The sequence below is a fragment of the Macrotis lagotis genome, chromosome 4, assembly GCF_037893015.1.
Source record: "Macrotis lagotis isolate mMagLag1 chromosome 4, bilby.v1.9.chrom.fasta, whole genome shotgun sequence".
Classification (NCBI taxonomy): domain Eukaryota; kingdom Metazoa; phylum Chordata; class Mammalia; order Peramelemorphia; family Peramelidae; genus Macrotis; species Macrotis lagotis.
In genome coordinates, this window is record NC_133661.1 from 39,611,475 (window position 1) to 39,755,653 (window position 144,179).

The 144,179-nt window shown below is 36.5% G+C and overlaps 1 protein-coding gene across 10 annotated transcripts; it reads right to left on the bottom strand.

The window, feature by feature from the left end:
• Positions 1-5,184: 5,184 nt before the first annotated feature.
• Positions 5,185-115,644, bottom strand: CCSER2 (coiled-coil serine rich protein 2). 10 transcript variants are annotated; one of them, XM_074232566.1, is made up of 12 exons: positions 115,547-115,644; positions 109,713-109,854; positions 102,796-104,272; positions 97,299-97,498; positions 71,106-71,196; positions 61,590-61,752; positions 54,076-54,271; positions 38,781-38,867; positions 37,439-37,525; positions 27,330-27,419; positions 17,594-17,678; positions 5,927-6,110 (listed from the first exon to the last, which is right to left on the bottom strand). In XM_074232566.1, exons 3-12 carry the CDS (start codon positions 104,231-104,233, stop codon positions 6,016-6,018), a joined length of 2,532 nt encoding a protein of 843 aa, XP_074088667.1. In that variant the 5' UTR covers positions 104,234-104,272; positions 109,713-109,854; positions 115,547-115,644; the 3' UTR covers positions 5,927-6,015. The 10 variants fall into 10 exon arrangements, with proteins under 10 accessions (XP_074088664.1, XP_074088666.1, XP_074088665.1 ...); XM_074232563.1 differs by lacking the exon at positions 17,594-17,678 and having other exon boundaries at positions 5,185-6,110; positions 115,547-115,640; XM_074232565.1 differs by lacking the exons at positions 17,594-17,678; positions 109,713-109,854 and having other exon boundaries at positions 5,185-6,110; positions 115,547-115,621.
• Positions 115,645-144,179: the final 28,535 nt, after the last annotated feature.

The window sequence follows — 144,179 nt, forward strand, 5'->3', positions numbered from 1 at the left end:
TCCTAATTCCTCATACCAAAAATAACTAATATGTAAACATGTTTACCAAAAAACTTTTAAAAAGCTGGTGTCTGGGGCGGCTAGGTGGCATAGTGGATAAAGTACCGGCCTTGGAGTCAGGAGTACTTGGGTTCAAATCCGGTCTCAGACACTTAATAATTACCTAGCTGTGTGGCTTTGGACAAGCCACTTAACCCCATTTGCCTTGCAAAAACCTAAAAAAAAAATAAATAAATAAAGCTGGTGTTTGACCAAAAGGATTCTTGTCCAAATATGTGTTTGCACTAGTTGGCTTCCAAGGTGCCTTCCAACTGTTCTGGGCTTCTGTATGGAGAGAAACTGAAGTAAATGAACTGGAATTAAGAAGATGTTATTATAATAGTTTAGGTTCCAAAACCAAGTAGTGGCAGCAAAAACAGAGACAGACAAGTTAAACGACTTACCCAGGGTCACACAATAAGGTCTTCCTGGTCCCAAAGACCAAAATGGCAGTCCCTATCCACAAGGTGCCTACATTCTATCACAGGAGACAAGACAGACATACAGATGTACCAGAAGTATACAAAAGAGATGAAAGAAGATCATGAGATAAAAGATGAAATCAAGAGATGGAAACAAGATCCGGGCAGGGGTGGCACTAACAACTAGGAAGATCCAGCAAGGCCTCAAGGAGAAGGTGATCCTTGAGTTGAGCTTTCAAAGGGACAAGGGATTCTCAAAAGTAGAGGTCAGGAGGGATGTACTTCAGTTGACAATAGACTGGGTCATAGAACAGAGATAGAAGATAAAGGTACAGTAAGTTCAGTTTGGATCCCAGAAAACATGATAGGAAGTATTGGGTAAGGCTGGAAAGACAAGGGTGGAGTCTTTATTTGTGAGAAGCCACAGTTTGAAGGGTTCACACCTGTTCTTTAAGGATATCACTTTGGCAACTTTAAGGAAGTTGGAGAGGAGAAGGAAGGGTCTGAAAGCAGGAGAACAACGAGAGTATTCTGCAAGGCTTGATTGAGAGTGATGGCTGTGGGAATGGAAAGATGAGGTCAGATGCTGTTTTGAAATGACTCTCCCTACTTGGATCAGGTCAATCTTCTGACCTTTTTTAAAAAACCCTTGGTCATAACTTTGCAACATTAAACCTTTCCCAACTTTCAAAGACTCCTAAGGAAAATGATGTTTCACTAAATTACTAAATTTACTAAATTATTTCCCAAAACAAAAATGCCTTCTAGTGGAATTCCCTTAAGACTTCTGCATCCCCTTTCACACATATTTAAGTTCATTACTATATTACCATATCAACTGTTCATATTCTATTAAATATTACAAACATCAAAAATTTAATCTGATATGAAATTATTTGCATTTACAAGTCTGGTGGGGGGGTTCCAAAAAGTTCTCTTTATTTGGTAGTCACCTTGATTCCTCTATGAGTCCACTTCCAGTTCTATAAAATGACCTGATAATGACCTAAGTTCATGAAGAAAATCAGTAGAGTGTAAATTCTGACTGGTCCTAATGTGCTGGAAAGGCTCAGGGGATGGGCACAGTGACAAGTACAGTCTTCACAAGCAGCTAAGGTGGGGCAGCAGGGAACTAAGATTTTTGGCCTCAGTAATGTCCAAAAGGTGGCAACTTGCATGGTGGAGGGAGTACTAACAATGGAATAATTACTGACTTTCTGAAATTTGGAAGTAATTCCCTGTTATAATTTCACTTTTTCTTTTTTCATTCCACTGTGCTTTGTGAATGAGTAATTCAAAGGATACTGATTTTTTTTTCTTATAAGACATAATGATCTGGGTTTCTATAGCTCATTTTGGAGGATAACTCAAGAATTATTCTAAAATTGAAAGCAAATAGGTGCTAAATCTCAAAGAGAAACTGAAGCACTGGGTTAGATGTTGAGAAGTTGGAGTAGAAGCAGCCCCTGAACTATAATTTCCTAACGCCTGACTTCATTATTACTACAGAAAAGGAAGTGCCTGCACCAGCTCCAAAAATCAAACTAAAACCCCATTTTAGTTTTGTGATTAAAAAACAAAAACCCCTCAAAGATCCAAACAAACTATGAGCAAATGTTGAGAAAAGGGTGATATTTATAATTATCCATTTTTATTTTTATTCACTATAGCAACACTTTCAGGAAAGAGTCTTTACATAAGTGTTTTCTACTTACAAGCAAATTGCAATATACAGTATTTACTCTGGATGAATTTTCATAAAAGACAAAGGGGGAAACAAACACTGAAAGGATTAATGGTTGTATTTTTGTCTTATAGCTAGCATCAAACTTAAGACTTTAAATAATAGAATGTTACTGGATTTGGCATTCTGTTTTTATTGTGGTAACTTGACATCTAGGGAGGCAGTGAAGCAGCTTTATCATAGCAGTGATCAAAAGAATACTGCATGTTTACTTAATGACAAAATTTATATTTAAATTTGAGCCTTCCACAATATTGGAAAACTCATGCTGCCACAATGAAATGAAAAAGATATGGAAGGTTCATTTGAAAATACACTTTGGGCATAAGAATTAAGAAAATATGTCATTTTCTCCAATCCCCCTTCATCCTGACATTCTAAGGAATTCTAAGTAATTTCCAAATATGTTGATGAGACATATGCATGCCACTGTTTATCTCCCCCCAAAGAATACAATCCCTTTAGCAGCATGAAAAAAATGTTAACTTGGGCAGGTTTATTGACTCTCATTTCAATTGTTTAGGGATCCTAAAATACATTCCCATCAAATGTAAAATGTACATTCCCATGAATGTAAAAACAAGGAAATGATGACTACTGTGCTCACAAATTGAGATTGTACACCTAGTCTGTAGCATACTAGATCATGGGAATATTTTTAAGTGGCAGTTAGAGGAAAGAAAAAGAATCTGTGGTATGCTCTCAGATCAAAAACAGGGGAAAACAAAGGAACACATAAAGAAAACCTAGGAAAAAAAGTGACATGTTGAGGTGGTAAAATAGCTTTGTTCAGTGCTGTACCTTCAAACAGCAACAATTACAGGGAGATTTATTTCAACAAACAAAAACAGTCATATACAACAGGAGGCTTTTGATTACTTTAGGCACAACTCTAAGCAATAAAGCTCATTTAAAGTGCAAATCTGATTTTTTTCCTTGTATTTTTTTCACTTGTTAAGATAGTTAACAAAAAAAGGCTCTCGTCCCTATTCAAATACATTGAACAGTAGTCTCATTCTCCTGAAAATATTGCACAAATGAAAATAAAAAAATGCAAACGAGCTTCGGCAATGATTACATTTGAAGCATTCTTAAAGATTTAACTACCATTAATGCTCTATAATCAATGCTTTAAAAGTCATTTGCATCTATATAATTATTTTTATTTTTCCTAAAGGGAAAGGACCATTCTTTCCAGACTTTAAGCCCCAAGAGCCTGTCTCCTTTAACATTAAGGTGCCTTGTTGACAGATCTGATTACACTAAAATGACCATAATGGATACTATAACCTGCTGTAATACTGATGTTCCTCAGTTATAATATATGGCAAAGATAAACTCATTTTTGAGGGGTTTTGTAGGTGTGTTTGTTGTTGTTATCAGGAAGGCCTAAACACATGTGGCTCATATAAATAGACTTGTGCACATGAATGGTTTTCTGACAATTCAAAATGAAAAATGAGTTAGCAAGCACAGGAGGCAAATTGCATTTTATAATTTCAAGTCAAAAAGGTTGAACATTTGCTTGTTTTCTTTCTAACTTCTCACAGTATATTACTGTTAAAGGAATCATTGGAAATACATGCAACTGATTTCCTGGCCATTTTCCCTTTAAATGAGTGGTCAGCAGGTACAAATCAAAAACCCTGACCCAATGTTTCTGGCTATCCACAGCAGTTTGCAATGGTTACCTCTCCTGGAAAATATTATTCCAGACTGATGTCACTCCTGGAGAAATACAAGAGGAAAGCTGAAGCCTGATGACCTGCAAACACCACTAGATCTGTGGCGGCACTAACTTCATGGTCCCACAGCTGCCTTGTAAAAGAAAAAGTAACTGAGAGCATCTGTCCGAACAGTTTAGTAAAAGACTCTTCCCTCCCAGCTCCAGTTCATGCACGAGTCCTCCTTGGTTTCTAACCGTCTTCTAATGAATTTGCTGCTCATGCGCACACTCCCATACAAACAAGGAAGAAAGCTAAAAAGCATAGAAAAGCAAAATCAAATCTCAAAGAGTACCAGCTCTTCTTGTGATATTGTGGGCTTGCTTAAAGCAAATCTGTGATTTTTCTCAAAATATTACTTATTAAACACAAGTTTTATTATGCAAAATAGTTTTAAATCCCTATACATACATCAAAGTTTTGTGCAAACATTTCAAGTCAGGTACTTCAGAGTCTTCTGATATTAGCAGAAAGTCAATAAATACAAATATTACAATAAAGTTAAAAGACCTAATTTAAAATATATTATGTAGAACCTTAAACGTAAGCATCATGTGTCCTTAACCTTATAAGTTCAAGACTCAATCACCAGGTAAACCCTTAGCATCATCAAACTTTGAAAACTTGCATTTTCAGCTCCATTTCCAAAATTTACCCAGTCACAACATCAACTGAATATAAAAATTTTGCCAATGAGATCTTACAGCAATGCATAGATGTTTACATATAATATGATGCCCTTCAGCCTGGGAGATTTGTCTGATACCCAGAGAAGGCCAGAAAGGTAAGCCAATTGTAAAGCATTTGTTGATTTTTTTGAAAGAGAAAAATATAACAGACATTAATAACCTGATAAAAACGCTTGGGTTCTTTAGATGACCATAGAGGTTTTGCAAAGGCCTCTGAAATAAAGAGTACCAGCTAAGAACCTACTTAGAGATGTGTATTTCCACCAATATTTCTAGCCATTTAAACAGGTTATATTCAAAGTTTGGGGCAAACAAAAAAGACTCACATTTTAAATAATCATGATTAATAAGAATTATTAAAAGGACTATGTCAGCAAACCATATACCTTGAATATTTGTTTAGTGGAACATTATGGTAAAGCATAAGTTTTATGTGGGGAGTAATAAACTGGAGTTTCTTCTGCAGGCCTTTGAGATGGATAACCAACATTTGTGTTTACCTGAGACAATGAATGTTCAGACGGCATAGACTTCAATTAGAGTATGGAACTGAATAGCCAAACTAATCGAAGCTTCTAAGTTTTAATATCAAGAGACTTGCAGGCTTTTTAATAGTGCCTTCACCATGGGAATCAGATGTATGGAAAACAATTATAGAATGAACAAATCTTCCCAAAGAAAGGGGCATGTGATGATTATGTCCTTAGTGTATCTTTGGCTTAGGGAGACGAGAATACCGTTTAGAGGTCAAACAATCCCCAGAATGGAAATTGGCAGTTTGATGTTGCATGATCTCTTTTTTCTGTGTCAGTGGCCTTGGGATGTTTGTTTTGCCTTGGAAGTTCTGAGGCTCATGTCTGGGACTGCTTATGATTTGCTTCTGTTTAACAGAGGAGACTGAAGGTGGGCGAAGTTTAGAAGCTTTCTGATTCGGTTTACTTATTAAGCTTGTCTGACTCGTAATTTGAAGTTTTGCTGGATTACATGTTGCTAACTCTGATGTCTTGTCAGCTGTTGGTCTATGGTGAGATGATTCAGAAATGGTCCCTGGACAAGGTACCAAAGGTTTATTGTCTGATGGCTTTGGAAGCTGCAAGGCCTTTGGATGGGTAGTACCAGCTTTCTGATCTTGGTCTTCTCTTGTACTCACTTGGAAACAGGGTGCAGATTCCAGTTCACTTCTTTTATTATTAGTCAACTGATTAGGCTTTGAAACATTCCCTGTCATATTCAGGCTTTCTTCAGAAGATGTAGTCTTAGCAAATTTCTTCATAATTAATGATGATTTTAATGACTGGGGCAGTTCTTTGAGGCCATAATCACTTTTTTGTTGAAAATCATCTGCAAAATTTTCAATTAGACGTTCAACATCCTGATGTAAGCCCATAATAGGACTTTCACTGCGGGCCTCGATGTGTTGTGGCTTTATTAGCTTTCCCTGGGCGTGGTCTGTGGGCCTGGGAAGGTTGCTGGAAGGCTGTAGTACTTGAGGCTGTCAAAATGAAAAACAACATTAACCACAATAAACTTCAAAAGTAATATCAGTATTAAGTCCCGGTTGTGCCGATCTGGTGTTTAATGTAGTTTGAAAGCTTGAATATGTTTTTTGTGCTTAAAAAAACTGACAAAAACATAAGTGAATTCATGAAACATATAAGAAAAGTGATTATGAAAACAAAAAACTATGCTGGCTGAAAACTCCAAAGAAATCCCCAAAATAATCAGGAAAAGGGACAAGTTCCGTGACTGACATTATAGAAAAATTTGTTCCATAATTATATTTTAATAGATGAAAGTATTAAAAAATTGTGGAGGCAAGAGCTCTTAGTTAACTGATTGCTTTAGTATTTATCACCCCTAGGCATTTATGTTAGATTAAAAATAACTCCATTTACTTAGCACAATTATAAACATGACCTTCTCCTCCCCCTTTAAAGGCATTTTATGCTTACTAGCTGTATATGAGTTTGGCATTGTGTTAATCATCAAATGAACAAGGTTTGATGAAGATTATGTGTCAAGTAAAAATGTATTTCAGTGAAACATAGGAGGATAAATCTATTCTAGTTTCAATCTTCCCAATGAAAAGATATAGAAAGGAATAGAACTACCTCATCATGGACAAAGCTTCCTTCAGATGGTAGGATATTCCCCATCTAAGCAGAGAGAAACATTTCTTTGCTATCTAAACCAACAATGTCAATATGCTTTAGCAGGTGGTTTAACCTGGGGTCCATGAACTTTTAAAAACTGACATTAAATCTTATTAAGGAGAGACATCAATAAGATTTGAAAAGTAAAGGATGATGTCCCTTACTATCAGTACAGAATATACTTTGACTTAAGTATTTCTTTTTTTTTTTTGCAAGGCAAATGGGGTTAAGTGGCTTGCCCAAGGCCACACAGCTACATAATTATTATTAAGTGTATGAGACCAGATTTGAACCCAGGTACTCCTGACTCCAAGGCCGGTGCTTTATCCACTACGCCACCTAGCCGACCCAAAGTATTTCTTGTAGAAAGGGTACACTGGGACATTCAGTTCCTCACCTAAAATCAGCAACTATAAAATAGTTGTTTGTCTCTGGGTTAATGGACAGTGTAAAGAGTTAGTCTTTAAGCCAAGAACAAAGATAACTCCACCTATAGGGAATCAATGATCTTGGTCTAAAATTTAGCACAGTACTAACCAGATAAATAATTCAAGGCAGTAACCCCCAAATTAAATGGATTTATTTTGAATTAAACTCTTCATAATAACAATGTAGTTTAAAATTCATGCCACAATTGATTAAGCCATTGTTCATTTAATTTCATTGACTTTTTAAAGCTATTTTATCATGTGCTTGCAGTATAAGACTCAAAAGTTCTCAGACTTTCTGGAAAGCTCTCTTTGAGATAAAACTAAGTATGTCTACTATGAGTCAGTCATCACTAGAATAAACAAACTAATAATTTAGTTTCATTATGCAAATTATTCAACATATTTTTTTTAAGCATTGTTCCTGAACTAGTCCAAGAGAGAGTGGTCATGGAAAATGAAAAAATAAATTGGCTTATTAGCAGCAGAAAGATAGAGGCAGTGAACAAACTAAGGCAATTTCAGTATCATTGTTCCAACGAAAGGTTCCCTTCTTCTCTTCACTGTCTTTAACCTTCTAACACAAAAATGTGAACTGTTCTCTATTTCTTGTTTTTTTAAAATGTAAAAATTCTAAAAACAATAGCAATTGTAACAAATTTTTTCAGAACTATCTTTCTACAATGATAACAAAAAAGATATTACAAATATTTATCATCAGCATTATAAAAAGGCAAAGAGATTTTAGGTTATTAAGTGCCATAAAAACAAATTCAAGTTATTTGAATATGCCTACCTGTCCAAAACAAGGACACTATAAATTATACCTATAGTTACAATACTTGAAAAAAAGTTACAATACTTGAAAAAAATCACCTGGCTAAATAATAGTGTCATAAATGTTGAAAAATAAATTTAATATTAGAAGAGTTAAATAAAAAATGAATTCATTTAATTTTAATTTTGAATTCTATTTAGACAGCTCAAGCTATTATTCACCCACACATAGCTCTTCAAATTTTCAAGTACTGAAGTGATCAGAATTTATCTTAGAAAGAATTCAAGTCAAAGTATGATCTGATCATTGAGGCTCAAAAACTACAGATCCATGAGAAGCTCAGACTTGGAAGGAACCTCAAACAGTATCTGGTCTAACCATTTATCTAAAGCATGATTTCTCTCTAAAACAAGGCTCCTGATTCAGTAAGTAAAGGACAAGAAAAAGAAATTGAGAATGAATGTGCTTGTGTTTTTATATCAAAAATAAAACAAAAGTTGAACAATTTATATATATATACCTATACCTCAAAAGCCAGTGAGCTCTAGTTGAAAGGGGTCCTAGATTTAGTCAGAAACTATGGATCCTGAGTTGGTCTCTAAGGCTCTTTCTAGTTTTAAATCTATGATTCTGTGATTCTATGAACTAATCAGCAGGTTGGTTACTTGGCAATAAATTCTTTGGACATGGCAACCAAATTTGTTTGAAAAAACAAATGGAACTATATAGCTTGAAATCAACTTTAGCTATATGACAGTGCATTTTTTTTACGGAACACTATAGAATCATTACTGATATAGCCAGATCAGTTTGCCTTTGATACTAGAAAGATTATACAGAAAAGGTCAAAAACTTTATCCTTGAAAGCTAATATTTACAAGACAATGGAAAAAATAGGCAAACTGGCTCCGTTATTGCTAAGGAGACAAGACCATGTTTATCCCCAAATGGAAAAACACCATTTAAAAAATGTCCAGGGAAGACTGATGGCAAATCTAACTGTAATTTAGAAGGTTCTGAATATTGTTTTTTCTCCCTATTCAGTTTGAAGTTAACATATTTTTGTTTCTTGTTAGAAGGAGGACAAATATCAGAATTAATTACAAACTGCCTGAAACACAAGAACCATATGCTGAACCAAAGCAAGAGATATGGTAGCTTTATTCTTTCCCACTAAAAATTCAAAATGCTTCTATATAAGGAATAGGTTGGAAAAATGAAGCACAGTAAAATAAGTCATTTTGTGCTATTCATCCAGTTAGCCCTAGGATCAGTCTGAAGTTAACCTACACTTGAAATCAGCAAAAGGGCTATGTCACTTTCTCAGTGTAGAGCATTAGGAAGTGGACTATGCTCATCAAGCATCACAGAAAGAGCACTGGAATGGGAATAAGAAGCTCTGACAAACTTTCTTACTACTTTGTGACTTTGACAAGTCATCAGTTTCCTTATTTTCTAAAAAGAGGGTACTGGACTCTATGGAAGTAACTTTCCAGTCTTAAATTTCTGACCCTATCTATAATCCTAATCAATCCTCTGGCCCTTTCTCTCCCCTGTTAATCACTCATTCAAAACATTTCAGAAAGGGCAAAGTGGGGAGTAATATTACTGAGAACACCTGGAGCTGGGATGGCCAGAGACAAAGGTAATGAGCAATCCAAATAAGGAAAATAGAATTCTTAGGTGGAAAGAATTATCTATGTTCAGTGTTTAATGTCCCTGGAGGCAGTAGCCTTGGTGGCAGTGAGAAAAAATACACTACTTTCATTTCTCTGAGCCCCTATAATTGTACCATACTCATGATCAGTAAACTAACTGCTGGAAATCTCAAGTAGCACAAAAACTATAATCACATGACTAATAAGAGAAGAGGTATGATGTTTTTCAATAAAGGCAACCTAACCCTAAATTATAGATCTTGGATCCACCTCAAAAGTTTTTCTGGGGTGTGTAAAATTGTTTCTCAGGCATTTTGAGGGACTGAAAGGAGGGAAGAAAATGGAACAATATATATAAATATATATAGCATGACTAATTCATGCAGGACTTTGACATGCATGCACCATGCAAAGTGGGAAAAACAATGGGAAAAGGTTGTGGGAAGAAATCTGAAATTGTACTGTACCACGCTTTATCATAGAAGTAATGGACTAACTTCTCAACTCCTTGCCAATGGCATAATGGGAAAGCAAGAGACAAGAAAAAGACAAGGACAATGATGTCAGAAGACCAACACATAACAATGAGTAATTGCCATGACAGAATAGCAACTTAGAGGTTTTAACTTCTCTCTCAGATATTACTATTTACTGAATTTAATAAGCTTTATTTAAAATAAATTTATTTTTAAATCTCACTAACATCCTAAGTGGTATAAGAGTCAATTCAAATAATTATCTTCACAAAAAATAACTCTTCAACCTAAAGGAGTCACATATAGGATGGTGTATCAATGAAAGATAAAATAATTTTGTTATAATTTAATGTATTCACACTTAAGACCTGAGTGAAATGTATTCTTGCAACATTTTATAAGGAAAAGAAATTAGTGTTAAACATTTCAGATCTCCATCAATCTTGCCTATTATAACATATACATAAAACTTTCTAGATTTCTCCATGTTCATATTATTTTACTCGTTTCCCTTGCTACTGTTAAAGTAATAATGTCCATTGAAGGCATAATTTGATTCTCATTTAAAGTTTTATTATGACAATATTTCTGTGATCATCAAAAAGTACTCATTCACTATATAGCACCATGCATTTCAGACAAGATTTGATCCTCAAAAAAAACCCCTTTGTCTTTGCACATAGGGCATAGTTTTAAAATAGAAATTTTCTATATTCATCATCTAACTAATCAACTTTCATCAATCAAGCACACCCTTTTCCTCTTAAGAATGCTGCTTTAGGCAGATCTTAGGAAAACTACAGGTAATATATGATTGCTAAACAAATAAATCAATCTTTAAAAAAATATTTGAATAAATAACAAAAAACAACTTTTAAAATGATTTGATTAGTTAACAACTTAAAATAAAATAACAATCTAAATTCATTGTTTTTCAGCACATGGTCAATGAATGCAAGTGAGACTTCATTTCCCTAGCTTCTAACTTTCACAGCACACATCAAATGGTCTAAGGCTGGGCACAGTACATTAAAACTTTCCACATGTGAGTGATCAAAATGGCGAGTCTACTTCTTTAAAGTTGAAGTGTTAGAAGCACCAAAATGCTACAGTTAAAAACAAAAAAAAGGTGATTTTAAAATTATCCCACCATATTTATAACTATTATACCCAGCAGATTCCTGCTGAAGAAACTTTATATGAAAGAACTGAAATGTTTCACAGAAAAATGTCATAAGAAGCATATTCTAAGCAGCAAGTGATAGAGTATGTAGAGATATTACTATAAAGTTAATTAACAAGTGATTGTATCATATATATATATAGGAACCTCCATACTTGAAGATATCCTAAATTTTTAGTTTTTGCCAAATTTAACTACAAATTACTGATTTTGAAAAGCAATGTATTCATTTTAAAATTCAGTTCCCATTGTCATTATTAGTGGTAGTAGAGGAAATAACAGCCTCACTTCCTCCCCTTTCTCCACTCAGGCCCTTACTCTGTCATTTCCTGGATAGACATTTGAGTATCCAAAATCAAATGCCCTGGATCTGATCAAACTGAGACACAAAAGGGTGGGAAGGGTAGCTGAAAAAGAAGATGAAGAAAGAGAGCTCAGGAAAATTCTGAACCAGTACTGCTGTGTCTCTGTGAGTACAGAGAATACCCACAATGGGCTCCATAAAAAGCTGCTTCCATGACTCTCCTCAGGACTCCATGCATCAGGGTGGGAAAATAGAAAAGATGCTCAACTGGAGTCAGAAAATGCTGGGTTCAAATCCCACAAACCAGTTATGCATGCCCAAGCAAGGCATATAATTGATTTGGCCTCAGTTTCCTCATCTATAACATGATGGGGGTTTGTACTTGTTGGCCTCCAAAATCCCTTCCAACTCTTTGAAACTGTGAGCTGTGACCCATCAATACCAGTCTAAGAGGGCTATTCTCACCCCTTCTCTTCCCTTCAAAATCTCTGCTGGCTTAAGTTATCCTCATGGCAAAATGGTGATGAGGGAATTCTATTTCCAGCAATGGGGTGATAAAGTTAAGTCTATCAATGAGACATGATAAATAATAGCAAGAAGAGCATAGTTTTAATATAAAAAAAATGTGAGCTTGGACATAAATAGGTTGCATGGTTTCACCAGCCACCAGTGAAAGAAAACATTCTGAAAATATTTACATTTATTTTGTGAAGTAACAGTTTTTTTGAGAGGTCAGGGAGCAGTTAGGTATAATAATGCTAGTAGCAAAACCTTAACACACTGCCAAGTACTTATTGCTTTTGATTGAATGCAGAAGTACTCTGGGGCATGATAAGTATAATTCCTTTTTAAATACTTCAGTTTGTAAAAAAAAAGTCATCATTTGGACAAAAATCTTAAGAAAAACCTCTTGTGAAATTATTTTATTACTATTTTTAAATTTTTCCTTTGTGGATTTAGGAGGGAGCTATACTAGACTAAGGGCATTATTCTTGGTGAAGACTACATGCTGTACAAAGAAATCATCTGAAGAAATGCATTTGTAAAATGCTGTTTTTCAGATTTTTAACCATTTAAATATTTTACTTATCCTTCAATCTGGTTTTTATTTTTGGAAGTCTCACATAAATTGTGAAATTTAAAAATAATTCAGAAAAAAGAACACAAATTTTTTTTAAAATTATTTTTAAAGTCAACCAAACTTCAAATAGATAAACTGCCTTCTACCTAAGAATTGCTATTTTTATTGATTTTGAAAACTGTATTTTAATTTTAGCTACAGCTGACAGTTTAAAATAACTTCCTGTATCTAAGTCTATAGCAGTGCTTACAAATAACATGATAAAAACTTATCATTACTAATTATCCTTTGCATTGATTTAATGAGAAATGACTTACATTAGAGAGGAACAAATTATTCAATGTACAAAGCATTTATTGAGCTAAAAAGAAAATCTAGTACACTGGGACTTTGTTCAAGAAAGAAAAGTTTATCTTCTATCCCTCCCTGAATTTATCAAGTGAAGACAGGAGTTGAAGATAACTTAGTTTCCTTGGCAAAGGCCTTTATCTTGATTAAGCTAAAAGGGAACCAGAAAGTCCTGTACAGTCAACCGGGTACCCCAAAATGAAGTAAGTCTATTTGTAAATAGATGTTAAATGGTTAAGATTATTCTGCTAATCTTTTATCTCCAATCCATTTCTCAGCTAAATCACCAGAAAAGGCATTTATTACTTTAGTTTCCTTTCTTCCCCCCTCACTTGCTTCTCAACCTTTTGCTTTCACTGTAATCACTCAAAGATGCTGCTCTCTCTATCAATGATCTTTTAATTGCTATGCCTTATGACCTTTTCTTAATCCTTTATCTTCTTGACCTCTCTTTTAACTGCTCACCCTCTTCTGGATAGTCTCTCTGGGCCTTTGGAACATATCTGATCCATCTTATGGATTTCAAGTGGATGATCACTGCTTCTCAATCTCTTTGAGTTATGAGAGACATCTAACTTCCTAATGGGAGTGTACCCCCTTTCCTGGGGTCATTTTTATTCTTTTGGGGGGGCATCTGTATAGGTTTCATTATCATTTGCATGAAGATGACTTCCAGTTCTCATGTTAAATGCATAGTGCCATCCTTCAAGCCTTCAGTAACATTCACCCCCATCTCTTTGATTCCACTATCCTTATAATATATCTCTTATTCTTATTCTCTTCAATCACATCTTTATCACTCAAGTTCTGGTCATCACCTCTGACTTAGATTCCTGCAGTAGCCTAACTGGTCTGCCTACCTCAAGTCTCTTCCCATGCCAACCCATCTGTCACAAGGGTGCCAAAATAATATTCAATAAAGTATGGGTCTGAGCATATCACTCCTCTTCTTAATCTCCAGTAGTTCCCTATTACCTTTAGCATAAAGGACAAATTATTCTGTTTGATATTTAATGTCCTTTAAAAGTTATTATTTCTACAATCCCTGGTTTCTTTGAAAACTTAGATAAAACAGTATCATCTAAATGCTATCTTTTCTGATCTCTTGAGTTGATAATTCTTCCCCAAATAACTGGAATATATTTTATTTTGACTGATATATATATAGTCATGCTGACTTCCTTAATAGAATATAACCATATCAAAGGGAGTTCTTTCATTTTTGTCTTTTTTATTTTCAGTGCCTCACACAGGACCTGCTACATAGTAGTTGCTTAATGAATGTTTGTCAATGGCTTGACTTCTATTTTGAAGTTTTCTTAACTAGTCAAATCATCTCCTGGCAACTGATCTGCAATCATTTTTGTGAATAATTTTTCAGGTTAGCATTGTCATTTCTTAGAAGAAGCTTCTAAAAGGCAGAGAATGCTGAGACTGGATAAACATAGTTAAATTAATTTGAAAGGAAGGTCATGATTGCCTCGGTGTGGTTTCCATTGCAGATGATTTTATTGATTATTCCAAAAAATTACTAGAATTGTACCACCAATTTGATTCCTAAGGGAAAAAAACATGAAAAATTACTGACATGCTTCATAATACCATAACATGATGCGCTATGATTGTTCCAAAGAACAAAAACTGGCATTTGTTTAAAGCAATAGGACCTGTTTTGGGCTTTTTAAAAATATTCCTCCTTTTCCTTACTCAAGAACATTCCTCCTTTTATAAAGTCTTCCGTGGCATTGTGTCCTCAGGTATTCACTATGTGTTGGCAGGCCTGTGCTTACCAGTGGCCCATCCTCGTAAAGAATGGAAGCAGTGAGCTATAATAGAAAGGGCTCTGAGTTTGGATTCATTATCTGTATTCGAACCACCAATTAGCTTCAGAACCACAAGAAAGTGACTAAGTCTACAGTTGAAAAAGAGAGATAATAATAGATTACTTATCAATCTGACAGATATTGTGAGGAAAGAACTTTGTAAACTATAGCCTTAAAAATGGGACCTAGTCTTTCTATTTAGCTTTAGCAGATTACATTTTTAGGAATAACTTTTGGTATTAAAAAGCAAAACTAAAGAAATAGGAGGGGAAAAAACACTTATTTTTATGGTATTAATTCCCTAATTATCAAGGAAACAGAATTTGGGCACCAAAAGAACAGACATTTTATGTTTGGTTTTTTTTTTTAAGGTTTTTGCAAGGCAATGAGGTTAAGTGGCTTGCCCAAGGCCACACAGCTAGGTAATTATTAAGTGTCTGAGGCCAGATTTGAACTCAGGTACTCCTGACTCCAGGGCCGGTACTCTATTCACTGTGCCACCTAGTCATCCTCAAAGGAACAGATTTAACAGGACTTTCATTCAGTTTCCTTTGCAAAAGGAAGTAATCCTACATTCTCATTACAATAATAAGCTCTAACTGATGTGTCATTTTACAATTTACAATTACATTTTGCTTTTCCTGCAGACACTGGGTGAGGTAGGTTAACTAGTACAAGAATTAAAGCCCAATTTTACAGATGAGGAAATTGAACCTTAGAGGAGTTAAATGACTATTTCCAAGCAACCAAGAGGTAAGAACTCAAACCCAGGCTTCTGACCCCAAGGACAAGGCTATTTCTGTTATAATCCTATATTCCTACCTTTAAGGACCAAAACAAGTTTCATATATATACACATATGTGTGTGTGTGTGTGTGTGTGTGTGTGTATATATATATATATATATATATATATATATATATAATAAAAAACTGACGTCATCCAAATATGTACCTGAATGTATTTTTTTTATAACTGACAGTATTCAAAATTGCTATATTCCACTCTATGCAGAAACATTATTAAGAAGGTTAGGGAAGATTTTCTTTGTCTCATAATCTGCAATAATTACTTGCAAGGTATTGATTAAAACAACCATAACTATCAGCAACTTTAACAAAAAAGCTGCAAAAAAGAAGAGACACAGGTAGGCATGTGTCTATCCAAAGCAAATATTTGGGGGCAAAATTCCTTTCAAACACATTTAGATGGCAGTTACAGTTTATATGAACAAATAAAAACCTTTTGTTATCCCATTAACTCACTAAACATTTTATTAAATTTCTGTGTGTTAGGCACCCAGAGAATATAAAAATAAACACTCTATATTCCTGCACTCACAGAGTTACTTTCATTCCTTTAGCCTTATTTTCTTCCTATAGGCGAATTGATATAGAATTCTTAAAGCATTCAGCAGTGGTACTAAAAGCAAAGAAGACTAGAACAGGGAAATAGGGATATGGAGATCAAAGAAGAAGGACAACTTGGAAAAAAGATAAAGCAGAAAGTTAATGGGAGAAAGAAAAAAATGAATAGGAAGAAGAAGGTTGGAGAAGAAGCAGAGAGAAGAAAGGTATCTAGTTACTTCAGAGAAAGGAGAAAGCAATGACTTCTTGGACATTAGTATCCTATATTCAGTGCCTAAGTCAATCATGCTAAACAACTGAAAGTAACACTTCACATGAAGCTCTTTCCTCAATGGAAATTCCATTAATAAGAGAATGGTTAGGAGGGGCTGTCAAAGCAAAGAGGCAAGGCCATCAAAGACAAGTTCAATTTATTCCGTCATTTTTCCTAAAGCCATTACTATTTGAAATTAATCCTAATATTTCATAGTTCTAAATTTAAATGTTATCAGGCATGATTTGAATAAAAACAATGAATATTTCTACCTGCTAAAAATTCTCCCAGTTTAGAATAACTGAACTTTGCAAAGTCTAATAATAATGACAACTGATATAGTTCAAAAGGTCAAGAAAATTCATGAAAAGGGCATTTCAATAAATATATAAAATATTACCAACTTACCAGATGTGCACATAGTAAGCATATTGTATAACACAATAAATCTAGTTTTAGAAAAGCAGATCAAAATTAACAAGTGAATTAAGGGTCAAATAACCAAGTTGTTAGCAGTATTAGTAAATCATGCATATCTGAAAGTCATTTTCCTACCCTGTAATATTGAAAGATTATAAATTTAAAAGAAATGCTTGTGACAACATAGCTTTCTCATAAATGTCTTTTAGTAGACATCTCCTTATTGAACTGCACTTGAAAGACTTTAGGAAATAGTTGAGCAAATCTGTATTTAACAATGAAGTCAACTCCATTCTGGATACATTATGCCCACATAGATGTGTGAACACGTTTTAAACATACCTAGGTTTAAAAAAAAGTATTGCTTACTCATATTAAGGTTATAAAGAATGAAAATGTATTAAGCATTATATATATATATATACACACCATATAAACATATATTTATAGAGTTTATGCCATTCATAATACCTGAGACTTGAGTTGTTAGAATAAAATTAAATTTTAATAATTTTTACAAAAGCCTAAGATGTAGTCATTTACATGCGATCAGGAAAAGTGTTAAGAAACAGCAATACAGAAATCATATGCCAGCAGCTCTTTCAGGCTGGGAAAGAAGGGTGCTCTAGAATGAACATTTCGTGCAAAAGGGAAATGTCTACTGGAAGCCAAGGTGAAGTATGAGTGAGAGATACAGACTCACTCTGTCTGCGGTGCGGTGGAACAGTCCGAGGGCTCCCTTGGAATGAGCCCTGCCAAGAAGAGAAGGAGGGAGCAGAATACCCACCCTGTGCAGAGAGAGAAAGAAGGGAGAAAGTATAATAAAAAAGGGAACAGAAAAAGAGAGAAACCAAAAGCCATACTGATTCCTTTTGAAAGAAAAAAATAAAGTCAATGTTAAAAAGTTTTAGGCCTGGTTTCAACCTCTATCCATACCATAAAATGCTCTTTAGTATATCTCATCAGCGGTCAGGTTGGCAGTTTTTCTATACTGAGGCAAAATTTTGCCTTTAAACCTATGAAAATCTGAAATTAGTAATAAGAATGTGTTCTGCTGGTATTTTTTTTAATAAAGTAGTTACATTATTGTGGTAGGACTAGGAAACATTAAAAATGGAAGACGTGACTTGAAATGTTAAATGCTATTCCAAAATATGAACTAGACAAAGAATCAGTGATTTTTTTTAAAAGCCATTTTCTAAATTACTAAAAATCAAGAGTATTAACAGGTAAAAAATAAAGACTATTGGTTTTAAATGACAAAATTATCAGCATTAGGAGAGACCTCTTACTTTAGTAGTTGGGTTTGTACCTTGTAACAAATTGTTGTATGCATGTTACAATTTACAAATATATGTCTCCAGATCTAAATAATCTAAATCATTAGCCTAAATTATTAAAACATGCAAAAGAGAAAACTTTTAATGCAACAAAGGAAATTTTATGTTATTATAACTAATTAATATCCAAATGAAACAAATGAACAGGATTTTCCTCAAGCTTTAAAAATGTTTTTCTAAGATTATCAATAAATTTTCATGTTGGGAATCTTGTCTCTGTAGTAAAAATAGATCCAATATAGATGTATATATTCAAGTATCAAACTAAATCTTATTTCTCAGAAATTTACAGAAAAAATATTTAGAGTAAGAATCCCTTTGTTTTACTGATAAATACATCCTCCTGCAAGATCAGGTGTTAAAACTGTTAGAGAATTTCACCAAGAACAGGATAAGAAATGGGAGGGGAAGAAGAAAATCTCTATCAGCTGTCAGGGATAACATCTTTAGAGAACAAGGCTTATTGTGAGGCGCTTTTAAAGGAATCTAATCTCTAACTATGTATGTATATATTTTCCTGGATTTCTATTTCCTTGTCCATAATGCCAAAGTAGTGGCCCCACGATGCCATGGAAGGAGATAGTCAATGATTCATTTAACCATGCATTTAATAATCATCTACCTCATGGAGAGCCCTGAATTAGGTGCTATAGGAAATATAAAGATAATCAAGACATTTTTCATGTCATCACAGGATTTGCAATCTAGTCTACATCTGATATAAGGGGTCTAAGAAACAATGAATTACCATATAAAGTGTTTCTCTGGAAGGTCTAGAACTAGTATTTTTTACTTAGAGGAATGAGGATAATAGCATAACATAGAGGAGTGCTAAATGAAGATGATTCATGGGTAATACAGCTACAGAAAAAGTGTTTTTCAAAGGAGTCAGGAAGCCTAAGGGGGAAGGGTAAATTTATGCTCAACTCTAAACATAATCCCACTTGGCTGGCTAGCTGGGTCTGCCCCATTGCCTTTGAGTTCCTGGACTTGGAGTTAAGAAGAACTGAGTTCAGATCCCACCTCTGACACCTATTGGAAGTGACACATTTGGCAAACAAACTACTACTCTGAACCTGTTTCCTCATCTGAAAAATGAGAGGGTTATACAAGTTGGCCTCTAATATCTTCTTCAGTTCTAAATCTTTGATCCTATACGAATGCCAAAATTAGAGCTTTAAAAATAAAAACAAAACAAAAACACTCATTTTAAATCCAAGCCTTAACACTAGTTAAATGATCTTTCCAAAGAAGAACCTCATCAGTGCTCTGATGATGAGGGACAAATCCTGCTCTGGCCCCAAAGAGATAAATATTTTTCTAAAATGTAGGAAATTGAGTTCCTAAATACTCCAGACTCGAAAAGAACTCCAAAGTCAATTTTAGAATAATTCTGAGGTTATACACTGGAACACTAGAGTTGAAGCGGTGAATAATCTTTGTACACAGGTTTCCTTCTCCCTAATCTTAGAGATAGGACTTAGATTTAATCTTCTATGTTAATCTTACAACATAAAGACAAATAATCCAATTTCATTGATTTTGATCTACCCTTATTCTTTATTCAATAGAGTAGAGAAAGCTAAACCCTTGCTTACCGGTTCTGTGAAGAACAGATAAGAAAAATAGCACCGCGAAGTTACATAAATGAAAACTTGATTTTTTACTTTATTCTTTTTTTCCTGAGTGGTTCCTTTGAAATCATATGATGGCTCTAATATTCAATAATGGAGTAACCAGACAGTCAAGTGGCACAGTGGAAAGAATGTTAAACCCAGAGTCAAGAAGCCAGAGTTCAGACCCAGTCTCAGAGACAAACTAGTTGTATGACTTTGGGCAAATCACTTAAGCCTCAGTTACTTAAGTAACTTAAATCACTTAAGCCTCAGTTTCCCATCTGTAAAATGAGCTGGAGAAGGAAAAGGCAAACCATTCAGCACAGCTGAAACTTAAGCTAGCTTATATATAGCCTTGTATAAACCTCAAATTAGATATTAACAACAGATACTTCATTTTAAACATCAAAATATACTCTCTAAAAGAAGTTTGCCTACTTTATGAGATGTAAAAGAACAATGTGAATATTCTTAAACCAAAAGTAAAAGAATCTTTTTTGAGTAACAACTGAACCTCATTCCTTCCTTTAGTCCACAGTGTAAGAAGCAGCAGTAAGTTATCATCTCTGACTTGGGGGGAAAAAAAGACCCTGTTTGACTGCAACCAATAAGTCTTGATGTTGGGCTGTTTGTTTTTGAAGAGAAAACAGGAAAGTGGGCATGAGGCAAAAGTAAGAGGGTCTTGAATGTGTAATTTCTTTGGGATAGGGAATTCCAGTAAGGAAACTCTTACCACTGTATATTTAGTTTTATTTTTAAAAAATTAATACGACTTTGCACTTTAAAAAAATCAGAAAAGGTAATTACTTTTCAGATGGTATCCCCTATTTCATATGGTACCTTCTCTCCTATAACTGAAAGACTAATTTATAAAATATAAGCACAAGTTACTCCATTTTTAATGGAACATTTCAATTGCAAAACAAAAAAAAATTAATGGAAAAAATGAAAATAAAAGATTGTGTTTAAAGATTTAAGATGTCAAATTTTAAAACTTAATATACTTATTTTATGACAAAAATTTAATTCGAATAAGATTTTTTTTAAGCATTTGCCTTTTCTTTTTCATTTCACAAAGATTTGAAAAAGATCTATTAAGGCAGAAAATGTTATAGGTACAAAGATAAAACACTGTTCGAGGGGATAACCTCAAAAAGCTTATAATATTGCTGAGGAAATAAAAATATATAGAAATGGCAAGAATAAAAAGCACTCTATAGTAAGGGATATAATAGAGTTTTGTACAATGTCTTATGGAAATTCAGAGCAAGAAGATTCCAATTCTAGGTTGTATAATAAATAAGACTTCATGGAGAGCATGGCAAATAGGAAATTTTTCAAAAATATAGCGAAAGAGACCAGGTAGGGTAAGAACAGAAAGGCAAAAACTGAATTCAGTCCAGCTCTGATTAAAGGGACACAATATGCACAGTGGTAGTGAGATGGAATAGAATAGAAGACCCATGTTGGCCAACCTGGGCTCAAGCCCTGTTTCAGTTACTTAATAGCTGTGCAACCACAAGCAAGTTGTTCAGCTTCTCAATACTCCACACAAAGCTCTCTAAAGCTCCAGAGTAACTGCTATCTGAGGTATCTACACCAAAAATATTCTGTGCTAATGAAATCTCAATTTGGATTAAAAAAATAATGGATTGTGCAAGGCACTGTCATGTGCAATGGGGACAAAAGGGAGAGGAAATGGGAGAGTTCCTGTCAAAGCCCTTACACTCATCTGAGATGTAGCAGTGTCCCAGAGAAGGGGAGGGAGATTTAGATGTCCTAGCTTATAGTCATATCTAGCTCTAAATATGTATATGACTCTAAATAGGAAATTTCAACCACTCTGGAGATCAGTTTCCTCATTTGTAAAATGGGGGTGATGGTAAGATGAGCCTGAAAAGCTCTTTCAAGCTTTAAAGTTTTTAAAGTCCACAAAACCTAAAAGGATATCAGTAAACTTCAGATATTCAAATTTTTTATTGTCTGGTCTTTCTCACATAAACATCTTCTAAAGGGAGCACATTGCTTTATAAAAAATATATTATCTTAAGCACACTTAAATAAAACAAATCAAGTTTTTTTTAAGAGATGCAGTGATATCTCCATAACCCTTATATTATTTAGTTTTGACAGAACACATTAAATTTAAGGAAGAATGGAAAGAGCAATACTCTAGAAGTCAAGAAATGGGTTCTAAACCTTGGCTCTGTCACTAGCTGTAACTCTGAGCAAATTAATTAAACTTCGGATGTCAATCTTCTACAATATGCAATGGCTACATTAATTACTTCTAAGATCATTTCAATTTTTAACAATATCCAAATTTAGCCCTTTTTAATTACTTGAAAATTTAGGTAATAACCTACCTACCATAGTATGTATAATACATATAATTTATTCTTAAATGTTATGAGCCAATACTGTATTAAACAAAATCAAATAAATGCTATGTTTCAGAGGCAGTCTATAGCTTTGAACAGTATATATATATATATTACATATATATATATATATATATATACACACACAACACATATATTTTAATTTTATATATTTAAAAAATCAGTATTAAGGAAGATATGATCTACATTATTTTTTAGACTTCATAGAAATCTATTTTCTAATTATATTTCCCTTTATAAGAACTATTACACATTTATTTCAAAGTAAAAGAGCATTTTTAAAAATTGTTGGCATTGTATTATGAACATATACTGTCTTTAATTGATTTGAAAATGAGGTAAACAAGTCCTTCACTGAGAATAAGGGAGATAAGAGGTTGGTAATAGTCAAAATAATGCTTCAGTAAGGGAAGATTTCTGGCATATCAGGAAAATTCAAATATATGGAAAATAATCACCCAGAATGAGAAGACATGACTAAGTTTCAGATGGGGAAATGCATACATTGATGAGTCTGCAAATCCACTGAAATATATTAAGATATATGTCATAAAGGTTTTCTTGACAACATTTCATTTATTTCTTCACCCAAAGACAATGCTACTTGTTGCCTTCATACTGTGTCACTTCTCAACTTGTAATAAAACTCTGCCATCACTCAACTACAAAACCTTTTCCAAGTCTTCATCCAAACTCAACTCTCTGCACTTTTAAAAGAATTTTATTTATTTAAAGCAATGGGGTTAAGACTTGCCCAAAGTCACACAGCTAGGCAATTATTAAGAATCTGAGGATGGATTTGAACTCATGTCCTCCTGACTTCAGGGCCAGTCGTCTATCCACTGTGCTATCTAGCTGCCCGTCTGTAATTTTTAACAGTGCTTATCCACCCCTATTATTTGCATTTCTCGTGTCTGTGCTATGTCTTTCCTAGCTTTTCTTCTTGAATTCTGTCTGCTTATCCCATTGGTGATCTTATCTCTTCCCACAGGTCAATGATCATCTCGCCACACAAATCTATATATCTAACTTTAATGTAATACCTCTGCTAAACTTCAGTATTGCACCATCAACTATCTGCTGGAGATTGTCTTCAACACCTCAAATTCAGCATGTTCCAAACACAATTCATTATCTTCCATTACTACAACTTTTTGGTTTTGAACCTCCCTATTTCTGTTCAATTCATTCCAATAAGCAATTCTATATCTAAAAGCAGAATAGAAGAACAAGAAAATCTGGAACAAAGCTCCTGGATATCTGGATATGAAGAGAATCAAGAATGTGATCCTAGAACTGGAAGAGCAGTAGTTGGCTAAGTCCATAGGCACAAGCTTTGTCACTGTGTGTGTGTGTGTGTGTGTGTATTTAAAGTTTTTCTTATACTCCCACAGTCTATACATAGAAAGAGCACTGCTCCTCTAGACACCCTAAGTTCACTCCACATACCCCTCCTTCCCTCCCTGGTCATTCCAGCCTATACCATCCATTTTATACAGGTCTGCCAAAATAATCTTTTTAAGTCAACAGGGTAACCATGTCAGTCCTCCATTCAAAATTTTCAGTGGCTCTCTATCCTCAACTTGGAAGGAGACTGCTGAAGTGTCCCACAGTTTTCTGTCTGCCCCATGCTATGACATTTTCAAACAATGGCTTGGTGCTGAGGGCTCTAGGTTTTCTCTGCCAAAGAAGAGATCTACATAGAAGCTACATATCTACATAGAGAAGCAGTGACATCAAATCACCAGGGCCATATGACTTGTATGATACTCTTCTTTACCACAGTTACTATTTTGTGTTCTAAATATGCCCTGGGAACACAAACTATGTATGAGTCCTAACCATGCTTTAATATTACATACCTAGGCAAAATGTTCCATGCACTTTTTTTAAACCCTAGAGCAAATTATTATCTCTTGACTTATTTTAACAATAAATTTAATTTCATGGTTCATTCTAAAATATGCAGTCATTTTACAATATATGTGCATAAATAATTATCTCAGAACAGTGCTTGACCCATTCAACAATATCTGGTTAAGGGCGGAGATGACATGGCCATCAGGTTTTCTGACACAAGGCTAGAAAGTACTACATTCTGACAATGGAATCTAAAAAGATATAGGCAGGTTCTAAGACCCTGAGGGAGCTCCCATACTTATTAGCTAAGTACTGCAACTTATACACATAAGCCATGACAAATCAAGGTCTCTGGCCTATTGGTGCTGTAGAGGCAAACTGTATTCTCAAAACTGTGCTTGAGCTCTTCCATGAAGCATCTGAATTCTTCTAGTGGTGAGTGATTAACTTTCATGAATGGTGATATTCACCTTGCAGTCTGAAAGTTTTTAGAGCAAGAATTCAACTTTCATTTAAATGGAGTACAGTTAAGTGCAGCCCTCACTTTCAGTCACCAGTTACCCAAAGCAAGTTCATCAGCTTGTCCTGAGAATTTCCCCAGGGGATCACAACTCTGGACAAGGATAAGGAGACCCACTCACTCAAACCAGCTAGTGCTGATGTCAAGAGCATTTCTTCCATTAGTCACAACCTGTCCCAGAAGCTTTACCTAGCTTGTTTTAGGGTTTATTTTCTCATTCCTACCACCTCACTGAGGAACTCTAATTCCTACCACCTCACTGAGGAACTCTAAGATGGAAGTACATTCTGATCTATCCCACTAAGTGCAACTGCCTGGGGGATAGCTTGAGGAGAGCAAAAGAGCTGCTATAAAGATCATTCAAAATATTGGCCCCATAAGAAGGAGGCATCAACAAGACACTTCAATGACTTTGATCAGTGATGAGCCAGGGCATCATTAACAACCACAGGGTCAGTGTGCAAGAAGCTGGAGTTTACTAAAGCAAATCAGAAACAAGCCATCCAGGGAGTGATGCAAAGAATTTAAAGATGCAAAGATCTGAGTTGCCTGCCTGGAGCCAAAGCACTTAGTGTGTTCCTTTCAGCAGGTTCAGTCTAACTTGGTGTCCTGAAGCTCAGCACCATTCTAGGACTTGGTTAAAATACCAGCTAGTTCACTCCTAACCCTGCCTGGAATGATTGATGACAGTTGGTCTGTCTGGATACCATAGATTGGACAGAGCATTATAGCACAGACTATGACCAGAGAAGGGCAATCAGGATGATGAAGAGCTTGGGTAGTATGAAGACTGCCTAAATGGGCCTGGAGATATTCTGGAAGGAGAAGACCTAGGAAAGATGTGATCCTGTTCTCTCAAGTATTTGAAGGGCACCCCTAACCTGGAATGAAGATGATCTGTGATATGTAATGCCTGTTAGGAGGGCATGAAGAAGCTGGCACTTTTAACACTGACACTGGATAACTCATTTAGAGGTGGGTTGTCAGAGCTTAAGGTTGCTTCATTTTATAGTCGCTCCTGATTCAAGATCAGAAAAGAAGACTGCCTATCACAGACACATGGCTTTAACAATGCTGCTGGCAGAGGGTTTTCAAGTCTGCTGAAGATTATGTCAGAAATGCTTCAATTTTTCCATCAGAGCATAGCCAATCATGAAGCTTGCTCAAGAAGCATATAAGACAAACTCCACCTGTATTTACAATGGGGAAGTCCTCAATATGCACATTTTTACTAATCTGACATGTGGCAAAAATAGAAAGAATGACAACTTAAATCTGTATAAAGTTTTAAGATTTAACTCAACAACCTTGTGAAATTACTATTTTTATGTCAGAGATGAGGAAACTGAGGCTGAGAGGTTAAATGATTCATTCAGAGTCATAAAAGCATTAATTATCAGGGTATAGGCTAGAAGTTAGATCTCACCTGACTTGTACCATATTCACTATATCCTGTTGCCTATGAAGTTTAGAAATTTCCTAACCCTTGTGACTGCTGAGTAACTAGTTTGGGAGGCTGATGGCTTAATAACTAAAGATGGAAGAAACTCATTCCACTTTGATTAGAGCCAGTGATTCTTCTCCTAAGCAGCACAGAGTTGGCCCAGATGTGTTTGCAGGTTAAGTTTTTGATTTCTTTTCTCCCAACATTAATATTTTAGCTTGGAGCTTCCCTAAACCTATACCAAGGTATCTATCCTCCCCAGCCCCCTACTCTGCTCCACTATGCACTGAGGCAAAAATAATGTAAGTCAAGACTGTCACAAGAATGATGCTTAATTTTAGAGATGAGAAAACTGAGGTCCAGAGGTATCATAGGGATAGTCCAGTTTCAAAATAAAGTCTTCTGACTCCTTATTCAATGGTTTCTTTTTCTTTTTTTGTTTTAGTATTACATCATGTTGTCTGAAGCATGAAGAGCTCTGTAGGTGGGATTACTGAATCCCAGGACTAAGTCATGTCATTAGAATCCCCCTGATGAATTTAAGAAAATACCAAATGGTCACACAGCTGGTTTACCTAACATTCTACAAGAAAACTCTAGCAGCTGGTGTTTCCAAGGTCTACAATATTTTTGGAATAATCAAAGACTAAATTATATTCAGTCTCGTTTTAGTGCCAAGTGTATTGTACTGTGTTCTACATCTTTTCCAAATGACAATGTGTCTAAGACTGCAACAGCTATTAACCTGAAAATCTATCCATCACCTAACCATGCCATAGCACAGACAGCCTATATACTGCATAGAAATGGATACAAGTGAAATTTAAGGATATGCCATTTAGTTGAGTAACTATAATAATGGAAAAAGTAGAAAAAGCTTCAACAAGAATCTCACACATGTCATACCTTCCAGGGCCTCACATTAATCACCAAGGAGGAAAGAACACATGTAGTTCTTTGCTCCTTGGAAGTATTTGTCAATCCTACTCTTCTGGCCTATGTGAAATGAGAGGAGATTACATGCCCAGGATGAATGACATCAGTGTGCAAAATGGAAACAATATAAAAACACATATCCATTTCTATAGAATTTCACAATGAAAGCTTAATGAGGCATAGAAAGGGACAAGAGAAAAAAACACTATAAGGGAAAAAAATCTTTAAGAGGAAATCTATAAGAGAAAATGATCAGAGTAAAACAGTTATATTCCACACTAAGTGGTTCAGGATGGAACCAAGGATGGGCATATTACTCACAGAAATTCTTCTCCAGGATGTTTGTGTGTATTTATCAGCATATGTGCACGTCTCCCCTTTAGAATTCTGTTGGCATTTACACCTAGTGGCCTAGACAAACAAAAAAAGAAACCAATAAAAATACATATAAACACATGTAAATTAGATGATTAGTCATGATAACTACTTATATGTCTTTTAAGGATTAAGGACAGAAATATATCAAAATAATTTCTGCCAACATTGTCACAATCCAGAAGGGAGAAAAAATAAACAATGGTTTGGTTGCTGAAAATGTAAAGATGAAGGTCTATCTTCAAAACCCTACCTGTCTAGAAGACTGTTCTGCTCATTCAGCTAGTAATAGTTAAATTAATGTGTCCATTTCTATGCCCTCTCTTTTAGAATGTGTTACATGTGTTAGTTTTAAATGACTCTCCACTTGGGGAGGATCCATCTGGCAACTGACTTCTTTTTTAAAAACTACTTCTCTACATATTATCCCACCCAGAGAACATATATATCCCCAATTAAATAAGAAGGATTATTAAAGGTGCTTCTCTGCACAGTCTTCAGTTTTAAGGGTAATTTTCAGGGCAATATGGTCTTAAATGATCACAACATTAAAAAAAAATGTAGAAATGGATGTTAATCTTGAGAATGCTATTCCCTACTAGGATGTGGCCATAGCAACTAGGTAAATAGCACAGTAGGAGGACAAATTTCCTGCCTTGAAGGAAAAATTGTTAAAGAAAAATTCATTAAGTTAAGCTCCTAAAACGCCTGCTTTATACACATGATTAAGATTTTTCTGTGAATGAAAATGAGATCATGGAATAATTATAGCATTTCATTTTCCCAGTACAAATTAAGTCCCATTACAGTAAACAAATTAGAGCAAAAAATTCTCTGTGAAACAAAGGAATGTACAAACTCTAATAAAAAAAATTCCAATTTAAAGATAGTTCCTTTTTGTTCAATGTAAAGGGATTTAATTTCTACCATATTGGGGAGAATAAAAGAGGGAAAATGTTTGAAAATGTCTCCTTAAAGTGACATTACTCACTAAATTCTAAATTGGATTATTTGTAGAAATTATTTTACTATGTGCTAACAGCAAATATTTATGCAAACATATAGGTATGACAGTGAAAAAGCACAGCATTAGGAGAAAGTGGACATGAGTTCAAATTCCATTTTGCTCTTACTACTTGGGTGACCTGAGCTCAGGTCACCCAAGTAGAGTGACTTCTCCAAGGATACACAGGTAGGTAGGTAGGCAGCAGCAAAGTTCAGATCTAGTTCTTTTTGTATAACACTAAACCAATAGTTTTTACATAATACAAGGCATAAAGGAAATATGCAAAGGATGATTTTAGCCAAGAGCATGTGAATTTAAGATGTATCATTTCATCTCCGCAGGAACCATTTAAGTATGATTGAGGAAAACTGTATTACAGGTATGGTGTCTACCCTTGTGGAAGTAACCCATTCTATTTTTGGATTGGAGATGGCAAGTACAGTTAGGTTTGGGAAAATTAAAAATAGGTCTGTTTGACTAGAGTGAATTGTGTATGAACAGGGACCAAAGCAAGAGAATTTACAAAGCACAATACTAACATGTTAGTACAGCAGATTCTTTCTTTAAAGAACTCTATTTTACAAGATTCTTAAAAAAAAATCTCAATAGGTATTGCTTCCAGTTTAATGCTGTACTACCATTTAATAAAGGGAGAATAAATGTTCCTTCAAAATCTTAATGTCTTCAAAAGGTATAAAGTGCATAAATAAAGAGAAACAGAAGACCTAGAAGTGGATTTTAAGGGTTTCAAGAAGGAAAAAAGAAAGGAGAAGAAAAAGAATATACTAGTGTTATAAAAAGGAGGAAGAGGAGGGTGAGAATGAGAAAAAGATTGCACAAACAAGAGGTAGGGAAAATGGGTAGGGAGGAATTAGACAAGTTTAGTATAGAAATAAACTCAAGAGAAAAACAAGCCAGAGTCATCACTCCATCATTAAGAGTAAGATTGTTTTGTACCAAATTACCTAGGCAAGGGAAAGGGAGAGAAGTAAAAGAAGTATCTCTCTCTAGGGGAAAGGCAGAAAAAATTAAGGTATGTAAAGTTAATGAGGTATGAGTAATACAATTGTACTGATACAAAGTGAAGTGAGCAGAACACCAGGACAAAGGTAGCAGCATTGTAAAGAAAATCACTTTTGAAAGAAATAAGAACTCTGAACAAAGCAATGATCAACCAAGAATCTATAATAGCACATGTTAATCCATCTGTTGAGTATAAAGGGATAGAGTCCTAGGGGCAGAAAGCAAATCTTTTTAGCATGGTTAAAAGTATGACCTCATTTGGCTTGAATAAAGTTGTTAGAATGGTTTTATTTTCTTGCCAATATAATTTTTAATTGGGAAAGGAGATGGGAGAAGGCAGGACAGCAGTGGTGATGATGGGGAAAAAAAATAGGGTTATTGAAATACTTTTTTAATCACAAAGAGGATAGAAGGAAGTCCTGATAGAAGCACAGTCAAGAAAAATAAGTCTTGAAATTATCAGATGAAATTTATTATGCATTTTATTTTGAGTTTTTTTTTGACAAGGCAATGGGATTAAGTGACTTGCCCAAGATCACACAACTAAGCAAGTATTAAGTATCTGAGGGCAGATCCTCAGACACTTTAACACTTGCTTAGCTGTGTGATCTTGGGCAAGTCACTTAACCCCATTGTCTTGCAAAAATCCCCACCAAAACAATAAAAGGTATAAAATGGAGATTCATAGTTTCATACACAATCATCTTTTTGTGTTCTGCTGTGTAACTGGAAATGTTCTTTTCTGTGCTTAAGTTCAAAATAGAAAAAATAAAAATTTTTTTAAAAAGGAAAGAGATGAAAATCAGTCTAAACTTTACTTGCAATAGTCCAAAATCTGACATTGCCAAGAACTTTGTAAGAAAAGCCAAAAAAAAAAGTATCTACTCTCCAGTAGCTCACAATCTTATTGGAGAGATGACATGAAGACAATCATGTACAAAGAAGATATATCATATTTTCCCATGCATAAAACATACCCCTTTTTAAAAAAAATTTGGGGTCTAAACACTGGGAGTGTCTTATTCAGTGGTTGTAGATATTTTTACTTGCCATTTCCCACTTTTTTCAAACTTGTTGCCTTTGTACTCACTGTTTCACATTTGTTACTGCTATATTGGGTTATGTTTTGCCACATTCTGCCCAGAAATGACTCAGAAAAGATTTTCATCTAGTGCTGAATTCAAGTTCAAAGTGATCCAGAGAGAGAAGAAGAAGAGAAGAAGAAATTCTACTGAGAGGCAAGGCAGCAAAAGGACTGAGTTAGAGAGGTAATTGAAGATATGGATTTGAAGAGCAAAGGGCAAGTGGAATTCCTGTGCCCATAAAGATGGTTCAGTAGGAGATCAGAAGAAATACCGATGAAAAAGAAAGTGACTGATTTCAAAGTAGGACACAATGGGTGCTTCAGGTTCATAAAATAGAATGGACTAAACATGCATCCTTGCACCACACCTGCCCAAATGGCCTGAAAGCTGAGCAGAAGGTCCTTGAATTTCATGATGAATAAAACTTGAGTTCAATAACTTTACGTAATACATTTTTTTCAAATTTCAGTCCCCCAAATTAAGGTGTGTCTTATACATAGGAGCGTCTTATACTTGGGGAAATAAGTTAAACAGGATACTAGTTTAGAAAGGACAGAGAAAGGCTTTTCTGAGAATTTTAACTGAGACTAAAAATACAAGTTAGCAACGAAGAAGACTAGAATTCTAGGCATGGGGGACTTCCAGAGAAAATGAAGAGGTGGGAGAAGGGAGTATCATGTATGAGGAACGTTCAAGAAGCCCTCATCACTGGATTTTACAGTATGAATAAGGTATAAGAATAATGGAAAGGGAAGAGGAACCTGGGTTATGGAAGGTTTTAAATGCTAAACAGATATGAGCTCAGAATGCTCTACTACAGGTTGGGCACAAATAGTCCATGCGACCACCTTGGGTGGTTACTCTAAATTTGTGTATCTCACATTTCCTCTGAGCTACTACAGTTCTGCATAAGTGCAGCACCCATGTTGAGTGGTCTTGTGTCAGTGTCTCCCATGTTGTAAAATCAATTTGAAAGCTCTTCAAAGTATCCCTATATCACTTCTTCTGATCCCCTTGTGAACACTTGCCCTACATGAGTTCTCCATAAAATAATTTTTTTGGCAGGTGTACACCTGGCATTCTAACAATGTGTCCAGCCCATTTGTAATACTATTTGAATGCGGGGGTGGCTAGGTGGCGCAGTGGATAGAGCATTGGCCCTGGAGTCAGGAGGCCCTGAGTTCAAATCTGGCCTCAGACACTTAATAATTATTACCTAGCTGTGTGGCCTTGGGTAAGCCACTAAACCCCACTGCCTGGCAAAAATTTTAAAAGAAAAAAAATAATAATATTTGAATGCTTGGCAGGTTAACTTGAGAAAGAACTCCAGTGTCTGGTATCTTCAGGATTTTCCTAAGATAATTTATATGGAAGCAATTCAGTTTCCTGGCATGGTGCTGTTGTACTCTGCCAGGTTTCACAGGCAAACAAGGTTAGCTATAGACCTTCAACTTGGTAGTCAGTCTAATACCTCTTTTCTCCTATACTTTCTTTTGGAACCTCCCAAATTAGCTCTGGCAATACATGTAGTCAACCTCATTTATCATTATGTACCTCCCTGGAAAGGACATTGCCAAGGTAAGTGAACTTATCTACAGTATCCAAACTTCTCCATTTGCAGTAATCGATGGTTCCACATATGGATGAATGGTGTGGTGCTGGCTGGTGGCTTTCCTGTTGTTCATTCTGAGACCAAAATGAGCACAAGGAGCAGAGAATCGATCCATACATTGTTGTATCTCAGTCTCAGAGGCTGCATTGAGGGCACAATCATCTGCAAATAGAAGATCCTGCTCCAATACTCCTTTCACTTTGGTCTTGGTTTGTAGTCTTTTCAAGTTGAAAAATCTGCCATCAGTATGGGAGCTGACCTTGAGACCATGTTCATCCTCAGTGAAGGTGTTTGATAACATGATAACATGACTGCCTTCTTACCGAGTCAAGAGTCCTGCATCTCTCTAAGCTTCACTTGTACTTTACTTTTTCAACAAAGCAGTCTTAGTGTTTTCGAATGTCCTGACCCAGATGAGCAAAGGCAGGGCCATACACCAGATCTCTGAAAGCCTCCCCTACTTTTCTGCTCCACTGTTGCCAACTGTGTATTGGTTCAGTTTTCCCTCCAAGTCAGTAACCAACTGTTCTTGCTCAGAGAAGCACTCTTATCTCAACATTAATTCTACTGGTTAAGTTATTTTTGCCTTAGGAGCTGCCACTTTGGTTGAATGTGAATATTTAGCTTGGAGAGGATGAGTCTGTGATCAGTCCACCAGCTACACCACACATTGCCTTTGTCACTCTCACTCCTGTCTTGCCTCTCCTCCATGCCAATGTTTGCTATGAGAGTGCATTCAGGAAGTTTGGTTGCATTTGGGTAAATAGAAGACAGTGTTTATGATGAGGTCATGAGATGTGCGAGCCTTCAGTAGTAGGTGACTATTGCTGTTGCTGTTTTCAACCCTATTCCTGCTAAGGACTCCTTACTATGTCTGGTAATCTGAACCTATTCCAGCATTAAAGTCACCCAGAATTATGAGCTCATCTTCTTTTGTTACACTGATGATAGGGTTCTCCAGTCTTCATAAAATTTTTCTTTACTTCATCAGGGGTTCATCATGGTAGGAGTATAGGCATTGATGATGGTGTCATGGCATTTTCCTGGAAGTAGCAATCATGAGCCTGCCATTCACTACTTTTTGGTAGTCATTCAAGAATGTTGACCAAATTAGTTTTGATTGCAAAACCCCAGCTTCATGATGTTCCCGTTCACTGAGGCCACTCCAGAAAAGCATGTATCCAGCTCCTACTATAGTAAGCTGGTCTTCATTTGCCAGTCTTGTTTCACTCAGGGCTGCTATTTGGATGTGATACCTGTTGAGTTATCTTGCCAACATGAGCTTTTTGCCTTTCAGGTCTATTGGATCTTGTGTTATCTATTTTTGTACATTTTTTTTTTTGGTGTTCTGACCACAGGCTGGGATCCTCATGGTAGGCAGAGGTCAAGTCAGAGTTTTAGCTAAGCAGACAATTTTTAGGGCACCTTTTCTAGCTCCTTCTTCCCACCAGGAGGTAAGGGCTGATCAAACAGGTGGGGGGCTGTCAAACACTGCTTTCATTGGAGAACTGACCCTACAGCCTGAGGCGCCTATGTGCAGGGTTGTGACTACAGCTCCCAGTGTATCTGCACCTGCTGCTTCATCACTTGTCTGTTGACACAGGACTTTGAGATAGGTAAAAATGATAAATGGTATAGGTGATGTCTTTTCATTTGGGCATAAATTATATTTAAATGAGGCAGAGTTGTCTGAAGTTGTCAGGATCACTGTCTCTTGAGGTGCTCTAAACACTCTACAGCACCTGCTTCAGCAGCCTGCATGGCCATTAGAATGGAATGTTCTGACTCACTCATTCCATCCACGGAGGACTTCACATGCTTGGGGGTAGACAACTCCAACTCGCTGATGAGCTTGAGATCCCCTGTTGGCTATCATCAACCTAGTTTAAGCCTGTCTGCTGAAATGTTTTACCAGAGTGTGGCACTGTGCATGCTACAGCTGCTTGAAGCCACAGATGTGCCTCAGGTGGACATCAAAGGTGGAAAGCAATCCTGAAAAGAGCTGGGCAGCCCTAACACCAGAGGCACTAGTCTTCCTTGAACACACCCTACATCCCTACACCAAGATGGTAGCAGATTAAAGGAGAGAAGTTATAAAGATAAAATGAACAGGACCTAGGAACTGATTGGATCCTGCTGACAAATGGTGAGCTGAGGAATATGATAAAAATCTAAGCACAAGGAATCTAATCTGGCTCTGATGTGAAAGCTGAGGCAGAGGAGGAAGAGAAACAAACTCTTTCTGGCCTCAATATCAACTAAACAATTGAGCACTTACTAAGTATCTACTGGGTTGCCAGACACAGTGGATATAAAGATCTTTCTCTATAGCAGGGTATTCTCATCCTCTGGTCAGGCACAGGTTTGAGTTAGCTGCAAGTTAAAATGAGTCACCAGAATGACACGAGGATCCAAAAGGCTAATATTAAGCTTCAATAAAAGTCTTCAAGACTATGGGAATGACAGCCCTACTCCACTCTACCCTGGTCAGATTGCATCTGGAATACTGAGCTCAGTTCTGAATGATATATTTTAGCAAAAGAGAAGAGGAGAAAAATATTTAACAAGCACCTATTTATTATGTGCCAGCAGTAAGCTCTTCAAATATGATCTCTGGGAGGGAAGTCTTAGTATCATCCAACCCCATTTTTACAGATGAGGAAACTGATTTAACAGATGTTAAATGACTTGCCCAGGGTCACTCAGCTGAGAAATATCCAAGACTGGAGCTTCACTCCAGGCTGACTGACTCCAGGATCAGCCCTCAATCCACCAAGACACAGAGGAAGGGAACCATGAAAATAAAGGACCTCAGAATCATGAATGAGATCAATTGAAATAAATGAGAATATTTAGCCTGGTGAAAAGACAAACAGACAGAGCAGACAGAGGGAGTGGCAGAGCCAAGGCTGGAAGGAGAGGGTGACTTCTTCTATTAACACATGAAAGAGGAATCCTGCTTGTCCTATCTGGCCTGGAATAACAACAGCTGGGAGCTCTACCAAACAAAGAAGATGCCTTGGACAGAGTGGACTTCCCCTGAGGAGATATCCAAAACAAAGAATGATCCTTTCTCAATGACTTTGTAGAAAGGATTCCTGTTCAGATGTATTGTCACCCTTGAAGTCAATCTTTAATCCTAGATCTATTTCCTGACAAAAGCCATCTGTAGTTGTCCTAATCCATAACTGGCCACTAGATCCAGAAGGCTCTAGAGGAGGAAGTGAGGCTGGTGACTTAGTACAGGCCCCCCTCCCTGATGTCATAGTCCTCTTCAAAAATGAAAGACAAACAACATCCTCATCCTCATTATCATCCTGATAAAACTGATAACAGAAATAGTGACTTTTCAAATAATTTCTATACAGTCAACAAACACTATCACATCCAATTAAGAAGTAAACAAGTAAATGGGGGGGGGGGGGGGGGGGGGGAGAGAGAAGACTAGGTGTGGCAAAGGATACAGCACCAGTCCTGGAGTCAGGAGTACCTGAGTTCAAAAATCTGGCCTCAGATACTTAATAATTACCTAGCTGTGTGGTCTTGGGCAAGCCACTTAATACCATTTGCCTTGCAAAATCCTTAAAAAAAAAAAAAAAAAGTACACAGGACTATGTCTACTACTATACAGTAACTAATGATGAGTCAGAATCTTCTGAGGGCTAAATTATAAACCTTAAATACTGAAGAAATGGAAGGGGGCCTTCCAGGGTCATCTAATCCAGAGTATGCTGGAACCAGCATAAAAACAACAGCTAACTATGGCTATAATAATATAAGTATTGAGCCAAATCCCCAGAACTGTTTCATACAGTAAGATTTTATTGAAAAAAAAAAGTCATTCTTAACTTGTAAGCCCTACAACAACAGGGTGAATCTGGCCCACAGTCTAAGGTTTGCCAAACCCTGGTCTAGATAAATATTAAATATTAACCAGCACATGGCTGAGTCTTAACTCACACCTCAACAAGAACCCTTTCAACAACACAGCCTACAAGTATCCATCTTTTACTGGATGACTTCCAAGTGAACTAAATATCTCCAGAAAGAGTCCATTCCACTTTTGCATAGCTCTAATTACTAGGAAATTTTTCTTTTTATATATACCCAATTGCTATCACATCCTTCTTCTGCACAAGAGTCCTTTAACTACTTAGAGACAACAAGCATATCCCTACTTTAGTGTTCTCTTTTCTAGCCTAAATATTCCCAGTTCCTGCTATCATTACTCACAAGGCATGATAATTAGTCTTCTGGCTAGCCTGGTCACTCATCTGGACATTTATAGGATATGCAAAAGATGAAAACTTTAGGTGGTATCAGTCAATCATTACTTTTATCATTAGACATAAGCTGCTCTAGTCATAACCTTTCCATCTGCATTTGATTTTTTAACGATTAAAGGACATGATTTTAGATTTATCACTATTAATTTCACCATACTAAATGTGTCTTATTTTAGCCTATCAAGATCTTTTTGTATCCTGACTATGATCCAACATATTACAGGTATTTTGTAGAACCATGACTAGGGCAGATTTTTGATCCAGAGCACTTAAATTTAAAGAGAACCAATAGCACTTGCAGTTCTTTACCAGCAAAGAAAATTAGAATTGCATGGACAAGAATGAGTTAAATTGAAAACTATCATAAAACGTCTTTCTTTTCCTAATGACTGTGCCTCAAATAAGGTCCTTTTCCTCCCCCCCTTCTACAGATCCTCAACATAGTTGAAAGCGTGCTTTTTTAAAGCTATTGGCCCCTGTTGCAAAAATTGTTAAATATGGTCCTTAAATAATCAGTATGTTGTTTACAAGCAACTTGAGTTGCTGATAAAAAATACTCAACAGAAAAGGAAAAAGTACTGTGTGGCATACTTCAGAGAGCCCAACTCACGCTGATTAAGATAAATTAAACAATCTTTGATTCTAATCATTCAGTGTGGCTTCCAAAGCCACCTCTCCATATTGTCATCGGGTCTACATTTCTTCATCTTATCCATAATGATACAGTCAAAGATCTTGTAAAATTCCTTACTGAAAACTAGGTATTCTCAATGAAAGTGTCCTAAAACTAGCTATTAAGGTTGCCTGCCCCCCAAAGGAAATAAAAAGTTAAAACACTGAGTTATAGTATATTGAAAAAAAGAGACATTTGCTCATGTGATCTCAGGTAATGAAAATTAAAAGTCTCAGAAACAGCGTGATTCAGCATGATGGTTTCCAAAAGTGTAAGGAAGAAAAAAAAAGACACACCTGAACAAAGAAGACATCAAAGGGAATTAGGAAAATATGTTGCCTGGGAAAGGTTTCAGTTAGAACACACTTACAAGCTGCTGCTCCAATTGTTGGATTTTTTCATCCTTCTTCTTTAATTCTTCTTTGAGGAGTTTTATCTCATTTACTAAATCTTCATTCTAACAGAGAAAATAGGAAAAAGGAAGCATGAAATTCTCTGGAACAGGGACAGGCACCAGACCTGGGATCTTCTCTGTCCAGGAAATGTTCCAGGTCAGAAAATTCCCTCTACCTGTGCAGGTCAGGGTTTTCTCTGAAAGGCCAGAATAAGAACAAATCAGTTTATTTCTATAGGCCAGTATTCAATGACCATATATAGAAACTAAAGTCATCTGTGATCCAGAATAGAGAAATCATTAAGAAAACTAATACATTTATGGAATAACTTTTAGCTTATTTCCTTAATAATAATAAGGCTCTGTAATTCACTTAAGAAATCTAAACTGAGAACCAAAATACTACTTGAATTCATTTGTTCCTATCTTTTAAAAAATCTATTTTAAAGTAAATAAATACAATTTCATATTTATATAGATCAAATACTTGCCAACAAGAATGAATTTTAGATTTAAGTTTGGCTTTTTTGCTATGAATAAGAAAATAATATTTTAAAAATTGCTAGGAATCAGAAAAATATTTTAAAAAACCCAACCTCCTCAAGTACAAGTTGGGAAAAGTTATTTTGCCAAGAGTTATTCTGAAAAAAAAAATATGGGAAGTTTTTAAAGGACTGCAAGCTTAATAAGTCTATAGTGTCATATGATAGCCACCAAAGTGACAGTGGTATCATCTGGACTACATTAAGGAGGCAGAATGTTCTCGGGGCTGAGAACACACGTTTCACCCTGTCCTTTGCCCTTGTCAGACTACATCTGTAGTACTGCATTCCATTTTGGGAACACTTGAGAAAGGACACTGATAAGTCGGAGAGCATTCTTAACAAGGAAAACAAAACAGTGAAGTTCCATGAGATCCTGCTATACAAAAGACCTGGAAACATAAGAGTTTGGGAAATTGAAGGCTTGATGTGGTGGGGGAGGGGGGTTAATTATGCTCTGTTGTCTCTAAGTATCTTAACATGGAAGAGGGGTTCAGTTTGTCTTGCTTGATGCCATAGGGCAGGAAAATGTTCCTAAGAAAAGCTGAATTTGTCGTACAGAAAAACTTAATAGCCAGAACTACCCAGAAGTGAAATGGACAGTAGTTTCATGAGATAATGGATTTATCCTCATGGGAGGTATTAAAGCAAAGGGCTGAATAATCAAGTCAGGGATTCTTGTTCAGGTTAGATTCAAGGTCATGAAAGGTCTACTTCAATTCTGTGATTACAATGACAAATTGAAACAAATGGAACAACCCTACTACTCACTGTACCTTATATATCTGATCCCCAGCCTCTGGTTCTGGTTCTGGACTTGACGGCAATGATAGCTGAATATCTTGCGAGCCATTCCCATCATTCTGTCCAAGAGAAAAGATAAAAAAGAAGCACTAGTGAAATTCATAAGCAATCTAAAAATTTTCTTTTAGCCATCTATTTTACCATTTTCTCCATCTTTACAACAAAACTGCTAATATATGGCAAAAGAAATTTTCACCTGCTTCTCTCCTTCCCATGCCCTACTGGAATGAATAGTAAAAATGTCCCCATATTAAATAAGGAAGGAGAAAGGAGATCATCTAGGAGAACAGGGAGAAGTCCTTCAACAATCAAATATGTGACTATTATTATCTTCAATGTTATCAAGAGAATACTGGCCCCTCTGTGGATAGTAACTTTAAGGTAATGATTTATATGGCACTTCCTGAATAGTAAGGAGACAAGTGTACTAATATACAGCCACGGCTCTTTAAAAGGAGGTGATTTCCACTTTTAATACTTAACATCTCATAATGCAAGCAATAGCAGTGTCATTAATTGCGTCACATGGGTGTATTTACTGACTCCAAGACAGCAAGCAGGCCTGCTTTTGGGATATTCCTGTCCTACCCCACCTGTTAGACAGGTGCTAAGGCAATGGGACACAATAAAGGATGGAAGGAGGTAAAAAGGAGAGTGAGAGGGCCAGAACATGGGGCAGGGTTCTTCTTTGTAAGAGACAAGAATGGCTCTATATTTTGAGGTGAAAGGTACCAAAAATTTGATTTGAAAAAATAAAGTTCCTTTAACTACACTGCACAATTTTATTCTGCTTGGGTTGATACTGAATAGTATCTAATAAGTAAGTTTATCTGTAGTATTTTAAACTTCTTCTATTCTTATAGTTCAACTTATTGATGAAATCAAAACATAATGCATATAATATAAAACATAACCAACAAAGGAATACAATACAATATAAAGTTAGAACTTAAGAAACTTAAATCTGAATTCTAAATATAATTCTATTTACTAAGTGAAGTAAAGACTAGGGATAAGTTAAAAGCCTATGTAATTTTCTTTTCATTTTTCAAATAATTTTGTATATGGAAAATAATAAAATGTTATTTATTCATCAACTAAGAATTGATAGATCTAAATGACCTAAATAATTATCATTTTAACTCCTGTTAATCAGTTTTGATCACTCAGTAGTTGGTCTATAAGAAGTAGTTGCTCCTTAAGAAGAGCTAAGTTTCCAGTACTCAATTTCCTACAAATTTTGATAAAATGAAACATTGAGAACCCTTAAGAGCTCTCCCGTGCAAAAAGGATGATTGAGTTTTATTTAATGGTTAATTCCAGTAAAATGCTCCTAATAATTCAGAACATATGCCCAACTTATCATTGGACAGAATCCTCATATACAGAAATCTATTCATTTAGAAAGATAAGTTTGGGCCCTTTCTATTACACTTTTCCATATAATACTCTTGAGCAAGGGACAATAGCCAAGTGTTAAAGCAAGGATGGCTTTCATTCTATTTTATCAGCCCTAAGAAATTTATTAATTTATAAAACTTACTAATAATTACTTTTAAATTTAATAACTGAATAATGTGAAGAACACCAATTGAAGGAGTATAGGATCCTAGGACCAGAGAACATAGAACTCACAAAAACTTTTGGTGAGCACCTGATCCAATCTAACCTCTTCATCTCACAGCAGAAGAAACTAAGTTTCAGAAACCCCAAGTTGTAGACTCAACGTTACATGGCAAGTAAGTGGTACAGTCAAGTTCATATCCAGTCCAAGACAGAATTCTTCCCTTTACTGGGTGTTACACACCACTTTAGGGTATTAACTCCAGTTAATTAATGTGTGAAGATTTAGAATGAGAAGGAAGGTTTCCTACTTATTTCTTCAAAAATGAGCCACTGGTTTACAAGCTAGTTCTAGATAACTATTCTGCCAAAGTAGGCACATTTGCAATGTGTAGGAATTTAACCATAATCACAGGTTTTAAAGATCATGTAGGATTTGAAACCAGGTCTTTCTGACTCTAGGTCCAGCAGTCTTCCCACTCTCTCTTCCTGTAGCACATCAAAGGAATTGTGCTAAGGTTTTTGAACACATATTCTCTCTTTTGATCCTTTTGAGGTAGGTGCTATTATGATCCCAATCTTACATAGAAGGAAACAGAGGCTGACAGTGATTGGATGACTTGCCCAGGGTCACACAACTAGGAAGTGAGGCCAGATCTGAACACAGGTCTTTCTGACTCCAGACCTATACTCCATGTTCTGGGGTATAATCACTGCCTCATTCATGCTGACATCACAGGGTGGTTGTTAGGAGTATTTGTAATATAAAACTTTTAAGAGTTATAAAATGTAAATTGTGTTTTTACCATACCATTAATGAGAAAAGACATGAAAAACATCTGAAAATGTACTTAGATAATTCTTAAGGGAAACCAAAAATGTTATACCAAATTAACTGTAAAAAAAGCTAATAACCACATCGACTACATTCTTTGACTTTTATTAGTCATCATTAGAAATATTGATTATAATTACTAGACATTTAGTATCATATTAAAAACATTTATATTTTAAGTTTGGAAAATGATATTTTTTAACAAAAATGATTTTCATAAAAACAAGAATTTTTTATCCTCTAGGTAGCCAAACATTTTTGAAACTCTTTAATCATTTTTGTTAGAAATCTTTCTTAAATATTTTACACACTTATCTGGTTTGCTGAGTACAATTGAGGCAATAAATATACTTTAACACAGTGATTATTTCAGGGCCAGTTAAAGCTGCTTGTTGAAACAATAGCAGTCTTCTGGTTCAATTTTATCATCTCCATTTTATACTTATTGTCCATGTGCTGCCCCCACCCCAACCCTCTTTTTTCCTGTTCAAGCTGAATCATCTTATTTCAGAAGGATTGCCTCTAGCAATCACAACATTTTTTTCTAATTTACCACCCCTTGGATCTTGTCCTCCTAAAAAATAAAGTATCCAGAATCTAGAGTCAGGATTTTGTGACCTGTCTAGAAGCAAAGGACTCTCCTATTTATTTCTTGATTCATGTTTTGTATAGCAAAAGAGGAAAACTATGTTTTGGAATCAGTCTGCAGTTAAATTATTGTTTTCTGGCTCCAATTTCGAGCCAAGTTTTTTTTTTTAATGGGTAGCGGGTTCTCTGGATTTGAAGTTGGGTGGAATTTCCATTTTTCTAATATTAATCCTACTGTAAACATTCTTTGATTAAAAGAAAGACTTGGAACAAAAAGTGTACATTTGCAATGGGACAAATTCTTAGACTCCACTAAAGAGAAACTAATTTTACATCCTGAGTTCTCCTAAGAAATACTGTAACAGTAGTACACTGAGCTGAAACTAACTTTTTGCAATTTGACAAATAATGTGATAGCCATGCTTTATACATACAGAAGGGTACTGCATTCCAAGCACTACAGTGACAATCACATGGAGGAGGTTTTTAGATTTCCTGGCACTGAATCCATACGTTAAGTTTTCAGCTGTGGAATTCAGAATTGAGTCAATTAGAATTTCACAATCACTGTAGTTGTTTCTTAAAGAGTGGCCCGTGAATTTATTCATGACATTTAAATTTATCAATGAAAGAGGACATCATGAAGTAATCTGAAACCCACACAAAGAATGTGAATATTGTTCCAGTGGTCTTAGAAATATCTGTATGGGCAGACATATGCTCACATGGTTTTTACATCATCTTAGAAGTAAATTAATTAAATTCACTGTCCCAATTTAATCTAATATTTATAGAATATTTTGATTTGTTTACTAAAATTCAAATCTCTATCATTTTGATTTTTAAAACTATGAAGTAGCTAAATTTAACTTTTCTTGAAATTTTAATATCATTATAAAATCTTTTTTCTAAGAAAATGCCTCTCATCTATCTACTCTTTCTAGTGAAAACATCAAAGACTAAATTTTTTAATACATAGGTGCATGAAAATCTTAACAAAATTAAATTACTAATTTAGATAACATATCAAACCATGTGGCAGAACTACTCTAGAACCCTCCAGACCAGGAAATATGCATATTTTATAAACATGATCATGAGTTTCCAGAATCAGTTTTGGAATCCAGTTCTGTTCTGCTCCCAGAATCAGTAAATTTCAATTATTTATTGTGACAATTTAAAAAAAAGGGATATTCTAAGATATTGTCCTCCTTTTCTAATTTCTTCCCTCCAGCTCCCATTCTGGAGGAACAAGCAAAATGTAGCATGAAGAAAATAACAATAATAATAGCATTTACATAACTTCAGGGTTTGCAAAAACTTTACACACATTAACTCATTTGATCCTTACAACAACTCTATGAAGTAGGTGATATTATTATCCCCTCTTTGACTGAAGAGGAAACTGAAGCTGAAGACGGCGTATGCTCTCGCTCTCGCTCTCTCTCTCTCTCTCTCTCTCTCTCTCTCTCTCTCTCTCTCTGTTTGTGTGTGTGTGTGTGTGTGTGTGTGTGAAATTGGCCCAGGGTCACACTGCTAATGAGTGTCTAAGGCAAGGAACCTGACATGTAGCTCAACTCTATCCACTATGCCAATCTCTTTCCTATCTTATCCCAAAACCAAAAAAATCTCTTTGTCCACTGGTTGTATTTGTGTAGGATTCTAGCAGTACCTGCTCTCAAATGATACAAAACTGGAAATAAAACAATTTTGTTCTAGGTAAGAAATCAAAAAGTTGATCAGTGGATCAGATTAGGTACACAAAAAACTGAAGCAAAGAAGCATAAGAAAAGGCACAATTAAAAACATTTCAGCTCTAATTGGGAAAAAAAGCAGGAAATTTGGGGGGGTAAAAGCTTTGCAGCAAGTTTCACTGATAAAGATCTAATTTCTAAGAACTAGAGGAAATTAAGACTACAGGAAATTAGAGAAATAAGAGCCATTCCCCCTGATAATAAATGATCAAATATGAATAAAATCCAAGCTCTTAACAGCCATATGAAGAAAATGTTTTAAATCATCAATAAGAGAGATAAAAATTAAAAATTACTACCTTCTACCTACCAGATTGGCTAAGCTGACAAAAAAACAAAAATTACAAATGTTGGCAAGGGCTGTGGGAAAAGAGATACTTTAATGCATTGTTGATGAAACTGTGAACAAGTCCAAACATAATGGAAAGAAATTTGTAATTATGCACAAAAAGTTATTAAACAAAGCATGGACTTTGACCAAGTGATATCACTATTAGGTCTACATCCCAAAGAGATTAAAAAAAAAAAAAGGAAAGGAATCAATAGGCACAAAAAGATCTGCAACAACTCTCTCTGTAGTAACAAAGAATTGGAAACTAAGAGTGTCTATCAGCCTATGAATGGATGAACAAGTTATGGTATTTGAATGTGAGGAAATAAGATTGCACTCTAAGAAAAGATGAAGGGAGGACACCTGGGTGGTGCAGTGGATAGAGTACTGGCCCTGGAGTACCTGAGTTCAAATCCAGCCTCAAACACTTAATAATTGCCTAGCTGTGTGATCTTGGGAAAGTCACTTAACCACATTGCCTTAAATAAAATTTAAAAAAAAAAAGATGAAGGGGATGGTTTCAGAAAAACCTGGGAAGGCTTGTATAAACTGATACAGACTGAAGTGAATAGAACCAGGAGAATAATTCAGACAATACAAATGATATTGTAAAGATGATCAACTTTGAAAAACTTGGGAACTCTGATCAATACAATGACTAGCCTTTATTCCAAAGGACCCATGAAAAAAACATGCTGATCATCTCCAGATGGAGACCTGATAGACTCAAGAGTTTATATTGAAAATATTATCTTTTCTTTTTTCTTTTGTTTTAGGAGGGGGAAGAAGCTGGATAATATGGAAATTTGTTTTGCATGACTGTGCATATTTGTAATAGGTTTTGTTTTCCTTACTTTTCACTAAGTAGAGAAGGAAGAAGGGTGGGAGAGATTTGAAACTAAAACTAAAATAAAATACAATTTAATAAACAACAAAGAAGAAACTTTTGGGTAGCTTTTTGAGTTTTTTTGCACCTAATATTCAATTTTTTTTTAAGTGAGCTTCAGATCTCTCTCAGATGCATACTTTGATCCTATACCGTTCAATGCGGAGGGATCTGTCTAAAGGCTATAAAAATGAACAAATTCTGCTGAACTCTATTGATAAAGGGAACTTGCCCAGATTGAAAACCCTAAACCAATGAAATATCATAGGTCAGTACTCATCTAGAATCAATCTGAAAATATGCCTGGGGGAGGAAAAGGATCCTAAGTCTCAACAAGGTATAATGCTGTGTTATTAAATGAAAGAATACCAACAGGAAGGCAAAAGACTGGCCCAAGCTCTTTCTCTAAACCAGCTGTGTAACACTGGGCAAATCATTTAAATTCTCTATATCTTAGGTCTAAATTTGAAAAATGGAGATAATGATAGAAATCTATGCAATTCTCAGGGATATTAGGAGCCTAAAATGAATATATTGTACATGAATATACTATAAAAAATATACAACTATACAAACATTAAGAATCTATGAGATATCCACACAGAACAATAGTATCTTTGATGTGTTTTTGAGATGGTGTTTGTTCTCAGAAGACATTAATCTCTTTAGACAGAGACTTTTGTCTAATGTGTTTTGCATCTAATATAAATGTTGGTTATACTTGAATTTTTATGTTTACAATTATGTTGTTTATATTTTATCAGTCATTTGGGGAAAAATCATTTTTTCCTCTTTTCTGAGGAAAATATAATATAATATAAAATTTCCAGATTTTATGCTATAAATGTGGCTTAGAAGCTAGGAAGTAAATATATAAACCCAATTTATAGTTGAGTGGAATTTAAACTGTATTTAACTATGAATTCATTGATGCCTATTTCAATATCACTCAAAAACAGCCTCTCCCCAAAGCAATCAAATAATTATGGGAAGAGGATAAATTAATATAGTATCTAATTCACATAAAACCACAAATATTAGTCCTCCCCAGTAAAAGAATTATCCACACCTGTCAAGTAAAATTAATCCCACAGGATAATGAATAAAACTAGATTTGAATATACTATTATTAACAATATTCAAAATAACTCAATAAGTATTTATTTATCATTATTAGCTTTATGCAGGAACCTATTTTAGGTTCTGGGGTAAAACAATAAAAATAAAAACAAAATACAGTCCTTAAGAAGTTTACATTGTGAAAATGTCTTTAATTATATAAATTTTATTTTTATAATTGCATATTCCAGATATAGTATGCCTTGGGTAGGGGAGATGAAAATGTTCCACAATTTTCAAAAGTGTAGGTTTTGAAAAACAAGTATTTTAATATTAATTTCATTTCTGACAAAATTCTACGATACCATAGTTATCCCCCTACTTGCCCTAGTAACTTTAATATTTCCTAAGATGTTTGTCATTATGAATATTCTGAATGATAATAGTCTTTTAGAAAAATCTCTCTGGCTTAACTAAATAATTAATTCTAATAACAAAATGACCATGTTCCAAGGAACACTGAAAATATAACCATCTCAAAAGTCTTGGAATGTTCAGGTTTCATAAGACAGGAAACTCAACACATTAATTACATGTGTAAATATGAAGTACAAAGTTCATTCAAGACCAGATGGTTATCAACCTGTGACCTACTGGCTAAACGTGGCCCTCAAGGTCACATTCACATGGCATTATTACATTTCATTATTAAACTCACTGGTAATATGGAGGATTACAGTCCTTGACAAATTTTTGTTGGGCGATGCAGCATGCTTCCTTTAACCTTGACTTCAAAATAATAAAATAACACAAACACCACTTAACTATTCTTTGTCACTTTGTTCTAAGTATCTTAGACGCTTTCCTGTTGTTTCAGCAGGATTTCTGGCTTCAATTAATAATTTGCATTGATTGAATTTGCGCTGAGTGAAGATACTACTCAAAATGACTCATTGACCTTTTAAGAGGATTCTCCTGTTAGCAAGGTGATCATTGTCCAAACCTTTGGTGATATCAAGATTTTAGTGAAATGAAAAGTAGTTCCCCCTAATAAAAAGAGCTAATGTCCCTAATCAATCTATGCTGTCAAGGGGAAAATGGTGTTTTCTCAAAAGAATAACATTACAACAACAACAAAAACAACAAAATACATATATAAATATGGATATGTATGTATGTATGTTTGGTATCTATCCATGTTAACCCACTCCACCCTTTTAAAGATTCCCTTATGAAAAACTCTAGTGTGTATAATATAACATTTTTCATATTTTATTAAACTGTTGGAAAATCCATTAACAAATTACCAACTTACCCAATTGGTTCCTGTAAGCTGAAAACACTGGTATCTTCCTACATGTTCCAAGACACTTGAAATAGACATAACTAACATACAGTTTAAAAAGCTACCAAGATTATCAGCATTTGACAGTGCTGAAAAGTCCATTGTTGATAAACATCATCAGTGAGGTCAACAAAGCTATTTTGTCTTTCAGATATTTTTAACTTAGTCACAAAGATATGTCCCCCAAAAGTAGAAGAGTTGGGAAAAATTATTTTGAAAACTTTTTTAAGTTTCTTCTTCATACAGAAGGAAAGGGACAAAGTGTATTTCAAATAGATACCTATAACAGATCTAAAACTATTATAAAAGTGGCAATCATCAAAACTGTCTAGTACTGGATAAGAAACAGAGTAGTGAATCAGTGAATAGATTAGGTACAAAAGAAACAGCAAATGATTATAGTAATCTACTGCTTGATAAATCCAAAGATTCCAGCTTCTAAGATAAAAACTCACTATTTGATGAAAAACTGCTGGGATAACTGGAAAAGTAGTGTGGCAGAAACTAGGTATAGAGTAAAATCTTACACCCTAAAACAAGATAAGGTCAAAACTGATATAGAATGACACCATAAACAAATTAGGAAAACAAGGAATAGTTTATCTGTCAGATCTTTGGAAAGGGGAATAGTTTATGACCAAAGAAGAGATAGAAAACATTATAAAATGCAAAACAAATAATAATTCATTTTTTTCCTCATGTGGCTTTTTTTTTGGTTCTGATTCTTCTTTTACAACATGATTAATAATATGGAAATGGGGCAGCTATGTGGCACAACAGATAAGAATACTGGCCTTGGAGACAGGGGGACAGGAGTTCATATCTAGCCTCAGACACTTCCCAACTTACTAGCTATACGACCTTGGGCAAGTAACTTGAACCTGACTGCCTCACATCCAGGGTCATCTCCAGTTGTCCAATTCCATATCTGGTCACTAGACCCAGATGCTTCTGGAGGAGAAAGTGAGGCTTGTGACTTAGCACAGCACCCCCTCACTCCAATCCAGTTCATGTGCTTGTCACGGCATCATCTCCCTGATGTCATGGTCTTCTTCAAGAATGAAGGACAAACAACAAAAATAATATGGGAAATATAATTATTCAAGTTAATCTATATTAGATTGCTTTCTGTCAGGGGAGGAAAGGGAAGAAGGGAGAAAAAATGAGAAACTCAAAAGCTTATCAAAAAATGACTGTTGAAACTACCTTTGCATGTAGCTGGAAAAATAAATAAATGTTTTAAAATAAAGGGGGGAAAAAAGAGGAAAAAATCTCCAAAGAGAAATGAATAAACTTTCAACAAAGACTTTCAAAAAACGACAATGGGAAGGATAGGAAGGCTAGAAAGAAAGGAAAAAGAGACTGATAAAATTATTTCTACAGAACTTTAGAAAGCACAATGCCTTGGCTCAATATGGGCAAGATCACTTTAAAGGTAAGCTTATGTTATTCTTCAACATCTACAGCAATAGATGAGAAAACAGAGAAAGCTACAAAGATCCTACAGATAAATCTATTTATATTACTCAATAATTACATATGCATTTATGATTTATGTTCTGATTTTAACAAAAGGGAGATAGAGTTTAGAAGGATAATGATCTATGTTCTGATTTTAACACAAGGGAAATAGAGTTTAGAAGGATAATGAAAAAAAAATTGAAAATATGTTTTTTGATTAAGAAATGAAAGAGGGTAAAGGTTCTATCAATTATATGCACACAGAAATATCGCAGCTATAAATTATGAATACTTTCTTTGATAATTGTCAAAAAATGATCAAAACTGACCATTACAAAAAATTAAATTATCCTGAGATAGAAAAACAACTATTTACAATGATTTCACTGTATGTAACAGACCCAAAGATCAAAACAGCACTAAGCTGTAAAGCACATATAAGGAGGAAAAGAAGAGGTCACACAATGGTAACTCCCACTAGAGCTAGTCAAAGTGACCAAGAAAAGATGCCCCCATGAAATCTCACTTAAGCAACATAAAGCAAATGCCATAAGAAGGGGCCAAAAATAGACCACAAATTCCCCTCAACCAGAACTGGTATCCTTATCAAAGGGAGATGGCTTAACTATCACAAGATCATTGACCAAAAATTTAAAGTTCTTTCCCAGTCTTGGGGAGGAGATTATTGGAAGATAAGGAACAGTATCACATCTCATAAAACTGAGGGAAGTAGGAGAGAGAAAAACAAGTTATTGAAAGCCTGGTGTGACCTTTCATGAAGAATCCATAAAGGCAGGATTGAATACCACAAAAAAAAAAAAAAAACTGGAATCTGTCAATAATTCCTCTAACAAATTATATCTTCTATGAATATTACTGAAACTCCATCTTGATGTCTGATGTATACATGACAATTTAGAAAGGAAACTAAAAAAGACAAAAATGAGATGAACAGTTGTACCATTCAAAATACAGAGGTTAAAGATGTGGTCAGCACCACAATTTTCAAAACTTTGAGGGATTAATTCTAGATATGTTGGAAAGGAAAGTGTGCTACTGAGAAAGGTTGACCTATAAAAGCCTACTGTTAAATCTCTTCTTGAAAATAAGGTGGGCACAAACAGATTTTCATCAATAGTTTTCTAAAGGAGAAACCATTCCTAGTCACACAATTGCATGAAAAGTACAAAAACTACAAATCTCACCATGTTCATGATTTTTTTTAAAAGAGGAAATTTGTCATCAAATAAATTTTAAAAAAAAATAACTCCACTCATATGAGAGTTGAGAGATAACTGATGTATAATTCAAACTGATACTTTTGTAAAGACAAAAGAACACAAGGGGTCAAGCATCCTAGAGGTGGTATCTGCTCTAAGTAAGAAGTACACTCTGCAACTCCCAGAATACACATAAAATGAATACACATTTGTTTTAAGCATTTTAATTAATGTACACTTAAGAGGGCTTTGTGTTTTAAAGCATTGATTTTGTGGAGTAGGAAATAAATTGTGTATGTACCCCCCTCCCCCTCCCCAATTATCTACTTTGTACACTGAGTACCTTTTCAAGAAGTAATCCCTTTTCAGGAGATTTTAGACACAAGCCATAACTAAACAGGCATAAAGGTTTACCCCAGTTTTACTCTTGAATGAGGACATAAGCCAGACAAGTGAAAAAAAAAAACCTGCTGCCCTCTCTTAGGGTTTTTCCTAGTCCATCATCAAAATGAAACTGGGACCCCTCTGAGCCCAGGGCAGGACCCCTTTCTCTGGGAGGAAAGTAATACAATATTGGAGGAAACACCAACATTGTTAAGATCACCTATCATTGTGGTATAGAGGTTAAAGGTAATTTTACTTAAGCCAGTGAATTTTTCTAAACTCCAAGAATGCACAAATTCACCCAGAATAATGTTAAAGAGTTTTCTCAATGGTTTCTCCTAAAACTGTACAATTTAAACTCCATTAAAAATAACAGCTTTATCCTCAAGGGCAGTAAATTATCTCTGTACATCCCTTCTTATATTGTACTGTATGCTGTTTGCTTTAATAAAGATGGATAATCAAATGGTTTGATCTGACCCCCAGGAAAAAGCCTATTTGGTCATGACTACCAGCAAAACCTAGAAAAGAACTGTTTCCCTGAAAAGAGGCTGACCTAACTTTCTCTCATGGTAGAATCTTGGGAAATTTAAGGATAAAAATCAGTTGAAAGTAGTCTGTTTACCTACTACAAGAGAATAGAATCTTTTGCTCTTTCATTCCCCTCTCTGCTTCATCTTCACCTTCTGCCTTGCCCCATTTATTTCACTTTGATCTCTCATTTTCCTTTTTTATGACTACCAAGACTTCATCTTCCTTATTCCCATGATTAGTCAAATTATGGAATGGAAATATATGTGTAAATATGCTTTAGTCATTGAACCTCCAGCCCACAAAATCTGCCCCTCTCCCAGAAAAAAAAAAAAAATAAAACAGCCAGAGAAAGTTTAAAAGACATATCAGAACTAATAATCTAAGAGGGGAAATGAGGGCTTGGGTAGATTCCAAACTCAGGTAGGAGGAAAAAATAAAGAGGACTGAAAACTATGTCCAAAGTAGCCAAAACAAGGAAAGCCCAGACCTATGAAAATCCAAATGACAGAAGGAGAAGGGAAAAGCATTTCTCAAGCACCTCTTAGGTGCCAGGCTCTATGGAAAGAGCTTTGTAAGGACTTTCTCATTCACTGCTCACAATGATCCTGGGAGGCAGGAGTTGTTATCCCCATTTTGCAGTCAGGAGACTGAAGTAAAGAGAGGAGAAGTGACCAGCACAGAATCACCCAGTTTGTTCTGAGTTCACATTTGAATTCTGATCTAGACCAGAAAGTAAGGGCTTAGTCTAGTCTTAGTCTCAAATGTTGTTTTTGGGGGGTTTTATTTTTTAGGTTTTTGCAAGGCAAATGGGGTTAAGTGGCTTGCCCAAGGCTACACAGCTAGGTAATTATTAAGTGTCTGAGACCAGATTTGAACCCAGGTACTACTGACTCCAAGGCCGGTGCTTTATCCACTACGCCACCTAGCCGCCCCCAGTCTCAAATGTTAAAGTTTATTAATGCCATTCCTAAAATGTGACCCAGAATTGAAAATATTCTCCAGAAGTAAGAAGTTGGGCCAGAGCAGAGTTTATCAGGACACTGACCTCACATACTCTATATACACCAGAATCAATTTCTCTGCTGTCATATTTTTTCTTTTTCCCTTCCCAATATCTAGCTCCCAATGAGACATTACTAGTTACTTTGTACTACTGAGGAGGAAGAGTGAAAGAAGAGAGGAAAGGAGAGGGAGGAGTAGGGGAAGTTGTAGAAGTTGGATGAGGAGAAGAAGGAAGAGGAGATGGACAGTATACAAGAAGGAGACAGACTTTGATCTGAAAGAGTCCAAGAAAGCCCATTTGTGGTAGGCAGAGGAGGGGATGGCCCTGGTGCAGGGTTCTATGGCCAGTATGTATCAGACAGAAGGGGGAGGTGGGCTCTCGCTCTCTCGCTCTCTCTCTCTCTCTCTCTCTCTCTCTCTCTCTCTCTCTCTCTCTCTCTCACTTCTCTGCAGTGGGGAAGAGGATACAAATGTATGAAGTGTGAAAGTAGGGACTATAGTCAGAAATGTGAAGCAGATAAACCTCAACCTAGATAGTCTACACTCACTGAAATAAATGTTTACTACATTATCAAAATGAAAAGTCTGTGGTACTAGATAAAACGAACAACAATGCTTCCATGTAATGACTGTACAAGCAAAGCACTATTGTACCTCTTCAGAGAAACTCAGGGGGAGATTGGTTCAAAGCTTTAGCCCTGGTCCCTGCCAACTATAAATCTATGATGCCATAGTCCACAGAGGTATGGTACTCTTCTGCTCAAAAATCTTTAAATACGGCTTCTGCAATTATCATGCATGGCTATTATAGTTATTAGGTTACTTATCACATCTTCCCACTATAAACTATAAACACCATAAATATGGAGATCATATATTAGCTGCTCTCTGGTCATTCCTAAGCACCCAGAAAAATATTATTTTGTGACAAAAGAGATATTTAAATGTAAACTGAAGTAAACTGAATTAAAGTCTATCATGAAGTGGCAAATAAGCATTTTAAATAGCTTGAAAGCCCAGAGTTTATATAATCATCATTATCCTAATCCCTGATTCTCTTCTCTCCACTCTCTCCCTCCACCAGTTTTTCCCTTGCCCTACCTTAGAGAATAAGAAGTCTCTTCCTTTGTGAAAGGGACCCTCCCTCTTTTTGCCTGAGTTTCCTCATCTGTAAAATGGAGATAATAATAGGTCCTACCTCCCCAGGATAGTTATAAGGATCAAATGAGATATTTTGAAAGTTTTCTATAAATTCTGGCAATAATGATGATGGCCCCCATCAGCTGAACTGCTTCACTTGCCACTGTCCCCTTCCACAGATCAGATATTTACTTAAAATGCATTCTTAATCCCTAGGATTAGTGTTAACTCAATTCCCAGGAGTAATTATTGGAGATCCAGAAGAGAAAGTTCTCATCACCAACATCCATGGCACTATCAGATAGTTCAACATGAGAAACTGATAGGATTTTATCAGTGAGAATGTCATTAAAGAAGCTGCCTGACCATCCAGTTTTGTGTCTGAACCCCAAAGAGCAGGGGGACCCTCCCATCTGCCTCGCAGCTGAAGCCCTGCCTGAGGGTTGTCCACCCTCTTAGAATTTAAGTCCTGGACAACAGGGTCGATTTACTTTTTCTATTTGCATTCCCAACACTTAGGCCAGTGCAAGTGCTTAATAAATGTTTCATTCAATCATACAACTAGCAGAATCCTCCCCTTGATTCCCAGTTCTGATCTAAGTCATATCCCCATCTTTCCCACCCAAGAGCCAAACAGCATCTGCCAGACTGGAAATTGAGGGAACAGGATAGCCCACTTGGCAGAGATTCAAGAAAGGTACCTCTCTATTAGATTATAGTCCATGCAATCTGCTGCCCGGAGCCTGCCAAGAAACCATTTTTCCTGTTGGATGAACTTTTCACTTTCTATTAAGGAGTGGAAGGGTTCTCTGAGGAGAAGTAGGAGACACAAAAGCACCATCCAGATAAACGTTACCATTTAAGTTTGGGATTTGGCTATAATATATTAATGACATTACTCAAAAATGATATGCATTAAAGACCACATTATGTAGTATCTTCATGATACTTCATGTTTTTGTCACACATATTCTATAACTAAAAATTTCTCAAGACTCTTCATCTCACATTTATTTTAAAAAAATCTGATACTATAGGCATTATTCTTACAAGAAATCCAAACACATACTTGTGAAGCAACAAGACAAAGGAAGCACACTCATTACCCATGAGCACTAGGTCTGCCTTCCTAGCCTAGAATTCCAAGCATTTCACACACACTGACCTGATGCAGCAGTCGTTTCAGCTTAAGCAACTGAGTTTTCACAGCAGTGCAGTCCTGGACCATGTGCCGCAGAGTCATTTCATCCAGCATCACAGTGTGTTCAGGTACATCTACCAACATCCGAGGACCCTGGTAAAGGCTGCTTCCCCTGTAGCTTTCAAAATGACTCAGAGGGGATTCCCTATAGGGAGATCCTCTGGAAAAAAAAAAATTTGTCAGCATGAAAATCTGTGCTGAGTAGCTTACCAGGGATACCAAATAATTTCTAATTATATACTTTTAATTTTTGAACTCTTCTCTGACACACTAAATTTTACTGGGAGTTGAAAGGACAATAATGGGTCAAATTTGAAGAGTGAGACTGAGGCACAAATGATCACAATAGTTTAAGAAAACAAATGTTAGACTCTCTATAGTCAACTCTCTACAAAGAGCTTCACCCCAAGGTTTTCCTTCCCAAGAAGGTTGCTTCCCTCCATTCCCACACCCACACACTCATAAATATTGGTCATGATAAACCTGGTTACAGAAGTGTTGCTTTGAGCCTTTCAAGATTGACTTCTCCTCCCCTTGATAGTCTATTTCTCCATCTCACTCCAGGACTTTCTACCTTCTTGCATTTGATTTCAAAGCTCCAACTAAAAGGTTTTTTCTTTTTTCCCAATTCTGCTAATCTAATTCTTAATATCCTTCAAATTTAAACACAAATGTTATCTCCTTCATTAAAAAACTTAATTTTCTCATTTCTCTCCAGCTACGAGCAGTCATTTTTTCCTGCAAAGAATCTGATACTTTTCATTACATATTTACTTTATACACAAATTAGAAGAGTAATATTTTTATGACTATATCTTAGCTTTTCCACTAAAAGGTAAACCACATGAGGACAGAGCTTTGCATTTTGTTCTTTGGGTCCTGAGAGTAAATAACACAGTTTTTTTTTTTGCCTACACAAAATACTTGGTAAATACTTGCAAAATGAAGTCACTAATGCCCAAAGCTGTAAAGAAGCTAATTAAACTGAGGGAAGTCACTGGTGACCTTGACAACAAGTCATTTTCCTACAGTTGGGGTGAGTATCCAAATGATAGGAAATAAAGGAAAGACCAGGTGGTAAGACAGTAAAGGCAGCAGGCAGAGACAATTCATTCGGTAATCTTGGCAGCTAAAAGAAGTAGGATGATAGGTTACAGGGGCAAGAGAAAGAGACAGTCTGAATGTCGTTGAAGGTCAGAGAAAACCCACACAAGCTGCCATAGAGGGGGCAGTAAAAAGAGAGCAAACAAAGTTCCCAAGGAGGAAGGAGACAAAGGTGAAAGGATCAGTTGTTGAAGGGAAGGGGGCCTTACTGAAGGCATGTTTCTGTATTGATTTGTAGAAGCAAATGTTGGGGGAGAAGAGTTCTGTTGACAATTTTTTATTTATGTATTTTATGTTGATATGATAAATCTTTCTAATACAGAGCAGGTCTTATAAACCTGATAGAAACCCCACTTGAGTGTGAGGAATAATTTTCTTAATGTATTTCTGTATTTTATTGATTAATACTATTCTGAAGTTTTTAATTTTATTTTTTACTGCTACCTTTGCTGGGTTAATATCAAATGTGCTTCCTAAAAATAAGAATAAAGGAATTTTTTCCTTTCCGATAAAGAACATATACCTTAAGCCAAAATCAAACATATTGAGAAATATTCTCACCAAAATGAGAAACAGAGCAAAAATGCCTATATTCCCACCATTTTTTATTTGACATAGTATTGAAAATTACAGAAATGCTGTAAAAAAAGGGAAAAGATAGTAGAGGCACTGGCACTGAAAATTAAGAAGTCAAATCACAAACTACTACTAATAAAGATCAAGAAAAAAGAATTTTAGAAATTATTTTACAGAAACAAAAAGCATCAAATATTTGGTAAATACTATTAAGACCAGCTGTTTCTAATGAAACCTAGCCAAAATTACAAACAATCTGCCTTGGAAGAACTCTAATTATAAAGATCCGGGGTGGTTAGGTGGCACAGTGGATAAAGCACCGCACCGGCCCTGGAGTCAGGAGTACCTGGATTCAAATCCAGTCTCAGACACTTGATAATTACCTAGCTGTGTGACCTTGGGCAAGCCACTTAACCCCATTTGCCTTGCAAAAACCTTAAAAAAAAAAGAATTATAAAGATCTAAATAAGAAGACCCTAAGTAACTGGAGCGACACCACTATTTGTAGATTGGTCAGGTTAACATAATAAAAATTACCATAGCCCCTAAATTATTTTATTTTTAATACAATTCCAATCAAAATACTAAGGGGTTTCTTTATAAAACTAGACAGAATGAAATCTGTATGGAAATCAAGTGTACAAGAATATTGAGAAGTCACACTGAAATGGAAAACTATTGGGGGGTACAGGGTTGCACTCTAACAATTTTAAAAATTACAAAGCCATTGTCATCAAAACTTTATAATATCAAGGAGAGGGAGAGGAGAGAGCAAAGATATAGAATGATTACATCACTAAAAGTATATGAAAGACTGGGAAAAGGATCCATTATTTAACAAACATTTTGGGGAAAACTGTCAGTTTAGTAGGGAAAAAACTGAACCCATAGCTCACCTAGAGGTATCATTGTCAGTCTGGGGTAAAAGTGGCCAGGTATGAAGTATGAACTGAACCAGATTTAAAATGTAATTGGGAAATATTTAAGGAAAAAATGTTTAATTTGAGGTTTTCTACATCAATATGCAGCTTGCAGGAATCCATTTCCATTTGAGTTTGATATCACTAATTTACACTATATACCCTAGTGGATTCCTTGTGGAAAGACAACTTTAAAAAAATCTAAAAGAAATGTATATTTTTCTAAATTGTGGAGCGAAATTAATTTATTTTATATAATATATTTTATAAATGGAAGATTATTATTTATTTGTGTTTGAATTTTACAATTTTTCCCCTAATCTTGATTCCCACAGAAGGTAGTCTGATAGTCTTTATTTACAATGTTAAATGGAAAGATTATTGATGATATTAGATTATATTAGAAACAGTGTCCACAAAAAATATAATTAAAAGAAAGTAGGAAAATATGGCAAATGGCAGAAAAAATAACATTTAAAACTTATACAGAACTATAAAAAAGTCACAGTGATAACTGTGAGTTCATGTATCAAAAGATATGAACAATTTCCAAAAGAATAAATATGAATGATAACCAATTGAAAATATGCTTAACCTAATTAATGAAGGAGATGAAAATTAAGACAATTCTGAAGTAACCAACTCACATTCATCATATTGGTAAAGATAATCAAAATCAATGAATTTTCAATGCTGAAAAGGTTGTGAAATAATAGGTACACTCATTTTTGGCTGGTGGAATTTCAAACACTGAATATTTTCAGAGAACAATATGTTAGTATAAAAATAAAAGTTACAAAGATAATCACATAATTTGATCCAGTGGCTTGATTATTAGAACCCCCCCCCCCCCAAGATATATCATCAAAAAATCCAAAAAACCCTATTTATTCAAAGATTTTCACAACAGCTTTTTATGTAATTGCAATGGCTGGAAATAAGGTTATATGGAAGAAGCAAAGAAGCAATCATTTTAAAACTTGTGGTGGAATGGAATAGCACAAAGCAATTAAGACTAACACTTATGAGAAATATGAAATAATGCAGAATGAAAGAAGCAGAATTAGAATAACAGAGGGCTGAAAAACTACAACCACAGAAGGAAAACTGATTAAGAATGAATAGGACAAGAATCCAGAGAAGGACTTAAAGAGCTACTTAAAAATTTATTTTACTTTACTGACATTAATTGATTTAAATGTAAAAATTAGTAGTAAGCTTAGTTTTTTGAATATTTTCAGTGAAGAAAGGGAATATTATAAAATAAGAAAAGGAAACGCAGTCAAGATGTGGACTCGTTTTGATGGTCTTCATTTGTCCAAGAAAACATGAAGCAATCTACAGAGCAAATGGAGGGACTGGAGGTTGAGGAGGGGGGACGAAAGGTGTTAGAAGTGAAATTGGGCATAAAAGTAAGGCTAGAGACTTGAGAAAAGTTGAGCAGACTTGGAATAGTCAATCAATCCAAGTCATCTAATCACAGAACTATAGCTACAATTTAGAGCTAGAACTGGAAAGGACTTTAAATATTACCAAGTTCACCCCTCACTTTACATAGAAGAAAACTGAGAGCAGTTAAGTATCTTGACCAAAATTCCACAAAAGTGGGTTCAAATTGCATTCCTTTATCTCAAATCTAATTTTTTTATTTAATAATTGTTTATAATATATTGTGCTAGGCACTAGAGGAGATAAAATATAATTAAATAATTAAGACATGATCCTCCTGTTTATAATTTGTAGAAAGATATAATGTACTCACAGTTGATCAAATTTCCTGATTTTCCAAGTCTAGGGAACTCCTGATAAGGAAACTCTATCTACCACTATATATACAACAGCACTTCTCCTCTGAGCCTGCTGCCTGGGGATCACTGAGGCAGGACTTGTTCAGGGTCACAAAGTCCACATAAATCCAAGGTCAAATTGGAGTCAAGATCTTGGGGACACAGTTCTACCTATGACACCTTCAGCTCTACTTGGTTCCAACTCAGTGGAACCTCATGCCTTTTCCCATGATTAGCTGAGCACCTGAAATCTCAGGACCATGCTTACTTAATGGCAATGTTTTGGATGAATATTTATAAAAATATAAACTTCCCATATTAAAAGAAGAGGAAATCAAATACTCAAATAATCCCATCTCAGAAAAAGAAACTGAACAAGCCAACACCCCAAGAAAAAATCTCCAGGGCCAAATGGATTCATAAGTAAATTCTATCAAACATTCAAGGAACAACAAGCTCCAATTCAATATAAACTATTTGGAAAAATGGGTGAAAGAGTTCTGTCAAATTCCTTTTATGACACCAAGATAATGCTGATACCTAAACCAGGTACAGTAAAAACAGAGAATGAAAATTATAGATCATTTTCCCTAATAAAAATGGATACAAAACTTTGAAATAAAATATTAGCAAAGCTATCACTAGGATAATACAATATGATCAAGTAGAATTTATACCAGGAATACAGGATTGGTTCAATATTAGGGGAAACTATCAACATGATTGAGCATATCAATATTACTACTACTACTACCACTAGTCCTTCATATGGAAAATGAGCATACCAATCAATCAAATGATTGGAGGTGTGAGTTGTACAATTATGTTTATTATAGTGAGGGGTCTGCTGTGCAAGGTGTCCTTCTCACTTGCTTTTACTGGAATCGTTCCAATCCAGAACCTGATTGATAGGAAACAGGACCACTGGAGATGGTCTGGCTACTACATAAGTCTCTTGGCCTTAAATGGTTTCGATTACTTCTGTATCAGTAAGGAAACCAGGGTACAAGGCCCAGCAAATACTAGTCTGCACTATATGATGATAATATATGACAACCTGTACATACAAACCTGTCTCTTGATGGGCTAATCATCAGTATGATCTTTGCAGACCAAAGCTTACTAGCTTCAAATTTTCTGAGATGTATTAAGTCTTTTTTTCCTAATGTTTTTTCTTCTGCTTGGATTTGATCTTCTTTTAACAACATGATTAATATGGATCTATGTTTAGCATGGTTATACATGTAGAGCCTATATTAGGCTGCTTTCTGTCAGAGGGAGAGGGAGGAAAGGAAAGGAGGGAGAAAAATGTAAAACTCAGAACCCTGCCAAAAAATGACAGGTGAAAACCACTGTTGCAAGTAGTTGGAAAAATAAATCAACAAATATTTAAATAAAGATTAAAAAAATAATTAGAAAAAGAAAAAAAGCAGTGCTTTGTTGTTACTTTTCCAGCAGCTATGTTACATTATACCCACTATTTTACCAAATTTAAAGCTGTCTATGTGCTCTATCCCTTAACCTCTTTGCATCTGACACACTTGTATCCATGTTGGGTTCGTGCCAGTGATGAGATGACTAATGTTATGGAGAGAGGCTGCTCTGGCTGTGACTTGTATGACTTGAACCCTCCCTATATTTGAAGAGGATGCACATAACAAGTATCTCCTGTACTAAATTGTCACAAGAAACTACAAACTGCATGCCTACATAATCATGGAGACCAGCACTTTCAGGCAGAGAAAATGTGTTCATTTATCTCCCCAAAACTTAAAAGGATTTCCAGTATGTCCCATCATTATGGACTGTGCCTTCAGTAACTCCCTAGCCTTTCTTTTAAACTGGAGCAACCTGTGATTTCAGTGTAGCTATATCTTGGAGAGGAATTCCATCTAGAGACCTCAGGGCAAGTATCTGGGAGCAGTTAGGGGGCACTGCCTTGGTTAATAGGCCATCATGTTTTAGAGGCAAGATGTGAGGCCAGGTCATACTGAGACTGGCTGCAAGGCCAGTTCTCTTTTCACTTATGCCATGGATTCATTTAGTCTAGGCTATATTCTAAGGTCCCTTGCAATTATAATTCTAGGAAAAACCTGTGCCACTCAGTTGAATGTGCAGGGCAGAAAGGTTCTAGAATTCATTCTCACAAAACTCCACAGACATCTAACAATTTCTAATTGAGACATATCAAAAGGAGTTTGATCTTATAAACTAAAGAGAAAGGTGATTTGAACTATTTCACAAAGTATTGAGTTCTCTTGATGAGAACAGGTTAGAAAAGATTTTGCCCATTACACAATACATTTTACTTCATATAGTCTAATTTCCAGCTATCCATTGAAAAATTCCAACTCAGTCGGACACAAAATGAACTAGAACAATCACTTCATAGTAGTGCTATGAACTATCCAAGGTCCAAAATAACTCTGTTCTCAGAGATACCCAGCCTCAGACTATCCTGTGTGACTCTGGGCAAGTCACTTAACCTCTCTCTTTTCACGTTCCTTACCTGTAAATTGAAAATGAGAATAGCCCCTCCCTCCCAGGTTCCTGTGAGGATCACATGATCATTGTAAAACACAGGGACTGGCACTTACTGAGTGTTCTGTAATATTAATTATTATTACTTATTATTATTATTATTATTTTCATTAACAGCCAGCTAGTGGGCTGCAGGGATATGAGGATTTTGACCACAGTATCTCTCTTGTGTTTTAAAGGGCTACAATCAGGATCCAGCACTGAGAGAATCAGAGATCCATGAATTTATCTTTTAAGTAAGAAATACCATAAACATTAACAAATGAAAAATTAGATCAATCCAGAACCTGTTTTGAGTCTTTCCTAAAGTCTACATTTTAACTATGGATAGAATCTATGGTGAAGATAATGAAAACAGGCTTTAAGCCCTAAGGACTAACAGAGGGAAGTGATGATAAACCATCCTGCTCCTAGTCTTACATCACCAACCTTGGTGCTCTGACAATAGGATGTCTGTGTGCCTCCAAAAACCTGGCTCACAGTCTGGGTAAGAAAAAGTCATTGTGCAGGCAGGAAAAGAGTGAGCAAGTGAGTGAGTGGTGGCAGCTACCTGCTTAGGTCCGTCTTCCCATGCTGCCGGTAGCTGTCATTGTGGCTGAGGCGGTAGTGCTCCTGGCCACTCCATCTCTGGGGGGGCCTTTTCCAAAAGCCATCCTGGTGCTGTCGAACACTTCTGTCTGATCCATCAAAGCGATTCATGTTCTCACACTCCACTAGAAAAATTCAAAACCAACCCTGGTTATTCACGTTTATACATACTACATAAAGTAAGAAGCATGAACAGTTTGTTGCTCAAACGCTACTAAAAAGTTCACAGGAAAATTCTTGGAAAAATGTCAAGACTTTCCACTAAGTAATTATGAGATAAATTACATTTTGAAAAGCAGGAACAAGTGAGTGGAAAACCAATGATAATAATACAAGTTTCAATGAAGAGAAAAATTGTACTTTACAGTTGTTTAAATAACACTCTGAATTAATTTCTTGCAGTTTTTTAAGACAAAAAATTGTTATAATTCTTATAATTATTCTTATAATTAATGTTATACTCTTTAAATCCCAGTAATAATTTACCCCCCAAAGTGTTATTATCATTGCTGGTCCTTGTGATTTTGATAAAAAAAAATAAGAAAAGAGAAATGTCAGTTGCCCATACCAAAGGGAAGCAAAGAACCACTGTCCTAAAATGAGAGATGGAGGCTCACCTCGTTCTCTGAACAAATCTCAAAATTAAAAAAAAAAAATCAAACTCTTATTTTTAGAAAGTAAACTACTTCCTTGAGCCTCTGTTAACTTCCTACTGCAAACTGTTTGGCAAGTCTAAAAAGCCACTGGAGACAAAGCCTGCACTTGGCTGCAGCAGCACAGCCTCCTCCCTGAAATCCCAGCCCCACAAACTTCTACTGAGCTTCACACAATCACCAAAGTTTCTCTTTCACTTACCCGAAAATTTTTTCCTCACATATTTGGCCACTCAGTGAAAAAGTTGCTTTGTCCCAGGGCGGCATTGTGCTTCTCTGCTGCCTACTCAGCCATGGTGGCACGGCCGAGCCTGATAAACAGGCCTTCCTTCCTGCTCCGCTCCCAGCTCGCACACAGTGGGAAAGGAGCCCAGTTTACCCTGTGACTCCAAACTACCATCTTCGCCCAGGGCTTACATAGTTGTAGAGCGAGGTCGGCTTCTAAAAATACTACTAACCACCAGCCTGTCCCGGCCACACAGAGACAGAAAGGCTTCTCCGCTTCTGGGAGGAGAATGACTGCACTGGTTTGATCCACAAGTCAAAACTTCTGACACAAAGGTTGGGGGGTCACTGTGATCTTGGGATCACATGAACTGAACAGTAACTTCTAGAATCAAAGAGCAGTTAAATCAGGACAGCGCTGTAAACAAAAAAGGAAGACCTTGCCCCCAACAGAAGTATTTCATGGTAGTTGTAAAAATGATTAAGTGCAAACACTCAGTTCACTGACCAAAAAGTTCACAATATATTTTAAAAAACAATGAATACTGAAGTAATCTTTTAAATTAAGTACAAAATGGTAGTAAAGAACATTAAAATATGTACATAACTTTTAGGTTAGCCTTTGGGGGGGGGAACTAAACTAGAAATCCTTATACAATGAATTTCCCTGCAAAGTTACTGTGCACATAAGTCAAAACTATTAAACTATTAAAATACTGGGTTCAAATATAGTAAAAACTCATTATTTAGATTTTTCTAACTTGGAATTTGAGATTATTTGGGGTAAATGTTGGACTAAAAAGGTGGTTTCTAATACAAGTTCTGTGAAAGAATAAACAAAAAAAGCAAGAGGAAAGGCTGTTAGGATGCAGAAGACAGGACTTCTAATACTGGCTCTTCCAGTAGATAGTTGTATGACCTTAGATGATTCATTTGCCCTCTTGTTTCAATCTCTGAAATGAGGGAGTTTTTAAGTCTTTTGCACTTTCCATGACAGTATATTAACAATAAAAACAAAACCATAAGGAAATTGAACCTCACTTAGAGAACAATTTTTTCAGATGACAAAAATATAGGGCACAACAAAGTAGAGAATAAACAAGAATAAAAATAGCAATCATTAGTTATTCAACAGGCTTTTTATTCGATTATTTCTTTTTTAAATTAACAAAAACCTTACTCTCCCTCCATCCCCATTGGAAAAAAGAAAAGGAAAATTCTTGTAACAAATAAACATAATCAAGTAAAACAAAGTCATGCACTGACAATGTCCCAAAAATGTTTTTCTTACTCTGTGCCTTGAGTCTACCACCTGTCAGAAGGTGGGGAGTACGTAATTCTCTGTAATCAGGGAGAATCACTGCATTGCCCAGATTACCTACACCTTTACAATGTTGTTGTTGTTATGGTATATGCTGCTCTCTTGGTTGTTCTTTCATACTGTATCAATTTCCCCAAAACTGTCCCTTTCATCATCTCCTACAGAAAAGGATTCTAATATAGATTCTTATGCCATTTGTTCAACCATTCCCCAATAATAGAAGGGCACTCCACTTTGTCCATATGTGGGTTTTTCCTCTTTATCTGACCTCTCTGCACAGGTCTAGAAGGGGGCACTTCTGGGTCAAAGATGTGCACTGGTTAGTAATCTTTTGGCCCCGGTTCTCAATGGCTTTCCAGATTGATATCTCAATAACCTGGACACTAATGGGACAAAAGCCCCTCCAACTCCTGTCCTTTCTTTTCTGTCTGCACTGCCAGGCTCAGCAGCGGGGAACAGACCCTCAGGGCTGCTTCCCTTGAACTTCTCTTAATCACTCATCAGTGATATAGAGCATTCTTTCCATCTGGTTTCTGATATCCACTCTTCCCATCTAACTTCTACTCCCAAAGCGGAAGGGGGGGGGGTAAGGCTAAGCTTCTACACTGATTTTTTTCAGACTTTTTTAGGAAAGAGGAGGACGAAGAAGAGGAGGAAGGAAGAAGAGGAGTGCTCCCTAAGTGCCAGGCACTGTGCCAAGGACTTTACAGTTGTAATCTTACTGATCATCCCCACAATTATTGCAAGGCAGGTGCTGATATAGATACAGATGAGGAAATGGAGGCAAATCAAGGTTACGTGACTTACCCAGGGTCTCAGAGTTAACAACTGTTTGAGGCCAGATCTGAACTCAGATCTTCTGACTCCAGGCACTGCCTGGTTTCTACTTCCATTTTGAGGAGGTTCATACTTTTGGAATTTAGCACTTGACTTGCTGTGCTCCTCTCTTGACCGTTCCCTGGTCACAAGGGGGCATGCCAAACACAACACTCTAGTCTGGCACCATGTGGGTGATGAATAAATGTGTTTCCTCTCTTCCTTGACTCCACACAGTCATTCTCATAAAGAACTCAACATTCATGTTGACAATCCAGTCCCAAAGACCTCTTACATCCCACTCCAGGTACCCACTAGCCAACACTGGAGTCTATTCCCAACTATCTTTCAAAACCTCCTTTACTTTTCCTATACCCTTTCATTTACACAACATGCATTTTTCACTTCTCAAAGTCTTTTCTAACACATACAGTCTTGAATTATTCCCTAGTCTCCCAATCAAACTCCAAGTAAGGTTTCACATGGATGAAACCCATATGTGACCTCATGGTTTACCCCAAATCCTCTAATTGTCCCTCTGATATTCCTGTGAATCCTCATTCTGTTTCCCTCTCAGAGACTGCTGCCTTCATCTTTACCTCTCTCTTTCTCCCTCCCTCTTCCTCTTTTTTTCCTTCTCTCTTTCTGCATCTTTAGGCTCTCATTGATCACCGACTCCTGCCATTCCTTCCCATTAGCATTCCAGAACTGTCCTTTTCATAGCCCAAAGCCAAGAAAAAGACTGGCTCACCTTTTCTGTTCCAGTCCCTCCACTCCCATGCAACTAACTAGTAAAGATTTCTTAATTGCTAAATCCATTAGCTTTTACTATGTTCTGATTCTTTAACTCTCCACATCATGTGTCATTGTAGACCACCCATTCTGTCTTTATCCTCCTGCCTCTTTGGGTTTTCATGACCCAGGTCTCTTCTGTTTCTCCTTCTACATATCTGACATCTCCTATGCAGGATCACAACCCCTAATGTTACCCCCATATATAGATCCAATTCCTTCTCTTGAGGATCTCATTAGTCTGTATGGTCTGTCCAGACAACTCCCAAATACACACAACCAGCCTACTTCTCTCTCCTGAGATACTCCAATAAAGTGTCTAAAAGATATTTCAGTGCCTATTCCACAGATATCTCAAACTCAACATGTCTACTACAGAAGTCAGTCTTTCTCCCTATACCATTTTATTCCCACCTAGTTCCCCCTGATTCTTCTGCAGGCTTCCCATTTCTTTTAGCCAAGCAGATTTGTACCTCTAGAGTCATTTGTAATTCTTCATTCTTCCTCACTAACTAGATGCTAACACAATCCTACACAAGTTTGTCAGCTTTATTTCCTTAACATTTTTATTATCCCTTTTTCTTAATCCACACAACCCGGATGAGAGTTCAGGTTACTGCAAAACTTGCCAAACAGTCTCCCTGTCATTAGCCTCTTCTCGCTCTAATATACCCTCCACAAAGCTGTCAAAGGTACAAAATGACCAAGCCAGGTCCCTGTTCAAGAAAAGTTAACCTACTGTCTCTCATATAAAATACAAAGTCATCTAATGGGCATTTAAAATCCTTTACAAACTGACTTGAACCTCATTTTCTATACTTATTTCATTTGATACATTCCCTGTTATAAAGAAAATGGTCCACTTGCTATTCTCTGGCAAAACTGGGAGAATATACAATTCTTACTGCATACCTTTGCTCAGGGCTATTCCCATTTAGATTGTACAACTTAGAATGTCCTGCTTCCTTGCCTCCAGTTCCTAGAATCCCTACATTCCTTCAGAATGAAAGCAATAAAATTTTAGGAATACACTACAGAACATCCAGCTAGAAGATGTGGTTAATCCTTTCCTAATAAAGATAAGGCAATTCAGAGAACATAAGGTCTTCATTATTATATGTCATTCTGCTAAAAACAGGTATCTGAAAAATTCTTGATTTCTCTGGTTGAAATTTTTTCTCAGTATAGAGAAAAATAATAATGAAAATTAAACTCAAATTTAATTCAGATCAATTAGGAATAACTGATGATGTAGAAATGATAATAACCTTGGGAAAAGCTGAATATGTCAAATTAGAAGTCCTAACAATGAAGGAAGGAAATGTTAGGCTAATTTATCTATCTTAGACTTCAGTAAATTTTTCCAAAGTATCTGTCTAAAAACTCACAAACAAGGTAAAGATGTTTCTACAGTTAGAAAGTCTAAGAAAGAAGTAAACAGCATGTTAAGAAGGCCTCTCAGAACTGAATCTAGATTTTTTGGAACCCAACTTAATATAAGGGAATGAGAGGCTCTTGGCAAGGATGGTCTATCTATGCAATGAGGTCTTGCAAAAAATGTATCTGCCTAGACATCATTAAGCTTCTAAAATTTGAAACTGGAAAGAAAAAGAGAGGGAGAAAATTGTCAACATCTATAAACCAGCTCAACAAGTAGTTAACAACAAACAGGAGATATTCAGTCACAAAAAAGGCAGTAAAACATATCATGGGTTCAGATTTCTGTACAAAAACATGCTAAGGATGGGTAACAAGCTAAGTTTCTAATGCAAAAGGCAACTGTGACTTAAGAAGCATGAAAGAGATTCCATTTTCTTAATAATAACTAGCATTCTTAGAGCACTTTAATGTTGGCATCCTTTTCAAAAATTATCTTATTCTCACAATAACTTTGGAAGGTAGGTTCTACTGTTATCCATATTTCACAGATGAGGAAACTGAGGCAAAGATTAGATGATTTGTATCACCCAAATATGAAGACATAGCTGAACTCTTCCTGACTTGAGGTCCAGTGCGCCACCTAGCTGCCAGTGCATTTTAAGAAAAATCAGTGCATCAAGGAGATACTGATGAGGATTGGAGCCTAATAAAGATCTTGAAGTCTTATTCTGTTTGAAGAATGAAAGAAGAATGCTTAAACTGTAGAAATGAAGACATGGGAGGGCTCACGAGAACAGGATACAGTAACTGTCTTCAAATACCTAAAGGGTTCTAATGTGTATGTGTTTTTAAGACATTTAGTGTAGTTTCAAAAAAAAAAAAACCACTGGATAGGTATTGCCCAAAGAGGGAAGGATTTCAGATCAATACATAAGGGTATATTGAAAGGGTATTGTAAATGTGCTGTCCTGTGAAATACTGGGTCCACTATTAAATTATAATAGATGAATTCCTTCACATGTTGAAATTACCTCAAAGCTCTCCTGACTTCTTAAAGTCTATGATGCTATTGCAGCATTCTTATTATTTTTAAGTGAAAAGTTATTTGGTTGAAGGTAAATACATAATAAATCAAGAATTGTGGAGGAATACTTAAATTTAAGAGAGATCACAGAATCTAAATAGGCAAGTAACAAACAAGTAATTTTTTTACTTTCTATAGAACAAAGTCTTAATAAATCATAAAACTCAAAAATTTGATATAAAAATCAAATCTAAACATAGGAATAATCATGGAAATTTTCCTACCCTTTTCCCATCTCAATTCTATAATTTGCAAAAGTATTTCACCACATGCCACCAAATGTCACTTCCTAAAAACAAAATGACATAGCTTTCTTCAGTTTCCAAAGTATGACATCAAGTCACATAATGGGAATACTCACAGTTGCATCCTATAGTCATGTTAAACTGGCTATTTGCAGACACCCATTAGTTTATGATCTTGCTCTAGTTTTCTGTGAAACATAGGCTGGATGAACCTAGAAAAGCCATTCCGTAGAGAAAGCTCAGAGTTCTTGGTTTTGGTAGGAACTTTTGGACCAGGTTCTAGGCACATACAATTTGTCACTGAAGGTTATAATGGGAGATGAAAAGTCTAATTGGCTTCATTCAGTTGATATAAAAAAGACCAAGTTGCCTCTGCCTCTTTCTTTCCTCTAATATGCAGAACTACGTGGGAAAGTGTCTGCAAAGTCATAGAACATGGAAGTGGACAGCCCTATTTCCTTCCCTTGACCTCCATGAAGCTCCAAGCACACAGCCACTACTAAAGTTCATGGTCATGCCTGGGCAATCCTGAGTCTTGGTTTGGACTGCCCCTTTGCATTTTTTCTGCTTTGCAGGTAACTGGGCAACAACCATAACCTATAGGTGTCCAGAATGTGACCTTGTGACTTCAGCCAATCTGGAAGGATCTCTGAGTGTGGTGGAAGCATGTGGAGGGATACATGGAGAATAACTGCCTAGGGAAGGGATCAAGCATGAAGCGCAGAAGTCAGTTTTAGATAAAGTAATGGTGTGGACCCTACGGTCAAATTTAAAATGTCTGATCAGTAACTCTACAAATTGCTTTAGGGTCCACACATTCTATCAACAATTATGTCTTAACAAAACAGGTGTCTTATCCAATTCCTGTTAAGGCACACTTGTTAATTCCTTATATATGAATTACATCTCCCAAACCTGATTCCTCACCAGTGTGAGGAACTCAATTTGCCTATCCTGCCTAATTAGAGGCAGGGCCCCTCCTTAGGACTGGACCCAATCCCAAATTGCTACCTCAGTACAAAACAGGGAGTGACATAATACTCCAGCCCTTGGAAGTCCAACTGAGTGGTCTTTCATTACAAAATCTGAGACCTGTACCCTGACCACAATGCTCTATTTCTTTATATTTTCTTGGGACTCCAAATCAGCATGCTAAATAGTGCAAAATTGTTCTTCAAGTCAATACCTTATTCCTCCGAATTTCTCTCATATTTGATAGATGATGATCCTCTCTGGCCTCCAAATCACCATCCTGTCTATTTCTTTGTATAGAAACCATGGCTTCATTGATTATATCTGAGCAATGGACAAGCTTCTGACTTCTAACCTTTTTCTTAAATATGATATTTACTCACTAGCTACCCAACCTTCTAGGTTAGTCATATGATTCAAAGACTACCTCAGGCGATTCAATTAGGCTTTTTCTCTAGTGAGACCTGTAGGTTCCTGCCCAAGCTCCATTCCTAGATAGGACCAGAAGGAACAAAACTACACATATCCTTGGGCTAGAGTCCAACTACCTTCCATTCTACCTAGAATTCCACCCCCTTCCACATCAAAATATCAAACTTAAAAGGGTTCTCTCTTCCACAAAAGCTAAGAAAAATATCTTCATAGACTGACAAGGCTCTCTACAGTTTTAGTCTCAGTATCTTTGCCATATAAACATCATGGCTTACCATGATTCAAAATAGATTTCAATGGAAGATTAAGCATAATTGTCAATAAAAAGGACTAACCCACATTTACTCATTGGTCTACAAATGTGGGAAGGGAAGGAAGAGAATATAAATATATATATATATATATATATATTATTTGCAAAAATTATCTATCTTGCCTCAGACATTTAATAATTACCTAGCTGTGTGGCCTTGGGCAAGCCACTTAACCCCATTTGCCTTGCAAAATCCTAAAAAAAAAACCCTAAAAAAAATTATCTATCTCAGGGCAGGTAGGTGGCACAGTGGATAGAGCACTGGTCCTGGAGTCATGAGGACCTGAGTTCAAATCCAGCCTCAGACACTTAATAATTCCCTAGCTGTGTGACTTTGGGCAAGTCACTTAACCCTGTTGCCTTAAATAAATAAAATTAGAAAAAAAAATTTTAATTATCTATCTCATTTGACATTCCAACATGAAGTAGACACTATGAAGCCCCATTTTAGAGTTAAGGAAATGAAGGCAGATAAACGTTAAGTGATTTATTTGCCCATGGTCACAACAACTGAGAAGAATCTGAGGCTGGATATGAATTCAAGTCTTTCTGTCTCCAGGTCCCAAGATCTACACACTGTGCAACCCTGCTGCCTAATGTAGAGAACAAATTTTCAATGGTCCAAATGCAATCCAAATTGTATGTATGTAAAACAATGAAATTTTTTTAGCATTAAGGAAAACATTTAAGGCAGCATAACAGTGGGTGGAGGGGTGATCCAGGAATAAGGAAATCTGGATTCAAGTTCTGTCTTTGACAAATCCTTCTTGGTCTAACAATGAAAGTCCCCAAATCTTTTATGCTCAAGACAACTTTTTAAAATTTTGTAAACACAAGTTGCATATCTGAATCCAAGGGAAAGAGTAGTTTTCCACTCCTGGGGTAGCAGTAAGTAAGTGTCTTCAAGTCAACATTCAACTACATCCAAGATGATAGCAAAATCATTAAGAAAATTTTCTCAAAATATGGGGAAAATTCTATAGACATTTTATGAGTTATAGAATGTTCATAAAGTTTCTAAGAAAGTTGTGCTCAGGGGCAGCTAGGTGGCGCAGTGAAAAGAACACTGTCCTGGAATCAGGAGGACCCAAATTCAAATAGGACCTCAGACACTTAATAATTACCTAGCCGTATGACCTTGGGGCAAGTCATTTAACCCCACTGCCTTGCAAAAAAAAAAAAAAAGTAGTGCTCAAATTGTACATATGAATAGCATAAATTAATAGTAACATTTTCTCCACTAACCATTTTCAAGAGGTGCATCCTCTGGCAGGTCCACATCAAGCATGAGATCATCATCTTCAAGGTCACATGAGTCAAGATTGTTCAGGATATCCTATAAATAGATCAAAAAAATAAGGAAAAGACTATGGAATGTTCCAAAATGATCAAAGGAACACTACTCTAGATAACAGGTTATTAAAAAGGATGAGATTATGATGAAATAATTGAAAAAGGAAAACAAATAGAAAGAAACAAATAGCTAAGAAAATGTTAACCTAAAAAAAAATCATATGTATAAAACAGAAACACAAACTAACACTTTTGCTCAGGGCTAAAACACAACCAGAAAAAATTTTACTACTAGAACATGCTTGGTTTATTGACTTTTGCTAAATTCAATATTTCCTTTAATATTTTCACTCCTATTGGAGTGAACAAATGAGGAGAAGCCATTTTTAGGATCCAGAATCAGAAGACTCCCTTTAATTCAATTTAACTAAATGTTTAATTGACTAAAAAATGAAAGGTACTCTGTAAAGTGATAGAGATACAAAGACAGAAATGAAACAATCCCAACCCCACAGAAGCATATCTTCTATTATGGGATATAATGCACATATTAGTATAACATATACAAGCATAAACAACATTTGAGTAGTTTCAAGAGAAGGAAAAAAAAAACTGTGAGAGGTGGCACCTTAGTGTGCTTGGAAAGAAGCCTGAGATTTTAAGAGGCAGAGTTAAGGAAAAAAAAAAACATGTCAGAATCTGGAGGCACAAAGATTACTGTATAAAACAGTTTGCATTTTTTGCCATCAATAGGTTAATGGTTGTTTTCTGCACAAACCACAGGCTTTTCCACTAGAAAAGGAGTTAAAATGATCAAAGGAACACTACTTACAAAGTTATTAAAAAGGATGAGTGTATGCTAAAATAATTTAAAAAAGGAAAACAATATGAAGAAACTAAGAGCAAAGAAAATTTTAACCTAATAAACTGGGCAGGCAGAAAAATCTGACTCAAGGAAGGGGAAAAATGAAACTAAATTTTATATCTATATAATAAGCATGAAGTTCCATATACAAGGGGGGGAGAGGTGGACCCCCTTTGTAGAAAGTTTCTTGTGCCCCAGGAAATACTGATGAGAGTTCACAGAAGTCCCTCAGGAAATAAGAAATCCCCCCCTATTCAAGAAATAAGATACAAATAGTGACAGTAAAGTGACCTTGACTCTGGGATACAATATAGCAAAAAGCAAAAACAAACATTAGGTAAGTTGTCTTTCAAAGGAAAACATTCTGGATATGAGAGTCTACCCAAACTGTCCCAGGAGAAAACCAAGACTTGACTTCTAATGATTCATGGGAAGACAAAGGGTATGCCAGAAAGCATATTTAAAAACTGCCAGGAATGATGAAGTCCTTGGCAAGAAACCAAAGACTCTTAAGAACACCCCTGGTAGGGGCGGCTAGGTGGCGCAGTGGATAGAATGCTGGCTCCTGAGTTCAAATCTGGCCTCAGACACTTAATAATTACCTAGCCATGTGGCCTTGGGCAAGCCACTTAACCCCATTGCCTTGCAAAAACTAATAAATAAATAAATAAAATAAAGAACACCCTGGTGTTATCTCTGCTGCCAATTGAAGGTAAAGAGCTTCAGAAGGAAAAGACAGCTCTGGGATGTAAATATCTAATTGAGAAAATAATGCCTAGGATTTACATTTTTAGGGCCATAACTTAAAGCATATAGGAATTAAGGATTCTTGGCTGGGTATGCAGGGGTCCTCTCCTACTATTGGATTTTCTTGATCTCCCACTTTCCCCTCTTAAACCCATAGCTGTTCATTCATTCATTCTCCCCCCACCCCCACCCATCTCTCTATTCCCTCCAACCTGAAATTAGTTTGTAAAACATGTCACAGTGCGGGTAAAGCTAGCCCCACAGTCAGGAAGATCTGGGTTCAATCCTGCCTTTGTTAAGGTTCTACTGACCTTGGGCAAGTCACATAATGCAGTAAGGTCTGAGAGAGCTCTTAGACCACAAGCTACAAAGAAGATATTGGTCTGAATTAGCCAAGGGAGGTTCTTCCCATTACCAATGAAATCAAAAGTCTGGATAAAAAAAATGATTTTTATTTACATTCTTGTGTTATAATTCTCTAGCAGAATATAAATAAGGTCCAAGTTTTATAGTGGTCTTTGTATATAACATAGTTCCTAGAACAATACAGAAGCATATAGAAGGCCCTAAAAAATGTTTGGATGAATTGAATTAATGAAGGCAAATAAAAACATTTTCCTATAATCTAATAATTGGAGAGGCAAGAAGGGAGGGAGAAAAAGAGGAGTGATTTAATTAAGAGCTTACTATATGCTACAAATACTTGTTATGACATAATTCTGACAACAGCCCTGCAAGGAAGATGCTATGGTAAAGCCTGCCTTACAGTTGAGGAAATTACAAATGAATTGGAAACGTTGTAAATGAAATGAGTCAGATGACAGAGTTGACAGAACTACCCAATTCAGATGTTGCTTCTTGTTTTCTCTACCATGGAGAATGGTCTTGAGGAGGAAGATAACAAGTTAGTAAGGAAATCCTTAAACTCTATGACTAACAGATGAAAAGAGTACCATGTTTCTCTTAAAAGTATAAACCAAGAGGTCCAAATAACCATATTCCAGAATACCTAAAGAATTAGCAGATGGGACCACTGAGCCACTATCAGTAATCTTTTATCTTAAAAGCATCAAAATATCACCCTCAAAAAAACCCAAAAACTTGGGATTAGCTGTATTTCATTTCCACAACTTTGCTGTCTGCAACTTAATGAGCCCCTTACCTAACTTGTTAATCTCATGCTAATATTGTTTAAGAAAGTAACTATTTGAACATAACACTATTATTCAACAAATATAATAAATCCACTACTTACATGCAACATATTATGGGAGATGTTGGTGAGATAGGACAAAAGAAGTCCTTGAATTCTAGGGGTGGGAGTAGAGTATAATACAGACAGACACACACACACACACACACACACACACACACACACACACACACTCAGATACAAATGGGTGCACGCACATATATATATATATATATATATATATATATATGTATACATATTTAAATATATGGTAATTTGAGGTAAAGAACACTCTCTGATATGGCCAGACCTATAGTGTGACAACTGAGTGGAAGATGAACTGGAGAGGTGAGAGACTTGAGCCAGAAAGACCAACCAGCTGGCTATTACAATAGTCCAAGTGTGAGGTGAAACAGACCTGTAACAGGGAGGTGACAATGTCCAAGGAAAAGACAGGGCATATGGATTTGATAACTCATTATGAGTACAGCTAAGTTGGAGAAATGAGCAACTGAGAAAACAGTGGCACCTTTGACAGAACTGGGAAAGTTAAGAAAAGAGAGGGTATGCTCAAAGGGAAGAAAGAAAATACATTTAGTTTTGGAGACTTTAGTTTGAGGTATCTATAGGATATCCAGTTTTAGATTTCTTTAAAAAAAAAAAAGCTGGAAATCTAAGACTAGAAAATTTGTGCCCAAGGCAGGCTGCAAGCTATACTCATTCTCTTTTAGCTACATCTACACTTCAGCCAAATGAGGACCTGGCCTTTCTTGCTTTGCTCTTACTTTTTCATTGAAATGATCAAAAATGCACTGCCTCCTTCTTTTAAAATCATTAAAATCCTTTCTATTAAAAGAAAACTAATTTAGTGTTAGTTAAGGTCAGATTTTAAAAATATTTTTTTCTTCATTATTTTATTTTATCCTTTCAATTACATGTAAAAGTAGTTTCCAACATTCATCCATTTGCAACTTTATAAATTCCACATTTTTTCTATTACCTCCCTTCCCTCTCCATTCCCCAAGGGGGCAATCTGTTAAGTCATACATGTACAATCATGTTTGAAACATTTCTATATTAGTCATGTTGTAAAAGAATAATCAGAACTAAGAGGGAAAACCATGAGAACGGAATAAAAAGTTTTAAAAAGTGAACATAATATATGCTTTGCTCTGCATTTGGACTCTATAGTTTTTCTTTAGATGTGTATGGATGACAATTTCCATAGCAAGTCTCTCAGGACAATCAATGATCACTGAACTACGGAAAAGAGCTGCTTTCAACATTCATCGTACTTGATCATTTTACAAAGTTGCTGTTTATGTGCACAATGTTCTCTTGGTTCTGCTCATTTCACTCAGCATCGGTTCATGCGAGTCTTCCCAGGTTTTTTTGAAGTCCTGTACTTCATGATATCTTACAAAACAATAGTACTCCCTAATATTCTCAACTTGCTCAACTATTCTGAAATTGATGGGCATCCCCCTCAATTTGCAATTCTTTCTCACTACAAAAAGAGTCGCTATAAGTATTTTTGAACAGGTGGGACTTTTCCCATTTTTTTTTATGATCTCTTTTGGATATAGACCTAAGTAGTGATATTGCTGGATCAGAGTATGCAGAGTTTGGTTGTCCTTTGGGTAAAGTTACAAATTGCTCTCCAGAACGGTTGGATCAGTTCACAACTCCACCAACAGTGCATTAGTGTCCCAATTTTCCCATTCTCTCCAACATCGATAATTGTCCTTTTTTGTCATATAGACCAATCTGATAGATATAGGTCAATCTGATAGATATGAGGTGGTATCTCAGGTATTGTTTTAATTTACATTTCTCTAATTAATAATGAGTTGGAGCAATTTTTTCATATGACTATAAACAGCTTTAACATCCTTTTTTTTCTGAAAATTGCCTGTTGAATATCCTTTGAACATTTATCAATTGAAAATGACTTGTAATTTTATAAATTTGATTCAGTTCTCTATATATCTTAGAAATAAATCCTTTCCGAATTCCTTCTAATCCTGGCTACATTGATTTTATTTGTGCAAAACCTTTTTAATTTAAAAAAGTCAAAATCATCCATTTTACAATTTATAATGTTCTCTATCTCATTTGGTCATAAACATCTCCCCTCTCTAACGATCCAAAGGAGTATTTGCTGTTCTCTTAATTGATCTATGGTATCAGGTTTTTTGTTTCTTTATGTCTAAACACTGTACCTATTTCAACCTTATTTGGTATAGGGTCTGAGATGTGGGCTTATGCTTAGTTTTTGCCATATTATTTTCAAGTTCTCCAAGCAGTTTTTGTTATTAAGTTCTTACCCCAGAAGCTAGGATAACAAATATCTTACTATAGTCATTTACTACTTTTCTTTTGTACCTAATTTAATACACTGATCCACTTCTCTACTTCTTAGACAGTACCACAGAGTTTTGATGACTGCTGATTTGTAATACAGTTTGAGAGTTGGTACAGTTAGGCCACCTTCTTTTGTAATTTTTTTCATTAATTTTCTTGATATTCTTGACCTTCTGTTGCTCCAGATGAATTCTGTTAAAAAGTAACTGTAAAAGTTTTCTGCTGATTTCATTGGTATGGCACTGAATAAGTAATTTAATTGTCACTTTTATTATATTCGCTTAGTTGACCATGCATGCTCTTACTTTTTCAATGAAATGATTGGAAATGCACTGCTTCCATTTTTACTGATTAAAATTCTTCCTATTAAGAAGAAAAACTAAAAAAAAGAAGGAAAACTAATTTAGTGTTGGTTTAATTAAGATCAGATTTTTAAAATATTATTAACATTTACTGTTAATACTACTACTAATAATAGCTAGCATTCTATCCCACCTACTATGTGCCAAGCACTTTAGAAATGCTATTTAATTTTATCCTCACAATAATCCTGGAAGATAACAGCTAGTATTATTCCCATTTTACAGTTGAGGAAACTGAGACAGACAAAAGTTAAGTCACCTGTCTAAAGTGACATAGCTAGTAAGTATCTAAGACTGTTTGAAAGGTCTTTCTGACTCCAGATACAGTACTTTATTTATTCAACCACCTTATCTACCTCCAAAAAAGAAATACAAAGAAGGGGAAATCTTTTCATAACCTATTTCTGATAAAGGTCTTCAGATCCAAATCATATAGGAAATTTACACAAACATATGACCAAAAGTCATTCACTAAAAGATAAGTGGTCAGATACATGTCAACATTTCTCAAAAAAATTTCAAACTATGATAAGCTACATGAAAATAGCTATGAAATCACTAAGTCAAAAAAATTAAAACATTTCCTAAACTTTCACCTAATTCTCAATAAATTGATAAAGAAGACAAAAACAAAAATAATTACTCTTGGAGGGTGTATAGAAAAACAAACACATTGACACACTTCGAACAGCTGAGAAGGCATCTCTACTGGGGAAAACAATTTGAAATTATCCAAAAATAATGATTTAACTGTTCAATATCCATTGACTCAAAGACTCCATTTTGCTGAGCATATGCCCCATGGGGTTATACATATAACAAAATATTCACCACATTTTTTGTGCGTAGCAGAAACAAAATTAGTGCTTATTAATAAATCTTCACCCAGCAAGTATTCATTAAGCACTGGGAATACAAAGAAAGGCAAAATCAGTCCTTATCATCAAGCAACTTAAATTTTCATAGAAACAAAATATAAATACTTAGGTACTTAATGACAGATACATAGCAGAAAGAAGATACCATTAGAAGGAAAGAAAAGCTCTGGCAACAAGAGGGATCAGAAAAGCTCTCCTACAGAAAATGGTGTTTGAACTGAATTTCAAAGTAGGTAAGGGATTCTAGGAAGTGAGGTTAAGGAATCAGAGCTTTCCAGATAGGAAGGACAGCCAGTAAAATGGCACAGAGTTTGTGCAGATGGGAGTATCAGGTAGGAGAAAAAGCAAATAGGTCAGGTCATACTGTAGAAGTGGGAAGATGGGGATATAAGGAAATATCAAAACTTATTTTTGAAATCCCTAGTAGGAGGGCCTAAGTTAGGCCAGAGAGAGACTAGGAGCCAGGCAGTGAATTTGCTGAGGAAAGAAGGAGAAAGTCCTGGAGGTTGGCAGATATCAGCAGTCAAGATTTAGATTCATTAATAAATTTAGATATTATGAAACTCAAAGAAGGAAAGATTTGCTGAGTGGTGGTGGTAGAGGGACAATATGTAAATGACAATGGAAGAAAAAAATATTTTAACTCTTTGGGGATACAAAAGAAAAGTACAGCCAGTAATGGAAAAGGTGACTTCAAATGGATGCAATTTGGAGGTGTCAGGAAATGGGAATGAAAAAATTCCAAGTTAAAACCAAGTTTCATAATTATGAAATAGGTATTTCAGAGGAATCAACAAATAGCTTGGGTAGATATGGGGCAGGACATTGGGAAAGGTAAAAGGTTGAGATGAATGGAAAGAAGGAATTAGAGAAATGGAGTTGTGGAAAGGATTTCTTCACTGGTTCCTGGAGTTTATTTATCAACTGAAACCTGACTGAATAAATTATGGTATAACATGCTTCAAGAAACAAAGTACAAAAAGGATTCAGGAAAAGGCCACTACACATCAACCAGAGAATTCATCAAATTCTCTGAGGAAAATTGTATGAACTAAGGGAAAGTGAAATAAGCAGAACATATTAAAAAAAAAATACAGGTCCACTACAATGTAAACAAAAAGAATAGAAGGAAACTTCTTATCAATGGCTCCTGGCTCCTAAATACTTAGTCCAGAGTGATTAAAATGGCTTTTACTGACATCTTAATAGAAGGACCACCTCTCTTAAGGGGCCTCAAATCATGGCAACACTGGGTCTCATTTGTAATTTGTTCCTCCCCCATGGTTACAATCTAATTGATACATTCAATCCCATCAGTTTTCCCTGCCCTACTCATTATGCTAATGAACACAGGGAAGTGAACAGCAAGCTCCTTGAGCAAGCTTAAAGGAGAAGGACACAGTCCCTAAAATTAACTCAGAACTAGATGGGGCAGAGCTGATCTAATCTCAAATTTTGATTAGGTTGGGGCCAATTCTTTTGTTTTACACTCTCAAAACATTGCTCATACCTATACAGGCAGACCCCAGTCTTTGTAATGTAAACTAACAATCTCCCTTCACAATCTAGTGGAAACCAAACACCCCCATATTCCCACAAAACTGAATATGGTGTTACTGTAAAAACCAATATTATCCATGAGAAGAAATGTGGAAATGCATCTCTTTCCTTTCACAGCAAAGGTGGCCAACTATTGATTACTGAATGGTACACACATTTTAAAACAGTTGATATGTCACTTGGTTTTACTTAACTATTATTTTTGCTTTGTTACAAGAGAGGGCTCATTATTTAAAATAGTATAGCCAGGAATCACTAATATAAAAACAAAAAATATCAAATTAAAAAAAGTTTCAATAAAAATCCTATCCATTCCTTCCCCTCAAAGACCAACAAGATACTATGTTTATCTTGATTGTAGCTCTAACAGTTTCTCCTTTGTTGAATCTCTCAGCATTTTATATCTCTTCTTATTCTTATTTCTTATTTGTATCTGTATTCTAGTGAATTGCTTTGTCAATTGGTCATGTCCTACTCTATAACCACATTTGGGATTTTCTTGGCAATGATTTTGGAATTGCTTGCCATTTCCTTCTCCAGCTTATTTTACAGCTGAGTAAACTAAGAGGGTTAAAAATGACTTGCCCAGGGTCACACAGCTAAGGTTTGATTTTAACTCAGGTCTTCCTGACTCTGAGATTGGCACTCTATCCACTTAAATGTGGGTTGAATTAGACTGCTTTCCTAATCTGTAAAATGCAGAGGTTAAAATGGTTTCTGAGGTCCAAATCATTTCTAAAATTTTCTGACTCTTTAATTCCTCTCCTATCAATCACCAGTCATAATTATTAAGTGTCTATTTTTTCGTTTCCAGATAGAATGTAAGCCCCTTGGGACAGGGACTCTCATTTTTGTCCTTTAAGCTCTAGTGTCTATGTGCACCTCAGACTGCTTTTCCAATCCATAATGGCACTTGCTTTAGAATTATCTATGTTGTTTCTCCAAAATATTTACCCTTACTTTTTAATCTCTCTACTAGGATGAAATAAATAAGATTAAGGAATTTTTTATTTCTAAGAATGTACCAATAAAAAGAATACACACACACACACACACACACACACACACACACACACACACACATACATATATAAATGACTTCAAGTAATTAATAAAAATACTGAGCATAACTGTTCTTAGGGCAGAATTATGTGACAGGATACTACAGGGTGCTTTTGATTTGACATTAACTCATTAATCACTAGTCTGAGTCTCAGTAGACATTCAACTGACCTAGATGAATCTCCAATTTAAAGCCTTATGGGACAGAAAATTCTGGAGGAATGAAGCTCTTTTAACAACACCTAGATAAACAAACACAAATATAGAAAGAGTAAAAAATTAGCTCCTCTACTGGGTAAAACCAACTATGGCTTTACTCTTCTCTTACCTTATTTCTCCCTTACCATTTCCCATTCTACTTCCCCAATCTGGGAAGTTAAAGAACAAAAAATTTTAAATGCAGCACATTTTGAAAGGCAACAGACCTCAGTGCTAGAGATTTAGAATTATTCCATTTTATCTATCCCTAAATAGCTTCATTAATATTTTATAGTCTCTCCCTTAACAGTGGAACTCCTTTTAGGTTAGAGAAATCAATAGAAAAATTTCTTAAGCACAGTAAAAGCTGAGTTATTCAACAATCTACTAATTGCAAAGCTCTAAAAATTTGGCATTTGTAACATTATCCAACATAAATCTTAAATCTATAAACCTGCAAATACAGACTTTTATTATCCTAGAGGCTTCAGGCCAATCTAGTACCTAATAGGAAGGTGTTACATATATCATTATTAAAAGCAGAGATAATGTAACAACAACATTTCTATGGATTAAGTGCTACTTTCTTCTCTGGAGGCGGGGTAGACAGTGATGGACAGAATGAGGAAATCAAGCCTTTTTTCCAATGGGTAGCCTTATATTCACTTCAGATCTGAAACTAAGGACTAAGAAGAGGAATTAAGTTAACAAGAATTAATTCTTAGTTTACAATAACTTATTCCTATTATCAGCTCAGTTGCTAAGTGTTTATATTATCTAAAGTAATAAATTAATAAAGGTTTTAATTATTAAAGAGATGTTAAGCACCTATTTGCAGAATACTATAGACATAATTTAAATAAGATACAGCATTTCTCCTCATGGAGTTCACATGCTAGTTAAGCAGATATGACACATATAATATAAATTAGTTAACAGGGAAAAATAACATGGCTTTTAAGGCGTCAAAGATTGTTACTATCTGCCATAATCACCTAAAGCATTAAGTAGGAGATATTAAACTAAGTAAAAGTCCAAAATGTCCAACAGATGACAAGACTGTTGTAAAAGAAGAGGTACCCACCACCTCTTCCAGTGTAAGACATTTAATTTACTGGGTCAATTATCAAAGGCAAGGTATTGCTCAATACTGTCAGGAAAATGAAAGGAGTAGGCTCCTTTCTATTTCATATTTAATAAACCTATGAAAAGAAAGACTTGTATGAACCTGACATGAGAATTCAGAGAAAGAAGTGATCACTTCTAGATTGGGACAGGGAAAGATTAATCAACAGTATAAGGAAGAAATAATATTCTTCTTTGGGTCTTAAAAGACCAGGGGTTGTAGGAGGGCATTTTCAGCAGACACATTTTGGTTTCATTATGATGGTAAGAAGGTATAAGAGCTGGCAAGTGGGTTAGTTTAACTATGCCAAGTTTACTTGAAAGAGAAGAATCAAAGCAAAATTATGCTAGGCAGGCAGCAAGCATTCACTAAGTGTTTACTATGTAAGAGGCACAGCGTGAGTGCTGGGGGTTACAAAGAAAGGAAAAAATCAAGGTCCCTGCCCTCAAGAAGCTTACAAAAAGAAGACAAGTCTTAAAAGGAAGCTGAAAGGTAGGGAGGAAGGAAAAAAAACATTACCTACCCCAGAAGTAGAGCCAGGGAAAGAATAAAGCAAACCTGGTCTGGACTGCAAAATGGAAGCCACCAGAAGGAATTCATCACTGGCATAGTGGAGCAAAGTTCCAAAAGAAGACTTAGCTAATTCATGGTAAGTTACAAAGTAGACTTGAGTCATGTTCTAGAGTTCAGAAGACAGACTGAGAGGAAGAAGAGGATATATTCCATCTACCCTGATGGCTCTGCTAGGATTTAACAAGCTGAGTTAGAAAACTTGGGTAGCACAGGATCAACAACCAACAGAAAAACTGAAAAGAAAAAAATTAAAAGGACAAAATGAAAAATAAAGATTTGGAAGAGAAGAAAGAAATCAATGTAGTCCAAGTGGTTTAGGTGGTCTAAAGGTATCTCTGCACCTATCTTCAAAGGAAGAATTCGGGCTGAAGTTTCCCCAAAAGAAATACTCTTTTTTCCTTAACTTCTCCTCCGATCTATCCAGCAACAGACACTGTAATATACTCTCCTCCATTTTTAATTTAAGTTTCTGTATCTTGCTTCAAATTAAGAGTTTACTAGAATATGTAAAAAATTAAATTAGGAAAAAACTAAATCCTAATGTTAGGAAGTGGGGGCTCTGAGCTTGAGGTTGAGGTTGTACAAAGAACTTTTTGTCTCAAACTCCAAGGTGCAGCAGAGGAAAGGACAGGGGAGGCAATCATATTGAAACCAGGTGAAAAAAATGAGCAGAATTATTACAATAAATTCAGTAATTTTTCAGTTATCTGACTCTTTGCGACCTTATCTGGAATCTTCTTGACAAAGATACTGGAGAGGTTTGCCATTTCCTTCTCTAACTCATTTTTACAGATAAAGAAACTGAAGCAAACAGTGTTAAATGGTCACCAGCCTCACTTTCTCCTCAGGAGCCATTTGGGTTCAAATGATCACATATAAATCAGGATTACTGGAGATGGACTTGGATGCAAGTCTGGGTTAAGTGATGTGTTCAAGTTCATGCAGCTTTAAGTGTCAAGTGACTGAAGCTGAATTTGAACTCCTATCCTCCTGACTCCAAGGTCAGTGCTGTTCATTTCACTACCTAGCTGCCCCACTATAATAATATAGAGTGGTTGAGAGATAAAAGGGGATAGACAAAAGAGACTGGTAGCCAAATAAAAAGTCACCCACTAAACTACTACCTTTCCCTGAGAGGATTATAAGAAAATCTATTCATCAGAGAGGAGGGAGAAAAAAAGCAATAGCTTTAGAGGGCAAATTCTACTCAGAATGGTGACACCCATTCCTTGTTATTCCTCCTTAAACTGGAGGTATTTAGGTGACACAATGGGTTGATAGCAGAGCCTGGAATAAGGAACATTTAAGTTCAGATCTGGCCTCAGATATTTTACTAATTGTATGAGCTCAGGGTAAATCACTTTATTTCTGCCTGCCCCAGTTCCTCAAAAATGAAATCATTCATGTATATTCCACAGGGCTGTTATGAAGATGGAATGAAATGATACTTTTAAAGCACAACACCATCTAGCACACAATGGCAGGTAAGCACAGACAATTTTCATGAAATCTTGTCAGTGAAAAAAATAAAATTGTAGACCAATGGGATAATCAGACTAGATGGTGTTGTTTTTTGTTTTTGTTTTTAATTATTATTTTGCTTAATGATAGGAAGGATCTAAGCAAACATATGAGAAGTCCATGGAGGAAAAGATTGAAGATATAAAAAATGAATGATGCAGTAAGGGAAAAAGGAATGGAATCAAGGCAAAGAAGGATGTTAAGTCTTACTAAGAAACAAGAGGGAAACAGAAAGGAAACATGAAGAAACACATTTTTAAGAAACTGGGTAAGGAGTTAAGTTAACAAATATTAAGTTGAAGCAATTAGGTAGCACAGTATAGAGAACTGGGCCTAGAGTCTGGAAAACCCAAGTTCAAACCTGTGTCTTTGGATAAGTCACTTAAGTCTCTGTCTCAGTTTCCTCAACTGTAAAATGGAGAAAACATCAGCACCTACCTCCTAGATAGTCTTTGTAAAACCTTCAGCACAGTGTGTGGTTGATAAGAAGTGCTACAGAAATGCTAACTACTAGTTAAGTTCTAATACTGTGTGAGCTGCTGTGATCAGAAAGATGACACAAGTGATCATTACATTCTAATCAATGACAATTAACTCAAGGTCTAATGTTACTGAATAAAAACATCAGTTAATAACCTACTTTGTAGGTAGGGGGGTCCAGAGACAAATTTTCTAGTTTTGCCCAGGGCTGACTTTGAAGGAGCTTTGACACTGAAAAGGGACAGTTGCTTAATATGGCTGCGAAAAATATGAAGGGAGGTGGGACAATTATTCCTGAAATTATAGGCTAGCAAACTCTCCCACTGAAGATAGACAGACTAATGGGAGGAGGGGGGGTATGAGGGGATGTCTTTTGGAGATGCTTCTGAAGGCTACCGAGACTGGGTTCGCAAGCTATGTCTATTCTCTAGACTTGACAGGCCAGTAAAATGGAAGAATGGCTTGAATTGGAATACCCTAAATTACCCAAACTATATAACTCTTAAAACCCCAAGAGTTTATTATGCTGATATAATGAAAAGCTGACTGAATACAAATGAAAGAGAAAGTTTCAGTCCAAACTCTCCCCCAAAATCCATCCACTCATTTTCAACTAGATGTCTCACTGGATCCTCAAATTCAACATGAACAAAACAGAATTTAAAAGTCTTTCTCCCCAAACCTCTTTTAATTTTGTAAATTCTGTCAATGGCACCACTATTTCTCCAGTCTCCCATGTGGAAAATTTTTATTGTTAACACATAAATTTATAGAATGTTGTATTATAAATGCCCTTAAAAGTTAACAAGATGCTCATTTCATAGATAAGGAAACTGAGACCCAGAGAGTTGAACTGGTTCATAGTCATGCAGTAAAGTAGGTGGCATGCAGCCTCAGACCATACTTCCTCTCCAACATTCCCATACTGCCCATTCTATTTAATGGATCAGTAAATCCTACAGATTCTGCTCCCACAACTTCTCTCTGGAATTTATCCCCTTTCCTCCATCCCAACTGCCATTCCTCACTTCTGCCTAAATGGATAACAAAAAAATTTTCTTCCTTTGTTTTCCCTCCTCCCTTCTGTCCCTGGTACAAAGGAGACTTCCACATGGGTCTACCATGAAGGAAATGTTAAATAAATACTTGCTGACTAACTACCAAACAGTCTTTGTACTCAGGATCTATAACTTGTAAATTGAATGCATGCAGTTTGTATAATCACTCCTATGTAACAAAACCCTTTTGATGAACCCCTATTACATGGACAAAATGCAGCCAAGCATAAGTAGAAAGAGTGCTGGATTTGAAGTCAGTAGAGATCTGGGTTTGAACTGATACTTATTTGTGTGACTTTTGCTACTTAATTGTGTGACCACAAGTTAGTCTCTTAATCGCTTTTAAATCTCGGTTTCCTCATCTGTAAAATGGGGATAAGGAAACCCATAGTGCTTACAGGTTAATTAAGAGGAATAAATGAGATAATGTTTGTAAAGTGCTTTGCAACATTAAAATAATATAAAATAACGATTGTAATCCTCAACATTACAGTTCAAGTTTCTTAGTATAGCATTCAAAAGGCCAGAATTCAAGTCAATGCATATTAAATACTTACAAAGAATTAAATACTGAGAAATAAAAATTTCTAATGAGGATTCCACATACACAATGTAAGTGAACATACAAGATTAAGTTGAGGCAGGAGAGAGCACTAGCAGTTGAAGGAGTCAGGGTGGGCTCCTAAAGGAAGAGCTGTCTCAATTGATCCTTGAAGGAAGATAAGAATTTTAAAAAGGTAAGATTAGGAGAGCATTCTAGAAATGGAATTCAAGAAGAGGGAGTTATATTTAAAAAGTCAGATAAGATAGGTTGGAGCCAGAATTTAGAAAGCTTTCATTTCATTGGAAGGAGTCTGTTTTTTTATCCTTAAGGCAATAGAAAGTCACTCAAAGAGACCAATTAGAAAATTATGATAACAGTCCAAGAGGAAAAAGAGGTTGAAATTAAAGTAGTGACCATATGACTCACTAGACACTTAATTTGTAAATGAACTATTATCAATAATATTAATTATGTAAGCAAACAATATGCTCATTCAAACCATCTGTGTCATCATTCATATGCTGGGTGATAGGTATACAAAGACAAAAATGAAATAATCCCTGTCCTTTTTTTTTTTAGGTTTTTCCAAGGCAATGGGATTAAGTGGCTTGCCCAAGGCCACACAGCTAGGTAATTATTAAGTGTCTGTGGTCTGATTTGAACTCAGGTACTCCTGACTCCAAGGCTGGTGCTCAGTGCTCTCCACTGCGCCACCTAGCTGCCCCAATAATCCCTGTCCTTAAGAAGTTTATATTCTGTCTGAGATTTCACATAACTACATATAAGTATATGCAAAATATATTTTAAAAAAGTTAAGGTCATTTTTTAAGGGAGGTAAGTAATGTTTTAGTTGATAGAGGACCAACTTCAGAATGACTTCTCAAAGGCCTGAGCATATTCTATATCTGACAAATACTATGTAAACATGGTCATACTCTCAATGTTTTTAAGGAATTCTCTAAAACTAACTCTCTAAAGTTAAAAGGAGCTGTTACTCCGCAGAAGGAGTAATATGATTATAGATGTTAAAGAACAACAATAACACAAGATTAATAATCAATTTAAAAAACAAAATATTTCAACATCAAAGAGCGGGTGTGGTTTTTGAAATACTGACTTCCCTAAGAGAGGAGATATAGAACATGGGCATAAGTGTCTAAATGTACAGAAAGTGAGAGAGAGGGTGTGCGTGTGTGTGTGTGTGTGTGTGTGTGTGTGTGTGTGTGTGTTTACAGATATACTGATATTCTTCAGATCAAATTTATCAACTAATTTAAAATGCTTACAATTTTAAATCTGGAAGATACTGCAGAGATCATTTAATCCAAGATCTCTATTACAGAATAGCCCTAGGATGGCTATACAATTTACCCAAGGTCACAAAGCTAAATAGGGCTTTTTGACTGCCAAAGCAATAATTTTTTCCACCATACCAAACTAAATCCCTAGGATTTTTCAGAGATCTTAAAAAAAAATCTTCCTTTATAAAATTCCACTGAAGAGGGGAGATGCCAATATCTTATTTTAATTCAAAACATGAAGAAAATGCTACTGCTAGTGGTTTATCATTTTCTTTTATGCTGAAAATATTTTATATCTTCATGAGAATTTTTTTATTATTTACTTTTAACCTGAATGTATCTCTTATCTTTGTGTTTTACAAAAAAAAAAAAGGAGTATATAAGCACTAAACAGTTCAGAGCTTCTAGAGCTGAAAGGAATTTTAGAGACTATCGTGGATATGGAGATGGAAAGGACCTCAGAACTACTGCTCAGAAAACTGGGATGGCTTGGCTGTTCTACACCATACTACCTGTTGCTCAAGGTCCTACATTAGCAGCTAGCAATAAACATTGTTGGCATGCAAATAAATTAATAAAAAAAGAGTATCCAACTGTGTTGCCCTAATTTCTTCCTCATAATATGTTTATATCTAGGCAAAGGAAAAGGTTAAATGACAATAATATATTTGGGGTCTTTCTAGACCACATTACTCATCTATTTTTTCCATGAATTTAAAATAATATTTCAACATTCTGAAAGAATTTAATTCAACAGATCATGACTGAGGCACACTGTGATTCAAATTTTCTTCAAATTTTCAATAAGCTGTTTTTAGAGGAATTAACTCAATAAGAGTATTGCATGTTTATTAGTAGGTATACAGTTCCAACATGATAGATATCATTATTTTTCATTTTAAGAAAATAATGGAACCAAAATAATGTGAGGCATGTATCATGGTGTAGTGGAAAAATCTAGCTCTAAAATCAGAGAATCTGGTTTCAAATCCTGGCTCTAATGTTCACTATCTGGATGATCTTGGGCAAGTTGCCTAACTTCTCTAAACCTCAGTTTCCTCATTTTTTTTAAATAGGGTATACATGTATGATTAGATGATCTCTAAGGTCTCTAATTCCTTCTAATGTCCTATTAACAAACTGTCTTCTATTCTATAAAGAAATATAACATGAAATAACATAACCCAAAATGATAACTATAATGGATAACACTAGTGCTACTTAGAAAAAGAAATAATCTGCATTTCTCCTATCTATGATGCTTGTCCATTCTCAAAGAAGACCATGACATCAGGGAGGTGATACCATGACATGCACATGAATTGAACTGAACAAGGGGACCCCTGTGCTAATTCACCAAGCCTCATTTTCTTCTCCAGAATCACTGAGTTCAATGGCCAGATATGTATGAATAAGGATGTCTGGAGATAAGCCTGAATTCCAGGCAACTGGCGTTAAGTGATTTGCCCAAGGTCACACAGCTAGATGAGCAGTGGGTGGAGTGATGTAAGGAGAAGCTGAGTTCAAATGTTTTCCTAGCTGTAATAAAAGGGTAGAGCTGCAAATAAAATAAAATCTTATGAAATTACTTTTAAGTTATTCTGATTGAGTATAGTATGATGGATTGGGGGAGAGGGGGAGAATTATGTTAGATTTTTTCCACATTCTTCTCACAAGTTTTACATTGTAAGAAAATTTTCTTTCAAATTGAAGAGTTAAAACTGGCCTATCAATTACAAAAACTGTATTCTTTATTTCTAGAAATTTAGAATCATGATATTTGATATATGCTAAATTTAAATTCTAATTTTTACTTATATTAAACTTTTGTCTTCTGTGTCAACAAAAAACAAACTGAGTTAAACAGTCACTATCTAACTTTGGAAATTAGGATCAATATACAATGATCTGCCTAGAAACCAAGCACAGACATTTACGATTCATGAAGTTTAAAAGGACCAGACAAAAGATGTTTACAAACAGAATAACCACACCAAGAAAAACATTGCCTCCTTGTGATTACTGTATAATTAAACTAGATATTTTAAAAACTGCATCAATGAAATTTTAATAGTTAAAGAAAACAATACTGGGATTCCTTTCCCCCACTTTCTCTCCCTTTCCCTTTCCCTCTCCTCTTTGTCCCTCAAATACAGACACTCACAACATCCACACCCAAACACACCCCTGTTTATTTACCAGTCTAGGGTAATTTCCCAATCAATTAGTTTACCTTACACACAGTAACAAATTTGAGAAGTCATGAGAGGATAATAAAGATCTATTCCTCACAAAAAAGGTACTATACAAATTCTTTTAGTACTTCTGTACAGCATATCTAGAAGCTTAATTTAGTAAATGAATCATAGAAAAGATTAATTCTGGCAGAGTGGAAAGAACTAAAATTAAGGCTTAGAGACAAGGGATGTAGACTGATGACCTACTTCTCATACTTAATAACCTGTGTAACTTTGAGTAGTTTTTCCCCTTCAGGCCTCAGTATTCTCATCTGTAAAATGAGAAAGTAGGACTACTAAATTCTTTATGATCTATTCTTCTTTGATTTAAGACACAGTGTGTCTTCAGGTAAAGTTTATGCAGCGTTTACAAAAAGTACAAGGTTAATTTCTGCACTACTTCATTGAACAGTGCCTAAGCACACATAATAAACTAACTTTAACTATAATAGAGAATGTAATAATAGTATGACTATGAAAATTCTGATTTCCAAACAGTAACAATGGATACCTTTGTCAACTCATGGGTAAAATTCTCCTTTTTGAAGTTTCCTGTATAGTTTTTATTAATCAATAGAGTACACAAAACAAAAATAAATATTATGGTGTGAAAAGATTCTCAGTTACTATATTTAATAAATTTAAACTTTTAAAATCCATAAACTTTACACAACCATGTCAATATATTTTAACTAATGAACACACACCCTCATCTTAACTATTCTGCTTTACTTTATCTGAATTAGGAATAACAGGGCTAATATAGTACCTCTGGGTCTCCACTTTCCTCCTCTGCAAAATGAAAAGATTAGCTAAAGCCATCTCTAGGGTCCCTTCCAGTTCTGTATTAATACACACATTTCTTTCAGTGAAGTTATATCACATTGGTTAAGTACATTTTTATTCCAAGACTTTCATTTACCTATATTTAGCCCTTCTCAATGCTCTGTAAGCTGTGCCTCCAATATATTTGTAGTGTCTTTATATTTTCAGTTACCTATAGTCTGCTATTATGACACGTGATGCCTTAGAAATTTATTTTGTAGATGAGCTATGTCACAATTCATCCAACAATCATACATTTATTAAGTGCCCAAGTAGAAAGAAAATGTGTATAGAAATAAAGGGGAACAGCATTCTAAGCACTCCAAGTTTAAATGTTCCTTTCTATCATAGTTTGAATATTAGAAAATTTCTCAAATCAAACCTGCCATTTAGCTAGACAATGGTATGCATTAGCTTTGACTCAGAAACAACTTCTAATATTATACCACTAGTTATAGATCAATAACCAAATGGAATTTCATTTTTTCTGTTATAAAATCTATGCCTGATATAAAAGATATTGAGCAAAATGTGAATTTTGTTTGGATAACAATATGTATATTTATCTAAAGCTAACAGATTTATACAAAATTCTAACTCTTTGAGGTAAATAGTACAAATATTATCTTATAGGATAACAATTTCAGAGTTTGGAACTTCAGGACAAAGATTCTTAATCTTTCTTGAATCCTGAATCCCTTTATCAGCCTTCTGAAACCTATGGATCTGGTCCAGAATGCTTTTCAAATACAGAAAATAAAATTTAAAGGATCACAAAGGAATCTAATAATGAAAGTTATCAAAAGATTATCATCTAATTATCAGATCCCAGGTTAAGTCCTTTAAGACACAGCTAACAAGTAAGTGGTCATCTTGTTTTTGATACCCACATCTAAGTTACATGGAGGCCTATTCCATATGGGATAGTTCTACTATACCATCATCTATAATTTTATTCAATTTAGCCCAGATCTAAGCACCAATTTTTACACTGGAACCCTTCTCTAAAACTGATATGAAACTATGAATAACTACTTGACAATGAGCAAGTTGATGCTATGAGCTTTAATATTATATTATCCATATCTCTCCATCACTTCTATAAGAAGTTACTCTGTCAGGTAAAGGGATTTGGACCAACCAATAACACCAGGTTTGAATGTAAGAGCCTAAATGGGTTTTGTTAGGCTAAATCTGAAATAAGCATATTCCATATATTCTTTCATCTATATCTAGATTTTATTTTGCTTACTAGTTTAGATTAAATCAGAATTCAAACTTTGGGTTTTTTTCCATGGGAATGTTATCCATGCACAACTCATAATTAAGGCTTGTCTTATTTAAAGAATAAATTATGTTGAAAACTTAAGCAGGATTCCCTGAAGCGAAGACTAATATAATAGCTATTTTTAATGTTTAAAGCAAGTTAATTGACATTAGATGATTTGCAAGTAATTAAGGCAGAGTAGTAGAGCCTTAAGAAATTAAAAAGAAAACTAACTTTACCTTACAGTCTTCTAAAGAAAAATAGTCTGGCCAACATAAAACGTGGGTTCTTGTCCTATCTTTCCCATTTATTTGCTTGTGACTCTGATCATGTCTTTAAACAATGCTGGACCTGTTTCTTCACTTATGAAGAAATTTGACTAGATGATATTTGAGGCCTGTTGCAGCCATAAAATCCTTTTTTTTTTTTTTGTTTTTCATCCACAATCAATTTTTTTTTTGGAGGAAGTTGAAGTAGGGAGATAAAGGCTCTGGCCTTATTATTAAATCAGCATGGGTATTCCCTATTTGCAAACCCCCTCCACTGATCACTATCAGTGACAACTGACAACTGCTAAGGGAGGACTAATTTTTCTAAAATGCCACTGTAGCACCCTTAGTAGAGTATGCTAAGAGTGAAAAATATCTTCTCTGGTTCCCAAAAGATAGTTAACAAACAAACAAAAGAAGATTTACTTGGTCATAGCAGAAGGCTATTCCACATGCATAAGCATCAAAGACATCTCGATTTGATTCAGCTAAGAGAAGCATATTTTGATCTACCAGTGAAGCAACAGTATCTCTCTGATAAGTTTGCCTAAGAGAGGTCTGAAGTTTCACTGATAAGTTTTCTGAGAAAATGACTGTCTCCAATCAATGCCTCCACTTCCCTTCCTCACTCTTCTTTTCTCTCTATAGTCTGGCTTTATCATTCAGTTAAAATTACTCTCTTCAAATCAGACCAATTGCCAGAAGCTAAACTCTTTTTCTTTCCTCATCTCACAAACTCAAACACCCTGTTCCACTGTCTTCCTTTACTCTTCTCTTGGATGAATAGATGGCCTTTCTTCTTACCAAGGAAAATCCCTGCACTCTTGACCCCTCCCTCCTCGTCTTCTGCAGACTGCCCTCTCTTTCTTCCCATTCTCTGATCTCCATCTACTGACTCCTCCTGTTGCTTATCATTGGCTATCACTCTATCTTTCTCAACTAAACCCCTAGAGAAATCTACCTATACTAGTACCTCTACTTCTCTTCATTCACTTTCAAATTCTCTGCAATCTGGTTGCCAAGGTCTTCTATCAACTGAAAATGTATTTTCTAAAGTTACCAAGGATTACCTTAATGACAAAATTAATGTCTTTTTCTCAATCCTCATTTAAAAAAAAAATCTCTGGAGCCTTTGATATTGTTGATTATCTGCTCCGATTCTTTATACTCCAGGTTTTTGTGTCAATATAATGGTTTACTTCCTACCAGTCTGACCACTTCTTAGTGCTTTAAAACTTCACCCAATCATTCCCACCATGAATAAACCCAAGGTTCTGACCAGGCCCTCTTCTCCTTTTTCCCTTATCAGATCTCATCATCTCATATGGGTGATCTCACCAATTCCCATGAGATGATCCCCCACCAAAAAAATATATATATATTCCCCCAGTCTCCTTCCAAGCTCCAGTCCCACATTACCAACTGCCTTTTAAACATCTTAAACTAAATTTTCCTTAAGGGTCTCAAACTCAGAATGTTCAAACAAAACTTATCATCTTTACCTCCTAACCTTCTCTTCTTTTCAATTTTCTTATTATTGCTAAAGGCACCACCATCCTCTCTCTTTCACCCTTGGAGTTATGAGCCCCTACATGTGATATTTATACTTGTGATACTAACATATCACTATGAGCAGATCAATCTGCTTTTAAGATTTAAGCATTATTTTCCTCAAACCCCAAAGGTCACATTCCATCACAATTTATAACCTAGTGAGGACATGTCACATGGAGTTTCCCCACAAGGTGGCAATCTCTGAAGACACCAGTCCAGTAGCTCTTTCCGTTCTCTGACAGTTGCATTGAACAGTGATCTGATCTAGGCTTTGGTAAAATTCATGCAGAAGCACAGGACTGATTTGCATGTGTTTGCACTTTAAGAAAAAGAGTTCCTGACACACTGTGCTTATTGGAAAATGCTGAAGAAAAAGGATAGTCACCAAATTTCTTGGACAACCTACTACTAGGGTAGCAAGGCCAGTGGAAATATAGACTAAAATCAAAGTACAAAAGAGGCCCTGACTGTGTCGGTCTGAAGGGAGAGGTTTGATTCAGGGGCCCCAAAGACATGTTTACCTATGGGTTGGAGAACAAGTAATCTGTCTTCTCTAGACCTGAGTTTCCTCATTTATCAAAGAAGAGGGTAATTTCAGTTAATACCTGGGAAGAAGACTCTGAAGATTCAGAGGAAAATAAGTAGAATCAAAAGAATAATTTATACAGTGAAAACAATACTCAAAACAAACAACTTTGAAAGCCTTGAGAAGTCTGAACAACACAGTTCTGGAGGATTAATTATTAAGTGTGCTACCTACCTCCTGACAAAAATGTGATAAATTTAGAGAAAAAAAAACACATTTTGGGCACGTGTTCAATAGGGAAATTTGTTTTGCTTAACTATGCATATTTATTAGAGGCTTTTGTTTTCCTTTTTTTTTTTTGGAGGGTAGGGTGAAAAGGAGAGAAAATGGACTTTTGTTAAGTGAAAAAACAAATAAGAGGGATAAGACTAGTCTATTATTTCATCCAACCACTCACTATGATCTGTAATTATCTTGTCTTTCCATCCCACCAGTTCAGGCCCCTACTATCTGATTCCTGTATAACTACATCTCTAAAATAATCTTCTCATCTCCATTCTCTCTTTCACTAATTTATGCTGTAAAAAATCAAGTGAGATATTCTGTAAACATATGTATAAGGGAGCGGCTAGGTGGCGTGGTGGATAAAGCACCGGCCTTGGAGTCAGGAGTACCTGGGTTCAAATCCGGTCTCAGACACTTAATAATTACCTAGCTGTGTGGCCTTGGGCAAGCCACTTAACCCAATTTGCCTTGCAAAAAAAAAAAAAAAAACCCTAAAAAAAAACCTAAACATATGTATAGGATAATACATATTACTTTGCATATCATAAGGAATATATAGATGTTAACTACTATTACTCTGAAATTATAATGAATTTTTCTAAAATACTATTTTCATTGTTATATACTTTTTACTGGAGATCTATTGTTTGACAAAAAAGTCATTCAACTTATGCCTGAAGGCCTATCTCTCAAGAAAACAATTACTGTTCTGAATAACCCTAAGAAAGAGAATTTCTTTTTGAATAGAAATTTGTATATCTACTACTTTTACATTCATTGTTCAAGCTCTTAGAATTTCAAACCCTTATTACAGAGAACACAGCTAGACTGGTCAATGTTATTTGAATGCAAAAAAGATTATTTTATGGAGAACTCACACATGGCCTGAGGGTCAGAGAAAGCAAAGTAAGGGCATTCTCAAAGTTGCCTTAAGAACTTGAGAACTGATTGTGTGGCATGGGAGACACTGGCACAAGAGCACTGTCATGCTCTATGAGAAGCAGAATTGTAGCAACTGAAAAGAACCTGGAGACGAACACATAAGAGAATCCACTCCACATGTTCACATTGCCTATTAGTGCCAAGTCTCTGATAAGAGTATTCTGAACTCATGTTTGTCTGATCAGTTATAGTTGGACACACTGTAAATTGACTTTAACATAGTGATGTCATTTTGGTCCTTTTTGAAAATGAAGGGCAATAACCATCACCAACCTCTACACTAGTTTTGTGAACTACTTCTAGAATTCATCATCAATTTCTTTTTCACTTTCTCCTAATGTTATTCACCCAAACATTCTCCATCACATTTGTGCCATTCAGTTCACAGATTTCCCTACAGGGTAAATCTTAATATATAATGTTAATTTACCAGCCCTTTTTATTATTTCCTGTAAATCTTTATTCTCTCTTGGGAAGGTAGCTTTCATATCAGATTGATATGATCCATTGTTTTACTTAGGAGAAACTGGTCACCAAACATCTTTCTTTTTCCCTTCTTAACATTACAAGAAGCTTTCTGTTGGCAATACTTGGGATTGTTAATCATTGTTCTTTCGAGCATGGCAAACTATAATTTCTACAAAGGGTCTAAGTCCAATCCCTATTAGAAAAACCTCAAATTGATTAAGTGGCTCAAATGGTTTAATATCCCTGAGTCACATTCTTCTACCCTTCAAAATCCTGACACAGGTTAGGTTCCTTTCTGCCTCCTAAACTTTTTTTCTTTATTTCTCTCAAAATGTGATGAACACTCTCTCAAATATGACTTTCTTCTCCTGGTGAGCATAGAGGCATTCAATGGTCCCTTTTATCTTCTCTCAGAAGCTAAAAACCATCAATACATATGAGGAAAAACTTTCTAATCAAAAGAAGTCTACAAAAGTGTTACAGCCTGCTTTGGGAAGTACTAAATTTCTTATCCACCATGACAATGAACAGAATTTAAAAACCTAGCCAAGACTTAAATTTCACAATTTGTTGTTTTTTTTAAAAAAAAAAGTTGTCAAAATGTATACTAGTATAAAGGCAAGAGATGAATTTTGGCTTTAGGTTTAATACTTTATTCATATGTAATTCTCAAGCTTACTGAACCTTTTAAATATATTAATATTTAAAATAATAAGCAGTGTCTCCAGCAGCAGTTAGAATGGGCTTTCCCACTGTCAGTTTATGTCATTAAGACCCCAAAATGCATTTTTTTACAGAGTGAGAAGTAAGAACTAGACTAAGTCACATTACTCTGAATTTTTTTTACTCCAGGATTTCCTTACCAATTGGCCCAGTAAGGAATTTCATTTGGTTTGCCTTTCAAGTTAGTTGATACAGTGAACTAAATCCTATATAATGGAAGGCAAATCCTTATTTAGGAAATTAAAGGAATTCTTCTGGGAAGTCTGAATACCTCAGCCTCCCTTTTATCATCTGTAAAATGGGAATCATCATGCCTGATTTGAAGGATTATCATGAGGAACATAACTAAATGTAGAGTACAAGTCAGGTAGTATGAAAGATTAATGGGCTTTGAGGTCTCCTCCAGTTCTAGATCCAGTGCTATGAGAATGTTTTTATAAACCTCAGAATACTATAGAAATGTCAAATATTATTATGCGGTCACTGAACCAATTACATCAATGGGCATCCTTCCTCTTAAGACTTTTTTTTTGGTCCTCTTAGACTTCTAAGGAGAAAGGTTTTAGGATACTGACTATGAAAAGTACACTATAGTGCTTTAGATTGGAGAGAGGTTCAGAAGGGTGATATAATTCCAGACCAAATCCAAAAGATAGCTGATACAAGTCTACCCCAAGCCCTTTGTCCTACTTAAGCAATCAGGGAGTAATCCAATTGGGTAAGAAGTTACTGAAAATTCTCTAGACTTTAAATTTCCTCAAAAAAGAACTGCTTCTCCAACATAGATTGCAGTCTAATACAATGATGTCAAAGTCAATCATGAAGATGAGCCAATCATGAAGTAAGAGCATGAAATATTAAAAGACCTCCTCTCCTAAAGGATTTATATATGGACCTGGACAAGGATCACAGAGGATGAGAAGCTATTAAAATAATGAAGGAATAAACCCATAAAAATAAGCTACCAAGATAGTGCAAAGAATATATCAAAAGCACTCATGTATTATTGCATGCTGCATGAAAACATGCACATTTTTGCCTTGTTCTTCACTGTTCCTATAACTCCATCTCAGAGTTTAATTCCAGACATTTTGAAAGTCCTCTAATATGTAAGTTCCATTACAAAACTAATTCACACACACAAAAATAAAGATTTCTTATCTTTCTAGAGTTAGAAAAATGAAAAACACCAAAAAAATTGTAGAAATCCATACATACTATGCTGTTCATTTCTGAAGATTCATAACTTCCACAAGGATGAACATTTCCAATGGGCTCCAAACCTTCTTCATCCCACATGTATGTTCCATCAGAGCTATCGGATGGGGAGAGCTCAAATGAAGAACCAGCTCTGTAATCCATATCTGGAGAAATCAGATTACTTCCTGTAGTGCGCTTGGTGCATTCATTCTTGTCTTCTAAAAAAAGAAAAAAAGACATTAATTCACAACACAATGTAATTATTAAAGATTTTCTTGGGTTTAAATAGGCTCTAATAATTTGATAGATTTTTAGCACAAATTTACCAAACACAATTAAAGACTATAGCACTTTTCAAATTCTGACCACTAAAAATAACAATGACTCATCATTTTTTTAAAAATACCTTATTATTTTCTGTTCTAACAGAAAAAAAATCACAACTTAGTTCTATTTATTTACTTAATAATGTATATAAAAATATGAACATTAACTTTAAAATGATGGTTCAAGGTTGGGAAATCAAATCATCCAAATATTAGAAACACTTTGCTTGAATATCTAAATATCCATGAACTTGCACTATGACCACTACTGTTCTTGAAGGGTCCTCAAATTTCCATGAAGTTTTACACCATTTCCAGTCAACTTTAGAGCCCTTAGGATCAGGAACAGTTACCAATCTATCAACAAAGCACAAAAATAGTAACTTTTAAGGCAAGAATTCTTTTGTCAAGCCTGAGTTTCAATACTCCATTGGCATATTCTGGAGACTTAAAAATAGAATTAAGACTCAATTAGTCACTTAATACTGATAATATGAAATTCTTAATCCCTTATGGTGATACATTCATTTGCTAGCACAAGGGTTCATAATGGTACTCTTGAGAGCATGGTTTCTACTGCCAAATGTCTAAAAGTAAGAAAAGGGCAGAAAAAAATTAAATATGCAAGGGACAAAAACATTATTAGTAAAATCTAGTCTACCCTGTAAAGAGTCAGTGCTAGTCTACACTATCTAAAAAAAAACTTTTCACTGGTTACTTTGAATAAACATTACAAATAAAACTTCCCATTTAAAATGCCAATCAAATAAAAAAATATAGTCCATTTCTAAACAACCACCTGGCATTTCATATTTATCAATCTTGTACAAAAAAGAATTTGAATAGTTTTGATTAAATATGGCAAAAGACTAAAAGGTCTCAATGTACCTTAGGGCTCTTCTATTCTGGGTCCATTACTCTTTCTAATCTCTCTCTAGTTCAGAGCTTCTTAACCCAGATATAGATTTCAAGCAATCAGTGAACTTGGAAGGGAAAAATTATATCTTTATTTTCACTAAACTCTAAATGAAATATATCATTTCCTCCTATTATTTTTTGAGGAGTCCAGAAGCTTCACTTTGATAAAGACTTCATAGGGTACATGAAACAAAAAAAAGTTCAAGAACTGCTAGTTTAGATGAGCTCATCAATTCCCAATGGTTCAACCAGGGTCTCTATGCATTCAGCTCCCAGATTCATATAATCAGTCTCTGTCTCCTTCCTCTCTTCCAGTACTGCAAAACTAATTACTTGTCAAGCACCACTAACTACACATCTCACAAGTATCTCAAACTCAACATTTTTCCTTAATCCCACTCCAAATTTTCCTTTGACTTTTCCCTCTGATGTTTTGTCCTTCATTCTCAAAATGGATCATGATATCAAAGAAGTGATGCCATGAAGCAAGTGAAATGGATGAGTAAGGGAGTACTGTGCTAAGTCCAAAGCCTCACTTTATCCTCCAGGGCCAGTGAGGCATTCAGAGTTAAGTGACTTGCCCAAGGTCACAAAGCTAGTCAATGTCAAGAATCTGAAGCTATATCTGAATTCAGATCCTCTTGACTCCAGGGCTGGTGCTTTATCTGCTGCACCACCAAGTTGCCCATATCCATGTATTATTTATATATGTGTGTGTGCAAGTGAGTGTGTGTGTGCCTCTATATACTCCATTGCCTTCTTCCATCTTTTCAGAGTTTAACAGACACTTAGAAGCCCCTGTATTGCAAGTGTCCAGGCACAAGGTTGAGATTGCCACTGAGGCAGGAATGGAAAGCCTGGTTTAGAGAGCACTTGAGTCTTTACTGGTCACTCCTACCCCAAGAATCAATAGCAACTAAGAAGATAAATCCTACAAAAAAAAAGCATTTATATAAATACAAAAACACAGAAGATTTTTAACAAAGTTTGTTGAATTACACATCCCTGACTTTTGCTTCTGTGTGATGCATATAGGTATCATCCTACTCGATTGTTCTTTCTCTCCAGTCTTGCCTATTAATCTCTATCCTCTACCCCAGGTCTTCTCCACATGTATGATGCAAAAAACCAACAGATTTGGTTATCAGAGGTCCTGGATTCAAATCCCTGTCTTATATAATGCTAAGTCTTAACCTTACTTTTCTGGGAATCATTTTTCCCAGTTACCAAAGGAGGGGGTTGCCTAAAGAGTCTCTGAATGTCTTCCAGCTGCAAATCATATGATTCTCAGATATACAACACTTAAAGAGAGGTTCCAGAGGCATGATTATGCAGAGGACAAAATAATTTAGTTTATTAACTATGTACTGCCAAAAGAAAATTTTCAAAATTATATCAGTGGAACATTTGCTATCAAATACTGATGTATATATTAGACTAAGGGACAAGAGATTTGGGTCTCTAGATTCAAATCTACACTAGTTAACTGTATGATATTAACCAAGTCACTTGACCTCTAGGGTTGTAAAGTTTCCACATATGGACCAAGGGTTCTTTCAGCCTTAAAATACTATAATTTTTCATTTTATCTTATAGTTGTACACTGTAAAGAATAAAATCTCCCCTTTTGAAATCCTAGTATTTCTCAAAATATTTCTCTTTATTTATACAATTAAATCTCTCCTTTAAAAGAAGAAAATAGATTTTTCTAGTTTAGAATGAAGTTTTGAATTGATCCAGTCATTCTGGAGAAAAATTTGGAGCCCAAAGGACTATAAAAATGGTATATTTCCTTTGATTCAGCCAACATATAACTAATAGGTCTGCATCCTAAAGAGGCCAAAGGGAAAAAAAAAGGTCTATATGTTCAAAAATGTTTATAGCAGCTTTTTGTGGTAGCAAAAACCTGAAAATTATGGGGGTGCCCAAAAATTAAACAATGACTGAACAAGATGTGGTATATGATTGCAATTAGATGCTGTTGTGCTCTAAGAATTCATGAAAGAGTTATTTTCAGAATAACCTGGGCAGACCTACATGGCCTGATACAGAATGAACTGAGCAGATCAAAGAGAACACAGTATATTACAACAATGATCAGCTGTGAAAGACTTAGCTACTCTAAACAATAGAACAATCCAAGACAATTCCAAAAGACTCATGATAAAAAAAAAATACTATCTACCATCACTGAGAAAATTGAAGCACAATTTTATTTTTCTTGCTTTTTTATTTTTGGCAAAATGGCTAATATGGAAATACATTTTGTGTGATTTCACACAGATTGTCTTCTCAATGGGTGGGAGAGGGACTAAGAAGACAAAGAATTTGAAGCTTAAAAAATAAATGCTAAAAATATGCAGTTTCATGTACAATCATCATTTTTATTGCATTTTTTTTTAAATACTTGTTTCAGGGTAGCTAGGTGGCATAGCGGATAAAGCACTGGCCTTGGAGTCAGGAGTACCTGGGTTCAAATCCAGTCTCAGACACTTAATAATTACCTAGCTGTGTGGCCTTGGGCAAGCCACTTAACCCTATTTGCCTTGCAAAAAAAAAAAACCTAAAAAAACTAAAGAAATGCTTGTTTCATTCCATAAATTAAATAAAATTTTAAAATAAAATTAAAAAATGCTAAAAATAAATGAATAATTTTAACAAGATACATATCTGGCAAATTGTTCAGTTGTATCCAATACTTCATGACCCTATTTGGAATTTTCCTGGCAAGATAATGAAATGGTTTGCCATTTCCTTTTCCAGCTCATTTTACATTTGAGAAAACTGAACAAGGTTCCATGATGTGCCCACAGTTACAGAGCTAAGCATCTGCAGGTGGATTTGAACTCAGAAAGATGAGTCTTCCTGACTCTAAGTCTGGTGTTCTATCCATTGCACCACCTAGTTGCCTAATGTAGAGGGAAATAACTCAAATAGGATATTGGTGACAATTTACCTGAAATAACAATAATGAAGAACTGAAAAAAGTAGTTATAGATTTTTATAGTCTAAGAAGATTAAACTACCTTGGAGAGCAACCAGAAAGCATATGCCACTTAGCAATGTATGGAATCTGAACATGGCTACAGTGGGAACAACTGTACATTTTTAAATAATGGGTTAAAGTAGCTTATAATATAAATCAATCAATAAATATTTAATAAGCACCTACTATGTGCCTATCACTGTGCTATACATTGCTATAAAGAAAATATTAAGAAGATGGAAGCTTAGGGCAGCTCAGTTGTGAAGTAGATTAGGAGGAGTCAGGAGGACCTGAGTTCAAATTCGACCTCAGAAACTTATAATGACCTATGTGACCCTGGGCAAGTCACTTAAACTCCCTATTCCCTTGCAAAAACAAAAACAATGCAAACTCAAACATTTTTAATTAGAGGCAGAAGGGGAAAATGAACAGTGTGATAAATTTGTGGTCAGAAAGATATGATTTTAAATCTCACCTGTACCCTATGAATTAGGTCCTTAAACCTAACTTCAATTTTCCTATCTGTAAAATGAGAATAAGAATCCTTGGGATACCTCCCAGGTTGTTATGGAGTTCCAATGCTATGATAGATTCAAAGTGTTTCACTAAGTATAAAGTACTTTATAAAAGTCAGTAACCACTTGGCTCTACCTTCTAACAAGCTTGAAACTACATTCTTCATTGAGATTTGTTTATTTTGTATGTAAAGAAAAATAGTTTTAGTTATTATTTTCCTCCCTGTCCTAGAAACTAATTCATATAACTAAAACAGGAAGTTAAGCAAAAAGTATGATCCCATGGCCAGAGATTCTAATAAGAAAGACATAAAACTGGGAAGACTGCCTGCCTGGCTAGGGAGATAGCTTGGAAAACACAAGAAGCACTTTTAAGGTTTGTGAAGTCCTTAAAGATATTAACTCTTTTGAACTTCATACCTCTGGGATTTATATGGTGGTGGTGGTATTATTATTATTATTATTATTATTGTTAGCATTAGCATTTTACAGATCAGAAAACTGAAGCAAACAAAGGGCTTGGGCACAGTAAGAGTTTGACACAAAATTGGAACCCAGGTCTTCCTGACTCCAGGTTTGGTATCCTAGTCACTGTGACATTTCACTGCCAAAAGGAGCTGACAACTTTGACTATTCAGCCTTGCTATAAAATTCATTCAAGTTAGCCTTAGTAAAGAATATTTTCTTGGAATTTCAATGTTTATAAAACATGTAACAGTTAGAACATCTAACATAATACTTTCTAGAGGGGACAAAATGAAGACACTTACCTGGCACACTGATATTTATCCATTCATCAGTTTTACTGAAGGGTTTTTCATTTTCTTTCAGAGAATCAAATGGACCCACTAGTGGAACACTTCCAAGATTTTCCTCTTTGAGTGAAATTTCCTCTGGTGTTACCCTAGTTCTATTTGAGTCTTCTATATCTACAAAATCATCACTAAAGTCTTCACTCAAATCATTCTTATCAGAAGAAGATAAAGATGAAAGGGATATTTCATCCACATCATCACTCAGGTATCTGACTTTTGCATCATCCTCCAGCATGTTATCATTTATGCCTTGGCTACTTTCTGTTCTAGAACTGTAATTTTCTATCGAGTCTTCTTCTTTCTCAACTACTCCATCATTACTCAGAACTGAGGAGTCCTCCAATACACATTTGTCATTAGTTGAATTTTTGTTATCATCCACTATAATTTTCCCAGGAAACTGTGGTCTGTTTGGGCTCAGTAAAGAGGTTCGACCCAACCTATAGTCAAAAGATGTCACCCCTGAGCCATTTGATAAAGCCGACTTCTTTAAACCAGAGCCTGAAAAAGCAGCATAGGGCCTATTAAATCCAAATGCTAAATGTTCATTTCTATTGAGAACCTCTGATCTTACATTTTTTGACTGCATACTTGACCTTGGAGGCACTCTAATGGACAACTGTTGGTTTTGATAAGGCCTTGCAAGATCTGCAGCCTTGTTGAAGGAATGTGATCTAGTTATAGATGAAAGTGGAAGGAAAGACTTCTGAATGGAATGTGAAAAACTTTGTGACCGTACTATTTTTTCACAGGTAAAAGATTTAATATTGTCTGGGGACTGTGCTAAACTTTCTCCAGAACTGTTTCTGGTGGTGCAGGAGTTTGCTCTAGGCCTTTGCATACTTAGAGTTGATCTATTTCCATAAAATCCATTTAACTGTGATTTTGGAGCACTAAGAGTAGAATATGAAGTCCTTCCTAACAAGGATGGTTTGGTGAATTTACCTGAACTAGATAGTCCACACAACGTCTTTTGGTTTAACTCCTCTGAAGATGAAACAAACATATTGGATGGCTTTGCTATCTTTGATGTAAGTAAAGAAACACTCTTCAAATCCCTCTTTAATCCACTTTTACCAAATGTTTCTTGAGTATTAACATGTTTGTCAGGGTCATCTAGTTTGCCACAAGAATTATGGGTAGAGTGAGAGTCCCTAGTATTTTGCTCACTGAGTTGGTATTTATTTGACTTTCTCCAGTTAAAGGAATAGGAAGACATATTAATAGAGCCATTGTGCTTGAAGAAATTTTTGCCACTGTTACTTGTAGAATTCCCTGATAAATTAACAGCTGTCCCATTCGGCACTGACTGCAGGGTGCTGCCTACAGATTTTGTTCCATACTTCGGCAACTTGGAACCCAAAGATGTCTTGACCTGTAGTTTTTCTTCCATGAGTTAAAGGGCACATTTGTTCTTGAAAGTTGACAGAATCTAAAACAAAGAGGAGGAAAAAAAAGTGTCATCATATATACATAAAATCAATTATAATGATGAATATACTAAATGAGATGTTTCAGCTCAACTTTTCTAAAATACTGAGGATTCCACTATAAAGTGAGTCCAGAAATTAGTCATGATTGTTACTGTCCTTTTATAACTATGATGCATAAGGACATCTTGCAAACTGTCATGGTTAATGTGTTTCCTAATGTATCCAAATTTAACAATCTATTAATTCTAACTAATAACAACAATATTTCAAAAAATTAATTTCTCTTTCATATGTGGAGTAAAAATTCAAATCCATACACTCCAAGGGAAATAGGACTACAAATTATATTAGCAAACACGAGATGATATGCCACTAGCCATAGGTACAATTCTATATTTTTGCATTGCTAAGCAAACTCCTGTGCCATGAGGAAGTTTTAGAGAAATTTAGCACAGACAACATTAAATTTTTTCTTATGGAAAAATACAATTGCAGAGTTTTTCACATTCACTGAAATCTTTCCTTCTTTTATCCATAACTACATCATATTCCTTCTTCAAATAGGCCTTACAAATTTTATATTTTTGCAATTCTAATAATCTAGGTGGAAAGGGGAATCTAAATATTGGTTTATATCATAAAGGAGTATATATAGGCCAATTATCAAGTTAAAAAATGTTCAAATGTTTTATGAGGTTTCACATGAAAATCAGTAAGAACGTAAACTTCAAAATATTTAAAGAAATTAAGTTTTATAAGAATAGCTAGAAGAAGAATAGTACCTAGAAGAGTTCTCAAGTATATAGTCAAGTATAAAAACTTGGCAAAGAAACATATACTTTTTGGTTTGATTGCCTCAAACGAGAACAGAAACCCTCACTATTAAGAAACTGTCTCAATCTTTACAACTAACGTTTCTGGCAAAGGACGCATTTCTAAAATATACAGAGAACTGAGTCAATTAAAAAAAAAAGCCATTCCTTAATTGACAAATGGTCAAAGGATATGCAAAGCCAATTTACAGATGAAATCAAAGCAATCCATAGTCATATGAAAAATTGCTCTAAATCATTACTTATTAGAGAAATGCAAATTAAAGCTTCTCTGAGGTATCACCTCACACCTCTCAGACTGGCCAATATGACCAGAAAGGATAATGATCATTGTTGGAAGAGTTGTGGGAAATCTTGGACACTATTACACTGTTGGTGGATCTGTGAACTCATCCAACCTTTCTGGAGAGAAATTTGGAACTATGCCCAAAGGGCAACAAAAATGTGCATACCCTTTGACCCAGCAATACCACTACTGGGTCTATACCCTGAAGAGATTATGAAAAAGGGTAAAAACATCACTTGAACAAAAATATTCATAGCAGCCCTGTTTGTGGTGGCAAAGAATTGGAAATTAAGTGAATGTCCTTCAATTGGGGAATGGCTTAGAAAACTGTGGTATATGTACATCATGGAACACTAATATTATATTAGAAACTAGGAGGGATGAGAATTCAGGGAAGCCTGGAGGGATTTGCATGAACTGATGCTGAGTGAGATGAGCAGAAACAGAAAAACACTGTACACCCTAACAGCAACATGGGACTGATAATCAACCTTGATGGACTCACTCATTCCATCAGTGCAACAATCAGGGACAATTTTGGGCTGTCTGCAATGGAGAATACCATCTGTATCTAGAGAAAGAACTGTGGAGTTTGAACAAAAACCAAGGACTACTAACTTTAATTTAGGGGAAAAAAAAACCTGATATCTTATTGTCTGACCTTGCTATCTCTTATACTTTATGTTTCTTCCTTAAGGATATGATTTGTCTTTCATCATATTCAATTTGGATCAATGTATACCATGGAAATAATGTAAAGACTGGCAAACTGCCTTCTGTGGGGGGTGGGGGAGGGAAGTAAGATTAGGGGGAAAATTGTAAAACTCAAAAATAAAATCTTTAAAAAAGAAAAAAAAAATTTCTACCAGATGACTAAAGTGTTATTCTAAGGGTGCTTGTTTTTTTTAAAACATGATTAGCAACTGACCAATATTTTATTCATTAGAAACTTCATAAGTACATGGAAAAATCACTAATACTTCATAGATTTAAAGAATCTCAGAACTGGATGGAAATATAGGAATTCAGTCCAGTCAGTACCTGAACAAGATTTCCCCTCTACCATAGGGTCATCACTGGGAGTCCTTCTATGCTGAAATATTTACTGTTTTCTGAGACTATATACACCCTAGAAACTCTAAGAAAGAAAAATAGTTTCTGAAATGAGGATTGTACATCAAATTTTCATCCCCAGTATTTTCCCTAAAAATACTTATTTAACATTTAAAAAAAAAAGGAATCAAGACTCCTTTGTCTCAACACTCCACTTTTTATCTGGGAAATCTGATAACATTTTCTAGAGTCATAAATTTTTAGATTTGGGAAGAATCATATCACTGAAATAACTTAATTCAACCAGCACATAAATGGGAATACTCTTTAGCATCCTTCAGCTTATAGCAACCTCAACCTGAGAGAGCTCTGCCTCTAGAGGCAGGGCACTCAACTCTTTGTTGTTGTTCAGTCCTTTTTTCAATAACATCTAACTCTTCATGTACTCATTTAGGATTTTCTTGGTAGAGATAATATTGAAGTGTTTTGCCATTTCCTTTTCCAGAATCAACTTTTAGATCTCTAATTAATGGGATATGTTTTCCTTAAACTGAACAAAATCTACCTCTGCAATTTCCACCTTTTGTTCCTAACCACTGGACCAGTCAGAACATGTAATGCCTATCCTAATGTAAGTCCATCAAATTCTTGAAGACCGCTACCACTGCCTTCTTCTCCATTCCCCTTCCCCCACGACATCTTTTCTTCTCTATGCTGAGTTCCCCTAGTTCTTTCACTTGACTCTCATATGGCATGGCTTAAAATATACATCCTGGCAGCCATGTTCTAGCCTGTCAATAGCTTTCTTAAGGTGTATCATCAAAAGCAAAAGTTATATTCAGTCATTGATTATTATTATTATTCTTTGGATCTGAGGTAGATTCAATCAGTTCTAAATTTCCCCAACTATTCTATCATCTACATTCATCTTCCCATTTTGTCTAGGAGGATAGCATAAGAGATTTTGTCTAAACCTTTGCAAAAATCTAAGTTCAAATTTATCTACCTTATTTCTATGAGTGACCACTCTAGTGAGCCTGACAAGAAAAGAAATGAGATATGACTGGTATGATCTCATCCTGAAGAAACCATACTAGCTCTTAAGTCATCACTACTTTCCTTTCTAAGCTTCTTTTTGATAATAAATACTAGTTTTTCAGGAACTGGCACTTCAACCTCATTATTTTCTTCCCTTTTGAGAAACTTGTAAAATATTTTCTTTTCTATAATCCTGCTGCCTCTTCTTCAAGGTAACTAACACTGCTCAATAATTATAGACATCATGTTTTTTGCTACCATGCAATGTCAAATGACTGAGGTTAGGGACTTGAAAGACAGCAGCTAAATAATCATAAAAAAGTCTTACTAATCTAGGATTCTGAAATCATGTAACTTTTAAATATGCATGTGGATAAATGCTGAAAAACTTTATAAAATGTAACTGGAAAAATAAAGTATCAAATGAAAAAACAAATCTTGGATTCCAATTCCCTATTAAGTACTCTTACTCTCTCTTTTCTAGTCTAAAGACCATTCTCCGGAGACAAAAAAATAGTAGAAAATACATTGGATTTGGAGTCAGTTTCTGCAGGTTCAAATCTTGACTTTGTTATTTAAGTCACATCTTTTCCTAATCTGTAAAATAAGGGGTCACATTGTATGATCTCTAAGGCCCTTCTATATCTAAATTAAGCATTTTTTTTCTTTGCCTAATCTCTTTGTTTGTTTAATCCTAACCACACACATACTCTTTGATTGTTCTCTTTTCTCAAATATACCTAGAAAAAAATCTCTTTATCCTTAAGCTCTCTCTGAGAGTTTGATGTTATTATGGGACTATAAATATTTTTAATTAAATCAACATTTTAAATTACACTTGGCCATTGACTTCCTTATCTTTTTACTTAGGCATTTTCCAAGAGCTTTTCCTTTCCTTTGCAATTTTTTATTATATTTCAGTTTATGTCTCAGGACTCCACCTAGACCACATGAATATAAGACCATGTAATGCCACCCAAACTTTTTCTGAATCCTTTAATATTTACACCTAAAACTATGTCATAATAAGCCCAATTTTCCTCTCCTCCTTAATCAAAGTCTAATATAGCAGTTACTTTCCCCTTTTTTTCATTTTTTTTTCCCTGTATAACTAACTGTATGTAAAAAGAGTAACTCTATGGTCTTTTCCAGCTCTAAATCTATAATTCAAAATAGCAATTTCCTTTGTCATTCATTTGACTTTTTAAAAGTTAAAAATTATCATTAGGAACAAGACATGAATTCACTAGCTTTGCTTCTAGAAAAGAGAAATAAAGCATGAACAAATCTTGGATCTTTTTACCATCCAAAAAAAATAAATAAAAGACAAGAAAATCTATCAACCCTCATGCTTATTTTTTAAAAGTTTTATGAAGATAAATCCACATTCATATCAAGGGAATAGTTAATGGAAGTATAATGGAAAAACAAAGCTTTTCAAAACAATATTCCATAGGAGATTATATCTTTCAAGTCCCCAAACTGACCTAACAGTATAAAGTTTGTTGACATGAAAAAAACATATTTAACTCATTAGAGTAAATCACCACCTTAAAGAAACTTTTCTAACAAAATGTCTCCCCTTTATCTGCCACAATCACTCAAGATGTCCTGAAAGATGTAACAGAGTTAACTTTGTTCTATGAACCTTTAATTATCAATATCAAATGAAGCATAAAATAGGGGAAGATAAATGCTTGCCTTAGACATCCATCACTTCTGAAATACAACCAGCACTGAGCATGACATTATGGTCAATGCATCAAGCACCACAATGTCATCCTCAAGTAGGAATATCTAGAAGATATCATCTATTGAGAAGAATCCCTCTTCAATTTGTACCACAGGCAGGTGATCCTTCAAAAAGAAATTCCAAAGGTGCTCCAGGTAGCAAGCACTGAATCACATTAAAAAATGGCAGATGGAATAATAGGGACAGCTAAGTGCCATGAGACTAGAGTTCAAATTCAACCTCAGACATTTCCTAGGTATGTGACCATGGGCACTTAGGCTCGTTCTTGCTCAATTTACTCAAGAGTAAAATAAGGATAACAACAGCATCTACCCTCTAGGCATGTAGAAAGGATCAAATGAGAGAATACTTGTAAAGCATTTGGCACAATGCCTCACACTTAGAAGTTGCTTATATAAATACTAGAGCAGTAGTGCATAGATAAGAGTTCAGGAAGACTCATCTTCCAAAGTTCAAATCTGGTCTCAGACACTTACTAAGTGTGTGACCCTGGGATAGTCACTTCACCCGGTTTGACTCAGTTTCCTCATCTGTAAAATGAGTTGGAGAAGGAAATGGCAAATTCTGTATCTTTGCCAGGAAAACTCCAAATGGGATGAACGGTAGAATTAGTCATGACTGAAAACAAATGAACAAAACACAAATCATTATTAGAGTGAAAGTGCATTTTAATCAAATGACTATTTATAAATATAACAGTCATCTTACTTTCTAAGTCTAAGTTATCATCAAATTATAAGAAAGGATAAAGAGTAGGTAAATTTGGGGAATTACAACAGCAGCTCTCACCCCACCTTTTAAACACGTTTGACTCTGGACAAGTATAAAAGCAATTACATTGACTATCATTATTTTGTAGATAAGTTTAATAAATACATGGCCATTAAAACTACCTCAAATTGGCAAACAAAACTTCCTTGCTAAGCAAAGATGAGGGCAGATAAAGCCAACAGCAGAAGTTTGGAGTATAGGTTGACTGAAAGTATTACAAGAAGTTGGAGATAAAGAACTTGCAGAAAGCTTGCTCTGAGATTCAGCTAAACCAGATGATTCTGCTAATACTTGTAACAAAATAGAGGAAATCAACAAACATTTCTTACAACAAGGAACTGTTCCCACCCCTTTTCTTTCTGGGGAGGAGAAAAAGTACATATATATGTAAGGCAGGTATAATATTTTTCTATCATACCACTGGGAAAGGGTATCTACTACCCATCATTCCCTGAGGAAAAAGACAGCAGAAAAAAGATCAATGTGTGAATCCTGAAATGTGGTAGGTGTTTTTGGAGCTTTATACATTACTAAGAAATCATGCTGTTTCAATGCTGTCCCTGGTTTAAAACTCTTTAAATAATTAACAACTAACTAGGCTTGAATTTACTTCATTATTTCCCAGTTTAAAAAGGGGGTAGGGAGATCAGGCACTGTCACTGAATTACCCATCAAAATCCCTAATACTATTCCCTGAACTTAGGAAGCAGAGGAGACCTATAAACTATAGATGAGAAATACAACAGATATATTAGAATTTTCATATTAGAAATATTTCACATCTATTTTCATAGAACTTTAAAATCAAACAGTTGTTTTTTTTTATTCATTCTCAGTATCCAAAATACTAAGGAAATGGCAAGAGGTTAAGAAAATGAAATAACAGGTATAAAATACAAAAATAATAAAGTGAGAAAAATCTGGTGGAAAAGAATCAAAAAGCAGTATTATTAAAAAAAAAAATACACACAGGGGCCAGCTAGGTGGCACAGTGAATAGAACACCAGCCCTGGAGTCAGGAGGACCTGAGTTCAAATGCAACCTCTGACACTTAATAACTGCCTAGCTTGTGTGACCTTGCATAGGTCACTTTACCCCACTGCCTTAAATAAAAGAAAAAACAAGAAATGACAAAAAATACACTCAGGAATCCTTTATAAACCAAAGTGTGACCTTGTTAAAAGGATGCCTAGAGATGACTTAAGAGAAGTTCTCCCAGAAGAATATGACAAACTGAAAAACCTGAGTAGTATAAAATACAAGAAATTCGGGGCGGCTAGGTGGCGTAGTGGAAGGGTATAAACAAATGACCTCTTACATGCAATAGCCACTAAAGGAATAGATGTCTGACAATTAAGATATCCCACCAATAATGTTCAGGATTGTGGGCAGGCATACATTATATATGGTGGTGTGAAGGAAAGGCAAACCAATGATTTACTCCCACAAGACCTATATATGCACTTATACAGCACAATACAATAAATTAAGTCACTGAAATAAATAATATATTACAAAAGTATCTTCATCGATTTTTTTAAAAAGTAAAAACATAAAGACTAGAATGTGAACCCAGAATAATCCAACACTTGAGGGCATCAAATAGCCACTGCTCCACAGTAATGCATTTTAAAATTATTTTTAAAAAGGTTTGTTGTAGTAGTTAACAATTAGATAAAAGACTGCAGCAGCAATGCCTTCTTTTGTCCATATACACTAAAGGAAACTACATCATAAAACAGTTTGACATAAAGTGTTTTCCCATTGAAATAATGTTATGATTGTGGGGTGAGGAGGTAGTGTTCCCATTCAAGGGTTTACCAAATAAATTACAGATATGACCAAAATTCTAAGCAGTTAACTCATCCTCACATTCTTAAAAATTATGCCAGCAGAATATAAGTTCTAGCTGGGCTGGTCCTGTACAACTAGAAAAGCTCTCACAGAACCCTGATGGTGTACTATTTGTCTTGTCATCTGAGGATGACTTGACAGCATGTTGGCTGAAAAATGATTAATTTTTCAGCCTCAGTACCTAAACACACTCAATTAAATTTTATCAAGAGGATTACATCTGCCTAAGAGAAGTGGTGTACCAACACTAGTGTTGCTGCTCACAAATCCATTTGTTATGTGCCAGTCATTTGACTAAGTACTAAGGGATACAAAGAAAGGTAAAAAAGTCTCCACTCTCAAGGGGCTCAATCTAATGGGAAAAACAAACTCATAACTAAATACTGGAAGCAATGTTAAAGGGAAGACAAGGGAAAAGGTTTTTTGCAGGAGGCAAAACTTTAGCTGAGACCTGGAGGAAGCCAGGAGACAAGGGAAGAGGAGTGAGAACATTCTAAGTATGGGTGAAAGGATACAAAACAATCTGCCAAAAAAGCAGAGAGAATTTCTATAAGCATCTATAAATAATTTAAACTTTATTTTTAAAAAATTTCTAATTTCCACAAAATGGATTATTATAAATTATACATTCAGCACTTGAAAAAAAAAGGACTCCACTATCTCAACAATGGGACCTAAAAATTAATATGCTAGCTACTGAAAACAGTACCCATTTTAATTAACAATAATTTTCCTTATTTTTTTTAGAATTTAGAGGAGCATTGGTTATCCCTGGTATTTTAATAAATCTACATAGGAAAATGTAGAAAACTGTCTTCCTTTTCTCTAAAGTTCCTTATATCAGGCAAAAAGATTTTAAAACATTTTTAGATCTTAAAGTTAGGGTTAGAATAGAAAAACACTTTTCAAAAGTAGCCTGCAATTCCAACTAATTTTCACTAGATGACAGGCTAGTACCTTAGCAAACTGACATAAAGGCATTAAAGACTGAAAAATGTAGTTCTTTATGAGACCATGTAAAATGATGGATTTATCACTAAAGGAGTAACAAAAAGTGTTCTCTAAGGTACTTACCATGTAACAATGTTTACATATGGTTGTCAAAGCTGCCCTACCAGTCCATCAGGAAAGCCCTTTAAACTTTGTATTTCCTACCCGACTCCCAAACACATCACTGTCCACTACAAATGTGTACTTAAAACAAATTCATTCATGAATTTGGATCCATGTCTTGACTATGTTCAAGATGGTCTTTGGTAGAGGATAATGATGTATCTCCATTGAAAATAAGGAGCCCTAGTGTGACACACATCCATTAAAGTCCTATTTTGATACCTCATCCTGATAGGGACATGTTTTAAGGTTCTTGAACAATATGTTAGTGAAGATAAAACTAGCAGATTCTACACCAAGATGAAAAGCATTTGGTATGGTCTTGGTCAAAGGAAGACCTAAAGACAAGTCAGTCAGTTTACACATGCTCATCATCACCAAGGAAATGGGCAACAGTTAATTTTTTTTTTCTTTTCTGTCAAAGCAATTCATACCATCTACAAAGATACGGAAGGGTTTCAAACTTTGTCAGTTTTAGGAGGAAACACACATGGATGAAATTATAGAACCTTAGATAAATGACAATGAATAATATTATTTTGACACTAGATTAAAAGTGCATCAATTGGATAAAATTTGAAAATTCTAGCTAAAAGGTTTAACGTGGATAGAATTAAAGATGAAGCCTAGGATTGAAAAAAAAATGACAACAGTGAAAAGAATATGGAAGAAAAAAGGTAACAACTATGAAGAAAATGATGAAGGAATGATAGATGATCAAATGGTTTGAGGTTTTAAAAATTGGAAGGCATTAGTAAAAACTGCAAAATACAGAATTTGGAAGGCCTGCAATTTCATAGGAATGCAGAACTCCCAGTATGAACACTCCCTCATCAATGCAGATCAGCAATTCAGTAGTTTTAGAGTCTTAAAGAATTCCTTGGGACTTTATTGATATGTTGCTTTGTTTTGCTATGCTGCCTTTTTTCCCCTTGTTTTTTTTTTTGTTATAAGGGAAAGTTTCTTGGGAAGGGATATATGTGTAAATCAAAGTGCTATAAAAGCAAAAGATATCAAAAAATTAGCTATTCTTGGGGCACTGAGAGTTTAAGTAATTTGCTTTGTCACACAGATAGTTGGTATCAGAGGCAAAACCTGGTCTTCCTGACTCCTGAAAACAGAACCTTGACTCACAAGATGTCTCTTAACAGTAACATATAAAAAAAAGAAAAAAAAACTTCAAGGGTATTAATCTTAAAAGTTTATATTCTTATGGTATAGCAATCACAAGCATGAAAGCATGAAATACGAATGGTATCATTTTGGAACTGTCCTGTTAAATTCAGGAATCTTATTCAGTTAAAATGGTACAGGCAGATATAATATTGTTTGCCATAACATAATTACAAAGTTCATTGTACCTAGGAGAGGATGAAACTATGAAGTCAGGAAGATAACAGAATCTACCACAAAACTGTGGTCTAAGAAATCTGGTTCCTGGACACTCTTGCCAAAAGAAAAACTGCTTGTGTAACATTTTAATGCATAGAGGAAAGTGGCAAGAGTCAGCCTCCATCGATTTATATAAATTATGATTTACCTTTACTCAGCATATTTTCTTCTATTATAATTACTATGGATTTCAGTTTTTTACAATTTATAGCTATTTGTCAATTGTCAATCTCTTCCTTTTAGTCAGTATATCTTCTTCTATTAAGCATTATTATGGATTTTGGTTTTTACAATGTATATTGGCTCTTTGTCAATCGCTTCCTTTTAGTCAGCAGACTTTCTTCTATTATAGATTATGATGGACTCTGGTTTTTACAATTCATATCTTTTTGTCATTTGCCAATCTCTTTTAGTCAGCAGCCTTTCTTCTATTATGGATTACGAGGGATTTCGGTTTTTACCATTTCTGTTTGTCAATCTTCTGCTTTTAGTCGGCATATTGTTTCTATGATGGATTTCGGTTTTACAACTGATATCTGTTTGCCATCTGTCAATCTCTTCCTAAGTTTGGAGGGAGCAGCGGACGCAGCACCGGATGCGCAGCGGGACTGACAGACAGCCAGGTTCTGTGGCTATTCTGGGGGCGCCCCTGGGTGAGGGGCGCTTGCTGGCCCTGTGACCTTGGGCAAGTCCCATCCCCTTCAGGCCGCCGCCTGACCTCCGGCCTTCGCTCGGTCAGTGCCCGGCTCTCTGGGTGGGCACACGGGGCCCACGGCGCGGGCACTACACCGGGGGGCGGCCCCGGGCCCCGCGGCCTGAGGAGGCCTCCCGGGCCCGGAGAGAGGAAGGCGCGGAGGGCCGGGCAGGGGCAGGGGCAGGGGCAGTGCCCGGGCCGCGCCCAACGGGGCCGCCCCGCCGCGGGCCGAGCCTCGCCCTGCGCACACGCCCACCCGGCCCCGGCCCGACCCCGGCCCCGGCCCGGCCCCGACCCCGACCCCGACCCCGACCCCGGCCCCGGCCCGGCCCCGACCCCGACCCCGGCCCGGCCCCGACCCCGACCCCGACCCCGGCCCCGACCCCGGCCCCGGCCCCGGCCCCGGCCCCGGCCCCGGCCCCGGCCCCGGCCCCGGCCCCGACCCCGGCCCCGGCCCGGCCCCCGCCCGCTGCCTCAGGCACTCACCCGGGAGGGCGCGGCGGCCCGAGCGGCGTCTCCGGGCCCGGTCCGCCGGGAGGAGCCCGGGGCCGTGGGGCGGAGGCAGGAGCCGCGGGGCCGCAGTCACATGCCCTCCGGCCGGGCCGGCGCGCAGCGGCTGCCCCGAGCCCGGGCTCCTCCTCGCGCCGCCGCCGCCGCCGCCGCCGCCGCCGCCGCCGCCGCTCCCGCAGCCCCCGCAGCCGCCTCCGGCCTCCTCAGCCGCCGCCGCCCCTTCCTCCGCTCCTTCCCACCCCTCCCGCCCTCCCTCCCCGGCCAGAGCCCCGGCCCCGCCCCGCCCCGGGCGCCCCGCGGCCGCGCACGCGCAGCCGCCCCTCGCCCCGCCCCCGGGTCCGCACTGCGCATGGGCGGCCGGCCCCGAGGCTGACCCCGCCCCTGGCCCGCCCCGCCCCGCCTCCCCGCGGCCTGCGCCCCCGGGCCGCGTCTGACAGCTCCGAGCTCCGCACTCGGACAGCCCCGGGCCCGCCACGCCCCGCCCCTCGGCCGCCACGTCCCGCCCCTCGGCCGCCACGTCCCGCCCCTCGGCCGCCACGTCCCGCCCCTCGCCATGCCACGCCCCTCCACGCTCCGCCCCTCGCCACGCCACGCCCTTCCACGCCCCGCCCCTCGGTCGCCACGTCCCGCCCCTCGCCATGCCACGCCTCGCCACGCCACGCCCCTCGCCCGCCACGCCCTGCCACGCCACGCCCCTCGCCCGCCCCGCTCCCTGGAAGGGCCCGCGGCCCAAGGGTCCGCACGGGGGCGGGGCCTACGGAGGCCTCGGGCCGCCCCCCCCCACCGCGGACCCCGGATCGTCTGTGGCCCCCCCACTGGGCCGGGTGACCTTGACCTTGGCTGACGCCCCTCGGGCGAGGCGGGTGACTGCTCCCCACGCGCCTGGCGCCACCCGGCTGGGCCCCCCCGACCCACCCCCACGCACATGTGCCAGTCAGAGCCGCGGGCACGCGCCCAGCGTCGCCCCCCACGGCCCGGCCCGGGGCCCGGGAAGCCCGCGGCCGGCGGGGGCAGGGCCTGGCCCGGGGCGGCGAGCTGCGGGCCTCGAGCGGCCCCGGAGCGGGCACGAGGTGCCAGGAGTGCGCCCCGCCGCCGGGCACGGCCGCCCAGGCGGGCACCCCGGGCCGCTGCCCGCCGCACCGCCGCCGCCCTCTGCCCCTCCCCGCCCCACGCGGATCTGTGTCTCCCTGCGTGGACTCAGATGTGCACGTGGTGGCTCCAGACAGAAAAGAAGCTTCCCGAAGCCCGGGACCGTGAGAGCAGGCCCACGAGTAAGCGGTGCCAGCCATGCCCGCCGATGCCTCGCCGGTGAGAGGTCGTCCTGTGGCTCTGCCGAGCCCAGAGGCCTCTTCATCTCACTCCTTACAAGTCCTGCGTAGGAATGCGCAGGAAAACATGCCGCCTTGATAAAGAAAATACAAATCTACTCCAAGAACCATTGGACTTGGGAGATTCTTGCCTCTTTTAGGTGAGATATTTACTTCATTCCGCCTTTTCCTTTCTCCCACTACATTCCTCTCTCTCCCCTTAATTTTAGTTTTTGAATATCATTCCTTTGTATTCAAATCACACCTGTGCTCTCTATCCATATATATACATATACATATATGCCATTCCTTTGTATTCAAATCACACCTGTGCTCTCTATACATATATATACATATACATATATGCCATTCTTTTGTGTTTAAATCACACCTGTGCTCTCTATCCATATATATACATATACATATATGCCATTCCTTTGTATTCAAATCACACCTGTGCTCTCTATACATATATATACATATACATATATGCCATTCTTTTGTGTTTAAATCACACCTGTGCTCTCTATCCATATATATACATATACATATATGCCATTCCTTTGTATTTAAATCACACCTGTGCTCTATCATATATATCATTCCTTTGTATTCAAATCACATCTGTACTCTCTATCCATGTATAGATATATGTATATGTATAGATACATAGATACACTCCTAATTGCCCTTAGTATGAGAATGTTCTTAATGAGTTCCAAGTATCTTCCCATGTAGGAATATAAACAGTTTAACTTTACTAAATCCCTTATAATTTCCCTATTCTATTTACCTCCTTTTCCATTTGACCAATTTGACTTTTTTATGTGAATTTTTCAGTGAATTTTTCTGCCTCTTTTTCCATTTGGTTTAGTCTGTTTTTTTAAGGTGTTATTTTCTTCATTTTTTTTTCTCCTTTACCAACAAGTTAGCTCATTTTTCATGATTTTTCCTCCACTTCATTTCTCTTGCCAATTTTTCCTCTAACTTTATTTTCAGAATCTTTTGTGAACCTGACCTGAGACCACTCGTATTTTTCTTGGAGTCTTTGGATAGAGGAGCTTTGACTTTGTTATAATCTGTATATGTTTCGATCTTCTTTATCAACATAATAACTTTCTATGATCAGAATTTTATTCTATTGTTTGCCCATCCCCCCAGCCTATTTTCTTGATTTTTAGTTCTTTGTTAAAGTAGGAGGACTCTGCTTCCAGGGTGGAGAACTCAGTGTCCCAAATTTAAGGGTTTTAGGGGCTGCTAGGTGGCGCAATGGATAAAGCCCCAGCCTTGGAGTCAGGAATACCTGGGTTCAAATCCGGTCTCAGACACTTAATAATTGCCTAGCTGTGTGGCCTTGGGCAAGCCATTTAATCCCATTTGCCTTGCAAAAACCTAAAAAAACAAAAAACAACAACAACAAAACAACCAAATTTAAGGGTTTTGTTCAGATTTTTTCAGAGACACTTCTAGGGACTTACGTATTCAGTTTTTCTATGTATGATTTAATAAGAGATATATTTACTCCTCTTCTGGCTTATGCTCTGATCTGTGATTGACTATAAGCACTCTTTTCTGCCCTGGAACATGATGAGGTTCTAGTTCCACTGTGGCTACAAGCTTTGGTGTTCTAGTGCTCCTCCTCACCCTGGGACTGCCACCCAGAACTGTGACCTGGATCTGAGCATGACCAAAGAAACTGATCCCTGTCTCAGTGCTAGCAAAGAGACCCTGTAATCTTCTGACTAGTTGTTTGAGGCTCCCCCCCCCCAACCCTCACCATGTTGTTTGTGGGCTGAGAATTCTAGAAGTAGCTGTTGACTTTCTACATTGTCTTTGGCTGGAAAATTATTTCACCCCATCTTTTTTTTGTGGATTCTTCTGCTCCAGGAATTGTTTTATAGCATCATTTAAAGGTTTTTGAGGGATTTTAGGGAGAGCTCATATATTTCTCCACTGTTTTGGCTCTGCCCCCTATTTATTTTTTTGTTTTTTTTTACTTTTATGAGTTCATTTGTGACTTACTGAATTTCTTTTTCTTATATTGGCTTATTTAAATTCTCTTTCTGGTTTTCTTTATTTGTACATTTTATATTTTTGTTAATATTCATCTGTTTTCTGGGTTCAAGATTAGTCATTGCAAATAATTCTTTCATTGTTGTTTTCATTCATAGTATTATAATCATGTTTATTATTTTCCTGGATCTCCGTATTTTGCTCTAAATTAGCTCATATAAGTCTTCCCATATTTCTCTTAATTACTATTTGTTATTTCTTCTGATTCAATAATAACCTATTCCATTCATGTTGGTAATCTTTAAGGAGACATGCTAACAGAACACATATTTAAAGCTGTTTATCATGAAAATCTGCCCCATATCATCTGTGGCCAGAACTCTAATTTTTCTAGTTGGAAAAATACTTATTCTTGGACTACAACTTAGAATTGGGGTCAAAGGGAAATGGTTTGAGAACTTCTTTTATTCCAGGAGATCTCTGTCTTTCTGTCTTATATATGTGAGGAGCAGGAAGGATTCAAAGGCCTGCCCTTGACTTAGTCATCCCACCAGAGGACAAGGACCATAAAGGTAAGCTGCCTTTAGTGTACTCTTTGTCAGAGTCCCAGCTCAGACCTACCCTACCGATCATGGCTTCTTAAGAGTTTGCATCAAGAACCCCTTTGGCAGTCTTGTGAAGCCTAAGACCCTTTTCAGAATATGATTTGTTGCCTATATTCATATTTGAAGGAAATGCTGTCAGTGAAAGGTTATGGAAAGTATAAAGATGTCATTTTTCCCCCATCCAATTTCATGAAACCTCAGCAATCTATAATAACCCCTTTTATGGTGGAATTAGTCAAAAAAAGGACACAGCCTCCTCATTCACTGTCCTTCACCAGCTTTCCAACTGTGATTCTGTATAGCTTCTCATGCTGCAATAACCTCTCACAGCTAGAATGGGATTACTCTTCTCAGATCTCTTGCTTTCAAAGGCTAATTGTCAGCTGCCTGCTCTTGGGGGCATCAGCTAGTAAAAAGAAGCCTCATCTGTATTGCCTGAGTGATTATTGTTCCATGTCTGGCTTTTCCACTTCTCCTGCCCCTGCATTTTAGAGCAAATTTCTGTTGCTTGGTGGGTGTGGCTTCAGCCAAGCTCACATAGATTTGTTTACTCTCTTTCTCCTGTGTCTGTATGCGGTCTGAATGTCAGCCAAAAAAAAAATACTAATGCAATCTTGGGTTCCATTAGGAGTAGCATAATGTCCAGAACATTTCAATTGCATTAAGAGGGTAATAGTGTCCAGGTAATAATCTTGCTGCACTGTACCCTAGCCAGACTATATCTAGAATATTGTGTGGAGAGACAGATTCTGACCTGAGAGAAGGAAAACCTTCCTAGCAATCAGATCTGTCCAACAATAGAGTGATCTGTCTTGAAATGTAAGCTCAAGCATCTGGATATCCACTTCTTGAGGATGTCATGGAAGGGATTTTTGTTCAAATATGAGTCTGAGGTGTTCTTTTATGTCCTTTCCACTTGGGTCAGTCATACACATAGTCTCAAAGGAACAGATTCCCTTTCAAAAACTAACCATCTGTGTTAAGGATCCCATTTCTATCATTCTCCTCCATAGATCCTGGTTTTTACACATTACTCGCTACTATCTTAAATCTTTTTATCTAATAGCTTCTTACCATATACTTTCAAAGATGCTCTGGTCTTCTGTATTTAAGAAAAACAATAACAAAAAACACCATCTCAACAATTTGTAATTCACTTTCATTTCATAGTCAAAGCAGTATCTACATTCTACTCCTACTTCCTTATCATACACTCCCTTACCTTTGTGAAATTTCTCTTCCATGCCTATCACTCCATTTAAATTGCCTTCCCTACCATCACTAGTCACCTCCTGCTATTTAATTTCTCTTCTCAGCTCTACTTCATCTCTCTACTGAGCTCAGGATCTCCTTCTTGACTCTGTTCACACTCTCTGGTCTTCACATTATGCCTCAGTTCCTTCCTCATGCCAGAGCTTCCTTCAGCATTCAGAAGATGTGAAATAATTCTAGATTCTGTACTAGATAGACCCCATATTCATCTCCAACCTGGGTACCACATTTACAAGCTGGATCTCATACAAAGGCAGACATCAGAATGTTAAGATTTGGTTGAAGAGACTGAACCATATTTAGCCTAGTGAAATAGGAAGAAGAAGGGAAAGGGAGGGCAAAAGAAGACATAATTAAAATCATATATAGTAAATAAGTCTCCACATTAGTACTAAATTTATAAGCACATCTAGAAGTAAATCCCCATAGCCTTTATAAATACATATAACTTTTAATCACAAAAATAATAAAATATAATGAAACCACAAATTGCAAGGCCCATTTCTAGATCAAGGATTTATACTTCCTTTGTCACTTGACATAAGCAGTGGTGTAAGTCTATTTCTAAATTTGGTAGGCTAAAACATATTGTTTTGATTGAGGATGGATTATATTAACATGGGAAGCAGTGAAATTTGGTAGGTTAAAACATATTGTTTTGATTGAGGATGGATTATATTAACATGGGAAGCAGTGGGGTACTATAGCTCTTGATTTTGAGTCAGATGCCAGGGGCTTGATTCTAGTTTTGTATGCCCTTGGGCAAATTTATAATTCATATTCATATAATATTTGAGAGCTTTCAAAGTACTTTATATATTTTCTCATTTGAACCTCACAACAACCATGAGAAATTAGTACTCTTATTGTCAGTTAAAAGATAAGGAAATTGAGGTTCAGAGAATTTAAGTGACTTGCTCATGGTCATAAAGCTTAATAAAAGTCAAAAGTGAGATACAAATTGAAGGTTTCTCAACTCTAAATATAGTTGTATTCTCTCACTGTTGCTTTTCTGGGCTTCAGGTTCCCTGCTTAGAAAATAAGGGAGGGGAAGGAAGAAGGTAGACTAGATGGCTTCTAAGTTTCTTTCCAGTTCAGTATTTATGATGCTGTGAAGCTAAAGCATCACTAATAAATGATTATGCAAACCTATAAAAATGAGAAATGAGAATGAGAAAATTAAATGAGAAAAATATTTCAACTAACCTACTCTGCAAATCAGGAGACCAAATTTATTATCACCTAAATATTTCCTTAGTACTTCAAAAGATCTGTGATTCTATCCAAGTAGATACTTTTTTTTCCTTCAGTTCAGATCCTATACAATTTGATGGTGACATAAGCTGCTATAGTTTGAATGGATGAATTATGAGTCAATGAAATTGAATATTTAGTGAAGAATAGAATTATCATACTATAGGGAAAAGGTAGATAAACATGAACCAAATAATTCATCAACTGCCCTACCTTAGGTAATGATGAGAGGACTTTCTGAAACTTAGCTAATTTAATCCTCAGACACTAGATGGTCAGTTTACCACTGAACCATGCTTAAAATCTTTCCAGTTTGTGAGAACCTACTAGAGCTTATATTCCTCTGGCATAATAAAAGTTTCTTTTAACTTTAATAGGACACTGGGACATCACAACAGATCATTAATGGATGATCAACAAGGGAACTCAACTTGCTTATGTAGGGATGGTCAGAGAGGAAGGTCAAAGCTTTCCAGAAACCTGGAGATGAATATGATTAAATCATATAACTAGCAAGTCCTTCTATAGAGAAGATTAGAATTGATTCCCTTGACTAGTCTAAACCAAGCAACTGTTAAGAGACAAGAGAAATTCCTTATGATAAAGTGAAACTTCAAATAAAAGTCTAAAAACATTACACTTTTAAGAAGATTTTAAATTAAAAAATAACACAGGTTGATTGAACCAACTCTCTAATCTATCCTCCTCACTTCTTTTTAGAGAAACAAAACTCTGAATCATCTGAGAAGTATTATTCAAAATTAAAATGCCAAAAGTAAATAGTTAATTCCATGAGTTTTCTCTGAAAGAATGGACCTACAATGGTCTGAAATGGGAGTCAGAGATCTAGAAATTTTTTTTATTCTCAATCATCGTTTTAAAACAGAGTTTAGAACAACTAAATACTGACTTCACAAAATCTAAACACTGGAAGGGAAATCAAGTTTTCCATGTATACCTGAGCAGTATTCCCTCTACAGCATCCCCAAAAATGTCTCCAGCTGTCTCAAGATGATGACCTCTAATAACAAGGACCTCTCAAGGAGTCTATTCTACTTTGGGACTACTCTAATTGCTAGGGATTTTTTTTCTTTTAGTGATATTTTCCATCCATTAAAAGGTTCTTTTCTCATGAGCTGAAGTTTTCCACTCTATTCATAATTATAGAATCTGGTGCCTCATTTTTAAACCTTTTAGGTTTGTTAATTGATCAGATTTAGAGCTGGAAGGAGCCTTAAATATCACATAATCTAATCCCCTTGCTTTTTAGAGGAGGAAAATATGACTCAGAAAGGTTAAGTGATTTTGCCCAAGGTCACAGAACTGCTAAATGGCAGAGACAGAGTTTGAGATCAAGGTCTCAGCCTCCAAAACCAGTCTCTTAATCCAATAATAATAATAATCTTAATCCTATAAAATCCAATAATTTATTCTTGTTATATTACTTATTATAATTTACTTAATATATATTACTTATTATATATAGTATTGGAAAATATTGGGAAGGGATATTACATATTATATATATTATATATAGTATTTATTACAATTATTACATTTATTCTTAGGGCAGCTAGGTGACACATTAGATAGAGCACTGGCCCTGGAGTCAGGAGGATCTGAGTTCAAATTTGGCCTCAGACACTTAATAATTACCTAGCTGTGTGACCTTGGGCAAGTCACTTAAGCCCATTGCCTTGCAAAAAACAAAAAAAAAAGTAAAATAAAAATAAAATAACATTTACTATTCAATGTCATCTTTCTGTATGTGGATCCCAATTTTAGATTTCCCAACTCAGATTTTGATACTTAACACCTTCTCAACTCAGCTTACTTGACTTTCCCTTGTGATAGGAGGGCTGAGCATGGAGCATTAAATTCTTCCCAATGCTCACCCCTTCTTCCATCTTCTAAGGGCAGTTTTACTTAACTTGTCCTGCACAGAACACCATCCTTCTGCACTGGTTCCCCTGGGAAGCTCCCCCAACTCCAACCTTTTACAGATTTCTTTGTATGTTGTCTATCCCAGTTAAGATTGTAAACTCTTTAAGGGCAAAGTCTAGTTCTTTTCCTTATTTGTATCCCTAACACATGGTACAGTGCTTGGAAAAGGCACTTTAATGTTTATTGAATTGAATTGAATTTTATCAATAAGTATTCCTATTATTCTGTCTCATCTGCAAATTTGCTATGTGTATTAATTATGCTTTCATATAATAAATGTTGTTTAACTGTCCTACCATGTCCTACTATGAGACAGGTCCTTACCTACCCTCCTGTCTATCTTGAGAGGTAGTAGGATTTGTCTGGGGCCAATAAGTCAGGAGACTATCTGGGTGACTATAAGCCAGTCACTTTTTAATTATCTGTTTCTCCTTAACAAAATGAGCATAAATAATACCTCAGTCACAGGATTAGTCTGAGTCCTCTGCCTCAGCCTTCCATGATCTGGCACCACCTATTTATTCAACAACATTTATAAAGTGTGTAATTGTACTGAACATTGTATTAAGCTAAATAAATAAAGGTTTCTGACTGAACCTGCCTTCCTGATTCTCCACAATAGAACCTTTCCTATTGTTCCAGTCACTCTGATATCCTGTTCTTCCTTCTGAACTATTTGACATTCTCTTTCCTATGTTTTACCTTTGCTTATTGGGAAGCTAGAATATTCTCCTATTAAAAGTTCAATTTATTCAAGGTCCTGTCCAACTTCACTAATGAAGCCTTTTGAAAGTATTGTGACTTCATGGTGGTTTATCTTTTGCTCAGAATTTTATAGTCCTTTTAATCCTGGGACAGTCAGGTGGGTCAGGAAAACCTAAGTTCAAATCTAGTTGGGCTAATTATTTAGCCTCAGTTTTCTCAACTATAAAATGAGGATATTATAGCACTTCTCAGGGTTGTGGTGAAGATTACATGAGATGATATTCATGTAGCCTAGAACATAGTAGACACTTAATAAAGTACTTATTTCCATCTTTATTTTTGTAACACATTTAATTTTATACATAGGTCATAAGTATTTAATACCTCTTGTATGCAATATTCATTTTATCATTTAATTCAGCAAATTCAATAAATAGCCAATCCCCTACTTAAAACAAGATGGCTTCCTATTGTTCTTTTTTCATTTCATGAATATACCACTTCATTCTCCAATGAAAGGCTCTTGAAAGACAATATTATGACTTCTATCCTCCACAGTGTATTATTATTATTTGTTGTTGTTGTGGGTGACTCTTTATTGCCATTAGTAATAAAGTATTGGGTAGTGTTCCCTGAATTCCAGACAGTGTAATTATCTCTGCTTATAGGCTTAAGTTTAGTTTCTCACCACACCTTGGAAACTAAATGCAAAAGAATTATAAGTAGTTTACGCAGTCAAAAGTATAGGAACTATTCTCTGCTCTCATTGAATCTCTGTCTCATATTCTTAGTTCAGTGTCAGGAAGAAAATAGTATAAATACATTTCAAATACAGTATATCTATTTCTATCCGTATAGATATAGATAGATATATGTATATGTATATATATATATATGTAGAGACATATTAATATAGATATACATGTAAATGTATATGTGTAGTTATACAAAACACATTATAGACAAATACCTATATATCTACATGTGTATTTGCATAGACATATATGTGTTTTACACACAACAGCCTTCTACTACTCATAAACCACCACTTCTATCCTCCCTGAACCCCATAATAGAATTTATCCCTTAATGTGAGGAGAAGCAGACATAAGTGTCTTGATTCCACTTCCTGACAAGATTAAGTTTAAGATAGTTGTTAAGATAGAAATAATGGAAACCTTAAGGGGAAATGATCACTCTATATTACAATCTGAGATAGAGAAAGACAAAGAATTTTACAAAGAAAATTTCTTGCTATATTTATGGAAAAGATCGAGAGAAATAGGTTACACACAATAGTATAGTTTGGTGCAGATGTCAAACTCAAAAGCCTAGGGCCTAAAGAAGCAACAAGTGACAGTGGGAACCAGATTAAAATGTTTTGGGGAAATGTTTAACAAACTCAATAATACAACACAACACAAATAATGCCAGTTTTTGGTTTTCCAAGTTGAAATGAACCCCCAGATATTAATTTCTATTGGGGTTTGACACCATTGGTGTAGTGGGTTTGGATCTGAGTGAATGACTATATCCAAAATATGGTCTTTAATGGTTCATGGTCAACTGAGGTTTCTATCATAGTTTCTCAGGACTTTGTACTTCACCTTCAACATGTCTATTAATAGCTTAGATAGAAGCCAAGGGACATGCTTATCTAATTTGTTTATCACATAAAGCTCAGAGAGACAGCCACAGTGGGAGACATATATGATCCAAAAAATTCCCTCAAGTTAGATTGTACCTAATCTATTAAGATGAAATTTAATTGCTATAAATTCAAATCTTATACTTGAGTTTAATTTTTTTTCAGAAGTTCAAGATGAGGCAATATATAGTACATATAGCAGATATATAGTATAGCATATACTATGTATACATATATAGTTAACACGTAGTTTATTAGACTTTGCTCCTCAATATGAATCAACAGTGACATATGATAGTCAAGGAAACGGATATAATCTTAAGATGCCTTGAGAAACATCATAGTTCAGAACTAGTGAGGTGATAGTTCATTGTTGCTCATCTTGGTCAAAGCATACTCAGATTCTGAGACTCATTTCCATATACTGTATTTTAGGATATATTATAATATGGACATGGAGAATGTTCATAAGAATGATAGTGAAGGAGCTCAAGATGATAGCAGAGGAATAGTTAAAAGAACTGATGAGTAGCCTGCACAAGAGAAGTTGTGGGGTGAAATAGAGAGAAAGGGTAGATAAATGTCTAAGTTTTGAAGCACTTTTGACCCAGAAGATGCCTCAGATTTGATCACAAAATAACAAGAGCAATAAATGAAAATTGCAGAGGAGATTTAATTTTGCTATAAGGCAAAACTTCCTAACCAGCCAAAAGATTCCTTTAATTTCTTGCAAGATAGTGAATCCTCCCTCAAGGTCTTCAAGCAAAGACTATGTATAAAGGAGATTCTTGTTTCAGATATGGGTTAGATTATATGACCCTGAGAATCTGTCCAACTTGGAGATATTTTGATTTTGTGTTTTAGAAGAGATCATCATTGGAGCAAGGTATTAGAGAAGGTAGGAGAGAAGGGAATTAGAGGCATTTGGAAAGGTTCTGCAATTAATCTTAATGACCAGTAGGAAGAAGTAGGGAGAGAATATTAACACTTAAAGGGGGGGAAGGTCAGTGGAATGGACTAGAAATACTATGGGGATTCCTAGGGTTTGAACTCAGTCTTCTAAGCTTAATAGAACTCTGAATCATCGTTGTGTGTCTGTCAGTAGGCCAACAAGCAACAAGTAACTAGGTATTGTGCTCAAAACCGAAAATACAAAGAAAGACAAAAGGCAGCCTCTGTTGCCAAGGAACTCGTAGTCTAATGATAGAGACCACATGTAAACAACTATGTGCAAGCAAGATATACACAAGATAAATTAGGGATTATCTAGGAGGGAAGGCACTAAAATTAAGGACTGGGAAAGGTTTCATGCAGAAGATGGTACTTTAGCTGAGACCTGAAGGAAGCCAGGAAAACCAGAAGGCAGAGAGAAAAAGGAAGAGTGTTTCAAATGTGAAGGACAGCCTAGGAATGACATAGAGTCAGGAAATGGTAAAAGGAACAGGATTTTGTATTTGATCCTGAATGTAATGGGAAACTCCTAGAGTTCATTGCCTTAGGGGGCTGACATGGTTAGAATTTGCTTAGGAAAGATCAGTTTGACAAGGGAATGGAGGATGGACTGAAATGAGGAGAAGCCTGAGGAAGAGAAACCAACCACACCGATAGGCTTTGAGATGAAAGAAGAAAACACTCAGGATAGTAATTGTGTGTATGGTAAGGATGGAAGAGAAAGGCTTTCAAGCATGGTAGGAGTCTGGCTGAGATTAAACATCATGAATCTGTTGCAAATGAGATTTTCTGGAAACAGAACTATTTGCTTGTCTTATATGTGAAATCCATACTAGCTGACAATGATGTTTCCTCTGATTTCAAGAAAGGTAATCAGCTTAAATGAATTATAAGAATTCCCACTTTAAAATAAAAAGGAAGTCAACTTGAAGGAAATGTTTTAGAGAGCAAGAAGTTAATATCATAAACAATGTGCATGGCAATCATGAGTATACTGGAGATAGATTTCAATATTCACATTTGAAGAGCAAAGAACCTAGTCCCTACTGGGAGGGGGGAAAAAACACCCAAACCACTGCAAAGATTGACTTCCAAGGAGCACTTTGTCCCCTTTCCATCTAAAATGCACTACAGTATTCACCATGTGTCTTAGCAGATAGCTATTAGCTTACCATAAGTCATTATAATCCTCTTTACAGATACAGATGATGCTTAGCTTTTAGGGAGAGATTAGATAAGCAAAGAAGCTAAAGAAAAGAAAACCAAGGTGGTCCATAGCCCCTATTCTGAAATTGCTCAAGCAAGAAATGTAAGGATAAGTTATACCCCATGTTTTTTGATTTGCAGTGATAAAGTTTTATAATTTTGTGGCATAAAATACAAATGGATATCTAATTAATGTGATGATGGTGTTTGTTCTTCATTATCAAAGAAGACCACAACATCAGGGAGGTGTTGCCATGATAATAAGCACATGAATTGGATTTGAGTGGGGGTGTGGGACTGTACTAACTCACCAGCCTCACTTTCTCCTCAGGAGTCATTTGGGTCCAGTGGTCAGATATGAATCAGGACGACTGGAGATGGCCCTGGATGCAAGTCAGTCCAGGTTAAGTGCTCAAGGACACACAGCTAGAGGGTATCAAGGGTCTAAGGCTGAATTCAAACTCCCTCCTGACTCCAAGGTCAGCACTCTATCCACTGTGCCATGTGGCTGCCCTAGAAGCACAACTATAAAGGGGAGGGAGGGGCAGTCAAGAAATAGGATTATTTTTTGATAAACGGGGGAAAGTAAACATTTATTAAATGCCTATTATATGTCAGACATTATACTAAATATTTTGCAAACATTATCTCATTTGATCCCCACAACAACCTTGTGAAGTAAGTGTTATTATGCCCACTTTACAGTAAAAAAAAAAAACACCCAAGGAAAACAAAGGTGATTTACCCAGGGTCACACAGGTGTCTGAAGTCAAATTTGAAGTCAGATCTTCCCTGTTCCAGGTCCAGTACTCTCTCTACAGCACCACCTAGCTTATTTGGAACTGGAATAGACCGTAAATATCTCCAGAACATACCTTGATTTTTACAAACGAGGCAATTAAGGCAGACAAGTTTAGTGAGTTGCCTAAGGTCACATACACAGTTAGAAACAATGACAGAATTTGACTCAGGTTATTCTGAAATTATTTATCTTTACACTGAACTGCACAATACCTTGATTTAGGCTTTCCTCCCCAAATCTCCAGGAACCAGCCAGCTCAAGCACCCTTTTTTCAGTCCTCATCCTCATTGACTTTTCTTTGTTGTACATATAACATTTTCCATAGATGATCCCTGCCCTCTTGAGATTCTCCTTCTTTGCCTTTGTAATAATGCATAATCTTGAGTCTTCTATCAAATAATTTCTTTGGTTTCCCTTTCCCTCCCTGCCCAATGGGGAAATAATTAGTCTTTGGTCGTCTCTGTCATGCTCTCACTCAGAATGTGATCTATTCCACCTTCAATGGGATATAGCAGAAAGACAGTCAGGTTCAAATCCTGCCTTCAATCAGTCACTGGACTAATTAGGTTCTCTACTTCCTCCTCTGTAACATGAGAAGGACATCTAAGATCTCTATTAGCTCTAAAACTCTGATATGCTGTCCATTTTTTAATTTTTCTGAGGTTTGAGTGGAAGAGTGTCTATTTGCAGGAAGTAGTTAGGATTACAGGGATGGTCAGTTCAAGATAGCACTTGTTCAATAATTTGCAGAGGCTAAGAAATTGCTGCAAAGATCTTTATGTGGTACAACAAGCCCTGTTTTTCCCAATGACTCAGAAATAGTAAGCTACTGCAAGCTTGTCCTCAAGGCCAAGACCAGAGGCCATCACAGTCCTACCTCTTTTCTAGATCCTTCCATTTCTTAAATATCTGATCCCTATAATAATAAAATCAACATTTAGATTGCACTTTGCATACATTATCTTATTTGTGCTTCTCAACAAAATTGTAAAGTAGGTCATTCAGGTCTTAATACTTCCATTTTATCTTGAAAGAAATTGAGGCTATGAGAAATTGAGTAGTTCAATCAGGGCAAGATTTGTACCCAGTCTCATTATAGATATCAACAGTGCTCTCACCTTATAACAGTTTAAGGTCTGATACTACTGAATCTGCTGCCTTCTTTTATTCATCTGGTTTATTTGAAATTCCTGAACTTTTGCTCTTCCAAATGAACTTTGTCATTTTTTTTCTAATTCAGTAAGATATTATTTTAGTAAATGAATTGGAAGAGCATTAAATAAATAGATTAGTTAGGTAAAACTGTCATTTTTTTATATATTGACTTTACCTACCTTTGAACTATAAATATTACATCTGTTATTTAGATCTGACTAGATTTGTATAAAAAGTGTTTTATATTTCTGTTTATGTCGTTCCTGTGTCTGTTTTAGCAGGTATACTCTCAGATATTTTATACTGTTTTATTTTTTAATAGTCTGAAAACAATATTGAATAATATTTATTGCTGACACATAGTATAGGTTCCCTATTTTTCTCTTTTGATTAAATCTATTTTAGCTTTAACTTTGAGTTAAATTGAATGCATATTAAACCTAAGTGAACACATATTAAACCATTCTCAAAATAATTTTGCAGAGATAAGTAATTGGCAGACAGACATTGCTGTTGTTGGCAAGTGGCAGATGAGTCTTTGTTATTGTTTCCTCAGTCACCTTTTTTGATTTTGGTTTTTGTTTGTATTTATGTGACGTTTTGTGTTCTCTTGGAACATTGCCCTCCTTCAGATTTTTTTCTTAATAAATCAATCTCAGAATTCCATAAAGATTATCTTATTTCTAGCATGGAATCTGTAGTTTGAAGAATTTTCTTCTTCCTGGTCGGGGCCAACAACTCTTCCAGTTATTACATTGTAGACTGAGATTATGGATTCCAAAAATGATCTCCACTGTTGTCATTCTTAATCAAAGAAGACCACGACAACAAATGACCTGTACACTATGTTTATTATAGTGTGGGAAATGTTGTGCAAAGACTTTCTTCTCACTGCCTTTTCCAGAACTGTTTCACCCTGTGGCCTTATTTGATAGTAAAGAAGACTTCTGGTAAAGATCTGGATGTTTTGGGAGTCCGTGATCTTATGGAAAGGATTTCCCCTCCTGTAGCAGCAAGGCACCACAGTACTTCAGAAACACCTGGCAAAATACCAAGGTATAGCTAACCAGCCTCTCAATAGTCTAGTCATCAGCATGGCACACTTGCACCTTCTGGAATAAAGGTTGAACCTATTTGCAGCATGGATTAGTCAAGATCCAGAAAAGGAGGTCTTTATGCTACCACCATATCAAATTTAGTAGAACATAATTGCCATTAGGAATACCTGCAAAAGGATGATATTTGGTTCAGAATATATGATTGGAACTTCTAGATAGGACTTCTGCATGTTGGTTTTGGCAACCAAGGCCACCATCATCAAAGTCTAATGGCAGGAAAAAAAGTCAAGAGCATTGACGATGGTCTGGGATGCAGTGAATAATGCCCATGGAGTCTTTTTTTTAAGATTTATTTATTTCCTTATTTCTACATTACTACAACAGTTTTTGTTTTAAAAGTAAAGATAATCCTCCCTCCCCCCCCCCAAAGACAGAGAAACTTCGAGAAAAATAAAGTGAAAGGAAAAAAGTGTGATTCATCTGTATTCAGTGACCATCAGTTCTGACTCTGGGATGGATGGCACTCTTTTATCATAAGTCTATCAGAGAAGTTGCTCCAATAATTTTTCCTGTAGTTGTTATTGCTAGCTGTATTTCCCTCCATCCTATTCCTCCCCACCTGCACTTATTCTATTCTCTCCTTTCATTCTGTCCCTCCCCAAAAGTATGTTGCATCTGATTACCTTCTCCCATGATCTTCCCTCTCTTCTATCACCTAGACCCCCCATCCTCTCCCCTTTCTCCAATTTCTTTCCTCTCCTATTTTTCTCTACCCTAGATATCTCTACCCTATTTAGTGTGTATGTTATTTCCTCTCTGAGCCATTTCCAGTGAGAATGAAGGCTTACTCATTTTCCTTCTGCTTTTCCCCTTTTACTTCATTGTAAAAGGGTTTTTTTTGTTTCTTTTACTTAAAAATATCTTATCCTACTCTATCTCTCCTTTTCTTTTCTCCCAGTATATCCTCTCACCTATTGACTCCTTTATAATATATTATACCTTCATATTCAACTCCCTATTGAGTCTTGCCTATATATGTTTTTTTCTAACTGCTTTAATAAATGTGAAAGTTCATATGAATTATCAGAATCATCTTACCTTGCAGGAATATAAGTAGTTCAACATTTTTTCATCTCTCATAATTTGTCCTTCCCATCCACCCTCTCTGTACTTCATCTGATTCCTATACTTGAAGATCTAACTTTCTGTTCAGCTCTGTTTATTTCAACGGCAAAGTTTGAAAGTTCCTATTTCATTGAATGTCCATCTATTCTCCTGAAAGAGGATATTCAGTTTTGCTGGTAGTTGATTCTTGGTTGTAATCCAAGGTCTTTTGCCTTCTGTAATATCATATTCCAAGCATTTAAGGTAGACAATGCTATATCCTGTGTAATCCTGACTGTAGCGCCATGATGTTTAAATTGTTTCTTTCTGACTACTTGTAATATTTTCTGCTTGACTTGGGAATTCTGGAATTTAGCTATAATAGTCCTGAGAATTTTTATTTGGGGATCTCTTTCAGGAGGTGATCAGTAGATTCTGTCAATTTCTATTTTACCTTCTGCTTCTAGGATATCAGGGCAATTTTCCTGGAGAATTTCTTGAAAAATGAAGTCTAGGCTCTTTTCCTGGTCATGACTAAATTATCTTTGATGGCTTTGTTTTACAGATCAGTTGCTTTCCAATAAGATATTTCATGTTTTCTTCTAGTTTTTCATTCTTTTGGTTTTGTTTTATTGTCTCTTGATTTCTCACAAAGTCATCAGCTTCCCTTAGGTCCATTCTACATCTGAAGAAATTATTTTCTTCAAAGAGCTTTTTTATCTTCTTTTCCTTATGGTCAATTCTGCTTTTGAAAGTATTATTCTCCTCATTAATCTTTTGGACTGCTTTTTCCATTTGACTTAAACTGGTTTTTAAGATGATATTTTCTTCAGTATTTTTTGTATCTCCTTCACCAAGCTACTTGGTTTTCAAAATTTTCCTGCATGGCTCTCAATTTCTCCTCTACTTTCCTTATTTGATTTGTAAAAATTTTTGAGCTCTTCCATAGCCCCACACCAATTCATATTTTTATTGGAGGTTTTAGATACAGAAGCTTTGACTTTGGCATCTTCTGAGTGTTTATTTTAATCCTCCTTGGGACCAAAGTAATTGTCTATGATTACATTCTTTTTCTCTCATTGTTTGCTCATTTCCCCACTCTATGACTTGATTTTAACTCTTTGTTAAGGTGGGGCTCTGCTCCCAGGGTAGAAGATATACTTTCCCATGCTTTTGAGGGTTTTTTGGTATACTCCTCTACCTCCTTCAAGGTCTTATGAGAGGTTCTTACTGCTTTACTGGTCTGTGTGATGGTCTGTGGATGACCATAAGCATTCCCCTCTGCCCTGAATCTGTGAAGAGGGTTCCTGTTCTACCTTAGAAGTATGGGGCCCCACACTGGGCTCTGGATCTGAGTATGGGTGAAGCAGCAGAGTCCTGTCCCAGGGATAACGGATAGACCTCTGCAGTCTCCCCCAAACCCTTTACCATCTGTGGACTAAGCACTCTGGAAGCAGTTGCTAGGTGAATCCACAGGTTCCCGAAACAGGGCTGTGCTAAGACCTGTGCTGGACTGGGCTCCCCACTCAATGGAGATTGTTGTACTGAGAGGTTTGGAAACCACCACCACTGCCAAAGACTTGGACTCCTCCAGGGACCCAAGGACCCTGTGAGCTTTTCCTAGATGGTTGGAGCTGGTTCATTCTGGAGTGGCTTGAACTGTACTTTGGTTCTTTCCAACCCCACTGGAACAGATGCTTCTTGAAAATCTTCTAAGTTGTCTTGGTTCAGAAAATTGTTTCACTCAGTCTTTCTGTGGGTTCTGCCATTCTAAAATTTGATTAGAGTCATGATTTTAAGGCATTGGGAGATATCTGGGGGAGAGGTGGGATTTCCTGCTTTCATTCCACTATCTTGATTCTGGTGCCCCCCCCCCCCATAGCCCCATAGCAAACAATGGGAGAAAAAAAATGTAATCATAGACAATTACTTTGGTCCCAAGGAGGATTAAAATAAACACTCAGAAGATGCCAAAGTCAAAGCTTCTGTATCTAAAACCTCCAATAAAAATATGAATTGGTGTGGGGCTATGGAAAGGCTCTAAGCCTTTCAAACACCTGCTTCAGTTGCTTTCATGACTGTTACCATGGTCAGATGAGAACAAGATGTAGTTAAATTAAATGGATTAAACAAAAACAATGGATCAGTCAGTAGTTTTAGTTTGAAGATAGGCTGTATATCTTTATTTCTTTATTTTGCTCTTTTTATGGTAAACAATTGGAGGTAGCAACAGTTAATTGAGAGTTGTTTTTGGAATTCTTTCTTTCCTCCTTCCCTTCCTCTCTTCTTCTTTCCTTCCTTCCTTTCCTTGTTTTCTTTCTTCCTTTCCTCCTTTCTTCCTTCCGTCCTTTCCTTCCTCTCTCTCTCTCTCTCTCTCTCTCTCTCTCTCTCTCTCTCTCTCTCTCCCTCCCTCTCTCTCTCTCCCTTCCCCCCCCCTTTTCTTCCATTAATGGTGGGTACTCAGGCAAAAGGTCTGATAAGATAATCACTTTGGCTCACTAACTCGTCAAAAATAGGTTTCAGGCCAAGTCTCACTTGGTCATTACTTGGATCCAGACTGGCTCATGGTGAATTGTAAATAGAAATTATTTCTGTTTTAACTAGAAACCCTAAGGGTCTTCTCCTTCCAGATTGATTTTTTTTGACTATGCCAAAAAAGCTAAATTTTTTTGCTTCTTTTCTTTCTTACCTAGCTTAATCACTGAGAAGTCCTGAGGGTCTTGCCCTCCCCAGTTTGATTATTTTTTTTTTTGAAAACTAGGCAAAAGTGATTTGAAAAGGGGGTCATTTTTTGCCTCTTTGCCTCTTCTCTTTCATACCTAGTCTTAATCACTAAATGGGTGTGGCCTCAGGCAAACTGAGACCTCTTAAAGACCTTAGCTCAAAAAGGCCAAAGTCTCCCACTGCATCTAGGGCTATTTCTGGTTGTCCTGACTCATATCTGGCCAGTAGACCCAAAGACTCCAGAGGAGGAAGTGAAGTTGAGGACTTTTGCCCCCTTCTCCACCCTTTTAAAATCCAGTTCACTTATGTATCATGATATCAGCTCCTTGATATCATGGTCTTCTTTGAGAAAGAAGGACAAAACAAAACAAAAAAAATTAAGTTTATTGCTTTGGTGGAAGAAGTTCCCACACTGATTAAATCCTGGGACTTCTGATCCTGTCTTTGGAAAAGACTCAATCAAATTAAATGTAACAAAGTGTGGCCAGCCTAATTTTCCAGTAGCAACTGATATCAACCCTTCTTATTCTTTAAATGACCCAGATAATACTGCTAGAATACTAAAGACACTTTTTTATAATGTCTTCATGACTCAGGCGGATCTTTTCCAATTGTCCATGGGATTTTTCTTGGCAAGGATACTGAGAGAGACAGAGACAGAGGAATAGAAAGAGACAAAAAGCCATTCAAAAAGATGGAGAGATGAGTGAAAGATTATGGGAAAAATTTTCTCAATTTACTTAATAAACAATATTCAATAAACTGGAGTGGTGATCAGGGCTAACTGATTAATGAGAGATGTTATAATTTTAGTAATTAATGAGAGATATCAGAGCATAGCCTTAGAAACTTAGATGAGAGAATCAATAAGGAAAATGAGTGAGTAGCAAATAAAAGAGTGATCATCTCAGGTAGACTATACATTCTGGGAAAGGGATTGACTGCTAAACCTCTGCTATCCCTCTGTTGGCATACTGAATCCTGTGGGTTCCTAGATCTGCTACACAGCTCCTTTTGACCATGTCTATCCCAGAGTTCCATCCTGGCTTACCACAGAAAAAACTTTAGATTGTCAAACTGGTTATCAAATCTTCCTATTTCTAAATATGGAATAATATGATTTAACAAAGATGCTCATAAGAAATCTGAAATTTCCTTGATATGCTTCAAAATAGCCCCACTTTTCCTATAGGCTTAATTCTTCACAATTACTATCCTGGACAACTAGGGTTCTTTAGCAACAGAAAATAATTCCTTATCCAGTGGTTTAGTAGAAAGGCAACATGGTGTAATGGGAAAAGATTGGAGTCAGAAAATATAAAGAGGAATCCTACTTCTACTACTTTCTACGTGTATGATCATGACCATTTACTTTCTATGAGTCTTAGTTTATTCCTCAATAAAATTAGGGCCTAGTATAGGATGATATCAAAAGTTTCCTCTTCTATCTACAACTCAGTTGACTCATGAAGTTGCTAGTGAATTTTTGGACAGGAAAATAAAGATGTGCTAAATGAAGCAAGTGATAATTTCCAAAACTCCCTAGAAATATGTATCTGGGGAGAATTTTCCCCAATTTCAACAATGGAAGAATATGGTATAAGAAAGGTGACCTCAAGAAGCTTGGCACCCCTCTTCCTATGCTTCAAAAGAGAAGCCTTAGAGAAATATAGACTCTCCCAGGTCCAATTCTAACTTTATTTTTCAACAGATCCCTTTCTTTTGGTTTACAAGACCATTTGCTTTTTTAAAAAAATTGATAGAATTGCAAACACATCCTCTGTCTATGTGCAGTCAACAAGACCGCTTTTTACCAAAATACACTGTCACTTTAAAACACGCAGACTACTATGGGTGCACCTGTTCTGTAGAGACAGATGTTGCTACAAGAGCATAAGACTGCAGTTGTGTTTCGGTCACATGTAACTCACATCAATCAGATTCTATTGGAAAGACCAGTCTGCTTCATGAGATGCATATTGCATCTTTTTTATATAATCAAAATGTAGTATAACAGCCTAAATATAGAACTATTGAAAGATGGGTCCTTTAGGCAGCTGATATTTTACGTATTTCTGCCCTTCCTGATTCCCTTCAATTGTGATTTACTCCTATTCATTTAAATTTCCCTCCCCTAACTGGACTGATTCATTCATAAACTGAAGGGACAGCTGCAGGGTAGAACAGACATTGGAACAGCTGAAGGTTGGAACAGCATGGAAGGTTGCCAAGAAAAACAGTTAAGGCAAGCAGTATTAGCAGGGTCTTGCCACCAGCATAGACTTTCGAGTCATGTCTGGGAGGGGTGAGACATATAAGGAGAAGAATGCCAGACAGCATACTCGAAATTATCTGGAACAGAGCCTATAACAGTCACTATGGTCCTCAGTTCCAGTTTGTTTCTTTTCACTGATTTTCTAGAATTACACCAGAGATTTTTAGCCTGAGATCCAAGAACATTTTAATACAAAATTTGTTGAAAACAGTATTTAAAGATGCCAGGGGCCAAGAAGCCCCCATAAAAAGAGCAAATAAATTCCAGACATACCAGGAGCCAAGAAGCCCCCTGTCAGATAAGATAAAAGGAGCAAACAAAATTCCAGGCACACCAAGGGCCAAGATAAAGGAAGGTCACCCTCCATTATCAAGAACAAACTGACCACAGACTATCCCTTCTCTCAGGCCAAGGCATACCAACTCCACCCCTAAGCTAATCCCCTTGTTCCTTCTCTACAAAATATAAGCAGGTATTTTTCTCAAATAAACTCAGACCTTATCCACCATCCTTGGGTCTCACTCTCCTTATTCTCACCCATTCCATTTCAGGCTGGGTCCTCCTCGACACCCCACTTTTCTGCCCCGCGGGTCGGGGCACGTGGTGCCCATCGTGCGGCTCGAGGCACGGACTCTTGCCAGGCAGACCCCGTAAAGAAGAATCGTCGCAACCCCCTCTGATCGCGACCCCCTCTGATCGCTCCGGAGAGCCCCACGAACAGGTAAGTGACGTCTGCCTCATTCTTTTCTCATGGGTTCCAAGCTGTCTAAATAACAGGTCTTTATACAGGACCTTAAACTGGCACTTAAAGACAGGAGAGTTAAAGTAAAGAAAAAGGATCTTGTTAGATTCTTCCTTTTTATAGATGAAGTATGCCCATGGTTTCTGGTAACAGGACCTGAAATCCACCCAGGCAAATGGCAGAAAGTAGGAAGAGATCTTAATCAGAAATTGAAAATAGAAGGACCCGATGCCGTCCCTGTTTCAGCCCTTTCTTACTGGGGTCTTATAAGAGGCATAGTGGAAAGCGCAACCAGGGACCCCACAAAAAAACAGCTACTTTCAGTTGCAGAGTCCTGCCTTCGCCCTCTTTCGTGTACAGCCTCTATAAAGTCTTTGAAAGAAGAGGAAGCGAAACCCCTTAAAACTCCAGCTAGATCTCCCTCAGCAGCTATTGAAATCCCCCCAAGCAAATCCCTCTATCCTCCTCTCCCTTCTGAGATAACACCAGCAGAGGAGCCCATAACCTGCCCAGTGTTTACAAGAAATAAGAATCTCCGGTCCAGTCCAGAAATGGACCCAGATTCAGAGCCTCCAGACCCAGGCGATGAGGCAGAACTTGAGGAAGAAGCTGCTAGATATAATAACCCAGACTGGCCCCTAGCCTCCGCTCCCCCTCCATACCTAACTGCCCCTGCCTTCCTGCCCCTGGGGCCTAATGCTCCCTTTACTCTCTCACTAGAAGCCATCTCCCGTGGGGGATATCTTCTCCCCTCCGAGTGGCTCAGGGTCATCCAGGCAGTACTTACACGAGGACAGTTCCTCACCTGGAAGGCTGATTTTTTTGATCGTTGTCAAACCATTGCTTCAACTACCTATAAAACTTCTAAGGGAGCTTATGAAAAACCCTCAAGGACAGGGCATTGTAGAAAGAGCCCACCAAACGCTCAAAAACATGATTACTAAATTACAGAAAGGGTCAGAGACACTCTACCCCAAGATTTAACAATGCTAAAACTATTCTTAACCATGCCCTCTTTGTCCTCAATTTCCTCTCCCTTGATGCTAATGCCAAATCTGCAGCAGATCGCCTTTGGCATCCCACTACTGAACACAACTATGCACAGGCTATGTGGAGAGATCCCATCTCCAACAAATGGCAAGGACCTGACCCAGTCCTTTCCTGGGGTAAAGGACATGCCTGTATTTATGATTCATCAGCTCAAAATGCTAGATGGCTACCCGAGCGTCTAGTAAAATCACATAATCCACCCAGGGAACCCCCTGAGGAATCCCCCTCTGTGCTCTCTTGTAGATAAAAGATCCAGCATGGAGGCACTTGTCCTGTGCCTGCTCCTTCCGCTGTCCTGCTCATACCAACTACTTAACTACACTTGGGTCAGTCGAAGATGCTCAAGGATTCTGCATCTGGAGTACCTCGAAAGTTGACTCCATGACACCCTGGCTTCCCCTGTACCCAGATCTTTGTCGATTATCCAAATGGAACAGTGGATGGGACGCAGTATGGGGGTCCGATGATCACATGACAGGCTGTGGCTCTCAAGATAGAAAAGAGAGGCTTGGGACCCTCTCCTTTTATGTTTGCCCGGGATACCATCGCTCATCAGCCCCACAATGTGGTAGAACAGGGGACTTCTATTGTAAAGATGGGATTGTGAGACTACAGGAACTGGGTACTGGATCACCTCATTAATGCCTCTGTACAAGCTTTGACCCAGATACAGAATTCTTCATTGGAAGAATGCTGGATCTGCTATTCCTCTTCCCCTCCCTTCTATGAAGGTATTGCTCAATTCGGGAACATCACACACTCCAACAGAACAGATGATCTCAGATGGGGCACTGGGGAATCCCAAGGCCTCACTCTTGCAAAAATCTCTGGTCAGGGAAATTGTCTCCTTGGCCCACAAATGCTCCCCCCTCTTCAGCTAGACACAGTATGTAACCAAAGTACCCTTATTAATACTTCCTATAGATATGCTGTAGCCCCTCCTAATACCTATCTTTCCTGCTCATCAGGACTAACCACCTTTGTGGACACCAAACAATTCCTTGAGAAAAAGGACTATTGTGTCCTTGTCTCCCTTTTTCCTCACCTAACTGTCCACTACCCGGAGGAATTCCTCCAATTTTGGGAACATGGAAGGGGTACCCTTATCAGAGACAAAAGAGAACCCCTGACAGCAGTTACACTTGAAGTCCTGATTGGACTTGGGTTTGTTGGCTCTGGTACAGGTATTGCCTCCTTAGTCTCCTCCAATGCACAGTACACCCAGCTTAGCTCTGCTATTGATAAGGATCTCTCAGAACTTCAAGCAGGGTTAAAACACCTAAAAGATTCTGTTGCCTCTCTAGCTGAAGTAGCATTACAAAATAGACGAGGTCTTGATTTGTTATTTTTACAACAGGGGGGACTCTGCGCAGCACTAAAGGAAGAATGCTGTTTTTTTAAGGATAAACTTGGCCTGGTAGAAGACAGTCTGCAAAGGGTTAAGGATAGCCTGGAAAAAAGAAAGGGAGAGAGAGAGAAAGGTGAGGCATGGTATAAAAAATTGGTTTTCCACATCCCCTTGGCTCTCTACTCTGCTCCCAAGCCTTCTAGGCCCATTAATTGGCTTCCTAATTCTAATTTCTTTTGGACCATGGGCCTTCAGGAGACTGACCAACTTTATCAAATCCCAAATTGACTCAGCCCTTGGAAAACCAGTTTCGGTCTTATATCACCAATTGAAAAGCCAAGGGTCCTGTGAGGACCCCCAAATGGAACCCTTGAGGTTCCCTGCTCTTACACCTTGCCCACCTTGGTATGCACGCATCTGCTCAAGGAAAGGCACCCCCTAAGGGCTGCAGTGATACCCAATGACGGGATTTAGTGCAACTCCATGACTTGGGAACATCAGATCCTACAGGAGATAACAAGGACCTTGCTAAGGTCCCCTCCTGGTCACGGATACCAAGCATGAAAACCAAGTTGCACAGCCTAAGACAGGGATCCTGCCCATAAATTTAAAATAAAAAAGGGGGACATGCCAGGGGCCAAGAAGCCCCCATAAAAAGAGCAAATAAATTCCAGACATACCAGGAGCCAAGAAGCCCCCTGTCAGATAAGATAAAAGGAGCAAACAAAATTCCAGGCACACCAAGGGCCAAGATAAAGGAAGGTCACCCTCCATTATCAAGAACAAACTGACCACAGACTATCCCTTCTCTCAGGCCAAGGCATACCAACTCCACCCCTAAGCTAATCCCCTTGTTCCTTCTCTACAAAATATAAGCAGGTATTTTTCTCAAATAAACTCAGACCTTATCCACCATCCTTGGGTCTCACTCTCCTTATTCTCACCCATTCCATTTCAGGCTGGGTCCTCCTCGACACCCCACTTTTCTGCCCCGCGGGTCGGGGCATAAAGATAATTGGTTTTCTTTATAAACATATGTATCTTGTTTTAGATTCTATATATATATATTTATATAGTTAACATAATTTAATTAAATATATTTAATTTATATATTTAAAGGCATTATTCTGAGAAGGGGTTTATAGGCTTCATCAGACTTTCAAAGGGATCATAACATAACAAAGGTTAAGAATGCCTATCTTAAATGGATAATTTATGAACATTTAGAAAGGGAAAAAATGATTACTAAGACTCAGCGTGGATCATATAAATTTACATTTGGAAGCATTCTCAGAGGTCATTGGATTAAACTCCTAGTTACACAGATGAAAAAAAATGAGTTCCAGAGAGGAAGAACAACAAGGTCACATGAATAGTAGGTAGCAAAGCTGAAATTTTAATATAAGTTCTCTGGCTCCAAATCTAGCATTCTCTACTCATGAAAAAATAAATGATTCCAAATGAGCCTCATTTCCTTTTGCTGATGAACTTACTAGGATGGTAGATCAGGAACTGCTATAGACTCAAAGTGTGGTGCAGGGTTCCATGAAATCAAAATCATTTTCATTTTAAGAATAAAACATTTACATTTGTAATACAATTTCTAAAACATCAATACATGTAATTCATGTGAACAAAAATTCTTTAGAATCCTATTTTTAAGAGAATAAAGGGGTCCTGAAACCAAAAATGGAGAGTTGAAAAACTGTTACTAGAGACATAATACATAAATCTAAGCAAAGCAATTGACAAAGTCTTTAATATTATCCTTATGGACAAGAAAAGTGGATGGGATGTGAGCCATTAGTTAGTTTATGACAACTTGGAAGAACACCTCAAGAAAAGTGCCCTAGGATTTGGGCCTTGGCTGTGGGTTATTTATCATCTTTGTCAGTGACTTGGATGAAGACTGCTTGGTTGTCATGTTTACAAATGTATGAAGATCACATGAAATTGGAAGGAAGAGCTAACAGATGAGACAACATTCCCTATCCAAAATCTAGACTAGAAAATTGGGAATATTCTAAGTAGATAGAATTTGATATAGATAAGTATCAAGTCTTACATTTGAGATAAACAATATTTACAAGTACAAGATCAGAAAATGCCTGAATTGACAATTTGTGTGGAAAAGATCTGAGGATTTTAAAGAATTGAAAAAATGTGGATCAAAGTGTGACATGGTGTTTCAAAGTAATGTGATCTTCAGCTGTCTCATAAGCAGAATAAGATCAAGGAAGACTACAATCTGTTTGCCCTGTTAACACCAACAAGAATACCACATTCGATCTAGAGGCTCCATTTGAGAATGGACATTTTTAGAGGAGGCCAACCAAGATGGTGAAGGGACTGAAGATCAAGCCATGCAAATATTAGTCAAAGTAATTAGAGATATTTATCCTAAAGAAGAGAAGATGTAAGGACAACATGATAACTTTCTGAGTATTCGAAGACTCAATAGTCAATAAATATTTATTTAGCTCCTACTATGGGTCAAGAACTATTCTAAGCACTGGAGATACAAAGAAAGCAAAAAATGGTCCCATTCCTCAAGTTGCTAAAATCTAATAAGGGATACAACATGCAAACAACCATGTCTAATTGGAGTAATCTCAGACAGAAGACACTAAGATTAAGAAAGATAAGGAATGGCTTCTTGCAGAAGGTGAGACTTTTTCTGAGACCTGAAGGAAGTCAGAGAAATCAGAAGGCAGAGGTGAAGAAGCAGAGCATTCCAACCATTGGGAAAAATCAGTGAAAATGCCCAGAGTTGAGATGGCACATCTTAAACGAGGAAAAGCAAGGAGGTCAGTGTTCAGAATCCAAAGTATGTGGAGAGAAATGAGGTATAAGAAGACCAGAAAGATTAAAAGAAGTATTATGAAGGGCTTTAAAACCAAACAAAGGATTTTGTACATGATGCTAAAGCTGAAAGGGAGTTGCCTGAGCTGATTGAAAAGCTATATCATATGGAAGAACAATTAGTCTTGTATTTCTAAGGATGAATAAGCAAAGAATAACTGCAGAGATATAGATTTAGGATTATTTAAGGAAAAAATTCTCTTCACTACAGGACTTTGAAAAAGGCTAGGCGGTAACATCAAAATTCTTGAAGAAGGAATATTGGACTAGGTGGTCTTTGAGGTTCACATCTATGAAAAAAAAGATCTGGTTAGCACTCAAGTGGGTCAGCAACATTGAGAGAGACAGAGTCAGATACAAAGAAAGACACAGAGACAGAGAAAGAGAGAAAGACACAGAGGCATAGACATAGAGAGGCTGAACTGCCAAGGGGACAATGGACAACTCTTGTTGGGATGAGACAATGCTTGAAACCCAAATGTGGAATTGTCTTTAAGTTCATATAAGTAGGACTTCTCTAGGCTTAGAATCAGAAGAATGAGACTTCTCTCTTTCTTTGGCCAAATTCTAGGATGCTATTGCCT

Bases quoted from the DNA above. Each gene is read 5' to 3' on its own strand.
- CCSER2 (XM_074232563.1), bottom strand. From the start codon at position 104,233: ATGGAAGAAAAACTACAGGTCAAGACATCTTTGGGTTCCAAGTTGCCG. The intron at 27,420-37,438 runs GTAAGTGTGTTC...TTGTTTGTCTAG, and splicing joins AACAATTGGAGCAGCAGCTT to GCCACTAGGTGTAAATGCCA. The intron at 6,111-27,329 runs GTGAGTAATATG...TCATTTTGACAG, and splicing joins CATCCTGGAGAAGAATTTCT to CCTCAAGTACTACAGCCTTC.